Below are 144,179 nucleotides of genomic sequence, written 5' to 3'. Positions count from 1 at the left end.
CTTCACAAATAGCATGGGTCTGCGTAGCTTCGACTGAGGGCAATTAAGAGCAGTGGCTTTCTTTGAGTGCTGGCATGATTGCTTGTGAGGATAGTGCTCTCAAAGCATGTGAAGAGTACAATGTAGAGAGGGGGAGACAGTGGGTTTATTTGGGTTTGTTACTGGGTGTAACCAAAAGACGGTAAGAACCTGTCTACTTGGGGAAATCAGTGCAGAGTCATCAGAGGCGAGGGTTTCTGGAGCAATAGCTCCCCAATGCTCCCTTGTGTTAGACTACTAACTAGAGCAAAAGGAGCTTTGGAAATCTTCCTGTTTGGGTGAGACAAACCACACAACTACCCTCTAAGGAAACACCCTGTACGAGGAGGAGGAGGATCACTGAGATTTCCTGATATCTAGATTGCCCAGTGCCTGCCCTCCTCCTGGGGTCAAAGCAGCGCTGTGTCCAGGGCATAGGACTCAGGATACCCCCAAAAGACGTGCTCTGCATGGGAGTGAGCCACTGCAAAAAGTGCAAACTGCTCCTGGACAGGTTGAGTTGCTTCTGAGCTGGCCGTGTAGGGCCCAGATGTTGTAAATTGGTTGCCATGCCTTGTCTTTCACCTTCCCATTTTTCTTTTGTTTCGCTGTTATTATAAAAAATTGGTAGATGGCCGATATTACAAGTCCAGGGCAAAACTACTCATACGTTTAGTGTAAGGACATTTAAATATTTAAAGCAGATGGTTCCCAATGACCTTACATGTCCCCTTTATAAATGTATGTACTGTCTTATAGAGCCATCTGCATCCCAATATGCAGCTCATATGTTTCCAAGTGTTTGCTCGTTAACCAGCAGAAAACTTCATCTTCCATTCCAACGTAAGATAAACGTTCAAGCTCAATTATAGTCGTGCAAAGCAGCACTCCAGTTGGGAGCAGCATTTAGCTCAGGGCAGTGAGGTGTTGGTGCCTTACGCTTTGCATACCAGGTGGGTTGACAAGGGTAGGGTTTGGAGCGGCTGGCAGGCTTCTTCACATGAGCTGAGCCTGGGAAGTCCAACAGGAGAACAAATGATTTGCAAAAGCGTAGCCACTGGTAACAGCAGAGCATACACATTGCCTGACGTGACTGCATTGCCTCGGCAAGGCTTTTTGCGAAATGCAAAGCAATGTGGAGCGATGCATGGTTTCCCGTCCCCCTAGATCAGCCTTGCTCCTTGCTCTGTTCTTGTACAGAAGAGCAGAGCCAAACTAGTAAAAGCAATTTTCCATTCTCTGAGGGACCCAGGGGAGATGAGCTCTGATCTTGTGCTTGTCTCACACTCCCTTGATTCCCTGGACTGGCAGCCTTTCTGCGCAAGTCTCCACCGTGCAGAGCTGCTATGTGATTAAAGCAGTATTGTTGCCTCACTTTCAAAGAAAAATCCCTTAATTTTTTAGGACTCACCCTGTGACTGACCGTGTGCTACCTGCACTTTTTTGGTAGGAAATCATCTTAAAGAATTGTTCATAAAACATATATAAGTGGCAGGTAGATGGGAAGTGGCATGCCTCTAATTTAAATTTCGATTAGAAAAAAATACAGAAATGTATTACATGAGGAACTGCTAAGAGTTGTATGGAATATTGTGTTTTAAGACCTACTGTAGATCTATGTCGGTGCCTGTGAAAGAGAGGATAATTAGTGCCCGTACTCTCAGTCATATCAGACTAAAGGTAATGGGGTGTAAGAAATGGTTCATTAGGCTCTCTCAAGTACTTTTACTGTGTCCATACTATTTATACCAGCAGAAAAAATTCAATGTCTTTAAAATCAAGTCAAAGCATTCGCCTTAGATTCTTCAGTTTAAGAAATAACATTGAGTGATGATCTGTTAAAGTCAAATGGAAAAAAAATGTACATAAAAAAAACCCTTAAAATGGTTTTATTAGCATTCTGTGTCACTCCAACGCAGTCTCCATGCCTATGCAAATCCTGCCTCCTTCATTTATGCTTCTCTCTATATGTTTAGCTTGCATAGGGGAAAATTTGTGGACACAGGTGGCAAGCAGGCAAATGCATAGCATTTATTTTTGAGAGAAACATGCACATGGAATATCATTTTCTTTCTGGTCTGAACAAAAGAGCAAACTGGTGGCGAACAGCCACAAATGTGAGTAAGGGAATGGAAACAATGACTGATAAAAAAGGGTTAAAAAAAACAAAATATGTGTAGCTTGACTAAGTGGGGAGGACAGGATGGCATGCTACAAATGTTTGAAGGGTACAGCTATCAAATGAGGGTGGGAAAGTTATTTAGGCTGACAAAGGAGATATAAGTAGGAGTAATAGGATGAAGTTAACAAAGGAAAAATTTAGGTTAAGAATCAGGAAAAGCTTCCTGACAGCAAAATATATAATATAGCTCTGGAGCAATTTCTCATGGGAAGCAGAGAAGCCCCATCACATGAAGCCCTATGCATTTAAAACTAAATTGGAAAAGCATTAGAAAATATAAGGAGAATAAAATATAAGGCGCTTTTTTGTGCACTGGAGGCTGGACTAGGTAAGGAGGGCTGCTACCCCCACCCTCTATTTCCACTTTCTTCTCGTTCTTTGCTAACAAATGTGCCATTTGTACTTTCTAGAAAAGTAACTAGCACAGCAAGGGTAAATTTGGGAGTCAGTCTATTAGCATAAATTACACTATATATCTACAAGATAATAAGGGCATAGCAAAGACACATTGTACTAATACTGCATGCAATTCTGAGTGCACTTTTGAACACACCTCATTTTTTGATTTGCAGTCTTGGGCATCACCGTTTTGAGAATTTGGCCCTAGGTAAGTGCTTAGTCTGGTATCTTTGCAGTCTCTGGCAAGAATTAAATGAGCTGCATTTGACACCGTACACTCCACATGTGGAGTGAGAGACACTGCTAAAAACAGGTGTGGAGCACCCACAGCTCCCACTGGCTTGAAGGGGGAGCGGCGGTGCTCAGCATCCTTTGGTGGCAGGTCCTTCCCACGGCTCTTGGGTCAGCGGCTTATTTTGCACAGGGCTACAGAAACACAAGCCCAGGATTTTGAGCTCGGCGTGGCAGTCAAGCATCTCACAGGGACAGAAAGTGCGAGCAGGACTGCATGATGCTGTGGTGGCCTAAACTTGTATCCTTTTGCTTTTGGGCACCAGAAAGGGGCTGCATTAATCATTCCAATTCCCCTGGGATAATACATTTTTCAATTGACCTATCTAGGGCACAGATTGGCCCAGTGGCCATATTGTATAAGGACAGGTAGGACACTCAACTCTTTAACATACAGACGATGAACACCCGCACCCAGAGAGAATACACAATTAAGGCATCCTGATTAATCTGATATCAGAGAACAGACATACAAGGGGGAATAAGCATATCCTGAAAGAGGTAAAGAGTAATTATCTACCTACGCAAAATATATACTGTGTGCATTTAAGTGCCAATTTAAACTTGGGCTGTTGCCACCTGTTCTAAAATTGCCCTGTGAAAGGAAAAGCTTCTAACTGCAAAATATTATTGGGAGGTTTAGTTATACTAGCATCATAAATTGCCTTTGCATATATTTTAGAAGATGTTGCATCTTGGTCTTAGGAGATCATGGTTTCCCTCACAAAAAAGAACAACTGCATCTTGGCTAAAAATAGTTTGACATGAAGATGGAAGTATCTCGGAGAGTTTTGTCTTTATATATATACAAACAAACATTTAGTAAGCCACGAACTCTACCCAGGAAAGTGCTCATGCATAACTTTAAGTTTGATACGATTCAAATAACAGGGAATAGCTCATATGTTTCAGATAAGCTTGTCCTCCAGAGCTTTCCTGGATACAGGAGCTTGAGTTTTAAGAGCCAGTGAATCAGAACATGTACTGAGCTCTCGCAGGGTGTTGCACAGAGGTGATGAAGCTTTTGTGATTGTCACAAGCACGTGTAGGCTTTTGCGATGAGGAAGCCCAACATTTTCCTGCATGCAAATATTGTTCCCTCGTCTTCCACAGAAAGAATTTTTGTTTATCCTGAGAATTTAGATTTATTAAAATTAGCCCCTCCTGTCCTTACAGAGACAGAAGAAATGCTCAAAAGCCTACTGACTTCAATGTTTGTTGGATTTCTTTTTTTTTCCTGCACTAGGACCGCAAGACCACACCATAATTACTTTGTGAGCTGGGTATTGAGCTTTCAGCGCTCCCTATGTTTGATGTTTGCTCCTGGAAGACAAACCGTAAAATGGTTCATATGTTTTATATTCATTTAGAAAGCAACAACATCTCCTCTATGCAGAATGCAGAACGGAAGCTGCCCTCATGTGTTAGCATGAAAAACATTTATCAAATGTTTAGCGAAATTCCAGTGTACACTTACTTTACCTCAAAACCATTCTATAAATCAGCCTGAATTTGTATTACTTTTTTTTTAAATTATCCTCCATACTGTGGAAGTGCTTAGGGGGACCAGCAATGAGCCATGATCCTGCTGTGCCAGACTCTGTGCAAAGACAGAACCAAAAGATGATGCCTATGTGGAGGAGTTGACACTGATTATATGTGAGAGCACTAAACGATAACCTGCATCATGTTTACTGCATGAGTTGAAAACTCCGAACTAATTCTTGCTGGCACCAGGTCTGGTGAAGGTAAATCGGGTCCCCAGTAAGCTGAAAAAGCAAGGAAAATGCCAATTCAGCTGCTGCGCCCTGCATGGAGGTACAGCACATCTCCCTTCCCAGGAAGCTGTGAGGAGCACAGCACTTCTTGCCATCACTCACACCTGCATGTTACAGGCGTCTTCCTTGCCCTGCCATGACTCATTTCAGTACAGTGAAGTATTTTTGCACAGAAATGCCCTTTGTAGTAAACTTTTGGACCATTTCACAATTTCACACAGGGCACCTTTGAAAATAAATCACTTTTCATACGCTACTTTGTGGTTTTCTCTAGTTACACTTCCCCCCCCCTCCAAAATTCAGGGGAATTCCAGAACATTTTGCAATTAGCTAAGGATTATATTTCCTTATTTTTATTAATTTTATGTAAAGTGGGATTTATCAGTGGAGCATTCATTGACACTGACTTCAATTTATTCTGATGAAACTGACTGACATCTGTGTGTGCTGTTCATCAGTCATAATTTAAACCATTCTTAATTGCATTAAATGTAAATTAAGACATTCAATTTCAGCCATTATTTTTCATAAAACACTGTGAACTGAATTTTAGTGGGTCATGAGATCTTACATTCAAAATAAATAGGGTAAATTCGAAACTTACCATTGATGTTCATATTTCACCCTTTGTCGGCTGTATTTCTTTTGTAGCTTACTAGATTGGAACAATTAATTTTCTCTCTGAAGGGAACATGAACGGCTAAAGATGATGTAGCTGAGTTTTTTAACAAATGACTTTATCATTTCTAGAGCTTGCTTGTTACCACAATGTATTAAATACATTAAGAGAAAACGCAATTAACCTTTCATCTAAACCAAATGACAAATTAAAACAGAAAATGCAAACCACGCCAGAATCAGCCCTCTGATTTTGAATTCACAAGGCTATGCTGCTGGATTTATTTGCCGAGCTTCCTCAAGGAGGGTTTGTAAAACAAAACCTGTTCAGCAACGGGGCTTGGGTCAACCTCAGAATAACGGGAGAATGTGCAAACTGCCTCTGCTGTAAAGGAGGGTGGTGTTCAGTGAGTGAGTTGGGGCACTGTCCCGGGAAAGGTCGGATACCTCATTTTTGGAAGTTAAGACCAAAGCTCCAGCTTAGTCCAGTGGATCCAGTCGCAAATGACTAGCACAGCAACCAGCAAACCCCAACAATGAGGACGCGATTTTTAAAATCGAGTGTGTTTTTCTCCAGATCGAGGGATTGACTGAATGCTGTGGCTTAACAGAGGGAGCATCCCTGCCAAGCTCCCTTTTTGTTGGAGTGCGGCAGGACTCGGCTTGTCCCCAGCCTAATGTGGTGACTTCGCCTATGATGAACTTGCAGCAGGGAAAGCTGTGGCTGCCCCCGGGGCAGCCCTGCCCGACCCAGCCTGTGCTGGGGAGATCACCCCCAGGGCAAGAGACCACTTGTGCCCATGGGGCTCACCTTGAGAAAGTCCAGAAGGCTGGATCCTGGCACCTGGGCTACTGAGCTGGTTTGCAGGATGGGGCTCTTGGGGAAGGGCTGTAGCGTTTCTCTCTCTGGTTCCTTGCTGTGGATTTGGATGGGCAGTCACCCAACGGTTTGCCACTTTATATCGCAGGACTGCTAGTCTGGGAGTGGGTGGCATGCCAGTGTAAGTGAGCGTCTGCACGGGTTTAAACCAAACGATACACCCATTTGGCAAAGCTTTCCAGCTGAGCTTTAGCACCTGTCTTGTCATGTCTCTAGATCATGTGCTCAGAGGGTGCTTGTGTGAAACGGTGCTGAACCCATCTGGCACCAGCTTTCCTCCCAGCCCACCATTAAGGAAGTCCCTGTTACACGGCTAAAGCCCTGGTGTGTCCCAAATCGGGACTCCGGTCCCAGGATCCACCCTTACAAGTCACTGAGTAAAGGCTACTCTTGTGGCTACAGCTCTTCAGGATGGGGTGCAAAAGTTGGCCAACAAAGCGGGGACCACAGATCTCCTCTTACATATGTAGTAAAATTTTATATATCTGTTATAGACGACATTTACATTCCTATGCCAGTTCAACTGATGGAGAATGAAGTGTCGCAGTAAGTCTGGAGATGGGTAGTGATGCAATCATTCTCCCAGTTTCTTGCTATTAATATATGTCTCTTACTCATTTTTAAAGATAGCGTAAATGAGAGTACTGAATATAAATGGCTTTTGTAAGTCATTGAGGTCAGTGAAGCATGTCATTGTTTGCAACTTGAATTCCATGAAAGCACCGGCTGGTTGAGAGGCACACTATATATTTTTCTCATAAATAAAAACCACAAACAATATTCAGTATGTTTAATGATAATTATAAAATAATACTGTGTACGATGAGTTTCCAAAGCCAGAACTAGTTGCGAGTGCTTAATAATATGACCTTACAGTGTCATCTTTAGTGTATGCGATGCCTATATGCCAGCAATGTATAAATTATTTCTCTGGCTGTACGTTAGCAAACATTTGATTATGATTTATTTTGGGGTTCTCTGAAAGATGAAGTAAGTTCTTTAATATTAGCATTACTAATGATTTTAATGAGGCATTAAAATGTTGCAGTATTGTAGGAACATTTTTCTTTTTTAATATTATTTCATTAATAGTTTACATGAATGTTAATGTTAAATTGATTATGGAACCTGAAAGAGTAATCCACAAAATGTCAAAGTGCCATTAGCACAGTGAAAGAGCCCTCCAAAGGCAGGGATCTGGTAAGAGCTAATGAGATATCTCTGTACCACATAACACTGAAGCAGCTTTTTCTAAAATTAAGACTGAAAATTAGGTTTTAATATCCTTCACTTTGGGACTCTCCAGCCATTTCAGCGACTGAGTGTTCAGCCTCATGCACGCAAAAAGCCAGCTCAGACCCCAGGCCCAGAGACTCCCTCAGAATTAGGTCTTACGTACGTGAGCCTCAGTTAAAAAGTTAAAAAAGCCAACTGCAAAAAGATTAAAAAAACAAAAGGTCTTTCATAGGATGCACCAACTGCATTACCCATCTATCGACACCTCTGCAGAGCAGATCAGCTGTAGGGGTTTATGGTTCACCTGCAGTAAGTACTGTACGTATCACTCTTCAGTTGAACAAGAAAGAGCACAATGAACACTTCCAGTAAATTTTGCAAAGCAAGTTTTTAGCTAATGCTCTGTTTTCTCACCCCAGAGGGCAAGTGTGTTCAGAGGAACATGTGGAAATAGGCTGTGTTAGAAAACCTAAATGGCAAAAGGGGATAAGGAGGGCTGGAGAAGGATCTGACACACATCTGTGAGGTTCTCCACTGATTCACAAATTTGGGAGGCAGGAAAGTTTTGAGAGGCTTGTTCACAGCAGCACTCACTTAAACAACCGGCACTTATGCAGCAGATGAACCAAGGTTTCACCGACCTTGGCAGCTTTACCAGGGAAAACTTAATGTAAAGATGAAGTCTTCTCGAAAAATTTCATCCATGTGTTAGGTAAATCCACGCTGTTACGTTGTGAACTGGGTGAACTGTAAGAAGTGAACTGCGTCATTTTATGGTTCCCCTTTAACTTAGACCCATGCTATGGAATATATAAGGGTATCCAGGGACGCTAATTTGTGTAAGAGCATCATGTTCACACCAGAGTGAAAGGTATATTGTCTTTTATGTATGACCATCAATAAGCATGCCTGCCTGCAGTTTCCCAACAGGCCAACAGCTGCTATGATATTCCACATCAAGTCTTGACTACTGATGTCCCAGTCTTTCTCACGGCAGTTATTCCCAGGATCCCAATTTCACCACCAGGACCAGCATTCTTCCAGCACCTTTGAAAGAGGCATGGCTAGAGGTTCAGATATCTGGGGGTCCTGGGCCCATGGGGACAGCCCCAGGACAAGGTTTCAGGGCAGGGAAGGTGGACCTCATATCTTCAGCCTGAAGCACACTGAAGTAGGTCAGGGCTTTGGCTCAGCACAGCACCCTTTGCTTACTTGAACTGCACCCTGAAAACACAGCCTGTGCATCACGGCAGCCAAAACTGTGAGTCTTGAACTTTTTGTGATATCTAAGTTCAAGCGGAGAGGAGGAATTCAGACTTTCTATGGTATGGGGCTACCAGACACTGGCTCCCTTACGGGCGATGGAGGGAGCTTAGTGCCCAGCCGCAATCTGGATGTAGGCAAGGTGCCAGCCTGGCAGCTCTGGGTGGTGTATGATTTGAACAGCTCCAGGTGTCCCTCTTCAAGGTCTTCCAAAAACCCACAATGCTTGAACAAACCCCAGGCAGCAGCAGGTGCTGGCGGGAAACCTTGGTCCTCCACAGCCCGAAGCCATACTCTGCCACCCTCATCCCTCCGAATCATCTTCCTCTGAGCTCAGGCTGAAGCAGAGCAGAGAGCTCAGCTCTAGGTGGGATTGATATCTCTCTCTCTCCTTTCCATGCAAAACTCTTGTTTCAATCTGGTAGTGGTAATTAATTAACCCAATAACACCCTTAGGAAAAGCACTTCTCCTCTGTCACAGATGAGGAAACTGAGGCTCTGTAGCTTACAGCCTGATGCTGCTTGGCCTCTGTCCGTCAAAATCAGTGAAAATACTTTCCTGGGCTAAATGAGAGGACTACGATTCTTGCCCAAAGGAAGAAATGGTTCCTATAGAAAAAACTCATAGAGTGCTCATTATTGCCAGAAAAAAAAGGGCTTGGGGAAAATATTCTAAACCCTTGTATTACAAAATTCCATAGCGGATGTTACTCCTCTATTTTCCCCATAAAAATTCCTTGGTTGATTTCATATTTCACACTCTCAGAATATCTTAATTCAATTTCTTTTTTTTTTTTTTCATAAGTAGGAAAACCGCGTTGAAAAAGGGGTTGAATCATTTCTTTCTACCAAAGCTTGTTTGTGTCCCTTTGGTTGGAAAACTGGCTTAACGTAGCTTCACCCAGTACAAGGACTAAAGTCAGCAAAGCTGGTCCTGAGCATTGCTCCACAGCCAGAGTTCTCCCGGGTTTCAATTATCCTTCGTTTCTCTGTGGGGCAATGGGCAGCAAAACACAGTTTCAAGTAGCGTTGAGAACGCACTTAGCTGTCAAGAGGCAGAAGGAGGAGGCAGCGGTCTTTTTCCTTTCCTCTCCCACCTTAGAAATTAGTGGTGGCAACCTTAATCATTAAAACAACAACTTAAAAAAGCAGTTAAGCAGTTAATAAATAGATCATTTTCCAATAACAAGAAGAGAGACGATCAGCTGAGAAAGAGATGGTTCTGGCTTGTAAGCAGAATTCCTCATTCCTCTCCAAGTCCATGCAGAGCTCTTCTTCATTTTGATTTCACTTGGGAGTTCTGTGCAGAAGCTGATGGTTTCTGAGCTGGTCCGTTATACTTCAGAGGGCACGTATTTATTATACTGTTTGTTTATGTAATCTGAATATTCCAGCTTGCATCTAATATATGGAAATTACAAATCAGCTCAATATGATGTTCTGAGTGTAAGGAGTATGTTTATCTTGTAAAGACCTGTTTTGTTAAAAATGAATGGTAAGATTAATATGACACTAAACTGCATTGCGTTACTCCCTATACTGTTGAAGCAAACCTAACAGCCTCTCCCTGCACTCATAGGCAGAAGAAACTTCCACTGAGCCTAACAGGAGATTTTCCCTATGTAGGTACTGCAGGCTTGGCCCTTCATCCGTTCCTCATGTTGGTGAATAAGCAGAGTTAACCTGGAATCCTTTGCCATTTGCAATCCAGTGTGCTGGTTTCCTGGTAGGGAGAGCTGCTAGGGTGAATTCATTTTCAGTTGAATATGTCAGTAAGGAACAGGATTTATTAATGACCTATTAATGCAGACAGAGTTAAACTAAGCTCTGGTGCAAATCCTCTAGGATTCAAAGGAAATACACGACTGCTTACTGGGCACGTGGTCTGTATATGGTTAGTTCCTGCCATCAGATGTGGATATATAGGCAATATTAAGTATTCTGTTTAACACTGTACACTTATATTCATTACCACTCAGAATAATAAAAACTTCCCATTTTACAGTGACATTTATTTACTGCCAGGCATCAGCCCAGGCAGAAGAACTCCCAGTTCACTCCTGTATATAATCTCAGGGTCTGTCATTCACATGTGGAAAACTCAGCTCTCTATTTAGCACAGTGTTGGTGAAAGACAGACATTTACAGGGCCCCTCTGCCCTTGAGCTGTTCCATTAGTGCATGGAAAGCACCTTGCAGCCTGTGACAAGCGCAGCAGATCGGCACTAAATCAAAAATCAGTGCCAGCCAGGGATCTAAGCCACCATGAAGGTCACAGCCATCAGCTGCATGCCATCTCAATCCAAACAAAACACGCTGGATAGAGGGGGATTTTCACTACTCACAATAGGAGACAAACACATCATGTTAGAGTAATCCCCTGATAGTAGTGAAATGGGTAACTGACCTTTTAAATACTTTTGAGTATTTAATAAAACTTTGAAGACGGAGGAAAGAGGTGTTGGTGATTTTTGGGTGCTTTTTATAGTGTAACTGAAACGTTGGCTCTGTGCCACAGCAATCCAAAATGTTAACAAAGAATTTCTCTCCCAGTGCTGGGAGAGCTTGTGTGTTTTAAAATGCTCATGAATTAATTCTCTATATTCAGTTTTTTCCGTAAATAAATGCTCCCTGTTCAGAATAATTTTCTCTACAGAATGCTAAGAAACTTAACCAAGTATTCTTAAGTGGTCTATTAATCTGAAAGAGATTTAAGTGAAGATACAGTTGTGCACAGTATCTTTCTTAAAATAATAACACAAAGCAAAGTCCAGAGTTGCATACAGTAATAGCAGAACAAAGCTCAATGAGGGGAAAATAGAGGGATGGGAGATTAAGGGGTTTAAGTAAGGCAGTCAAGGTAGTCTACTGCCTGAATTGACAGGAGATGAAGGGAGATAGAATGGCAGGATCTGAACTGACCAAACCGTGTGCCTTCTCTCAGCCAGGCTGCAGGAGAGGAACCAGGTGTCCAGTGGTGCTGCGTATGAACCCTCACACTGGTACGGACATGTACAGGCTGATCTTCTCACTCAGGTCTGTGCAGGAGGTGCCCGTGTCATGCACGGGTCTCCATCTTTCCTTCACAGAAAGCGGCATCAAAACCTGTTTCACTCTACAGAGTCCTCAGGGTCAAGAGGACACCGAAGGACAAACAGCGATGGAGGTGAAAAAAGGAATAATTCCTTTGTCTGTGGCCACCAGCGGCCGACCTCCCTGCTCAGCCCTGGGGGCTGGAGCTCGGGGTCTCCTCTCTTCCCATGAGGGCTTGACCACTGGGGGGTAGATTGACCCACAGTAGACCTGAGCCCACAGATTTCTGTTTGGGATGCCCTGGCCTTCTGCAAGTTCCCCCTGGATTCAGAGAGAGCTTGGGGAACTTTGGGAGCTTGGGGGCTAAACCCCAGCATCATTCCACTGATTTAGCCCCTTCTCTTTGGTTGTATTTTGGAGCAAACTAACTCCCTAAGCTAACCCTAGAGAAAAATGCCTTCCCTTTCCCAGGTCCCTTTCCTCAGGCTTTGCTCAAGGGGAGCCCTTCCCATTCCCTTAGGATGAACTACATGCTCTGATGGACAGAGTATTTATTTCCCCAGCTCTACAGTAACCTATGTTCTGCAGCTGAAAAGGAAAAAATACAAATATGCTGCCTGCATGTCTGTGTGTGTGGCATACAGGGCGTGTGGGAGGGCAGGATGGTTTCCCTTCATTCGCTATCGTAAATTGCAAAGCTCATGTGCAACTGCATGAAAGGAGAATGAGGCCCCCTTGGAAATAAAATGACCGGAAAAGGGAAGGTAGAATGGCTTCCCCTTGGAGATCTCCACCTCCGGCTTTGGTAAGGAGCATTCCTGTTAGAAATGTAAAGTGTGTAAAACGAAAAGAAAGGCTCTGAATGGGTAGCATAGAAATAACATTTATGTAATCTACGTGAACAGATCTACTGAAGTGTCCAAGCTTATTTTAGCTATGGTATTTCAGCCTTTGACAGACTAATTGGCTGCATCATTAATTATACAGAAAGCTAATTTAAATAAGATAAAACCCAATGCACTGGGTCAGGCTACAGGTTCATCAGTGCCCGGCAGCGGATACATTTTCTTAAGAAAAGAGTGTCAGAAGCAGGGCACATACAGAAGTAATCCCTCCCGTACTGTACTTCCATGGCTGTGGGAATCAGCCTCAGGCAGATGTTGAATTCTCGTGTTTAAAAGCCACCAATGAACCTACCTTTCATGGGACTGCCTATTCCTTTTCTGAAACCATTTCAATGTGCTTTCCTAAGTAAAGATGAAAGACCTGCCAATGTGTTTTTGGGAAAGAAATGTTTCTCTTAGAGGAGAATGTTTGTAAACATGAATAGTATGTTTACATCACATTGCTGCTCTAAATGCTCATTTTGCTATTAAAAAACCATGCACATCCATGTACAAGTGGCTGATTAATAGATCATTTTATACAGGTTATGTACATCTCATTTTTGTGTCAAAATTATATATGTCATCTATATAGTGTGTGTCATACACACACGAGTTCTGCAACCTATAGTAGGGTGTTCCAACTGCCAGCTGCCAACTAAAGGCAGCGTGTTTGAAAACCAGGCGCTGTGAGGCCATCGCGAATAGAGGGAAACCCGACGGAGTTTTCCCCCAGCCCAAGAAGTTCCTAGGGATCGCGGGAAAACCCAAAACGGTGCCGGGAGAAGGTGCGCTGTGGGCGGCTGCCACCTGGTGGCACCGGGGGACGAGCCCGAAGCGGGGGACGAGACTCCGGCTCCCGAGGCACGTTTTTCCTCTTTTCGGCTGAGACCCAGGGTCAGGATTTTGTCTTCGCTGTGCCAGAGCTTTCGGTAAACCCATGCGCATCTCTGAATGGTATTATTTGATTTAAATTCTCCTTAATGGCAGGTTCGTAGACTCTCAACCGAGGGAGGCGCTTGAAGAGGAGCCAGCGTGAAGAGTCCTTTCCTTTTTCTTGTTAGTTAATAAAGTTTTTGTATTCATCATTCATCAGCCTGGGAGTGTGCTCTGTTTAAACGCTCTGGCTTTTCACTTAATGCATCCCATCTGTTTCTGAAATAAATTGCAATAATCCGTGTTTAATGTTAATCAATGTATTACTAAATATGCAAATTATATTAAAAGACGTGGTTTGAAAAAGCTTTCATTTGTAAATATGGTAGCTTAAAACAGGAAGCATATCTAAAAGCCATTTAGATACAGTAGCCTAACTCTAACAGTGTGGCTGATTTATAAAGCGGTTTGCAAGTTGATCTTTCTCCCACAAGGGGATATGTAAAACTGTTGCATATCAGATTTTGTTAACATCTGATGGGTTACTGCTAACAGTGTAAAAGCCTAATATTCACAACCATGTCTCTTATTTAAATTAAAGCAATCTTATTCTAGCTTTCTAATTTTTGTGCTCATCCTAACATATGAATTTGCATGAAGAGTTTATGAATCACAGTGAAAGCAATTTGAACAAGCTTTTTAATCAGTGCTACATCTTAGTGCCTGATTTAGATAATACATTGTCTAAGGGGCTCTTCTGGCCTCTCCTTCTTCTTTTTGGGGGGCCTGGTCTATCAAGCAGGCTGCCCTTGATGGTGTGGCCACAGTCTCTCACACACCAGTGCGTCACTTCGCAGGAGGGTCCTATGCAGGACCCCTGCGATGCTGCTACCATCACCAATGTGGCTCCGCACCCCAGCTCACAGAGGTCCTACAGCATTGCTTGTGCTGCTGTTACACATACAGTAGAGGGTTGTTTGCACTTGTTGACTTACCATGGGGCAGTAGTGTTGCACATCATGGAAGTGCATGTGCACAAAGTTTACAGGCAGGACATGACCCCTGCACCCAACCTCATGGCCCTGAACGCAGGAAAGGAAACACTGGTGAGGAGCATTAGAGAGAATATCCACCTGGGAAGACGAACGTGCTGAGATGTCCTGCAAACAGAGGTGGTCTTTTGTGGTCTTGGGCCAAGGTTAGCCCACGAGGTTGCCTCTCCTGTCTCTTTTTGCCTTGTTTTCTTGTTCACGCTCCTGCTACCCTCACTGGACAGGCTGCTTGATGAAATCATTGCTTCTCCATGGCGGAGCAGTCCTAATTGCAAGCCCTGGATACCACAGGCGAGGGCCGGTAGGAGAGGGAGCTGTGACCACTGCGGCAGTTGTTCACGATAAGGCAGGGAGGTGTTTATCTCCGTGGGTAGAGCTGCCTGTCTGAGAGCAACCACTGCAAGTCCCATCCTTCCCTGAAAACGGAAACTATCTTTTCACAGTTTTGTAGTTTTCCCTCAGCTGGCAGCATTTGCTCAGTTGTGTTTATTTTGACAACACATTTTTTTTCTTTCCCGTTGATGTGTTATAAAATATACTAGATGTTTCAGGATGTAAGTCAACCTCTAAACAGTTGTTTGAAAGGCAACCTACCCCTTACCCTGGGAGATGGTCAAGTCATAACTGCATGTGAGGCAGTTCCTGGTTTGCTTTTCCTTTTTTTTCTTTTTGCAGCTTCCTATGAAGCAGCCAGTGAAATTTACTAGACGTCCCAGAGTAGAAGGACCAGGAGACCAATTTATTGCAAGCTCACCTATGCTTAATGGGGATCCTTACATATTTGATGTGATTTCCACACCCTTTGGAAATGTAGGCACCATTTTGAATGAATTTGGGACTAAGAAGGAGCAAATCTGGGACAGTTTTGACTGGACCTCTTTCAAATGAATATTTGATGACATATTATTAAACATTTGATGGCTTTGCCACAGTTTCTGTGAGAAATTGAGCACAGATGACTTAGTAGCTAAGTTTTGCTAACTTTTTAGATGTCCTGAAATTCAGACCTGGTCTTGTCTGTATATGCGAGCAAACCTCTCAGGAGCTAAAAGTGGGAGCAAGGTTAGCACAAACCCTGTGAACCAAACTGTTGAGTTCCACATGGCTCTATTTGTGACACTGCTACAGCTCAATAGTCCTGTAACACCACATATCAGGCAGAGAGGAAAAGAGAGAGTGAGCGCTACTGATCTACTGTCATGCAGTTATGTTCAAACATACGGAAACATTCTCCTTTTTGCCCTGTAAGCTTAATAAAAGTATTTTGGGAAATGCAAAGCTGAGAAGTAAATAAAAACTCCTACTTTCTCCTGGAGGGAACATGAGTACAAACAAGAGGATGCAAATCTGTTAGAGAAACAGCTGGATTATAGGGTTGAGGGCTATACTTGCCCACATGGCATGGAGCTCTGAAGGAAGGTTAAACTGATGAACTAGTTGTGATTTCCCTGTTGGTTCCTTGTGTGTGGCACTTAGGGGATTGATAACACAGGTCTAGGCACTCCTGAGGGTACCCCAGGCAGGGTGACACAGTCCCCTGTCCCTCTTGGTGGGCAGAAACCATGCGTGAGCTTCTCTCAGGAGGCACTTTTCACTGCCACAACCCTGGGTCTGAAGTAGCAGCTTGGTTTGGTGACTTCTTTGCAAAGTAGTGCTCTTCCTTCATGGGGTTGCCCTCAGCCCTCTGGGGATTCTGGTGATGGCACTGTGTTTGGTGACTGAGATTGCCCTCAAGGAATTTTTTTTAATCTCGTCTAATCAAATCGAAAAAGTTAAAGTAACAACTAGGTCTCAAATGAAGATCCCTATTCATAGAGGATTTATTGACAGTACCTTTGAAAGTACTGTTTAATATGCAAGGTAAACAAATTAAAAATCCCAGCTTGCGGTCCAAGGGCATTCACAAATTAGAAATGACCCCCGCCTGCCCTGAGAGTGCTAATGATGTGAAAGCTGAGAGGAACTGAAGGCCCTTGGGAGAAGAGAGTGGGTCAGGGGGGCTTTTGTTGAATGTACCAATCTGTTTGGCTTTGACAGGCTCTTTGTCTAACTTGGGAGATGACAAGAGGAGCTGAGCCGTCTGGCAAAGGTTGGGATGTCTGTCTGCACGAAGTCGCAAGCTTTATGTATTCGTCATTTTGTATTCGCTTAACTGCTCGTAGCTCTTGACTGCCTGAGACCAGAGAAAACACTCCCCATTGCCTGCTGCTATGGGGAGAGAGAAGCAGCAGCCTGAGTCAGTATCAAAAAGGGTTACACAAAAAGGGTCTTAAATCACAAGTCCAGTAACTCCATTTTGCTTCACAGCTGTTTTCATCACAAAGGTTGTCTCTAATCCAGAGCTGAGAAAGCAAAAAGGTCATCCAGTAAACTGTGCGTCTACATCTCACTCAAAGGCTGTCATGGGGAGCAGAGCGCAAGTGGTGGCAGCGTTAGTATCAACTGCAGCAACGCATTGGTGAGGTCTGAAGGCTGAGTTGGGTATCTTGGTGCTGCCAAGGACCACACGTAGGAGCCAGTCTTCTCTCCAACACACACTGACCCTTGACCTCCAAACCACACTGCTGCTCAGGAAAGACTATCCTGTCCTTTTTTTTGCCCAGCTGAGCTGTTTTGGGGGTTATGCAAATCCACTGGGGATTCTTATACCTTGCACTAGAAGGCAAGGCTCTGTCTCCAGGGATGCACTCACCATTTTCCTTGACTCCATCAAGAATTTGTGTGAAGTTCTGGCCCCACTTAAAATAAAAAAACAAAAATAAAAAAGAAAATAAAAAAAAGCTGCACCATCAACTGCAGATAATGCCAAGATGGATATCCAGATGCATATCCGGGTGGATATCCATGGAAATCCAGATGGATACCCAGGAAGTGCAGGCAGGGGAGTCTGGCCATTCTTTGGCTGCTGTATGAAGGAAAAAGAAGAATTTCCCTCATCCTTTTCCTTTGCTTCTCTTGAATTCTCATTTGGATCCAGAACTGATCCAGCTAAAAATACCACGTGGACGCAACTGCTGTGATGACAAAAAAAGAGGTGATGGTTCCAAGCCCATATTTTACAAAGTAACACTTGCAAAAATTGCAATGAATAAAATTGTTCAACAATCAAATGTGATTTTAAAAGCTGCTGCTGGAGAAGGCCTGACTGGCAATGCAGCAAGTTGGCTGGATAGTGGCAGAGCTGCTTCAGCTGCTTTGGAAGCTTGCACATTTCAAAAGCTGTTCATGATTTTTTGATATCTGTTTAGAACCCCCTGGAGATGTGTTTTCCAGAGGCACTGAGCACTGACTGCTGTGGACAACCCTCCTTTGGTGGACAGTGCTCAGCACTTCTGAAATTGGACCTAAAGCCTGACACCCCAAACCAAGGCACCCCAAAATGTGTTCATTTAAGATGGAAGTTACTAAGCTTTGTTCTGGAAAGGTCCACTAGTATTTAGAGCCTTGGTAGTTCTTGATGGGAAACATGTCCAACTGCTGAACAAGTCTCTAGCAGAGAAGAGCAAGAGATTGACCAAAGATTTCCCTTTTTAAGCTCTTAAATGAGTGAGTCTTGCCACTTCTCTCTCACCTCCACCCTTTCCCTAGCTCATGCGCAGGAGGTTGCCCTTGAGCCTGCCAGGGTGCTGCACATGGCCACAGCACCACCTCGTGTGGATCTGCCCAAGAGCACCATGCCTTCTCCATCAGTTTTGAAGGGCTTCAGAGGGGGGAGAGGAGATATGGGCCTGGTATTTCCCCCCTGACAACAAGTGACAGGAGCTGTGGCTAGCCCCAGGGTAGGAACATTTGTCCCCTAATTCATTCAGTCAGGCTGAGGCTGCCTGTTTGGTGGCTCTGTGTAAAGAAGCATCTTGTGAATGGGCTTTTTTGTTTCTTCGGCTGCATGCTGCACGACAAAGTGCTAAAACTATCTGGCTCAGAACAGAAGCGTCCACAAATGTTTCTTGATGATGTTAGTGTAAATATCGTTATCTGAACTGAGTTACGCTTTACCGTGGCTGAGTTCCCACAGTTGAAACAGGAGCATAATATCTCCTAGTGAATTCATGATATGTAAGGCTCTAGCAAAGCAGCTGATCATTGGTTTTTAGAAACTTACGTTCAGCTGAGATATGAGCTTTAATTTCTGTCAGCTGGGCTTAGCAGTCCTCAGAGCCTACATTTTGGTCATCTCAGAAACAGAAGTCAGGTTTTACTTGTGTGGGTTCCCTCAAGTACAATCCTCTCACAAAATTTCACATGGTGTCTGGTAGACACCATCTCTCTGAGTCCTTATTTAATTGAAGATGAATAGCAATACAAAGACTATGCCACAGGGCTTGTCCTCTCACAAGTCTGTGGACAAAAGAGAAGGTGTAAACAGGTATGCAAGCTCAGAGCATTAGCAGAGTAAAGAGGTGAGAAAGGAGAGCCCACCTGCTGAGGTGGAGAGCAAGAATATAGCTGGGAAAGAACAAAAAAAAAATTTGGAAGTTCAGGAAAGTACATAGAAGAACAGGAAAGTTGTTCACTTTGCTGACTTGACTAGGAATGAATGAATTAGCTATTGAAATCTAGCAGAAAAAGACACACCATTATGCTGGTGGCTGGATGTTATAGCCAGACAAATTTCAAGATGCTTTTAAATGTTTTTAAATGGTGAGGTGAATCAAGCCCTGGAGTAGCTTGATGACATATGTGCCAGATTCTGCCATGCGAGATCCCTACATGGAGCGCAGCTGCCTTTATGAAGACCTGCTGCAGTTTGCGGGGAAGCTTGCTATAGGAACGGTTGGGTGAAGTTTTCTGGTCTGTGTTGCAAGGAAGATGAGAGTTACTGAACATAGTAACGCCTTCTGGCTTAAAACTTATTTCTGAAGAGCTGGACTTTTGTAGGAAGAATGCCTGGGAAGAAAGAAGAGGAAAGGTTTAGAAAGGACTGAAAGCCTATTAAAATGTCCTTCAAGCAAGACACCATGGAGACAAGTGCAATCCTCAAGAAAGCAGTATTGAAAAAAGAGAGAACCTGGCCCGGTGTTGGTATCAACACAGCCTGTCCTATTCTCAAAGGAAAGCAAGAGAGGAGGAGTATGATTCTGAGGATCCCTCTTTAGACAGTGGAACTGTTTCTCCTGAAATTCATGTTACTTTCACACTGGCTTTGTTCTTTTGACCAAGGCTCCCGGTCCCATCGGTCACCCATCTTAGCTGTTTTTGTGCCCTTTTATTGCCATTCTTGTCATGAAGAGAACAGTGTAACTGAACAAGCTCTTGGGAATCATTTGTGCACTAAGTGGAAGATTGCAGCTCTCACCTAACTTTCCTTGCAGCCCAGATGCAGCATCTGCCTGTACTTGCAGCATCTGCCTGTACTTACTCTGGAAAACAACCAAGGCAAATTTCATACTGGAGGAGGCAAGGAAAGCCAGCACAGCAACAGGACAAATGACACAGCTGGTTAGCTGGCAGTCAAACACACTATGCTACACCATCCAGACTCTTCTGCCACAAAATTAGCCTTGAGAGCAACACTCTGAAGCTTCCAGCTGTACATCGTGCAAGGATTTATTAGATCAAGGCCAAAGAAAATGGGGCCCTCTCCTGACTTAACCTTACTCATTACTTCAAGGGGGAATTTGTATGAAAAGGGAGCAAAGGATATGGCCTAATACTGCTGTCCTTTTGTGGCATTTCAGTAGTTTCATACGGAGAATGGAGTCAGAATTAGAAAACCATTTTATTTAATGACACAGTATGAATTAATATAGTAATATTTTTTAACCATGGTACATGTAGAAAAGAACTGTTCCCTAGCTAATATTCTAAATCATTATGGCTCATCAATTATAATTTTTGTTTGAACTTATTATGTAAAGTTGAATGACATTTTATTTCAAACTGTGCAGACTGAAATGTGAAAGAAAAAACCTCAGTATATGGTGCTCATGTAACCTACACTCCAATGTATTTCTTAACTGGAGTGCTGGACTTGTCAGTCAGACTCAGATACCACCTTTTATGACTGAGCCTTTACTCCTTCAGATATTTAGTTGCCTGCTTCCCAGTAACTTGACTGGAATGAATGAATGAAATCATGAAATGTTTTCAAGGATTTGGCTTTAATCTGTTTTTCTGAGCGGGAAGATTCCTCTTGAATAATGGAAAGGGTACACCACATGAAAACGGGTTATCAGCATGTGACCCGCACAGCATTTGGGCAATATACTTAAACACAGACTTGCCTTTTAATATTTTGGTGAGTCAATTCAAACAGTGCACACTGGAAATGTGATGAAAATACTTTGCCAGATTGGACCTTGGCAAATAAATGGTGAAATTTCCTCATCACCACCTCCCTCAGTTCAGAGAGCAGAGCAAGGTGTATGCATCTTTTAACCCCATCTAATTGTATAGCTGAAGTGGGTACCTAAGCCCTTGTGCCAGCCTGGTGCACCAGGACAGGAGCATAAGAAGGGATTTCTCAGAGCAACCACCACCCCTGTCCCTACAGGCCCTTTCCGGGGCTGCCCATGTGTCATTGCACAGCCACTTATGGCATTTCCCACCAAACCCTCACTTTTGATCAAAAATCGTTCTAATTTCCCAGCCACCTTCTAGCAAGTGTCTCCATTATACACTAGAGAGAGCTGTTTTCCCCTTTCCGTTTGTGTTTGGTTGAGCTGAATTTCTGGTGACACCTGGTGTGATCAGCTTTGGGGATTATGGTGACTGCTCCCTGCTCACATATGGGTGTGAATTAATCTTTTCTGACTGGAGGACCACAATCAGTGAGGTCTTCCTAGTATCCTGTGCATTCTTTATAAAGAATGGTCTTTATAAATCCATGTCTGTACTAGAAGTACATCACCATTGCGGTTGCATAGATTAGTTGTGCAGTTGTGTCACACTGCCAATGTATTCCTATGGCCAGGAACTGAGTGTCACCCAAAGAGAATTAAACAATTAACAGTAGAGGACATTCAAAAACTTCTTTGGCAAGGCCCCAGAGGACACCAGGGAGTGACCTGTTCTCTCATTGTGATGACTAAATGTGCTGCAGGTATTGAAGGCTTCTGCTGTAGCCACCAGAGTATTCACTACAACTAAGGCAGTGAGGCTTTTTCCATTTTGGACCTCTTTGCTACATGCATGAAACTTTACTATGATCAGTTGTCAGGCTATATTTTTCCTCTCAAGAGGAATTTTTTGTATGGGCAAAGGGATCTGTCAACCATTTCTGAGTTAGGGAAGAAAGGAATACCCTGAGACCATTTTTGCACTTACTGTGAAGGGGACAGGCTATTAAAATTCTAAGTCTATGCTTAACATTGAACCATACCTAAATGCTACTAGAAAACACAGGATGAAAAAATGATTGACAAATAGGAAGATAACTAAACAGAAATATGTCACATGCACAGTACAAGACACTTTAAAAAGGGTTATTCATAAGTCTTTGTGCACAAATATGCACTGCTTTGTTTCAAAATCTGTTTAAATTCAAAGGAGTTTTTCATTTGTCCAGTCCAAAGCCCGGTGATACCACCTACAAATGTCTAATATGAACTACAGCTTAGTCCCTAAAAATATAGTGAAATGACTTTTCAGATGTGCTGTTGAGAGTTTTAGGGCTGAAACACAACAGGACAGATGAAAATTTTAATTTTAAACTTTCCCTCTCTGTCTCCTGGCTACCCGCAGTCTTACACTGCCGCAGCAATTTGGGTTTTGTTGTTTTAGGAAGTGTGGTTGATGATACTCTGATTTACTGTGTCCTCCTAAAGTACACACTTTTAGGAATGTAGGGCATTACGTAGGTATGTTTTCTATTTATGACCTATTACATACCAATGTATTTTATGCAGTTATTTAAATTAGCTCTGTTTGCTTTATTAAATACGATTACTGTGTATTTGTGCTGCTATATCCCACTGGCATCCTAAAGAGGGACAAAGACCCCATTTGTTTGAGGGCTGCACAAATACAAACGAAAATGGTCCACCTTTCAAAGAGGCTATAATCCAAATACAAGCGAAGAGATTGCAAGGAGATACAGATGGGACGGCCCATGGTGCGCGTGATTAGGTGACAGTTTTGGTCAGTGCCATAAGGACAACTTGCAGCACATCAGCCCAGTGGTTTCTAATGAAGTTGTGGGTTCTGTTGCAAAGGAAAGTTGGAAGAAGGGATTTGAGGGGGGGCAGTGAGTTTTTTTTGTGGGCACTCCTCTTACATGTTCCATACAGTGTAGGAGAAAGCACACAGGTGTTCACCAGCAAAGTATCAGCTGGGCGTGAGATGGCTGAACGGGAGAAAACACTACAAGGGTGACACTAGACCCGAGCCTTTGAACCATGAAGCTGGCGGGGAAAGAAATGCTTCAGCGGGGAGCAACTTGAATGAGGAGCTACCCGGGGTAGTCTGAGTCAATCTCCATGGGACCCATCCCTCCTCCGATGTCTGAGGGAGCTGGAGATGAACCATCAGCACCCTCAGCACCTAACCTGGGTGCCTAAGTAAGGAGATGCAAGTCGTGCTCTTTGCAAAGGGCTGCCTGTTTTTATTCCTGGAAGGGAATGGAAATCCCACCAGAATCCCTTTGGTTTCATGTAGTAGTATCGAATTCTGCTTGGATTTCATCGTGACCCAGCATCAGTGCTGTAAAATATTAGACATAACTGGATTTACACTTTTCTCATAAAGTTTTTGAAATATAACTAATTTTACTGTAATTGTGATCTTTAAAATTTGAATGGTATCTTTTATTGAATAGCTGTTGCAGGGCATCGTCAGCTTACGGACTTCAATATCTGGAATATAGTATAATTTACATGATTCCATTAAATGTCTATCAGATTTCAAGCTGGGTTTGAGGCTACTGCATTTGAATTACCAAAAAGTATACAAATTGGAAACTTAAAAAAAAAAAAAGGATCAGAGTACAGCTTTAATTTCTTTGTTCAAATCACCATCAGGGTGAGGAAAATTTACTTTTAAACAAAAGAATCAGATCCATTCCTTATGAAAACAAATGATTTAGAAAAACAAGGTTAGAATGCCACCTGGGGGCTTATATTGCCATCACACTTCACTTAAGATCAGAGCAGCTTGCGATTTGTACTGTCAGATAAAAAAAACCCTGTTCGTTCCATTTTCTTCATAAAGTACAGTCAGACTTTTAGAAACTTATGAAAGTGTTATTCCATTTTATGGTACCTGCTTCCTTAGTCCTTTAGCAAGAAGTCCTTTAGAAGAAATGGACACTGAAGAAGCAAACCAATTTGCTTTGCAAAGGGGAACACAGCAATATGGCTCAATGTAGGATACTCTGCTTCTTTTCACAAATACATGTAAAATAAGCACAAGATACACAAAAATAAGCATATTTATTCATAACATGCAGTAGAAAACACTAGATTACATCAGCCATATGACAGAGAAGGCCACAGAGTTCGTGGAGGCAGAAAAGTGATCATTCAAGCAAAAAAAAAACCTGTAATGCAGCAAATCAAAGCATTAAAAATTGAAATATACAGACCACATTTCTAATCCATTAAATTAGTATAAAAGTAAGTCTTTTCTTGAATTTAAATTATGAGATTGTGAACCCAGTGTGACAAAAGTGAGAACTGACCCGAATCCTTGCCAGAAATTACAACTAAATACAAATTTTTGCTGGTAGAAACAAGTGGGTAACCTCTCCGCGCTATTAGTAGTCATCTGCACTTTTGGTGAGCTTTTATGATTCACACTAGTCAGGAGAACTTAACGCACATTTTGCATTAAGTTAAATGTTAAATCTAGATGTTAGATCTAAAGCCAAGGGGAGAAGGGAGAGAGGTGATACCTTGATTTCCTTGAGAATTTAACCGAGTTAACTTTTAGTTTTCCCTCAGTCAGGAGCAATGCAATACCTTTCTCCACTCCTCCTCAGTCTCTTGAAATTCTTCACAAAGGGGTGGATGGAAGCACCATGCTATGGGACTCAGTCTCAGCTCATATGATAAGCTGCATCACAGTCATAAGACCCTAAAGCACTCAGGTACCTACTGCTGGTTCCTTCCGTCAAGTGAGCTGCTCCAGGGCGAAAGACCTGGGAACTTGGCTGTCCTGCTCCATGTAGTCCTTGTAGCAAGGTGGACCAGACCATGAAGGACGTCTATCTCTAGGGGCAGAGTTATTCTGTATTCACCCACATCATGGATCACCTGATCAATAAAGAAGGCAGCATGCAAAGGGGATCCCATATAATTGGGCAACACATGAGTTTCTAATGTGGCTTTAAGGGTAGCTGAGGCTGTTGACTGGTAGAGGTGACAAAGCCTTTTCTTGCAGCCACAAAAATCTGGTAAAATGCAAAATTATTTATCTGCATTTATGAATCTGACTTCATGCACTTTTTTGGCCCAGGGGCAACTCCAGTTGCTCTTGACAGAAGCAGTGGATCCCTTCTTCAGGAAAGAAACATTTCTGCTCTCAGAGACAACACTATGACTGGCACTGCAGAAACCCTCTCAGGACACACAGAGTCAAGTTAATTACCACCCATGGTAATGAACTTTCATTCCCTAGCAAGTTCCTGGAGGAGTTTAGATCCAGGCTCACCTAGATCAAGCTAATATCCCAGGCCTAGTGCAACCTGGACTCAGGCCAGGAGGGGAAACTTAATGTTCTCAGCTGGTATTGTTAGATGATCTCCTGCCCTCCGCCTAAGGTTAGATGCGAGATAAGTGGTGATGTGACAAAATGCATCAAATCCTTGAAGGAATGCCCCCAGGTTGCCCTGGTCTACCACAGTGACCTTGAGCTGGCGAGAGCCGCAGGATCCATTTTTTCCTCAGCCCTTTTCATCACCTTTAGTCACTGAGTGAGCTGGTTAGACAGCATGGCCTCAAGCACCAGAATGATGCAAGTGACACTTAGCTGTTATCCCCCATCACCCAGGGCCACATCGTACCTCTACGAGGCCTACGGATTGAAAGGGATAACTTCTCTGCAGGAATAACGGATGTCTGAGAATTTGTATCACTTACCTGACCTGGGCAATGCAACGTCATGATCTGTTAGCCATTTCCTAAGAGGATGAATTTAACAGCCCTTGAATATAAGGAACAGTAGAATGGATTTTTAAGGCATGTATGCTGGTTGTAGAGGAGTGTAAAATAGGTTGTCCATTGAAATTTCGTCTGTTGGCTGGACTACTCTGCTTCTAACTCTGTTTCTTTAATATGTGAAATGTTTTGGACTGTATTTGATCCTGGCAGAGTGTAAAATCCTTGCAGGCACTTATCAACTGATATATTTATCAGACATAAGGGAAAATACTGTCTGCATTAGGCATGGATTTTGAAACTAAATCACAACTAACTATATCTCAAAGTATATAGCCTGATTTAGAGAAGTCATCTTTAAAATAACATTTTCTAGTACCTTCTTTGTAAAAATCTCTCTAAGTAATTCTTAAAATAAGACGGATTCTAAACTGTTTACTTGTTCCTAGCTACTCTATTCGATGAATATCGATGAAATTGAATTGTGTGAGTTGAGGAAACTGTAATAGGCCGCAGCAATTTGTAAATAGAGAAGCAATGTCAGTGCATTAATCAGCTTTTCTCTCTCCTATATAAAATAAAATTCTGATGTACATATGTTAGTTACACAGATCTATATCTGTGGTATTTTTATATGTGTGTATACATACAGATGCCTATACATACATATATGGAAGTTCATGCAGCAAACAAATTGGTCCATTTGTTTAAGTGTCTTGATGCCTACAGTAAACTAAGGCATTATTCAGTTTATTAGTAGGACTGCAGATGACTGTGTGAAAAGCTTCTTATTGTTAATGACTATTTGAGGGATAACATGATGGGAAGATGAAAATGCTATATATGACTGTGACACAAAAGTGACATGTTTGGGGGAGAGTTACAAATGCTAAGCATCCAAACCCCATGGTAGTGCCCAGTACTTTCACTATGCAAAGCCATAGAAATATTAACGTAAAATGACTGTTTCTGAAGACTTGGGATTTTTAGAGGTTTATGTTGGTGTATTTCGTTGATCTAATAGAAGAAGCCGAGCAAGAGCTATACAATTAAAGTGACATAATAGAAATGTTAATTAAGAGGGCAGAGAGAGAAAAAGATACCCCAGTGACAGTTTCAGTGCCTAATCGCTACAGCAGAGGCCAGGATCTCATCGGGGCTAGTTAAAAGGGAAGCCATCATGCTAGAAGCTAGAAGGAAAAAGTATTCCTCCATTCACCCACAAAGGCCCAGGAACAAGACATGCGAAGTTTGTGGAAGAGAGTCTCCTTCTGCAAGTGTAATCACAACATGTGCTGCAAATTTCCTGCAGTGACAGTTATCCTCAAACAGACCCATCATATTCATATTGTTTAAGAGTCTTAATGCAACCCTTCACCAGTGGCCAATGGTTGACAGCAACAAGCCATTACATTGCAGAAGACACTGCATCTCGGCCTGGCCACAGAACGCTGTGGTGGATTGCGCTCTTTACCTAGACATCACGACAAACATAGCACCTGCACAAATTACGTTGGGAGATAGAGAAGTTGTTTCTGCTTCCAAGAAGTGTATAATACGAGCTGGAATAAAAACAACAACAACAACAAAAACAGCAACTGTTTTTTTAAAATTACAAGAAGGATTTAAAAAAGAAGTATACAGAAATTCATGCAACATACAAAGGTAGGGAAATGGAAAATGGAGTAAAAGAGCCAGAAGCAGACTGCATTGTTAGTTTAAAGAAGGAATTCAAAGATGCTCAGAAGCAGAGTTCTGAACTCAGGTCCAATTAGCAAGACAAAAGACACTCTCCTGAAGTCCCTCAAAGCCATGCAAGGGTCCACGGCCACCATGCAGGGACCTGGTGCATTTCTAGCTCCTGTTTTGAAGAATGAATGCATTCCAGCACGGTTGTTACAACGACAGTACACCACCTATAGCCTTCCAGATACTGCCATGAAGGTCAAAGCTCTGTATTTATCTACAAGGATGCTGTTCAGCATAGTACTGCACTGCATCTTTTCTATCCTGTCTCTTCCAGATGTGTGAATTGTGATACAGCAGCATAGGTTAAAATAAGTAGGTATGGCAGGAAAGGAGAGGTAAAGTCACGGAGTGTATTTTCCTCACTGCATTAAGGAAGAAAGAATATCTTTACTCATGTTGCTAACTTGAGTAAGCAGCATTCCCTGTCCCCGCATCTGGTGTATTAAGTGCTGTCCCCTCTCTTTTTCATTTTTGGAGGGGATATCACTATGGATATTGTATTTGGGGACTACAGGTCATACAACTGAAAGTAGTGTTATGCTGTGTCATGCTTCCTTCCAATAAATGAGATGCAATGAAACGAGTCAACACTTGCCAGTTTGGAGAAGATACCATATTATTTAGGGAGACTGCCGAAGAGCAGATTGGTGATGACAAAATATTACCATGGAAACCCTGGCAGATGTAGCTGCACGCACAAAGTAATCCCACTGGCTGTGCCCTTAGTCTGCAGGCTCAGCACCTCTGAGCTGGGAATCTAGCACAGCTGAACTGAAATGGAAAAGCAGGAGTATGCTAAAGTAGGAGTAAACATCTGCTACTTTAAAACTGGTTTATGGTTGTCATCAACTTTAGTTTGCTGAGAAGCTGCAAAGAATTCACAGAAGTTAACAAATGGCAATACTCAGGTTGCACGCCACCGATATTTGTCAAACTTATGTCAATACAGCAGCATTTCATCCTAGACCTAGGACACATCCCATGCTTTTCAATACAGGTTTGGTCACTATCAGAAGATCAGGTTTTAGCAAACCACCATTATCCTCTGCTCTAGGTGTTTGGGAAATCTCAGCTATGTCTCATGGTACTGGGTGGTGTTGATTACCTGAAACAACGTGGGTGAAAAGGCAACAGGACAAGTGAAATGTGTAAATTCACATGTACAGAGCAGTGCCGGTTGGACAGATTTACACACGTTAGGGATTTCTTTGTTACCTGTGCCTGTTCAAGAATGTGGGTTTGTGTGGCCTTTTGGGATGGGTTTTGTGATCTTGCTCCACGTGCACGTAAAATTCAAAGAGGCTGCCAAGATAATTGTGTAAAAGACAGAGGAGGAGCTGGACCGAGAATGACGTGAGGCCGTTGTTTAACCCGATGGTGCAGCCGCATTTTGAAGGCGGTGCATTTGTACAGTATTTGTTACTCCACTCTGACAAGGATATCGGAGACCTAAAGGAGGTTCAGTGAAGGAGAATGAAAACAGTCACAGCCAATGGAAATCTGTTATATACAGAAAATCTTGGTGGTCGTTTACTTCAGGAAACAGGTAAGATGGTCACAATAAAATGGTAATAACTATTCTTTTGTTGTAGCATAAATTTCCCCTGAAATTGGAAGACAGCAAGTAAAAGCTAGTAAATACGTTATTTGTCCATTATACGGAATTAACACGGTTGGCAGTTGAACTGCAGAACTCGCCCCCAGGCTAACCTGAACCAGGCTGCGGCTCCCGCTGCCGCCTTCCCGCTTCCCGCCACGCCGCCGGCCCCTCACAGCGCCCCCCGGCGGCGGCACGGTACCCACTCGGCGATCGATTGCTCAGGCCCCTCTCGGCCCCGCCCGCTGGAGGGCTGCTCTCCGCGAGGAGCTCGATTGAGAAGGCCTTTCCCTCAGCGGGAGCCCCCGCCCCCGGCCATCCCGCCGAGCTGCCGGGTGCAGCAGGCGGCGAGGGGCCGTCCCGCTGCCGAAGCGAGCCGGCCGTGGGGGGGGGACGGGGACGCAGGTGCCGCTCCCGATGCTGCGGTGGCTGATTGGCGGCGGCCGGGAGCCGCAGGGCCTGGCGGAGGTAAGGCCGCGGGCCGGCGTGGCGGAAGCGGGCAGAGCAGCGGGAGGTGGAGCCAGGAGGAGCGTTAGGGCCGTTGGCGGGGGAGGAGGGGAGCGTCGTCCCCTCAGAGAGGAACCGGCGGCCGGGCCGGGGTGGGGGGGTGCCCGTGGGAACAGCCGCCCTCTCGCAGCGCGGCGCCTGTGGAGGGCCCTGGGGAGCTTTAGGTCTGGTTGGGGGGAGCGCTATGGGCAAGGGGGGCGCTGGCCGGTGGCCTGTCTGTCGGCGGGGGTCTGCTGTCCCGTGGTAGCGCTGCTGGGTCCTGCGCCGGGCCCTCTGGAGCAAGGGGCCTTCAAAGCTAGCTCGCAACCTGCGAGACTTTCTGGCTGTTAGAAAGGGTTACTAGCTCGTTGAAGAGAAAGAGCGGAGGAGAAAAAAAAAAGGCAAACAGCAAAACCTCCAAGCTGAGCTTGCCCAGGATTCGAAAGCCTTGCGCGCCATCCGTCAGGAGCGTCCCGGCCTTCTCCCTCCTGCTCAGAGTGTCCTCAGCAAGTGGGGGTTATATTGTATAGGTTGCAAGCATATGGTGTCCTGCCCTCGGGACTCCCCGGTCGATAATGTAAATTATAGGCAGTAACTTATTAGTTATGTGGCCTAGTTGGAGTTTGTAGTAGTCTTCTAGCATTTCTTCTCAGTTTCTCATCCATAAAATAAACTAGTCATGTAGTTTACTGAACATTGACATCCTTCCTGTTGCCTGACTCGGGAAAAGAGTTTTACTAGAGTTGAGGGAGAGATTATTGGGATTTTCTTGTCCCTAAGACTCTGCTGAAGTTCTCAGCCTGGACTTAACAAGAGTTAATCAACTCTACTACTAGGCTCCCAACACTTAGTGCTTTTGTAATCTAGACAAATATGAGGAAGTAATTCTTTTTCAGCTGCTGTACATGAGCAAGCCATGACAATATCATGGTTGATTTCAAATGCCAGTAGTTACTTTGGTGGAAATTTGAGCCTGCACCAATTTGGACTGACTATGTGTGGGAATGCCTCTGATCTCTGTCATCAGTCAAAATGTTGGTTGGATTGCAGTCATATTTAGCAGGTTTATGTGCAGTTGTTTTTCAAAGGAAGAGGGGAAGTAGGCAACAGCTTTCTAAGATGTGCTAGAAAACTACGTGTCCCTCTACAAAGTTTAAACTCTGGCTATGGTTTAGTTATACTGTGATTTAATAAAGCATGAGCATGAGTCAAGGTGTGGTCCAGTTCTTCCAGTCTGCCATTCGTAGCTTGGTTAAACCTGATCCACAGGACTTCTGTTCCCATTGCTACCACTGGTTTGCTGAATGATGGTAATCATTTTGCTTCTCTGTGGAAAAACTGAATAACAAATATTGGTAAGGGTAGTCCCTAAATATTTTTGTTCTTTTTTCCTGCGTTATGTAATATTGTTTCATCTAAAGATCATTTTCATAACCATTAATTCTCTCTGTATGCTTCTTAAATAGATAAGGAAGCCCATAGCAGTGTGTGGGCTGTGGACTTATGGTGTTTGTTTCACGTGCTATGGCTTCAGCCAGTCAAGAAAAGGCCAGATGTATTAGAGTGACATTGCACTGGGTGAATAGAGGAAGCCTCTGACAAAGCTGTCCTAAATTAATGAAATTTAAATTTCTCCTTACCCATTTCCTTTTTTACTATGGAATTGAAAATCGTTTAGACTTAAGTTCCTGAATCTCGTCAGTTGGTGGCCATGGTGTACGTCTTAAGCAGGGTGGCTGTGGTAATGGGAGCAGTCTAACTGCAGTAGCATCATGGTCCATGTAAGCTAATTTACCATGCTCCATGATACATACATAAGTATATCTGTGTACTCTTGTATCCATATTTTTGGTGAATTGCATTTGAAAATCCCACTTTTAAATGCTTCAGATCATGGGTTTATAGGAAGTTCTGAAGCTGAGATGAATGTTGTGGTTTTTTTACTCATTATCCTAGTGATGCTTACAGGTCCTGCATAAAAACATGCAAGTTGGGAGTGGATTCCATTAGCATCAGCATCTAGCTTTCTTTTCTAAAAAGAGTTCAATTAATAGTTTATAGCAAAAACAGATTTTTGCTATAAGAGAGTTCAATTAATAGTTTATAGCAAAAGAGAGTTCAATTAATAGTTTATAGCAAAAACAGATTTCCTCAGACAAAGAATGCAAATGTAACCCAACACTTTGGTAAATATTAATGAAGATCTGAAGAGAGCATAGCTTGTTGTATGACAGTACTGGGGAAAAAACTGTTATGTTGTTGTTATCTTTAGTACTTAATCAGCACTGTGTCTTTCAATATTCCACAGGCATTTTTAGAATTAAGAAAAAATAAGATTAGACACATTGTTCAAATGAAGTAGCACTGTCTTGTACTGAATAGGAAGCTACAACAGAATACAGAATTGGAATGTTAATGTTACAAATTCTGACTTTTTCAAAGTGATGTTACAATTGTTTTGTGAATGTATGTTTCTGTTAGTAAGTAAAAACGGAAGTCTTCTGACTCCAGTGTTGCTAATGTCATCCAGTGATGCTTAGGATTTTTAGAATTCTCAACTTTTTTAAGGAATGTTTTGATTAGCTTTTGACAGCTGAACTCCAAGTTTCCATATTTGTCCAACTTTTCTTTAAAACCATGCAGACTCGCATTGTTTTAGATGGGAACTGCTATTTTCACATAATTGCATAAAATGAGGAACAGTTGCTTCATGAAATGCACAAAACCAAGATAAAATCACAAGAACTAGCATTTTGACAACCTCTTCATTTTAAGAATAAATACAGATTTCTTTCCCTATTTATTAACTTTGTCATTCTTAACTTCTGAAGAACAGTATCATAGTACCAATATGGAAGTAATAGAAAATAATTTATTATTCCTGCAAGAAAATGTTGAAGTTTCTGAGGATAATATGTTTGTCTTTCACGTAGGGTTACCTGTCATGTATGCGGCATGTCATACAGTGTTCAGTAATTACTGTTTTACAGTGTAGGTTCTGTTGAAGTCCTCAAAGAAGATACAATCCTGGAAGTAAGATGATGTTGACTGTTATGTAAAATAAATCTAGAAGGAGGAGAGTGCTGTCACTGAGTTACTACTGAGCTATTTAGATTTTTTTTTTTTTTTAAAATAATATCTAATAGCAAGTTGTTCCAGAATGTGGAAGAACTTCAATACAAAAAAGTTGTCTTCTGTTGAAACAAACTAATTATTGGGATTAGCAGAACTGTTGTACTTTGAAACTGCAGTCCTATGCAATGTTTTATTGACCCTGCCTGGTGATTAGCTTGCTCTGAGTGATTGATTGTTCTTTTAATTAATAGTCTAGTTGAGAGTAATTGCAGATGCTGTTCTATAAAATGATTAATCATTCTCTATGTTTTTTTTTAAGCAGTTTGCTTTGGTATTTTGTGAATAGAGTCCCAATGGATGATTTATATATTATGTAATGGAACAGCATTTATTCTTATTTATTTTAAATATGTCATCTTTGTATAGGATTTTAAAATTGAACAGTAGATGAAAGATACGACAGGTTCACAGACCTCTCAGAAGAGGTGTAATTTAATGAAAAACTGAAGGTACAGTGAATTGAGTCATGAAGCTGGCTCCACATCTTGGTTTTCATCTTGGTGTATCAGTGATTAAAGCAGTACAAAATGTTTTTGTTAAACAGAAAATGCTATATTATAATTTAAATACATGCTATAGAAAGATATTATTTACTTGAAATAGTAAGAAATGATCTTTTGTAATGATTTTCATTAAGGCAAAATGATATTTCAGAAATTTAATTTGACTTCAAATGTAAGTGTACATTCACACATGAGTCTATATGTAGATTGTTAGACATTACAAAGACCTGACGAAAATAATTATGTCAGTACAAAGTAAATTTCATTCCTTTTTTATGAATTTTAGAAATCATCTGTACAGACAATTGGTGAAGAACAAATACAGAATCCTTACACGGAGCTCCTTGTGTTGAAAGGTCATCAAGATATAGTACGATTTCTAGTGCAAATAGATGATTGCAGGTATGAAATTGCATTTCAAATTGTTTCACAGCATCCTTGGCAATACTTCAGAGAATATTTATGAAAACGTATTAATATTTTTAATCCTCTTTTTATTTTTGATGGGGGAGGGCAGGAAAAGCCTGGAATTGAAAAAGGCAAGGGATGAGCACTCCCTTTTCTTAGTTTGTTACTACATCTTTTGGCTTCTCTTTTAAGTTATACTTTAATGAGAAAATAATGGCCATGGAGTTATGTTTCTTGATACAAATTCATTTGTTTGAAAGAAATGCCTTTAGCTAATTCAGCCCTTCTTTTTCAGGCTGTTCCTGGATTGAACGTTGCCTTCGGTACATGCATACACACACTTTTCCCAGGACAATATGCAGTAGTTTCTGCTTCTGTTCTGAGTAGATGCATGTGTTTTATGTTTTTGAATTGAGGACAGCTGTTATTTCACCTTTCGGTTCTACAAAGGAATGTAATAGACTCCTACAGATACACTGTGGCAATTGAACGTGAGGTTCTCAACAATATTGAATCTTGCTGTTCCTTTCTTTCCAATCTTGTTACACTTTCTTCTTAAACTCTAGTGCTTAATTCACTTACTTGAGCTTTGGTTAATGCAACTTTTTTCCGAACTTCTCAAATTTTGAAATTTTCACCACTTTGTTCAGAATGACTACTTAGTAAAATTCCAGAGATGCCTAATCTCTGCATTACATCTCTCCTCCAGTTTGATCTTGTTCAACTTGCTGTACTTCTTTGAAACCTGTCAGTTCCTTTGTTTCTCTCTTCCAATTTTTAGCTTTGTGCACTTTTTTTTGTATATTCCCTGACAATCTTTATCTGTTCTGTTCTTAGTTCCTTGTAGCTAGATGCCTCTTTATTGTGAACTCTGAGAACAGAGTTATCTAAAAACTGGAAAACTGGTTATGAAGCAGAGATGAAGTCACTACATTCACCATTGTCGCTTTGGAAGTATGACTGAGAGAATGAATTATGATAGTTTTACGTTATGACCTGGCTTCTATCCTAGCTTTGTCTAAATTAGCCTTGCATGTTCTCTAATTTAACTTAATCCTGCAAGAGAGGAAGTATTTCTCTGCCTTAAAAGTAAGGTTGTGAAGCCTTTAGTCAATAATAAGCGTAGTGACTCTTGGCTGATGTGGAGAATTAAATAGAAAACCTTTAGAACTAAGAACGTAAGTAATAGGCAAGAGTGTCTCTCTTAAGGAGCTGTAGTAATTTATATCTTTCACGGATTAGGCACAGAAGGAGATTTCTAATATATTCATCAATACACTACACAAAGTTAACATAGGTAAGAGTTTGGTTTATATCCTTGCAAGTGTACAGCAGGTGTTTTGTGAAGGAAGGTTCTCTCCTTCCCCATGCACACTGATTGGGCATGTGGTCTCTTCCAAATTTGGAATGCCTGCAGAATCTTATTTTCTAATATTTTTGTAAATATTTCTAATTTTGTAAATATAGATAAAAATTTCACAGAAGACTGGAGAATTTTTAGCTTGTCAGCTTTCATTCTTAATGTCATAAATATATATATCAGAAAAGTTACATGCATTACCATAAAGTTTATTTTTCTACATTATAGTAATCCACCAGAAGATTCATATAAAAATAGAAGAATCTTGTGCATTTTTTTTCAGTCCTTTCTTTTCCCAAACAAGTTATTAAAATAACCTTTCCTCAAAGTACATTTTTCCCAAAACACATACTCAATAAATGCAATTGGTCTTTATAGAAATACCAGAGTATTCTTAGATTGCATGAATTGTCTGACGCAAAGAAATCTTTTACCATTTTGGGCTTCACTGTATGATAGCAGGTAAATTATTGAAGCTAAACTAATAATAATCAGTGTAAAACTAAAGCCTGGATGGCTGCATTGAAGATAGGTTATAAAATAGCATATGGGTAAGGAGTAAGTTATATAGCTGGTTAATATTCTGGGAGTTTGAGATGTTTAATAGAGTCGCTTCACTGGACAGTAATTCTGAGGTTTTATTTATCAAGAATATGGTTGTTTCTGGATTGTTAAACAGCTGATAATATTTTTCACTTGATTCTTTTCAGTAAAATTAGTATTGTTACTCAGCTTCTGAAATGTTTTTATTTAGTTTCTGCAGCTATTCCATTGTGTGCTTTTTGTCAACTATTGTAAGCCAAGTTTCACGCTTCAGGACTTTAGATAATATCATCTTACTGAGAATTTTGCAGAAGGATTTTCTTGTTTTCTCAGTGGCTCAGCTAAAACCAGTGAGTGGAAAATTTTCTCAGATTGGTTTTTGAAGATACTAAATAAATCCTGTATAAATGTAACAGAAAGCTGTTTTTTTTTTTTCCTTCTTTTCTCTTGTACTCTTTGAACATGAAGTAAGGGTCATATTGATTAGAAGATCACTAAAGAAGGCTAAGCCTCAGCAAGAGTCTTCCAGAAAATGGACTGAGATAAAATTGCATGTAATACTCCAGCATTTGACACATTAAACTAAACAGAGTTCATAACACATTTTAAGAATAGCTTTTTTTGTTGCTCATTTGACCATTCCTTGCTCCTTCAGGAAACAGACAAGGTTATAGATGATGGTGATCGTGACTGGAAAAGAATCAGGTGACCCATGAATCTGCACCTTGGTGAACAGAATGTAACTGTAGGATAACTGACTCTACAATATACCTTTATATTTAAACAGAAATCCTGGCTAGAAGATGGGGAGGAAAATACGCAAAATAGCACTCTATTGAACTTCTGTGTTGATGAATTACACTCATGCCTTTTTTCAAACACCAGTTTTCTTCCCAGAATTTTGTTCAAGTGGCACACAGCTCCAGTATTACTCAAGAAAGGAACTGGAATTTAAAGGGTTCTTGCTGAATTGTGAGAGTCTTACTATTTTAAGTTCTTGATGTTGTGACAAAGCAAGGTATAATAGAGCTAAAAGGCAACTAAAGATAAGAAATTAATGTCATCAGAGGTGTTCATGGAAAGATTGTTTTCTGCTCTAATCTTTTTAAAGAAGGGGCTTGATTGGATATAAAATAATGAAAGATATGAAGAAAGTACAGCTTACACTTTTTTTTTTAAATTATAATAGAATAAAACAGGAGGATATGTGGAAGAAAGAGGGGGGAAAAACCCTGTGGCTTTCTGCATGAAAACTTATTCTGTTAGCAAGTTACACAAACATTGTAATTGCAAAGAGTCTAAAAGAAAGGACATGTATATAGTTCATGAAACCATTCACGGCTGGTAACAAAAAATATTCAGAAGTGATGTAACCTCCCTTCTTTATGACTGTCTTGCACATAGTACAAATCTTCGTTCTCTAAATATTAACTGTTTAACCCCTTGGTGAAGGCTTAAAACAAAGGAAAAAAAATAGAAGGTAGATATATTTGCAAGTAACAACTGAATCAAATTTTCTGTGGAGGGTTTTGCTTTTATTCTAGGCTTTCTCACCTCACAATATGCCTTTACTGGGATAGCTGGGATGTGTGCTCCAGCTACACTGTAGCTGTGGTGGTGATAAGGTGCAAATGTAGGCAGATGGTTAGCTATTCACTCTAGCCAAGGGAAAAAGATTAAATTTAGGTCAGACTTTATTAATGTGAGATTAACATGCTAATATGAACCTGTTTTTTCCTCATATGGTATGCCTTCCAGCTGGATTTTCAGCAGAAGTCAAATTTAGCACCTTAAATGCACTCCCTTTGGGAGTTCTTTTAAGCCACAGTTTAAAGTATCATGGGCTCCTCTACTCCTGGGCAGAACTCATATGAGTGGTTTGTAACTTGTTAGATGTCTTACAGTCAGTTGGCTCTGACTAATAGTATTTGGTTTTAGAGGTCACTGTTATTTGGTGTGTAAGATCTCTCATTTTTAAGCAAGAGAATTGGTTCTGTAATGTGGGATTCTATTTATAATAGTATGTATTGGAATTCTTAAGCCTTGTTCATATATTAAGTATACGTGTTTATTCTCTAAAGCTAGAGTCTGATATATCTTGTAAATATTTTTCTTACATAACTGTTTACTGCTTTTCTATTACATTATGCTATATTGAGGTTTTCACAGTTTTTTTTTTTAATTTCAGGTTTGCATCTGCAGGAGATGATGGAATCATATTTCTGTGGAATGCTCAGGTTGGCTCTTTTTTTGGGGCGTAGCTTGTGTGCTCTGGAGAGGGTAGAAGTTGGGGAGAGGAGTTAGAAATGTCTAGTAGCGAAAAAGCAGAATAAATAAGAATTGCTGCAGCGCTACTGTTTCAAAATATGAAAGTGGAGGGAGTCTGTCACATCTTAGTTTACAAAGGAGAGCTAGGAAAGTAAAAGTTGTGTGAACCCAAGAGAACAATAAATGCTAGAAGTTAGAATGTTTTGGGAAGACATAGTGATTTTAGAGAGATTTGAGATTAAATGATGATGTGAAAAGCAGAAGTGTATGAACTTGTGGCTTTAATTCTTCTTTTAAAATATGTTCAGTGTTTGCTGTAAACACTAAAATGTTGACTAGTAACTCAACAAATACGTAGCCAGGTCCCAATCCTGCCAAGATTTATATATATACACTTAAGTTTTAAGTACATTTCAGTGGCTCTATTAGCAATATCTATTTGCGGTATAACTGATTAGACTAAATGGAGAGCTAACACAAAACTGTATTGGAAAGACACCAAAGTCAGTGGAAGTTAAACATTTCATGCAGTGCAGAAACAAGGCCTTAATTGCTTGCTGTGATAAAAATCTTGTTATAACTTTTGAAAACCTTACTAAGACATTAGATTTATCATGGAAATAATGCTCTGTGAGTGTGTGATAGCTACTGTTCTGTTGTTCTGCTCTGTGTCTCCATATCATTGGCAAAATTACAGAGAAGGGATGAGCATTAAACCTGTGTTAAGGAGGGCTAGTATACAAGTTAAGATTGTTCAATAGGAAGTCTAAAAGGGAGACATACTGTGCTGTCAAAACTGTGAGTACCAAACATCCAAATTAAGGAGGAAAGAAATCTCAGACTGTAAACTTCTTTAGAAACCTTCTGAAAAATTTATGTGACATTTATGATAGCGTAATTTTAATATACGGAGGGGAAAATTTGAAACTTTTCCACTCTTCTAAGCAGTTTCAGGTAGTGCTTTGCTGTTGTTGAAGGCCTTTTATAATTCTATAATTTGGAAAAGGAAATTGTTTTTGAATATTCAAAACCATGTATATAAGTATATATACTCAGTGTTCTGAGCAGTTTGTGAATGAAAAACTCATTTAGATATCCAGCTTAGGAACTGAGTTCCATTTTCTACTTCTGTAGAATTTTTATTATGTTTTTGTTACAGCAAATCTTTTGTAGTTTTAATTTAAAAACTTAATCCACAAGTGTAAAGAAGTTTACGGTTATAACTACCCTCTATTTTAATTGCATGTTTAAAATGCCAGTATGCTTCTGCATGTTTGTTTGTAGGGTTTTGCCATCTAACTAAACAGAGCAGAAGTAGCTGCAGTTATCTAAACCACGTGTTTGAAGCTATAGATTATGTACATACTAAATAAAGCTGTCAGGAAATTGGCACTACTGTGTTTGCCATAAATATAGGCCAAATTTTTCTGATCGTTAAAATAAAAAAACTTACTTGTTCAAGAGAGGGTTTGTCAACAAATCTGATTTACTGTGGAATCCGTTAAAAAAGGCAAATGGCCAATATTTGCATTAAAATTAAATGAGTTTAATACAGAACTTCGTTCGTAAGGGCTTCTAGAATTTTTTTTTTACTCTTAGAGTAATTTTTATTATGTAATACTCCTTTACACTTATACTTAATATGTTATTTAATTCTGGGTAAGATCTTGAACAGTATTGAAGGCAGTAAGAAGTAAATCCATAAATTACTTTAGAAAGGGCGATTTTAACTCTTAAAAATTCTTGCTTTCAAAATTCATGTGGTACCTGTGTCATATGCTACAGTAGGCATTTTCCAAATTTTGCCCTTAGTTTTCCCTGTTTTTACTTTTCAGACGGGAGAAAAACTTTTTGAACTTCATGGACACACACACAAAATTACAGCTATAGCACCATTTTCTTCGTCAGATGCTTCTGAAGAAAAAAAACATTTGATTTTAACAGCATCAGCTGATAGAACAGTTATTGTATCCTTAGATCTGGAGAGGATTCAAATTTCTATGGGGTTTTTGTTGGTTTTTACTTTTAAAGGTAGCATCGAGACAGGCTGCAGGTTGTTTAAATTTATTGGCTGATAATATCTATAGGTATAATTGGATTACACTAGGATTTCGCTAGTTATTGCTCACAAGTAGATGCAATCCGTGCTACAAAAATGAATCCATAACAATTCTTTATTAATATGTCATTTTGGCCAAATATTGAAAAGACAATAAGGGTTTAGAAGACTGAGTCTCTGCATACCTATTTCCCAATCTGTCATTTAATTACAAACACAGCAGTTGTATTTATAATATATAAAAACCTTTCAGTTTCCTTAATGAATAAAGCCAGGTTTGGGACTGCAGTAGTGGCAGACAGGTTCAGAAAGTGTCATGTTTCCATTCTACTGTAAAGGTAAGCTGAGGAAACTCTAGTATATCTGTTGTTTTGTTGTATAGAAGAATCTATTATGTATGGCTCATGGGCCATATGGGCAGGTGTTAAAACGAACAGCAGTGTTTGGTTTAAGAACAGGAATAATGACTGACTGAGAAATGGGCACAATTCTTAATTTGTTTTTGGAACTTTTAATACTTCAATATTCTTTTTGAAAGGATGTAGAACAAATGTCATTTTATGGCTTGGTTTTGTTACTGTGTTGGAAAAGGCAACCTACAGTCAAACTAGTTGTTGAATGTTAATAGAAGAAAACAATCGCTGAAAAATCAGTTTTTGCATTGTTGATGGAAAAATGCAACATGTAGTATGTAATTAAATCTGTATTTTTCAGGGAAGTGACACCTTAATACTGTATTTCATAGTACTTACAGCTTTATCTAGCTAAAGCTCATGATGGTTTCACTGAGAAATTCCCTGTAGAACTTTTGCAGGGGACATATATCTGATTTTTGTACTGCAGTGTTTGACAGTTCTTCAAAGACTGGATGTATGGTTGTCTGGAGGGAGTGATCTATGTGTTTGGAACCGAAAATTAGATCTCTTGTGTAAGACCAGTCATCTTACTGATGCAGGTAAAAATGTAAATGACTCATTATAGCTGTTAAAGTGCAAGTAAAATGGATCTGTATAATGATGCAAAACCAACTTGGCCAATTCTCTTTAATTCTAATGATAACATTATGTATTAGAGCCACTCTCTATTTTTTTAAATGTCAAACTTAATCGTTTTAGAATTAAGACTGCTTTTAATCTCCTGTGCTGTGTGAATTTTAGAATATGTCAAATCTCAGTAACTATACATTAGCTTGGACTTACAGGGCTAGACCTCGGATGCTGATTGATACGTTTGCTGTAATGTGGACCAGATCCTTTGGCTGGCTTTCTCTGTGAACAAGCGGGAGTTTTATTTTTCCTAAGTAAAGCTTTGTAGTAATAGAGCAGTAAAGATTTCTTTTTATTATTAAGAATCAGTACTTTTGATGTAGCAAATGCAGGTTTTGATACAAATACAGTAAATGTAATCAGATCTCAATGTCAATCATGCTTTTCTATTAATAAGCTTATATATTATCTGTCCATGCAAAGAAAATTGTTGCATATTATTGCCATACTTTACAAAGATACCTACGAAGCTGTGAATCGAATTCAAAGTTGGAACCAGTATTTTCATAGCATCATAGAATGGTTTGGTTTGGAAGGGACCTTAAAGATCATCTAGTTCCAACCCCCCTGCCATGGGCAGGGACGCCTTCCACTAGACCAGGTTGCTCAAAGCCCCATCCAACCTGGCCTTGAACACTTCCAAGGATGGGGCATCCACAACTTCTCTGGGCAACCTGTTCCAGTGCCTCACCACCCTCATAGTGAAGAATTTCTTCCTTATATCTAATCTAAATCTATCAGTTTTCAGTTTAAAGTCATTGCCCCTTGTCCTATCACTACATGCCCTTGTAAAAAGTCTCTCTCCAGCTTTCTGGTAGGCCCCCTTCAGGTACTGGAAGGCTGCTATAAGGTCCTCTTATTTTTGTCATAATGGAGTAGTGGTAGGCTAAACCTTCTGAATCTTTGAGCATATTAATATTTCTCTTGGTTCAATACAAAATATCATGCCAAATACCAGTTGGAAGTGGTGCTGTAGTGCTTAGAGTCAGGTGCTGTTGAAACTTTTGTACAAGGGGTCAATAGGATGTGCAGCATGGGCTCTCTCTTCCCTCCTAATCTCTTGCTTCCTTTGTGGGGAAAAGGACAGATTGCTTATTCCTTGGGGAATTTTCCTTTAATGGTGTGGCAGCACAGACTGGGGGAATTCTGTGCAGGATGAAGGCAGAGTAACAGCAAGCTGGACATTTTATCTTGTGCCCTATTCTTCTTCAGCTGGCTCTGCATGATATTTTAGTATCATGCATACTGTGGTAGTACCAGTGTCTAATAACTTTGGTATTACCTATGTTTAGAGTCTCAATAATTACCACAGTGTCCTTAATATTGTCCAGCATTAGGACATAAACATCTTAACTGTATTTAAAATAAAAAGATTATTGACTCTCAGCTTCACCTCAAGTTTGACGTTCAGAATTCTGCTGGATTCAGGACCAAAACTCCTGACTCTACCTCTGTGTGAGGTTAATCTGTTCACTTCCAATGCCGTTTAACTTTCACGTCAGGCAATATGCTTTTATTTTGATAATAACTTATAAGTGGAAGGAAGATTATGAAGAACTTTATTAATAAAGAATTAACAGTTGCCTGTGTTTTCTTGTGGCCAATGAATATCCTTTTCTCTCTTCTGTATTTTTTCAAAGGTATCAGTGCTTTGGTTGAATTGCCTAAAAATTGTGTTGCGGCAGCTGTTGGCAAAGAGCTAAGTGAGTATGTTGCCTTTCTGTTAAATGTTCATGTTTCTCTCTTACAGCTGCTTATCAGAGATATGTGTAAAGAGCATGCTGCTGGAATTACGTGGGAAAAGTAAATGTTATTAGGGTGTGATTAGCAACCTTCTTCTTTTTTCCCTTATTTGACAAAGAGGCAGACAATACTAATCTCATTCAGGAATTTTGTTGAGATCTGCATGACAAGACTTTTCTATATTCTTTGTTATTGTTATTACTGTTATTGCCACCTGTCCAGATCTGATTGTGGCGATCTACATTTGTCCTTCTGGGAAGGTCTGGAACTCATTACGTGAGCTGTTAGATACTACGCTTCTCTAGAGACTCCTTATTGCAAGATCAGGAGTACGAGATATTGCCGATCTCATTATACTATCCAAAGCCATAATGTGACAATGTGATGGTTTCTCTGTTGCTCACTTGGAGACAGGGTTTTCTATGTATGCAAACTGTAAGTCATCGGCTAGCTGGTGGTGGAGAGTCTTCTAAATAAGAGTGTTTTATAAAATTACTGAAATTTCAAAATATGGAAAAAAATCCAGGAGAAAAAATAGAGCACTGAATCAGCAAAACAACTTACTTTACTCAATGTGATTAAACACTTAGCTGAAAAATAGCAATCTGATATTCTGTTCAAAGAATCATGAGCGAATTAAAAATAGTCGTCTTGTGTTTAGACACTGGTATGCAATGTAAACTTCCCTCTGAACTTCCCGCAGTCCTTTTGTAGTGCCCCTGAGATACCATAAAAGAAGTTCCAAGACTGGTTAAAATAAAGTCTTAATTCCTGGCGATCTTGACTGCCTTACTAGAGAATATTGCATCCTTTTGAATAATAGTTTTCAGTCAGATAAGCCCTTAAGAAAGTCGTTTCGCTTTTAGTTTACTTATCCGTAAAGATGTCTAATACTTTTCACTTGTGCTTTCTGCAAATTCCGATTTTGACCGATTCTCTGGATTTCAGAGTTACTAGGCTGAAATGTTTTATCCTATAGTTGCTGTAGTAAGAGGCCTTATTAATAACACCGAAATAATTTATTCTCTTTTTTTTTTTGGTGTTATGAGTGGTCATAAGTGGCTTTAATTACATTTTACTCTGAATGATAAACCTTATTTAGACAATTTCTCTCTCTATCTTTTAAGTCATTTTTAGGTTGATTGCTTCTAATGATGGGTCTGAAGGTTGGAATGTCCTTGAAGTAAAACGCCTTGTTGACCATCAGGATAACATTTTGTCATTAGTCAGTGTCCATGGTAATAGTCGTTTTATAATGTTACTAATTTTGTTAGTTACCAGCGGGATATTTCAACTATGGAGTTTTTATTGGGACCAAACTTTTAACTGGAGTGAAACTTTATAACTGGTAGACATACCTTCCTGTGTAGCTGCAAAGGTAGTGAAATGTGAAAATATAATGGCTTTATTTATGGATTAACAGTGAAATGAAACCAGGCAGGTTACAATGTAGAAAAGGCGCAAAAGAGGCAATGTCATTGATGGGAATGAAACTTTGGGTCTTCCTCCTGTTGGGAAAGTTTAAAATGCTATTTTTTCTTGTTCCTTCTGATTCTTAAAATGGAATATACAATGCCACATCCTTTGCAGTTGTAGTCCCTGATAACTGAAAGTTCTGGGTGTGCATATAGATCCATTACTTAGAGGCTCTGGAAGATGAGCAGCGATCTCTGCTGCCCGTTAGGGCAATACTGAGCTATTACCTGAAATTCTGTCTACTCTTCTGCAGGTAGCCACCCCTTCTACTTTGTTCTTCCCTGTCTTTTCTTATGGAGCACCCCCAGAGCCCAGGACAAGTTACTGCTGGTGTGATAGAGAGTGTATATTAGTCCTGGGGCTTGTTTGTGCCAGCCTGGTTGGCACAAAGAGGCTGTGGTACAGAGGTAACAAGAACCTGGAAAGAAGAAAACTTGGATTCTATGCTAGTTGTTTCTGGGGTTTCCTGTTGCCATTATTTTCTCCTTTTTGATTATGAAAGGGAAGCAATATTGGGCTTAATAAGACAATATGCTACCTGCATTAAATATTGTTGAATTGGTTTCTTTCCATGTGTGATTAACAAATTCAGGAGCAGCTAATTCAATCTTGCCATTAGCTCATCCATTTAATTTGTGATCAGTATTTCCGTTTATGGCAAAGGCATACTTTGCTGTGTCTGAGGAGTGCTGATACACCTACTTGTCCAAGAAATAGAAGGGTTTTGTATGTAGGCAACAAATGAACTTCAAATGCTTGTACATACTTCTGGTGGTGTTCCTTGCCTTTGCTATACTGTACTGTGCACTGTGGCCATTGAATGTTCTCCTTCCTAGTTTTAATTTTACAAGAGAGAGCTCATCTCCTTTTGCTCATCTAAGATGTGCTAGGTAATCAAATGAGTATTTACTCAAGGGGAGAGGATTTTGTCTGGTCAGTTACATATTGCACATTCTACATAGCTTCGCTCGAAAATGGGCTCTCTTAAATTTCTAGGGTTGTAACCTTGTGTGAAATGGATTTTTTTGTATGATATGATTTCTATGTGTAGTATTTTTTTTTTCCCCCCTCTAGACTTGACTTTTGTGACAGGTTCTCATGTGGGTGAGTTAATAGTTTGGGATGCACTTGACTGGACAAAGCAGGCATCTGAGTGCAACTTCTGGGATTCCTCTGTCCATCCAGATGCACAGCCGGAAATAAAGTTATCCCAAAGCCCAAATGAAACTTCAGTTCAACACTTAACGTTTGATGAGGAGGTAAAAAGCTTTAGTGTAAACTTCAAGTGAGCTAGCATGACCTTACCACAGAAGGCCAAGTGTTTTGTGTTTTCAGTTTGCTTGTGGTAATATGAGAGGCTTCTTTAAAAAGCACACAGCTGTCTTTATACAGTCAACAGTTTTTATATAAAATTTCGGTCATTAAGCTAACTGAAGGTTATAATATGTTGATGGTATGGGAACTAACATAATGGACTGTCTCAACAACATTTCTTTTTGACTGATGATTTATTAGTTATTTACAGTACCACTAGAGAAAAATAAACAGGAGGTGTGTGTTTTGATGGCATACACCTTTCATATTCCATGGTTTTAGAAATGCAGTTTCCACAATACTGCGCCTCTTGAATAGTTATAGCTGGAGGTACTATGAAGTGAATTAAAGAATAGGCATATGTCTATGCTTAGTAGTAAATAAATATTGCTGCTTCTGTTCAGATGGGCTATACTCAACCGCAAAGAGCACAAATATGGGTCCAAAATCCAGTCTACTGTAATCATGCTTTGGAGATAATCCAAGAGTTCTTTGTCAGAATACTCAGGCAGAACCCAGTTATTGTTCAGGAAACACTAAAAATCCTCAGGCTGTTGTTTACTTTTGTGAAATGTTACCAACTGTTAGTGGCAAAAGAAAAGATGTTTCATAGCTGGGGCATAGTGGGATTCTGTTTTGGGGCCTGTAGATCCATTGCTGGGGAATGATTAAGAAAGGGATTCCTGGAAATGGATTCAGAGATATGAGCTATAACAATAAAAGCTGTGGAAAATCAGAATGCAGGCTGAGGCCCAAGTAGTCACCTGATGCACTTGTCTGTCTGTGAAAAGAGCATTCCTAAAACACTGGAGAGAAACATTGGGGGGTGTGAGGGGAAAGAGATGTAGTTGTCTCTAAAGGTAGGATTTCCAGTGGTTTTGTTGTGGGTGTTTAGTTTAGAAGGAGCAAAAAGCCAATCCTGTTAGAATCATAGAATAGTTTGGATTGGAAGGGACCTTTAAAGGTCATCTAGTCCAACCCCCCTGCCGTGGGCAGGGACATCTTCAACTAGATCAGGTTTCTCAGAGTCCTGTCCAACCTGTCCTTGAATGTTTCCAGGAATGGGGCATCTCTGGGCAACCTGTTCTAGTGTTTCACTACCGTCATTGTAAAAAATTTCTTCCTTATATCTAGTCTGTTCAGGAGAAGCTCTGTAATTTGGCTTTAAACATTCTGACTCCCTGCTTGAAAGGTACAGAAGATGTGTTTTAAGAGGGGGGTGGAGAATTTTGGGGAGTTCGGAATGAACACATTGAATGTGGAATCTGAGGCTGCTGAGGACTTTCTTCCATTCATGGAACTGAACTAAACAAATTGCTGCAGAATTTTATTTATTGTGAGACTTTTGAATGGTGGGAAGAAAAGGTGGTCTAGCGTTCCATCCTGAAATGGAAGGTGCTTTTAGGGCAGAACTGTCTGTATTGTAAAGTTCCTACTTAGAAAGTGGTGAGGGTTTGGCAATGCTAGGAAACAGTGCTAAGGAGAGCATCTGCTGTCCTGATATATGTGTGTGTGGTTTTAACTTGCCTGTTAAGACAGGTGTACAATTTGTACTTCATCATCTGTTATTTTCTTGGAATTTGAGATGACCGGGTTTTGCCGGGGCTTGTGTTTTTTTTTTTAAAAAAAAAAAGGGGGCGGGGGGAGAAAAGGCTGAGATGTAGGAGTGGAAGAGTGATGTGGAAGGCCATTGAATTGAGCCTCACACAAAACTACAAAAGTAATAAAAATGGACTTAGTGTTTTTTCCTTGATTTGATAGAGTGCTATCAGAAGTCTGAGCTTAGTTTCAGAGCTATTGGAGCTCCCACCACTGGTGTGCATAAGAAAAAAAAAAAACAAAAAAAAAACCAAAAAAAAACCAAAAAACCCCACAAAACCCACAAAAACCTGGACAAAGAGTTTTGAACAGTGTTAAAAAACTGTTGAATATATATAGGAAGTCTTAGTCAAAGGCACAGGGTTACCAGTTTTACAAGATGTTGACAAGTGTGTAGTGTGAACTGCTTATGAGACATTAATGTTTGGGCTGTGTAGATGAAAGCAGGCCATTCAAGGAAAAGGTCTAGCATACCATCACCTAAACAAGGTATGTTCAAAAACTCAGTATGTACTGAATGGAAGTGTTTTGCACTCCTCTGTTTGGTACCAAATATTTATCGTACGTACACACGATTGTACATTTGTCCTCTCTAAAATTATTACAGGTCATGAGAGGGTCAGATCCAATGATCTGTAAACAGTCTGTGGCTTCTTAGGGCTGTGATGGAGATGGAATCCCTGCACTTTTCTGAAGAAGAGCATTGAATGCAAAATGGTTCCAGATCTTTGCAGTATTGTGTAATACCTTTCTGTGAGAGAGTTCCTTTTTTACACTCAATAGAGCCCAAATGCTTGAGCAAGACCTCTTTGTGCAGCTTCAGTTAAATTAAAAAAAAATGGCAAGAATGCAGAACAGCTTCCTGTATTCTCAGTCTTTCTTGATAAGATAAGAGTTTGTCGAAACACAGAGCATTGTTTTAGTGTAAGAACATAAATATTTAATTGCAGAAATGTGTTGATTTGTTGGTATCCTTGGTTTCTGCTTGGACTATAAGGTACAGGATGAAAATGCAGAAATGAAACAACTGCTTAGAGCGTAGGAGGATATCTCTCATTTCCTCCAAAAAGTCCGCATTTTTTCTATAACTTGTGGATTCTGTATGTTTGGGATGAAGCAGTAACATGAGGACAGAAACAAGCTAGATAATGCAGGCTAGATGATGTCATAGTACTGCTGGAAATCCATTACATGCAGGGTGATCTTTCAGTGTCTGTTCTGTAAGTTGTTCCATTGAATTTTCTTTCCAGTGTGTGTTTGCTGCTGTTGGGAAAGGCATATACGTATATAATCTTCAAATGAAGCGTGTGATTGCCTGTCAGAGAACTGCTCACGACTCCTCTGTGCTGCACATTGAGAAGGTTCCAAACAGGTATGAGTCACGGTACATTTTGTTAATGCTGTAAAGAAATGCAGAATTTGGAAGGGTGGCTAGAGACACTCTGCAAGGCTACATCTAATTTCTAGGGCAGGGACTTGATCTTTAGTTTGATCTGCTTTTATTAGATAGAGCTTGTTGATCTGATTTTTGAAAATGCATTGAAAAGTTTTTCAATGTGAAAAAAATATAATCCAGTATGCTTGATGCACAGGCTGAGAGTAACATATCTTTGCTATTTTCAAAATCAGACTTGATAAAGCACTTTCGTGTACACTGTGAAAATATAGCTTAATGGCATTTTACTTCTATAAAGCAAAGACCTATGGCATATTCAGTAAATATTTTTCACTAAATATTTTGTAACAGTTGAAATGTTTTAACAAAAAATAGTATCTTCCAGCCTTTGTGCTGAATTTCTAGCTGGAACTTATTTTGACAGCCAAGTTGGACAATTTGCTATGTATAGATAATCTAATAGTTGTGTTGTTAGATCCCTTTATACTTGTCCTGGTTTCGGCTGGGATAGGGTTAAATTTCTTCCTAGTGCTGTGTTTTGGATTTAGTATGAGAAGAATGTTGATAACACACTGATGTTTTCAGTTGTTGCTAAGTGCCCTCCTAGTCCAAGGACAGCTCCCGTGCCTACTGACTGAGCTAGGTACACAAGGTGGGAGGGAACATAATCAGGACAGCCAGCCCAGCTGGCTAATGGGGTATTCCATACCATGTAACGTCATGCTCAGTATATGAAGGGTAGGCGTGATCCAGGAAGTACCGATCGCTACTTGGTTATCGGTCAGCGCGGGTGGTGAGCAATTGCATTGTGCATCACTCATTTTGTATATTTTATCATTATCATTATCATTATTATTTTCCCTTCTTTTTCCCTGTTCTATTAAACTGTCTTTATCTCAACCCACGAGTTTTTCTCACTCTTACCCTTCCGATTCTCTCCCCGTCCCGCTGGGGGTGGGGGGAGTGAGTGAGCGGCTGCGTGGTATTTGGCTGCCTGCCAGGTTAAACCACGACAATACTCTTGTTCAATGGAGCAAAAGTATGTCAGAAGATAAAAATGAGGGCCTTGATCTTGTAAATGCATCTGCTGTTCTAAACATGTAACAAAAAGGAGTATCTTTCCTTTTGTTATTTTTCCATAAGAAAAAATACGGTTTTGCTTAATGAAAGTAAGCTTATGGAATCCAGTTAGTGGAACTGTCTTTGTAGAGTCTAAACTTGTTATTTTTTGTTTTATAAAGTGGTATGCCTTTAAAATGGGATTGAAAATGTGTATTTTTTTCCACTTACTTTGCAAGACCATTATAGTTTGTTCTGTTACATTGGGCACCTTGTTTTGCATGGAATGCTTGGATGTCCTGCTGCATTTGAGAGTTCTAGCAAACTTGTGTAGAACCTGAGGCACTTGCTGTCTCTTTTATAAAAACATCACAAGGTGACTTGCTCAGATAAGTATCCATGCTAGTGTTGCTTATCAACTGTTTTTGCAGGCAGCTGATCTCCTGTTCAGAAGATGGCAGTGTGCGCATTTGGGAGCTCCGAGAAAAGCAGCAGCTGCCAGCTGAGCCAGTTCCAACAGGTTTGCTAGTAGTGGGCGATGAAAAAAACATTTAAAAAGGGTAACGGAAAACCCAATATTCACCATATAGGAATAGAGAGACTTACAGGCTTTGTAAGAAGAGATAATGTCTTGTGTTCAACCAGCTGATAACAGGTGTGGGAGGGAAACTGAAGAAGACATGGGTATACAAGCCCTCCAAGATCTGATATGGGAAGTTAGAAGGTCCAGCTGAAGCAGTTCTATGCCATAAATCTTATTTAGAATTTACAGTTGTATCAGCTGGTTTAACAAAAATTATGACTTCTCCTGACAAACCTTGATCCATTTCTTGTATTGTTAGTGCTGGATCCTCTACTATGCAAGAGTAAATAGTTGCAGGACCTTGTGAAGAAAGCTAAAGAGAAGCTTGCAGATGAGCAGCTGGCACAAAAAAAAGCATTTTCCACATCTTCTTCTTGAACTTGGAATGACATTGGGACTCACTTTGGGGCTGTACCCAACCTCACTTACATATTACCTCTGGGGGTCGCAGTCCTCAGGGCTAGTTGCTAGTGTTGCAGTCCTCAGGGCTAGTTGCTAGTGTTTTAGGAAGTGGAGCGGTTCGTTTTGAGGGTGCTCACAAGCCGCGTCCGGGACAACCAGGGGATCAGGCCCAGCCAACACGGGTTCATGGAAGGCAGGTCCTGCTTGACCAACCTGATCTCCTTCTATGACCAAGTGACCCGCCTAGTGGATGAGGGAAAGGCTGTGAGTGTGGTCTACCTGGACTTCAGTAAAGCCTTTGACACTGTCTCCCACAGCATTCTCCTAGAGAAACTGGCAGCTCATGGCTTAGACAGGTACACTTTTGGCTGGGTAAAAAACTGGCAGGACAGCCGGGCCCGGAGAGTTGTGGTGAATGGAGTTAAATCCAGTTGGCGTCTGGTCACGAGCGGTGTTCCCCAGGGCTCAGTACTGGGGCCAGTCCTGTTCAATACCTTTATCAATGATCTGGACGAGGGGATCGAGTGCTCCCTCAGTAAGTTTGCAGACGACACCAAGCTGGGCAGGAGTGTTGATCTGCTGGAGGGTAGGAAGGCTCTGCAGAGGGACCTGGACAGGCTGGATCGATGGGCCGAGGCCAACTGTATGAGGTTCAACAAGGCCAAGGGCCAGGTCCTGCACTTCGGCCGCAACAACCCCAAGCAACGCTACAGGCTTGGGGAAGAGTGGCTGGAAAGCTGCCCAGAGGAAAAGGACCTGGGGGTGCTGGTTGACAGCGGGCTGGACATGAGCCAGCAGTGTGCCCAGGTGGCCAAGAAGGCCAATGGCATCCTGGCCTGTATCAGAAATATTGTGGCCAGCAGGAGCAGGGAGGTGATCGTGCTCCTGTACTCGGCACTGGTGAGGCCGCACCTCGAATCCTGTGTTCAGTTCTGGGCCCCTCACTACAAGAAGGACATGGAGGTGCTGGAGCGTGTCCAGAGGAGGGCAACGAAGCTGGTGAAGGGCCTGGAGCACAAGCCTTATGAGGAGCGGCTGAGGGAACTGGGGTTGTTTAGTCTGGAGAAGAGGAGGCTGAGGGGAGACCTCATCGCGCTCTACACCTACTTGAAAGGAGGTTGTAGCGAGGTAGGTGTTGGTCTCTTCTCCCAAGTAACAAGCGATAGGACGAGAGGAAAGGGCCTCAAGTTGCGCCAAGGGAGGTTTAGGCTGGACATAAGGAAAAATTTCTTTACTGAAAGAGTGGTCAGGCCTTGGAACAGGCTGCCCAGGGAAGTGGTGGAGTCACCATCCCTGGAAGTATTTAAAAGACGTGTGGATGAGGTTTAGGGACATGGTTTAGTGGGCATGGTGGTGTTGGGTTGACGGTTGGACTCTATGATCTTAGAGGTCTTTTCCAACCTTAACGATTCTATGATTCTATTATTCTACCCATGTGCAGACATTGCCTGTGTAGTGCTTGCTGCTCTTTGACCAGGCCAGCAGCTTCCCTGGGCACTGGTAGTTGCGGTCTTATATTATCCAGGTGCTCTGGATAATATAACTAATATTATGGACTGGGAACAGTAATGAGCTGTTACTCTCTCTTGTAGGATTTTTTTTTATTCGAGCTGTGAATAGTTTTCTTGATGTATCTAGCCTACCTGACTGTTCACTTGTTGATGGTAATTTTTGCAAATATCTTTTTGCTGCCTAGGTTGATTTAGAAACACTTTTTCAGGAATGTTCTGTCTTCCTTATTGCTGATGACAGCTGGCCTACACAGTTCTGCTTCTTATTGTGACAAGTGGTATTTGGTTTCACATTGGAAATTTATAACTTCTGTGATTGGAGACATTTGAAAGAAACCATATGCAGTAGTGAGACAGGTGGACTGCTGTTGATTTGCTCTATTTTTATTCTAAGGAATCCCCTGAGTAGTTGTTCATCTCGCCAGTTATCTCCCTTGCACCAGGGCCATGGTCTAGCACACTTGGTTTGTGTGCTGATGGGGCTGAGGGAAGGGTCAGGAGGAAAGTCTGAACTGCATTGTGTACAGAACCCAACTTTCTTACTTCTGTTAGTATTATTACACAGTTCTTCTGGAGGCTGTGGCACAGATATGTGTTTTCTTGCTATCTAAATAGAACGTATAGAGTACTATCTTTACGCTCCAGTTTGGCTGATAGTTTTAAATCTGAAGGAGTATAAAAACAGGCAATTCAGCATCAGAAACTTGCTTGTTACCTGTATGGCAGCACTCTAACGCGTTAGTGCAGGACACACAGAGGAGAGATTGGCATCTGATCTCTCTCCTCTTTGCGCAAGTAACAGTTTAGGACGACAGAGCAAAAGTAAACATCACTGTCCTGGATCTACCTTTGCTATTCAGTTAGTTCATTTAGGCAGTCCTTGGATTTCTTGCTAAATCCATATATTGTCTTATCTAGGTGAGTAATTCAACATGTTTGCTAAATTACGTCTAGTAAGGACAAAAGACAAAGTAGCTATGTTTCTTTCCCACCTCAAGGTGGATAATCCAGATGTAGAAATGCTGCGCAGTACAACGCTGCTGTCATTTTGCTATGCAGACTGTCGTGCTTTTGGATTTTAAGTGACTCCTGTAGTTCTGTCTTTAGCTAGAGGAAATAAATTGTATTTGTGATTTTTGCCAAAATAAAAGACCTTCTCCCCCCCTCCAGGGTTTTTCAACATGTGGGGATTTGGAAGGGCAAACAAGCAGGCAAACCAAGCTGCTAAGAAGATGCAGGAGAATACACCTATGTATTTCTTGGAGCTGGTTGGCGATTTGATTGGTCATTCATCAGCTGTGCAGGTAGGTCAGCTTTAGTAAGAACAAGAAAATTTTACTTACTAACTTAATTTTGGCAGTGTTTCTTAAACAGCTGTAACTTTCGACTGGAGGCTGGAGCACATTGATTGTGTCGTATATTTAGTGCAGTGTGAAAACAATAATACATGCTGATTTAATGAGAACTCAAACACTCACCGATGCCTGAGGATTGTGTGTGCAGATATATACATGCATGCTACAGGTAATCTGGTGGGATATTCGGTTTCTTTATAGACTGCAAACAATACAGCTGGGAACTGCATGTTTGTTCCAGATTTCATCTTAAGTTTGCAATCTAAACAAGGGTTCATATAAAACAAAACCGATTTAGGAATTTTTATCCCTCTGTGCTGTGAGCCTTGAGGAGGTTTTTTAATTTTAGATCAAGTACCATTCCATGCTTCTGTCTGCCTAATAGAGTATGGTTTTGTTTTAAATGGCATTTTCCTTCCACACCTTTTTGTGTTTGACAAACTTATTGGAGTAACAAATAGCTTTCTTACAGTGGACTTTTATACACGTTCTTGGCAGGAGCAGGAGGAAGGGCAGGTAGACAGGAGCGGTGTGGTTCTGGAGTAGTTTTGCTCACAAGTACTCATGAGACTGACTGGATTTCAGAACTGCTACTGTCAAAAGCTGAAAGCTTTTCACTAATAGCTAAGGTGAACCTTTCTGCTACAGGGATTTCTGCAAGGCTTTCTGCCCTTCTCTACCATTTTCTTTCTGAAAAACTGTTGAAGGAGGCCCTATTATCAGTATGGAAAATTGCTATCTAAGAAAGAGGACATAGTATGTAATTCAGCAAGAGGCACAGCAAAGAAGGTGAGAGGCAGATGTTGGGTCTTTACTGGGATGCTGCAGAGCCAAGGAGATGATGGTGGATGTGATTTCCTGCAATGTTCTATACACAGAAAATTCCATTTTTAAACTCTGGGCAGACTGGAGCAGTTGAGGCTGGAAATGTTGAGTGGTGATAGTCAAAGATGTGGGCTTGGCGAGAGTATTTCTGCTGGAACCGCATAGCTAGTAAGTGGCTGTTCCCAGAGCAGCTAGGCTGTAGCACAATCCTTGGCCTGAATGTTTCTCCTGGGCAGATCCCTTCAACAAGCCTGAAGAGTCAGGACACTGCAAGCATGCCGTAGTGGCATCACACGATCTGGTTCCATTGGCTGTTGTGTTGAACTGCAGTAAGTGGCTAATTGTAGGCAGCCTTGTGGAGGTCTCCGAAGTCAGGGATGACTACATGGCTTGCCAGCTTCATTGCTCCGCTGGTGCTGTACTTTTCTCCTGTGTCGCAGTTCTTGCTGGTTTGACTTTCTCTTTGTGACCGGGCACATGCTGATGTCTGTCACAGTTGTTTACTCTTTGGTCCTTCCAGGCCTGGTGATGGTAGCCTGTGGTGTTGTGTGGGAAGGGGACAGTGTACCCAAGGGAACAGAACAGTGGCTTCTATTCCTAAGAAACCAGGAGATCAGAGTTCACGCAAGTCACTCACTCTTCTACTGCTGACTTGGAACAAGTTTCTTCAATATTCTGTACCTTAGCTTCCCTATCTGTAAGGTTTTACTGCTTTTTCTAAACTGAGATCTTTCAGTAAAGTACTGTTTAAGAGTTGTTTTCATGTAGGGATTTACATCTAGGAAGTATACATTGTAATTTTGCATACCTATGCTCAAGCAGAACCATTTCAGACACATGTATTTGTCTGAGTATATGTGTCTGTGCACTGAACATGTAAGCAAGCTGACAATCTCATGTGAGCATCATGGTGCTAGTAATGGTTTCATTGCAGATGTTCCTGTACTTCGGTGAACTGGGACTGGCTACATGCTCTGCTGACCACCTCATTATTTTGTGGAAGGATGGTGAACGAGAATCTAGACTCCGCAGTTTAACACTATTCCAAAAATTGGCACAAAATGGTGATTTGCAGCTCAAATTTTAAATTGCTCGAATAATTGCTCAAATACAGCCTACATATGTATAAACTGGGTGTGTGTTAAATGTGAGTGTAATGGAAAGTCTGAGCTACTGGGAATGTTACTACCAGTAAGGTTTACACTTAACATTATGTATTGTATTGGAATTTTTATTAGTTGCTACTACTATTCTCAAAGGAGAACTTTGCATGTTGAAACTTACTTGACTTACTCTGTCAGCAGAAATGGTGTTCTCTTGAAAGACTGAAGATAACCATGACTCATTAAATAGTTTCTAATATTATTCCTAATGTTTAAAAATATGATGGGTGGATGTCAAAATTAAGATTTGTGAAAATCCTTAGATGGATCATAACAAAAGCAGTTGGGGGCATTCCACAGTGTTATGTGCAGAAAGGAGGCACAGAAAAAAATCTGAGGCTTCCTGCTTTATGTAAATTATTTGTTGAAGCTAAACTTTAGTCACTCATGGCTCAGATTTATGTACCTACAAAAAAACCCAAAAGAAACGGTTCTCAAATAGAATTTTTGCATTTGAAGTTACTGTCCTGCACCAAGGGTAAGAGCAAGAAAGAAAAGTAGGCAATACCAGTTTGTCAGGTTTTAATTTTTGGCAAAGCAAGGTATATAGATACTTCTTGCTTCCAGCAGCTTCAGTTTTACTGTGGGTTAACCTACACTACTGGAATTTATATAGCACCATTACCATGTCTAGCATGAAGTGTGATTGGTTTAGCTTAGTCTTTCCATAGTGCATTAATCAAATTAATTTTTATCTAATAAAAAGCACTGGCCTTACCATGGATTTTCAGGATGTAAAATACTTTCTTAAGCAGTAGCAGTTGATGTGTTCAATACTGGCAAAACACTTCTGCCCGATGAATACTAAATTCTCAGCTGAAGTTTGGCTGCAGAGAAATCTGCACCAAGTTCGTAATGATAAATAGTATTTTAAAGTTTAAAAATACACAATGCCTTTTTCAAGTCTGAGGTAGCAGCAGTGATCTGCAAGCTAAACAGGAGTAGGAAAAACCCCAAACTAAAACGAAAACCCCAAACCAAAACAATGAAACCCCAAAAGCAAAAAACCCCCAAACCCAACAAAGTTAAACCCAGAATTGATACAAAGAAAGCGGGAGGGAGCGGAAGATAATGAGTGGTAAGGTGGTAAGTTACCATTTGTACAGAGAAGAGCTAGGGAAGGGGGGGAGTTTGGGAAGTTAGGAGTCACAAAGCCATGTAGTGCTTTGGGTGCTAAAGACAGTGCTTTGCACCATGGATGCCACTGTCCTCAGGTCTGCTCAGCACTTAAAACGGTTTAGGAGTAAGTCTCATGCAACTTTTCAGTGCCATCTCTTCCCTTTGAATTAATGAGAAGTGTTTTCAGTACAGGAGACTGCAGGGCTGTAATTCCAAACTTAAGATCCAGCGGCTGCAGTAAGTGCAATTAAAATAAAGGGCTAAGCAGATCCTGACAAGAGCAGAAGAAAAAGGAGGAAGCTCCAGCTTCCTAGAAGAATCCAAGGAGCTTTTTAGACTTGCTTCCCTCAGCCCCCGTGCGCATTGCCTCCCCCCTAACACCCAGAAGCCAAGCTTTGCCTCTTGAGTCTGACCGTAATCTTCCCTGGAAGGCAGGACAGAGGGACAGTAAAATTTTGGGCTGTATTTTTTGCCCACTTTAGTCAACTTGTACAATTAATCTTATTTGAGTGTAGAGCTCAAAATGACATAGTTCAAAAACACAAAACAGATGGAGTAATTGTTAAATTACCCTCTCCTTTCAATTCAGGAAGGTTAAGTCAGCGTTAAATCTTGAGCTGTGTGTTCTTTGCTCGGGGTGGATGTACTATAGACCAGCATAGGAAAGGCATTTGGATTATAGCTGATGATAACTTGCCTTTGGGTATACGGTATTAAACTTAGGGGAGGAAGGCATGTTAAGCCTTTCTGCCTGTCAGTCTGCGTTGTTTCAGCTTGTCTTCATCAGCAAGTGTTGCGTTTTTGGCTACCCCAGTACAAGCTGGGGAGATCAGTTTCTCTTTGGCTCTTTTTTCCTTGTTTCAATTGAGAAATAACAGTTTAGTTGTATATAAAGTGTGTATATAAAGTTTACACACATTGTTATTAAAATTTTACAGTGAAAGCTTGTAAAACTTAGGGGTTTTTTGCAGAGGCTACTGCTGTCATCAGTTATAACTAGAGAGAAGAAACATCATTTTTTTATTACCTCTTCTTCCTATACCATGAGAATAACTATTTCATTTTTATGTGACTGCTTTTAAGTGAATACCTAGTAGAGAAACAGACCTATTTAACTGAACAGTTCTAGTCACAAAACTCACTGTGCATTTTACAGGGATGTAATTCAGCCTTAAATAGTCCTACATGCATGTATAAATATTTATCTCTATCAAAAGTGCCATTGTTCTCAGTTACACTCCATTGGTAATAGATCTCCCAAGGGTCTCTTCTTTTAAAGATGGTTGAGTTGAAAGTATTAAATTGAGTTCTTTGTTTTACAAATGAACTTTGAACATAACAGTGAACACAGTAAGGCTATACTAGCCCACTCCTGTTAAATAAGAGTTTGTCACTTGCTGTTGAGAAGTGCAGTGAGCAGAATTAGGGTGACCAGATTAGAAATTTTACTTCTACCTTGTGTCCTTTTAAATTTCCTTTTCCACCCTGCAGTTAATGCAGAATTCTGTATGTTCACATCACGAAAGTAAAGATCTTTATCAGACCTACCGTTAATACTTGTACAATTCTGAGGTGGCTGTTTTACATATCTGTGCACTGACAATAGCATGAAACAAGCAGCTGTTAGTCAACTGGACAGGTTAGAGTCTAGGAGACCTGACACAACTGGCACATGACAATTAATCTATGCTGCTTTCTTTTGCTCTTAAAGAGGACATCTCCACAAAAATTACTTTTTTGCTTAATCTCTGACTGTGGGAAGAAACACGGGATTTTGCAACAAATATACTGATTCCACATTATCGCCTTAACTCGTGAACCAGAACTGAGGCTGAACTTTATTTCTTAGGTCCCTTCCAGCATTCACATTTTCTTCCTTGTGACAGAAGTGTGACAAAAATAATGAATTGAAATGTTTTACATGGATGTGGTCTTACAGTGTTGCTGTATTTTACAAATTAAATTAAGATGACAAAGCTTTGAATCTTGTGAAATTCTTTTCTCTAATGCAAGCTGCAGTGAGCGTTCAGTCATCAGAATAGTTAAGGTACAACCACCGAGAGCACTAGTTCTAAATAAAGGAATGGTAAAAGCAAACAGTTTACAGTATAAAAAACAGAGGTTCAACTTATCTGAATAAAAATCCATTGAAGAATGTTGCAATATATAATAAGAAAGAATGAATAAACATACTTCACCAGAAACACCATTCTTCAAATATACACAATGCAGCATTTTAATACACAGCAACCTGCCTTAGCTATGACAAAAGGTTCTATTACAATTCTAACAAAAATATAGCTTATATCCATTTCTCTGCACATACATTTTATGAATGTTTCCTTTTGTTTCAGAACTTGGTACAAAACATACAAAAAAGATTGGCACATTATGTAAGCTACCTGCAGTAAACAACAATCGTTGTCATTCTTCTTCCACAGCAGTCTAAACTCTGGTTGGTTTGGGGGTTTGTTTTCCCTGCTCCCCCCCCCCCCTCCTTTACTGGGTTCAATTTTTGATACAGCATAGGGGAGGTAAAGAGTATGTCTCAAGACCTTTCCTTTTAATGAGTAGTGGACTGCTTCTTCAACTGAAGCCACAGCTTTGACGCTTGTGCCTGAAACCTGGAGTGCACAGTGTTAAAAATCAGCAGCTCTGCTAGTATGTATTAACTGAATAGTCTGAGAATAGTCTAAAATTTGAACACATGTTCATGTTCTGCATGTGATTAAAATGAGATGTACAAAAATATGCATTTGTGCTTTGGAAGCTTTAGCATAAATTTCATATCTTAAAAGTAATGAAAAACTATGTTTGATTTCTAACTTATTTACATCTTTTGAAATACTTTTTACATCACTAAACAAACCAGCATTTTATTAGGAGTGAAAAAGCAGTACAAATTATAATGCTGTTATAAATTATAACCTGGAAACTTTTTTTAAAAAGCGAAAGGTTCATCCTAGAAGTAAGTAGCACAATATATGGACTTACCATAAAATTTAGATCAGTTTAATAAAATTGATGACTATGTGTACAAACACCACTTTATAAAAAAGAATATTGATCAAGTGCCACAATGTTCTTTGTGTAAAATTTGACAAAACATTGCATGGTAACATCTCTAAGATGGCAGAGAAACGTGGATGGCATCAATTATACAGAACATATTTTCTGCATTATATGGCCAATTTTAAGGGAATTTGACTCCTACCAAGATTTTATATAGAAAAGAAAGAAGAGAGGATGGGTGGTGCGCTGAGAGATAGTCTCTGTAATAATAAGAAGGTTGTTTTAAATGGTGCAGGGTTTGTTTTTTATTGTATCCAATTTATCGAGGTTTACTTGTTCCACTGTGCATGTTTTCTTTAGAACTATGGTTTAGAATTGGAGCAAATTTATGCTAGATAAGTGGGAAGTTTTTAGGCTTATTCTCACTCTGCTGGTGACTAGATTATCCCTCTGTCTGAGAAACAGTTGTGTGAAGTGTTACTGAATACAGTTGTATCAACTACAAGATTTGACAAATGCATATTCAGTATTAGAAATTAGTTTCAGAAATACATTTTCTGCCACAAAATGTTGTTTCCAAAGAGCACTTATTAATCAGTGGATTATGTAGCCTTTTTGAAAACATTTTTCTGTAGGATTCAAAGCAGCTTAAAAGTGATGAATGAAATACATCCTTCTTGCCACACAGTCTTAATTTCACTGGAAAGGAAACACCATCCCTCTTGTAGCCGAGTCAGTAAGTGATTCACAGTGAAACTGGTAGATCAAGAGATGTGTTCTTCTTGCCCTGTGTCAGTTGTTGTTTTCTGATGGGAGCCTGAGACTCCTGCACTTTAACTCATCCAGTGTTTTCCAGTGTTTGTAGTTATTACCCAAGTGTTGCATCAAAACAGGCAGATGTGCAAATGCTGAAATGAACAGGAGGAACAGTGGTACTGTGGATACAGAAAGGGCAGAAGAACAGCCCAACCCCATCTGAAATTGGCATTCTCCTTCTCTCTTTTCTTCCTTCAGCTGTAAGCTAATACTAAAAGGGGAAAGATTTTTTCAGTCTGTTTCTCTTTCAAGCAAATCCCTTTCTTAATGTATGATGACTTTATTAAATTATGCTAACATGCAACTACTGTGGGCTTTTCTGCTGCTCAGAAGAAATACGTTACTAAAGCAAAAAAAGACCTAGATGAAAAAAGCGCTTAGTTTTAAGCCATTACTCCTTCCTTCTTTACAGAGATTGTCTGGTAAGTGCTCAACTTTCATAAAGCTGGTGTTGTGTGCAGTGGAATGGGCTTCAGCAGCATCATTGCTTAGATCCTGTGCTGTACTGTTTATATAGGGATACTGCCCCTGAAAAAAATGGACTCAAGGCCAGCTTGAGATTATTCATATTAGTCTGTAGAAATCTCTGCCTCAGAGCAAGGAAGAAAAAAGCAAAAGTACTTACCATCCCACGCATCGAACATATCTGTTATAAAATAATCAATGAAGGAAATTTGAGACTTGGGGATGCTGCAGGTGTTTCTATCAAATACTGGCATTACAACAGGCAGACCCTGTCTCTTCTCTTCATCAGTCTAAGGAAACAAAACTCCAGTTAGCCCCTAGAGCTTACTGGCTTTCATGCTGGAGTAGCAAAGGCCAGGGGTTAGATGAATTGCAGTAGGAGATTTGAGACAAACCTTAGAACCCCTGAGGTGAACTGCCTTAGTTTCATGTGCTTTATTTCGTCTGGAACAGGGATTGAAATCAACATCTCTTCCCTTTCACAAGTACTGTTACTGTAATGCTGTGATTGCTCTTAGCTTTGGTGAGACAGAACGCTCTAAATGGGTGATTAGGGCACACCAGTTAAAAATGGAAAATGGGGTTGCAGAGTCCTTTAGCAGAGGACAGGTTTGATCTCTCCTTTTTCCACGTCTCTAGTGGCTGTTTCAGACCATTTGTCTTTTAAGAGGGATGTTGCTGTCGCTACTTTCTCTGCTTGTATCTGGTTATAAGATGAACAAAAGTAAGGGTATGCCCTTTAAGTCTGTGTCCACAACTGGAAGAGGGATGGTTTTGTTGCGCTCAGTATGGTGAAGGAGCCAATCACCTCAGTAGTCTTAAAATGTTTTTTTTTTGTAATTAAATTCTAAGTAGTATAGGCAGCACCCAATGCTGGAATTGGCAGCAAAGCAGTCCCCAAAATTACCAGATGAGGTGAATGAAGAACAGAACAGTTCTCAGCACCTCACATTGCTGCAGGTAGGCTAGTGCCTAAGGTTGGCAATGTAAAGCTAGCTCATGATACCTTGACTGCTAGGGAGATACAACCTAAGTGATCCTAAGTATCACGTGTACGACCTGAATTTGTATGGTAGGCATGCCCGCTTTTCTGTCTCTCTTGTTGTAGCTGCTGATTCCTATGCCATTAGTGGAAAACAAAAGCTAAGAATCTATCAGTTGTTCAAATAAAGAACTAGAAGAGTGTTTCACTTTCAGGAAGTTGGTGCATTTATGTTAGAAAAAGTGAGTATTAAGAAAGGAAGTTGAGCTTCCAGTTCTGTCAGGAGAGATCCTATGTGATAAGCATTTACAGTGCCCGCATGCCTGCAGTACTGGCCTGCCGCGTCGTCTGCCTACTGTGACAATAGTTCAGGTGCCATCTTAGAAGAGAAAGGCCCAGCCTGATAATTCAGTTGAGGGCTTCATCAGGCATGGATCTTCATGCTCTTTTCAGGGAAGGTATTGGGACTAGAAGCTAGAATGGTGACAGTCTTGAATTTCAGCCAATTAAATTGACTAAAGTTAATGAAATAATTTTGTTTTGGCCAGACAGAGAAAGTTGAAAGTGTAAAACCTCCTTTCCACCATTCTGTACTGCAAGCTTCATGGTAAGCAAACTAGCCAACTTTGACTGGGGTGAATTCTTCTGCATGAAAGTGAGAGGCCGGTTCTGACTGGGGATGAAAAGCATACATCTTGCCTCCATGGTGATGCCAGACAGACCCCGTGTGGAAGAGCAGACCAGCCGAAGTGCACTTTCTTACATAACATAATAGCCAAATTACAAAAATATACATACCTGTGCAAAATACTCCTCCGAAATCCTCCCTGCCCATTCGATACATAGCTCTAGGGGGCGACATGGATTTGCTACATCCGCACATTTAATCATCATGCGCTTGATCAGTGTCTGGTTATCTGGAAAATTCTTTATATTGGCTGTACATTCACAGTCGCTGCCTTCGCTCTGTAAAAGAGAGTTGCTTACAGGAACCGGTGGCCAGCATCCCTGCTAGCTGGAGCGAGGGCATCGTTATCAGCTCTATCGCATTTAGGCAGTAAGCAGGCATCCAGCCTGACACCTTCTAATTTCACGCAGAGCACCAGGAATTTGGAGGAGAAAGTGATGTCTGAGAACTGCAGCCTTGCTAAGTAACTAATGATAGGCCTATTACATATGACAGTTGTGGACATTCTCAGAATTAATAGCAAAGTTTGTGAAATAAAGGAGTCACAGGCTCTTTATCAGCTAGGGTGAGTTACCCTTCTCTGCGTCCCAGCCTTGCCCTCTTGGAACAGGACCAGGATCCACCAGCTGCAAGCTGATAAACCATCCTCACTGCTGAGTGTTTGGGGGTGGTGATGGTTGGGGGCTGCTTCATTTAGCTGAGTTTCTAGAGTTTGGTTTTCATTCCTAGATGAGAAAACTGAGGCAGGCACAGGGGGCGTGAACCGACTTGCACAACGGACTGTTTCTTTTACAGGCAGAAAAGCAGGTCTGTGCCATTCAGTTCCAGTATGTTTGCAAATAAAACTGCCTTCTTTGTGCCGGATTTTGAACCCTTGGCCTGGAATACTTTTTGGTCTTAGTTACCAGCTAGGATGAAGTCTCAGGTAATTATGAGATTAACAGTAGGAAAAAGCAGAAATTCTCTGCTTGCTAGGCATAAAGTACCGAACTGCTTATTGACTGCTCTGGAGAGCGGGTGGAGGGGACAGAGTAATTGTTACAAGTTTGCTGTGGCATCATCTTCTGGGTCTTGAACAGTTTAGAAGGGCACAGGTATATTGTATTCCTTATTCAGCTCACCATGGCATTAACACTGTTCTTAAAATAATGTATTTGTGTAATTATGGCCTCCCTCCACTGCTAAATTCAACTCTTGAGTCAAAAACTGAACATAAATACTTTTTACCATCACGGCTAAATTAATGTCTCTGTGGTTTATGGGGAGATATTTTGCAGTGAGTCTTGCCAATTCAGGCATTAATCTTCTAACTTTATGTTTAGCAGTTAATTTTTTTTCAGCATGGGTAGCCCAGCAAAGAGCTGCCAAATTAACCCTGCTCCTTAACTGCTGTTCGAGATCAAAAATAGGAGAATCCACCGTTAACAATAAGGAACAGAACAACGTAATACCGGGGGAAAAAACAAGCCTGTAACACAAGTGGTTCTGTACTCCAACTCTTGTACATTTTAAAATAGCCTCTGCTATAAACCAGTAAGGTAAAGGAGAGAGGGTCAAAGGAAATGTTTTCTATAGGTTAAAAAAGCTGATTGCAGTAGAATGAATGGAGAGCATTTAAAAGCTCTTTAGGAAGTGCTGGAACAAATGCATTCATGGAATAAAAGGGAGATTCCCAGAAATGTGTTCAGAGCTTCAAAACACCGTGGTTTCAGTGAGGCTCGTGAATCTAAATCCTACAGGCCAATGTGGGGATGCCAGAAAACGAAAGAGATTTTAAAAGGATGGAGACGGAGGAAACATTTCAGAAAAATGCTTAAGCTGTCAGAGGGAGAAATGAAGCACTGTGAGAAGCCTCATTTCCCAGTGACACCTCAGAGGGCTTTTTTAGAAATTGGTGGAGCAAGCTGCTCTCTGGTCCACATGTAAGTACAGAGAAACCTGAGAGCGAGTAATTCCACGCCACCCACCGATGTGGACCTCCCTTTCCTCTGGGCTGTGATCTAAAGTGGGATCCCCACTGTCCTGGCTTAGCCTGTGCCACGAGGGCAAACCCATGAAAGACCGCGCCAGGCGATGAGCTGGGAGCGCAGTGCAGAAGCAGTGATAGGGGCCCCCAGAGGTGCCCAAACCACGTCCATCTGTGCTGTGGGACTTCTGGCACTGAAGATGATCAGGGTAATTCAAACCCAGTGCCACATCCAGTGAGCCACTGTGGTGGTGCATCCCCCCCCACCCCCTTTTCCCTGGGCCGCTTGTTGATCTCAGAAATTCCCATGAAACCTCGGCCTTGGTGTACTGAGTCTGGCGGCTGAGCGCTCCTTGACCGTATCAGGAACTCTGCATGGCTGAGGCTGGGAAAGTACTCCCACTGCCTGGCCCAGGCGCCATCTTATCTGAGTTGTAGCTCGGTTGTGACAACACTGAAACCTTCAGAATTTTAGTCACTACCGCCTTGGACTGTGGCCAGGATGGAAATTTACAGATGACTAAAGTCAATCGTCTTGCGCACCTGTAAATGGTGGTCCTAAGTGAGACCCTTTGAGCTCTCCTGGACCGCAGCGGGCTGCGCCCAGCATCTCCCTCTGAGAGGAACGTTCCTCAGAATTTGCAAACTCTCGAGTTTGCGATATTCAGAGGACCGTCGCCGGCTGGCACGGGACCTGGGCTGCAATACTCCTCAGCTCAACCCTTTGCCCATTGAGAAATGCCAAGACATTTTACGTGAGTATTTCCCTGAAGTTGAGGGGGATTTTTAACAGGTAAATCTTTGTATACTTATCCATCTTCGCATCTGTGTGCGTGTGTGTATGTGTATTGATGAAAGTACCTGCTAGCAAATATAGTCTGCTAAAATCTTATGATCTATCTTAAGGTTGTGAATGAACCTTAGACTGCTGCTAAACACATAATCTTTAGACATATGCCGCTGACCAAGTCTGGGACTAGGGGTAGGTCCAGCCGGGCCTACTCTGAACCTCGTGACTCAACAGGAGGGTCTCCTTACCCTTTTTGTATCAGACACATACCGTTGCCCAAGTCTGAGACTAAGATTAGATGCAGCCGGGTCTTTCTGAACCTCGTGACTCAACAGGAGGGTCTCCTTACCCTTTTTGTATCAGACACATACCGTTGCCCAAGTCTGAGACTAAGATTAGATGCAGCCGGGTCTTTCTGAACCTCGTGACTCAATGGGAGGGTCTCCCTTAACCTTTTCGTTCTCGGCCTCTGTATAAATCATCCCAACTCAGTTCTAACACAATACCCTGGCTTCGGCTGGCATAGAGGTAATTTTCTTGCTAATAGTTGGTACAGTGCTGTGTTTTGGATTTAGTATGAGAATAATGTTGGTAACATGCTGATGTTTTAGTTGTTGCTAACACTAGCCAAGGACTTCTCAGCTTCCCATGTTCTTTTCCTTTGTATGCTTCATCCGTGTAGTAAGTGATAGAGTGCACGTTGCCATTGAACTCTGCTAAGTTGTGCTTTTAAAAATTTCTATTAAAATCACTTTCTGCTAATACCGTCAACAGTGATTCTTTGAGCGTCCTCTAAACCACTCATTTGCGACAGCCCTCCAGAGCTTGGAAGCGCTGGCGAGTACAGTGCAAAGTGTCCACAGAACTTGTGAAGTTCAGCAGCATTTGTGATTTCCAGCTCAAACGGTTGGGAGAATGGAGTTCAGTGGTCCCTAGAAGCGGGTCAGTTCAACTGACGTAATGCTGTCCCTAAAGTCGTAAATCCCACCGGTCCTGACTGGTTCTGCACCCATGACAGTCTACAGTGCAAAAGGCCCAGTTATGGAGAACTGACAGAAGCTACTTTTAATTATTTTTAATATCACAAAATCATAGAATAGTTTGGATTGGAAGGGACCTTTAAAGGTCATCTAGTCCAACCCCCCTGCCATGGGCAGGGACATCTTCAACTAGGTCAGGCTGCTGAGAGCCCCGTCCAACCTGACCTTGAATGTTTCCAGGGATGGGGCATCTGCCACCTCTCTGGGCAACCTGTTCCAGTGTTTCACCACCCTCATCATACAAAATGTCTTCCTTATATCTAGTCTGAATCTACCCTCTTTTAGTTTAAAACCATTCACCCTTGTCCAGTTGCAACAGGCTCTGCCAAAAAGTCTGTCCTCATCTTTCTTAGAAGCCCCCTTTAAGTACTGAAAGCCTGCAATAAGGTCTCCCCAAAGCCTTCTCTTCTCCAGGCTGAACAACCCCAACTGTCTCAGCCTTTCCTCATAGGAGAGATGTTCCAGCCCTCTGATAATTTTTGTGGCCCTCCTCTGGACCCGCTCCAACAGGTCCATGTCTTTCTTGTGCTGAGGGCTCCAGAGCTGGACGCAGTACTCCAGGTGGGGTCTCACCAGAGCAGAGTAGAGGGGCAGAATCACCTCCCTCGACCTGCTGGCCACGCTTCTTTTGATGCGGCCCAGGATACGGTTGGTTTTCTTGGCTGCGCGCGCACATTGTCGGCTCATGTCCAGCTTTTCATCCACCAGTACCCCCAAGTCCTTCTCGGCAGGGCTGCTCTCAATCCCTTCATCTCCCAGCCTGTACTGATACTGGGGGTTGCCCTGACCCAGGTGCAGGACCCTGTACTTGGCCTTGTTGAACTCATGAGGTTCACACGGGCCCACTTCTTGAGCTTATCCAGGTCCCTCTGGATGCCACCCTGTCCCTCAGGTGTGTCAACCGCACCACTCAGCTTGGTGTCATCTGCAAACTTGCTGACCTTCAATTTGGTCTGATTTTTTTTTCAATGTTTCTAACAAAGCACTATTTTCACTAAGCTGTGATAAGATGGTCTTTGCTTAGGTGAGTAACACTGCTCTGGAGAACCCTGTCAGTCACTGAGCGCTCAACCTTAAAAGGAAACAAGAGAAGGTAAAGAGAGGCCTGGGCTGCGAAACCCAGAAGCATCTTATGAAACATGCCCTGTCTGGTGATGGAGCATTAGGTTGTATAACTGATAGGAATAAAGGCCCGGACATCTCTTGGTACAATCAGGAATGGGAATGGGTGAAGAAGTCTCAGGAAGCAATGGAGTTATTCCTCATATCTTGAAGGCTCCAGATTACATAGACACAAAACCATCAGGGCAGGTTCCTCAGTAACCCCAGGCTTAGGCAAATCCCACTGTTTGGAGGCAGGGCCATAGGCACAAGTGCTGACCGGGCTCCATGCACAGAATTTTGCATGTACGAAAGCACCCACCTGCATGCTTTGTGAACACCGATGTCTTTGAAACCAAGGCATATAAAACGAAGTGTTTAAAGGAGCTAAGGGCAGAGCCAGACATAGAAAACAAGAAAGTAAAAGTATTTTTTCACACTTTGAGGTGTGAGGTCACAAATCCAATTGTGTGTTTTGGGCATTAGAACAGTGCAGATTAATACAACATGAATGAAAACGATACTTAGAGTTGTCTTGGAAGAACTTCATCGAAATGTCTGAAGGCATAAAGTCCTGCAAGCACTTACGTGGAGGCTGGTCTCCTCAGATGCCATTGGCTTGTTGATGCTGTTCACAAATTTGTTCACATGCTCAAAGTGCTTTGTCATCTCTGTTGCCAAAACCATATCAATAATGGCCTGGCGCAATGTCCGGTAGTGATTTCTAGGAAAGAAAAATAGTTCCTGCTCACAAGCCTGCCAGACAGAGTCCATTCTTTCCTCGTCCCTGCACAGACAGCACTGCAAAACACTGTTTGGGGTCTCATCCACATGAGCCGGCACCTTCAGAGTTATGAACAGTCTAGGGTTGGAGGAATGGACTAGATCATGCCTCTCTGGGGTCGTCCAGTTCTGAATTCCTGTATTGCCTTTTTTCTGTTATTTTTACCTAATGAAAACCAATCCCCTGAAGTCAATAGAAATTTACAATTCAATTTCATAATGCTGTGACACTAAGACACCTTCTCCAGGAATGGCACTAACACATTTCCGTCTCACTGTATGTTATCTTGAAACTCAAATCTCAGGTTTTTCAAAACCAAGAGTGTTATGGGGGTTAGACAAATTAATTACCTTTTTGGGGTCAGGGCTCTTCCCTTTCAGATCCTTTTCTCTCCCACCCTGTCCTGCAAAAGCTAGGCTGATGCAATGGGAACTCCCAAGCTATATGCATGCCCAGCAGCAGGGTGCCTCCAACTCTCCCAGAGCTTCAGTTCCCTCCACTACCACCCCTTTCCAACCCATGTGAATGCAGCAGTGCCAGCAAGCATGGGGCCACGTGCAGATACAGCGTGCAGTGTCTGGCTGCTTGGGTGGAAACGCATGGCCCAAAAAAGTCATTTCCAGGCTCCTGCAATGAAAAGGCAGTGGGTCAAGATGCAGCCTTGAGGCTGCCAACTAGACCATGCCAATGTTATCCATAAAAGATTATCAAACATCTCTATATGCTTCCAAAATGTACAAATTGGAGGTTGTGGGGGGGGGGAAATTAAACCCTTTTTAAAAATCATGTCTACATAGGATTCTGGGAGAGGTTAAATATTAATGTTTCTATTCAAATTATTTTCTGGTTTAGAAGGTAGGCTCTCAATCTGCCCCAAACTAAAATCCCCAAACAAGCAATCCACACACGCACGCTCCCCTTCTCCAGCAGACCCACCTATCAATATTCTTGAAAATGTTGCATTTACTGTCTTTAGTTGTAAGCTGAAATGCCAGTGCTGTATGATGACTCTCTAATACAGCCGTATCATTGTAAAGGACAGCTAATTCACTGCCTGCATTGCACAGGAAAGAGTTGGTCCGTCCAGGGTGGTCTACATCATGAATGGTGGCAGCTATTAACGCAGCTACCTCATCTAAATGGTCAAGGCTTCCCTAGAGGAAGAGAGAAAAATTATGACGTGGCACAAAAATGACAGTAAATAATTTCTGATCATTTGCAGGTACCCACAAATACGCAAGTGTAAGCTTGAGTGCAGGGATTCTACCTCCTTGCAACTGTTTTCCACTCACTCTGCCCACAGGTTACTCCAAAACTCCCCCTCCGACCCTTACCCAAACCCTCTTTCCTTAATGAAGCTTTTTATTGTGCTGTCACCTAGGCAATATCTTTGCATTAAATCATCTAATGGTAGATGGATCCTCTAGTGGTGTCCTTCCACTTTGTGTGCTTGCCTGAATGCGTCTGTGCTGACTCTCCTCCTACACAGCTTTGTGTTAGAATGGAATAGGACAGGACAGGATATTTCAGTTGGAGGGGACTTACAACGATCATCTAGTCCAACTGCCTGACCAATACAGGGCTGACCAAAATTTAAAGCGTGTTATTAAGGGCATTGTCCAAATGCCCCTTAAACGCTAACAGGCCTGGGGCATCGACCACCTCTCCAGGAAGCCTGTTCCAGGGTTTGACTACCCTCTTGGTAAAGAAATGCTTCCTAGAGTCCAGTCTAAACCTCCCCTGGCGCAGCTTTGAACCATTCCCAGATGTCCTGTTACTGGATCCCAGGGAGAAAAGCTCAGCACCTCCCCCTCCAAAGCTTTTGCAAAGCTTTATTAAGAGCTGTTGCTAACAGCCAGTTACCAAGAAACATCTGACTTTTGAATGACACATATGAAATGGTAAACACACTGAAATCCTAGCCCAAAGGACTCCTAGGTGATGGTTGTACCTTAACTCTCTCCTTCCTGAGAAAGAAGGCGGTAGCATGCAGGACATCCGCCGCGTGGGTGGAGTTGTGGTATGAGTTGGAGGAGTGGTAGTTGGCTTCAATCACCTGCAGCCACGCTCGCAGCGTTGCTTCCGAACAGTTTAAAAACTCAGAGACCCCAAACCGGGCAAAAACTTTTAAGCCCAAATACACTAACGGCCTGAAAAACAATAGAAGAAAAAAGCACCACTGTAAAATAGAAACTTCTGACGTTCTAAAGAGCGATGGTTTTGACAAAGAAACCAACAAGATCTTAAAAATAAAAGGTTGGGGGGAAATGTTGAACATTTTTAAACTGCACATCTATAACCTCTCAAAAGCCTGGTCAAGGTTACAAATTATTACATCTACCATCCTTTCAGACATTATTTTTGTAGAAATGGTGCAGTTCCACTAGAGTTTCACCAATTCTTGTGGCTTCAGAAAAAATTCTTAAAAGCTCAAGTCTTCTGTGTTTTTAGTTATCTGTCAATCAATCAAAAATACATTTTTTTTTCTGAGGAGAAAAAGCAGACTTTGAACATGACGTGGGCACATCCCAAAGGCTAAAAAGCCCTCAGACAAAAACCGTCAAATGTTTACTGTTTCAAACAATCCTGTGACTTCAAGGAGTCCAGATTTCTACTTCCTGACTGTTTGAGTTGGCAATACGCGAAGTGTATTGATGCTTCTCAGAACAGCGCGTAGCATCAAGTTACTATTTCATGTGAACTCTTCTAGCTTTAGGAGGACTGGGTCACTTTCTAGAGCTGAGGCAGGAGTCTGCCGATGGTAAACCCCCCCCCCACACCCTTAATTCCAAATGCTAACAGGCAGCAGATAACTCTGTGTGTGTGTGTAGGGGGTTAACGTCTAAAACTGAACTTCTGAACTCTCAAGCAGAAGCCTGCTACTTTCTTGCTTCAAGTGGCATGGGCTGGACTAAACAGAATTGACGTGTCCTGAATCCTACCATCAGTGATCTCCTGGCTGGAGAGGGAATTTGAGGTCTGGTGAATGTAATGCAGGGGAGGACAATGATGAGCCTGTGTGTGAAACAGTAAGTAGGGTAAAATCTCTAATCTTGTTGATTCTTAAATCCAAACTCACTCTGGGTTGTCATTTACTCTGTGTTGCCTGTGACAGGGTCCTGTCTATCAGGATTTTTCACTCCTGCGAGATGACCTACAGGGCTCCTGAGCCGAGCAAGGCATAACCAAAAGCCACATCTGCAGATTAAAACCAGGCAAATGCAAATTCCAGAAAGTGGCCAGAATAAAAGAGACCTGGCAGTCTCTCCAATTCTTTGCATCTGGGAATGAAAATCATTTTTCTCTGTGGATGACATGATTATATTTGTGGTCTGCATGACCTCAAAACTACTGGCGTTTTCTTTCATCATAAGCTTTAAAATCTCAGGGTCTTGATCCTGTCACTGGTTTATCCTCCATCCCAGTTTTTCATCCCTATAATCAAAAGCCACAGTTGCCTCAGAGCTTCTTAAATCATAGGGTGATTTAGGTGAGGGAGGGGAGAGGCCTGCTTTTTCGAGCATGACCATTTGCGCATCAGCAGGAAAAAGGGGCATCTGAGGGACATCCAGCATGTAACACCACCAGACTGTGCCAAACAGTGCCACCTGGACAGCGTGGATGGGAGTCAAGCAAAGTAGAAGCTGAACAGGGAACAATCCTGGAGGGCTGCAGATGCTGTCAGGGAAGACAAGAGTCTGCACAGGGCTCTCCATGGCCTGTGCATGCATCTTGACCATGGTGTGTGTCTGGCTTGTTAAATGGGCCAAGTGGTATCAACACACACACAAAAAGAAAGAGAGCTCTCACGGATTTGCTGTGTCTTGCTTCAGTTTTTCCACAGCAAAGCACTGTCTGCTACAGCTCCTCCTCCCGGGCACCCTGGGAAAGGAGTCCAGTACCTTTTATTTGTAACAGCCTCCAACTCAAAAATATTGAAGTCCCAGCTTTCCTCATTATCCAGGAGCTGTGCGATACAGGGCGGAACATCATTGATGGTGTTTGGCACTGAAAGATGACTATGGCTCAGGTTCATATCTGTTGAAATGGAATTTGGGAATTACAACATTTCTGGATTTTTTTTCCCCCCACATACAGAATTCCATTTAGAAAACAACTCTTTTTCAAGAAAAACAACTCTTTTCCTTACATGAAAAAGTCTGTAAAAGCCTATAATATATATGGTTTATATTATAACAGATGATTTGGACATAAACCAAAAAGATCAGTGAACATTTCTTTGAATGACATTTTAGTTTTTTCCTAGTCTGATTTTCTACATTTTGAAATGCATTATTTTAACTATTTGAACTGCTTCAACTCCAAAATGGGGGCAGTCTAGCACTTGTTCTGCAGTCACTTAGACAACCATTTCAAAGACGTACATCCCACTGCAAATTAACTTGGAGCTCTCTGTCACTGGCATCTACAAAAGAAGTCACACGTGCAAAGGGGAGTTTAAAATGGTGGCTTACTCTTAGAAAACACACACTCGTTTCCTGACAGTCTTCTCAAACCATCCTGAAAAAGCAAGTTTATTGTAAGTTTATGGCAGAGTATCCATGCATCATTAATTGCAAAAACACTACATGCACTTTCTCTTTAGGTACAATTCCTGGATACTAAAAGCACTGCTCCTATTGTAGCACTGCAAGAACCATCCTTGTTTTAATGTCTTTCAAAACAGATGTGAAGGGATCCAAGGAACACTAGTATGAGGTCTCCAGAAAGGATATTATTAACAATACAGTGTATTGCCCTCCTTGACCCTTTCCTTGGCACCTGCAGGATTTCATCATTCAAATTAACCACTATTATTTATTTTTCATTTTCTTTACATTATTTTGACGAGGATTAGCTCAGTGTATGTTAAAAAGTGAGGTAAACCATGATGAAATCTAGGAGGTCTGTCTCTGGCAGACAATGTTGCTGCTGTTACAGGACCGAAGTCACAACCTGATTAAAGTAACCTCACTCTTACACTGGACCAGCTGTAGAGCAATCCCCCTAATCCCATCTAAGCTTCTAGGGTTTCTAAAAAGTACCTCCTTGAGACAGATTGGATGTTATATTTTCTAGTGGCAACCGTGTTCACTTATGTATGAGGATGAATGCACCCAATGGACTAAGACGTGACCATATCTTACATCTTGGTGCCTACTACTGTTAGCAGAGTGGCCAAAATATTTAAGTGAAATGGTGATGAATTACGAGTCCCCTTCCCATCGCTTGTGAAATTTTAGCACACTAGAGCACTGAACTGTGATGTAGGACACTGGTAGCAGTAATTTCATCTTTACTGATTTTACTCACAGTCATCAGTCCCCCAACAAGATCACTTGTGTGAGGATCTTCGTCTTTGGTACCTAGCTGAGGGGAGTAAAGTTCTGTTGTCCGCAGGATTTCCAGAACTCTGTCCAAGGCCTCTGCTACTGTGATGGGGCTGTTTTCCTGGGCAGCATTAATTATGTTAATAACCTGAAAGCAGATTAAGGAGGCAAGTGAGGGGGAGTGAATGGCACTTTTATCTTTTCTTATTGCAAAATCTGTACTCTTGGCTTGATTATGCTACTTTCCATTTAGCAAATGCTATGTAATTCCCCCCAACCCTTTAAGTACAACTCTGAAAATGTAAATTTGTGCTCTGATTCCCTAGTATCCATCTGCTATTTATATCTGGCAAACTCCTAGGAAGTGAAAGCAGAAGGGTGTGAAATATTTGAAATAGTTGCAGGTGGGTAGGCCAAAAACTAGCCGTGTCTCAGTCCTTCAGCATAGCCAGGGCTGCTCAGAAGCAATCATTCAGCCCCCAGAGGGAAAAAGCAAACAAACGAACTCCTGGATGTGACTCAGATACCCTGATATTGGATGTAAAACCTTCATTTTCTCAGAGAGCAGCAACAGCTGGGCTTCAGGGAGAAGAGGGTGGGTCTTCTTTGCCTCCCACCTTGCGTCTCAGCTGCAATCTGGGAATGCAGCAATGACACAGCAGCACCAAGGATTGCTCCTGGCACTGCCAGGACTGAGAGGGAGAAAGCCCCAGTGCTGCTGCGGGGGCACTGCAGGCCTCCCTGCGGGTATGCTTGGGGAGAAGTAAAAGGAAAGGAGTCAGCTGCTCTAACAGGCATGGTGGTGCTGGGAAGTAGAGAGCTTGATGCCAGGAAGAGAAGATGGTAAGAGAGGAAAAAATGGTTTGAGAGTGGGAGATGGCAGTCACCCTGGTTTTTAGGACATGTGATTGTGCAGCTGGTTTGCGACAGCAGAGTTTGTATAACATGGATAGTGAAGAAAAGTCTGCGGGAAAGTGGGGGGGCAGAATACGGTGCAGGTGCTCCCTCCTCTGCATGCTATCTTGTAAAAGCAAAGGTGAGACTGGAAGCACATGTCCTCCTACACATGCATAGCCCAAGAAAGCAGGGTCCCCTTCCAGCCACAAGCAGTGCATCTAGCAAGGACACCCTTTTCCCCTTTTTAATATTCTTCCTTATGACCAGGATTTGGAATGAGATGATGAGATGCAGAAAGTGGTAAGAAAAAAAAAATTATTTAAATTATTCTGTTAAATACAAGATGCAGCAGACCCCTGGCTGTCCTGCCACAAACTACATACTTCCCTATGAGAGCAACTCCAAACTCTGAGTTTGTGGAAAAGGCAGTGCTCAGGACTCACCTTTGTGATAGGAGCTTCTATTGTCATTGAGTGGATCCTTGCCATGGAAGAGTAACGTCGGGTCTTTAAACTTGGAGCTGCCGTTAAAGAGCGCACCGTTTACATGCCACAGAGTGTAAATCAGATGACAGCATTTAAGGAGTGCTGAAGGCTGCCACCGGGGAACAGCACGACAGAATCCAGCCTCATCTCCCATTTCCCCTGTATCTCCCCTCCTGCAAGTTCTTGCTTTACTGTTTAATTTCTTGCACTGTTGTCTACTTCCTTTGCAGCCACCCCTCATTTCTGCTGTCAGTTTTTCTGTCCATCCATCCCTTCAGCTACATTGAAATGAAACTATACTTAAGCTATATTATACTTCATGCCCAGTGCCTGCCACTCTCCCTTTGTTTGCAATGTGGCTCCTCCTGTGGGAGTATGTGTGTGTATGTCCTTCATCTCAGTGATACAGCTGCCCTAATGAAACCCGTTCCTGCTCCCCATAAGCTGTGCTTCTCTCACTACATGCTGGGGCAGAAAGAAAGCTCTGCTACCACTGTCCCAGCCCCAGCAAGCAGTCACAAACGGGATCAGGAGCAGAAGTACTGCTCTCAAGTAACCAGCAGTGATAGATCCCTTCATGTCTCACACTAACGAAACCAAAATACTGGTTCGGGGGCACAGCTGCAACTTTCTAAAAGAGGTGGAACGAACCCTTCACCACGCACTCTTGCAGCAGGCTGCCCCCATCCCGCGGCACAGCCACTCCTCCTCTCTGTGAAGGCACCACGCCCTGCATGCATTGCATAGTCATGCTGGTACTCATGCTGGGACACTGTTTTGCAAATCAGAATAGAGAGATTTTACAGCAGTTATAAAAACTGGAATAATCTGTTTAATCAGCTGTAAATCTGTCTGGTTCCTCTTTCATTTTGCATTTCTATTGCCTAGGGCAAGTCTGTTCTTTATTTATAACGTCATTCTTGAGAGTTTACTTTCTTACCATCACTACTTTGAGATGTTATTGACTTAACATCAGTTGAGTCTTTCCTTCTGTTCTTGCATTTGAAGGAATGGGATTCTGCAAATACAAAACAAACGCTTTAAAAATGCATCAGGTAAGACCTCCACAGAGTCTCCTCCATCTAAAATTCCGAACATTTAATTAAAAGATATTAATGTTACCACATAAGTGGGGGAAATATTGTAATCTCTGCACATCAGAACAAGGGACTCAGTGTCTATCAATTTACAGCAACTTGTCACCTGGAAAGCTGTTTCGCAAAGAAGTCAAGATGCCCTATGGAACAAGGGAATCGCTTCACCTAACTTTAGCTGCCTAAAAGCACCAGTCTTTCAAGCTGTCTTTGTCTGAGGTACTTGTCAAAGATCCTGCTTTAGGAGAGATGTCTCAGGCCGGTGAGTTGCACCCCTCCTGCAAGTCCCTTTTTCTCTCCACCGACTGAATAAGCCTGAGTTTAACTGCTTAGAAATTTACCCAAGTGAGAAAAATTCCATCTCAGTCTACACTCTTCACCCCAAGCACAATTCAGACTCAGACAGCTTTTGCTTTTAACTGCAATAATTGTTTGTACCCTGTGTTTAAGAAAAATCCAACATACTGAGAATGACTATAAACAATCATTTCAGTTGCTGTGAAAATCAACCATGCACCAAGCTGTCATTCTTGAAACTGCCGTTTGCTAAAGCAAGAGAAATTATTACATCTAGACAAATGGAATAGCTGGATGAAATAGCCTGGAAAGAGACTCAAAAAAAGAAAAAAAAGATTTGATAAAATTTAATTTTCCTCCAAAACATTACAGCCTGCACTCTCCCTTATGTTTAAAAACAGCAACCGTGTGCATCTATGCACCTCTTTGCAAAAGTCTCTACAGTACCTATTCCCAGAGTATCTGAAATACCACTCAAAGATTGGAGACCTCAGCAAGCTTTCAAAAGGAGATAACCACCATGTGAAGAATCAGAAATATCATAAAATCGGTATTCTCAACATAAGGACTGATTTGCATAACCATGTTACAAGACAGAATATATGCAGCCTGTCTTTGGCAAAATAAAATTTTAGTATACAATTCTCCAGAATTAAAAATATATCCATCTTAAAAATGACTGAAATACAGTTTCTGCCTTAATTCTTTTCTTTACCACAGATTTACAAGACAACTTGGGTCTTTTTATTTTGTTGTAGTCCAGACTGGAGAAACTGAAAGTATTTTCCTCTGTCGACAGCTAAGAGAGGGAAATAACTAGTGCATGTTAAATTATTTTATTTATTTATTTGATAAGACTTCTCTTTCAAACCCCTTTCCTGCATTAACATTTGGAGGAGTTTAACATAAGGCAGCAAACATTTACACATAAACATAGCTGTGAGTGGCAGTAGCAGACAACTCTCCTTGCATTAAATACCAACTAGCAAGTTGGAAACTAGTGGCTAGTGCCACTAGTGGCTAGTGCCACTCATAGAGTCACAGGTGCATAAAAGCTACTCTGTGCTACAATTTCAGGTGAAAATATTTAAATGCCTAAAGAAAAAATTTTCCTTCACCTGGTGAGCAGAATGTCTCCCCATCCAGATGTGTTACAAATCACACCATCGCAACCAGCACGATACACATGGATTATTTTTCTATCCTCATCACATACTGCCATATGCCCATGGCTCTGGGAGTTTATTCTTGGAGCACTACCATGGACTGCAGGGACGGACAACCTACGGCACGTACACGTGACTCAGGCTGCCTGCTTTCACTGCACTGCAGTCATCAACATGGCTTCATGGGATGTGGCTTCCCAGTCTTGCTGAAATCTGTGACAATAATGAGCAAATCTAAATGCCCCACATAATCTGTAAAACACATTAGTAAGCTAGTAACTATGTGTTAACTAGTAATGTGTGTTCTTCAGCTTAATTCACAGGCATTCTCACCTTCCCCTGTTTGCAGGAAAGAAACGGTGAGAAAGAAAAACTGCATTTATTACCGGAGCAAAAAGTTTAACACACGATGGATGAGTTCTGATGGCAGCAATGGTAACGAGAGCAGCAAATTGCATATATTATCTCTTCTCCCCCCTGCCCATTATTATTTGGTATCACAAAGCTCTCCAATGCTTGTACATATTCTTATGCTACTTGAAAAAGTAGGGGATATCAAGCAGTCACTTCCCATGCTCTTGGTATGTTATATCCTCCTCCCGTGTGAAAATCAGAAGCTGCCTGACATTGCACAGCAACGTTGTCCAGTGTTTCATAGCGGGAAGGGCCTCAGTGCCCGAAGGTAGCAGGGCACGAGAACCTGTTCACTCAGAGTAAGACAGCAGTGCTGCATCTGGGTCAGATCACTAGAATCACAAGTTTAGAATTGGTTTTAGTGCCTCGTTCTTCAGGGAAAATGGTTATTCCAAACATTACACAGCATTGGAAGAAGAGGTTCTCCCCTTATACTCCACACCTTTAGCCAAAAGCTTTCTGCAGAAGTTACTGAGAGCTTGAACGTGCTACCTGCAAGTAAGCAAACCTGCCCGAGACACAGGGCAAGGGTTGTACAGACACGCTGCAACAACTCAGCGCTGACCAGACATGACTAGCTCTAGCCTGGACACTACGGACAACTATCTTAGCCCTGTTCTGGGGCCAAACCAATGGCCTGCTGACAGGTCCTAAACTTGGAAACACAAAGGCAGATCTGCTGGCACAAATCAGCACAATTTCACATTAATTTCAAAGAGAAAGGGGTGCGAAGGTACACCAGCTTCAGGATCAGACACAGTGTTTTAATACAACAAGGAGCAATGCATCTTAACCCCAAACGCCTGGCGAGAGATCGGCACATGAGATTTTATTATTAATGATGGTTACAAATCCAATTCGTGGTGCGACATGAGAGCAGCTGGCATCCATCATTGGCCACCGACTCGACAGAGGGAAGAGACAACATTTCATACCAGCAAAGCACCCGGCCATGACCTCAAGCACAGCGATATATAAAATTAAATGATGGTATTCTAACCTGACTGAGAATTGTCTCCTGTGTACTTCTCATCACGGTGACTCTTGTAGAGCTGAAGATGCACCAGGAGTAAAATGTAAGGAAAAAGAATACAAAAAGATTTCTGAAGGGCTACATTCAACACTGTCCTTATCCATCATTTACTGTTCAGTTATTTAAAAAAAAAAAGTGTTTGGCACAGGCTCTTTTTTAGGTGTAATCAGATGTAGAGAAATAATATGGAAGTAAACAGATATGCAATGCAGGAAATCACAGATAGAGTAGTGCTTTTATGTACTACGTTCCTGTTTAATGCCTTTGTCTGCAAAAGAACTGACATTCATTTTTAGATAGTGTTTTAAGTGCAAATTGCATATGAACCTGAAAGATTCCAGGAATAAAACACAAAAAGAAAAAAAAAAATCCCAAAATCTTCATTTTTACCGTCTCTACAGTAATTTAAAAACCATTTTCTTAGTACTATCTAAGCTATTTTTGCATGCAACATTTCACAGGTCACTGATAAACCGTACTTCGAAAAACACAGTTACAGAAACAACTCTCCAGCAAGTGAAGGGTAGAGGTAGGTGTCATCCATCAGAACTTTCTTTATTTCCAAGTAATTTTTAATCATTCTCATGAATGAAAAAGTCAAACACAAAATCTTAATTCTTTGTGCTTCTGAAACATCTTGAGTAGCTCCACCAATAGATATTTCAATCTTTCCTAGAATTTTAATAGGATATTTCCATCATCTTAAAGTTTACATCTATTGCTTGGTCTGCAATAACAGAGATTAAATGCTCCTCTGCTCTTCCATCCTGCTCAGAAACAAAAGCACAGTCTGTCCAATACATGACAGTTTAATATCTGCTAATCACTTCACGCCATTCCTTCATTATGTGGTTACAAGAAAGTATTTTGCTGTTAATAGGAAAACTGAGGAGAACTTTCAGTTCCTCAAGCCTTCCCTCTAAAATTTGCACATGATGTATTCAGGTATAGCTAACAGAGACACTGAAAAGGACTAAAAGTAATGCATTACTTTTTTTACTGTATTCACTAGAGAAGGTATACATACCCTCTACTTCAGATGAATAAACTTCAGTGCTTGACACTGCACTTACACATTATTCATTACACATTGTATTTAGGAGTCCAGTACTGTAATCTAATCTATGATGATTGGCTCTTCTGACCAAATCCATCACCTGCCTATACCAAAGCACTAGATTGCATGGAAGCATGAAATCCATGCTTGTAACCTGTGAGTTAAAAGGAGCGTACGGCAAGGTTGCACTTATGCGCTCTTAGTGTCAATATAATTTTGGGATAGTGCATGCTGCAGGGTCCTTACAGGGATTGTTCAGGAAAGAAAGGAAAGGAATGATACAAATTCTCTTTTCCATCATTCTTGCACACCTTCCATCTTTTTTTCCTGGTTGCTATTGAGGGGAGGAGGGGAAGACAGCGAAAGGGAAAGAGAAGAGAATGGAAAGGGAAAAAATCAAAATTCAGGAGTGGCTTTCTGTAATAAATAAGAAGAAAAAAAAAAAGGAGGGGAAATCCTACATTCATGCTCCATACAAATCTTGTTCGAGGGAGTGTAAGAAACGACTCTTCTTCCAGAAAACTGATTTTATAAGCTTAAACACCTCTCTTGTAATCATGCAGAAACTGTCAGAGAAATCATCTCGTCCAAACAGGGTAAGATCGAGGAAGATCATCAGATATGGTACAGCAACACAAGATATCTGAAGTGCTCATTCTGGTCCCAAACTGGAGCTTCTCTCAGAGCCCATGGACATATCTCTGTCTACTGCACAACTGGCAGAAAACATTGGCACAGTCCTCTAAGTGCTCTACTAAAAAATTAAAACAAATCACATTTTGGTTCTGAACTTCTCTTACCCCTTCCGCAGGCGTGACCTGAAAGAGCTACGTCATAAGTTATGAGCGCAGTTACGCAGTTAATCTTGGGCCAATATGTTCTTAACAGGAGAAACACTAGTTCTGTTGTAAATTTATGAATGTGCAAACACTGGACTCTATCCTGACAGGTCTCAGGTTGACAAAGGCAGGATTAATCATTACCTATGCTACAGCACATGGGAATAGTTGCATGAAAGTCAATCCCCATTCATAAATCTTGACTATAAAAATCCTTAATACACTCTCAGATGTATTTTTTTTTCCATGCATAAATCTAACATGCTTAATTTTTGTATGTGATAAATCTGGCACAGAAATCCATAAAGTTCCTACACAGTGATCTCTAATCAATACTGTGATATCCCTTATGGGGGCTGTCAGTAATGACAAAGAACACTTCTACATTTTTTAAAGTGAAACAATGCATAATAATGTAAGGATGTTTCTAAGTCTGCATACAGTGTCTGAATGCTGAGATCAAGACATTTATAATTATGTTAATGCAGTGAAACATTAGACATTTGCATGAAAATTTGAATCATGACAGATTTTACTGCTCTGTAACTAAATAAATAGTTTGTTTGATTTCCTTTTATCCTTCCATAAAGAATTATCTGTGACTTGAAAATAAACCTAATATTTTTTTAGGGCAGAGAAAATTTCTATTGCTGCAAGTATTCAGGCATGGATTTTAGGAAAACTGCAGTGTCCAAATGTTCATCAGGAGTGATACCATCACATTAGTATTGCTACAAAAAATAACTCTAAGAAGTCTTATGGATATAATATAGATATTCCTATATGTCACCATCACTGCCTGTCTAAAATGAAGGGGGAAAAAAAAAAGCCATCCCAAAACCAAAACCACGCCCCAAACCCCCAAATTCCAAGACACTGTTTGAATTTTTCATGCAATGCACCTGGTGGTCTACTACAGGCAGGAGATATTTCTGCCACAGAAGTGAAACAGAATAATTATCTAGTTCTGTTGGAAGCACCTTGGTTTTTTCCCAGTGGACCTTACATCTCCACAGACCATGCTTTCTCTTAGGCTGTGGTCTTTAACTTTTGTGGTAGACCTCTACATCTGTGAAGAACCCTTCGAAGCCTATATTCCCTGGGCTCACCAAATGTGTAGTGCCCCGCAGACCTATAGCTTGTTGTGTTAGTGCTTTATTTACCAATAACTGCTCCTGAACCAATACTAAAAAATGTAAATTGATGGTGCTTTCCAACAGTGCCAGTAGTACAGAGAGTATGAATGTGGCCTTGGACACAAGTTCCTGACTAAAATTCATTTCTTAAGCTTACTGGCTTAGCCCAATGAATGGGGCAATGAAAAACAGAAAAGAGAAGGACTTTTATCTATATTCCTACTGCTGCTTTTTACGGATGGCTGCAAGTTTGTAATTGTTTTGTACTGATTATCTTGCACTAAGAATATCACATCCACACTTCCCTGTACCAGTCTTTCAGCTGTGTGTATATTACAGAAAAAACATCAAATTGTATCTCACTTTCAAATCAACATCAAAGCAGCTATAAATGAAAAAATAGCAACGATGAGGTTTAAATAACGAATTAAAAGGGAATACATATAACTTTACCACTGCTTCGATTACAAAACTCTCTTGCACTCTAGCCTGAGCACTTTAAAACGTCCTGCTACTGTAAATGATACTTTGCTGCTAGTACTAAAATCCATGTTTTAGTTCAAAGATGAGGTCAGTTTAAAACATTTCGAGTCTTGTTTTTCAGTGACAGATTTCAAAGTTCTTCCAAAAGTAGTGCAGATTTCTCCCTTGACTTGTTACTACCTGCCCCCACAAAAACTCGTTCAAGGAGTATGGTTTCAACAGTCAAATTTTACAGCATACACCCTATGAACTTCTTCCAATAGTAGAAATTTTCCAATAACGTGTTAATATTCAGTATTGTTACACTGAAGAAGGGGCAAGTAGCTGTAGCAGTAACTTTCTAAATACCTTTTATGCACAAGTGTCTTTACCCACATCATGGATAAAAGCACATTAAAACTCTAAGTAAACCAAGATACATAATCCCTCCCCTAAAGAACATGGAAACATATCACGGTTCTAAAGCACTTCCTCAGCCTAAAATGTTGCCAGCCACTTCCTATGCTCCCCGCTTTCTACCTCACCCCTACAGACCACAGGCTAAATATAGATTTCACTCCTCTGCTCACAAAAGTCCAAACTTCTTTCTCTACGGGCCATGTGCTAGAGTGTTTTTGAGGCAAAGCATCAGTGATACGATCATTTGCTTCAGACACTTTCAGAGGGAGGGAACCAGGAGCAGATGACAACAAACAGCTCCCCAGGCCACCAGCTTTGTCGCAGGACCTGTAACATGTGAATATGTGTGCGTGCTTGTATGTGCTCACACTTTTGGATATGTGCCTGGACTGCAGAGACCGGGCTCAACTGCTACTGCTGGTTTATTTGGGTTATGGCTTGGATTACACCCCTCCACAGCACATGTTCCGAGGAGCATAGAGTGTCTCAGGCCCTGCGTGAAGGCTACACTTTATTCAAGAACCACTCGTTCGCAAACCTTGTGACAGCTGAGCATAGGTCGTTATTAGACATAAGTACACCAGATCAGACAGGCAAGAGCAGCTCTAGAAAAAAGCCCCTGAACTCCATTTGGACTATGGTCTACAGGATCAGGGACTCAACCGTCACATCCATGCTCCAGAGAATTAAAGCCTTTCTTTCTCTACTCAGCAGTCCTACAAAAGAAGAATAGCTCATGCAAAAGCTGAAATTTTCTTGCTTGCTCCAACAACCTACAAGAATCTCGTTGACAATATAGATCACATCCTCTTGGAAAAATACCAATTTCTAAACCAAAAAATACCAGTTTACTAAAAGCAATGAAAATTATGACATGAAAGAAATACGATACCTGTTTGTTGTTTTCATTGGTACAATGCAGCCTTTTGAGGGACACAAAGTGTCTTATTTTCCTAGCAACAGAAATAATCACGTGTTACCATATCAAATGGGAAAGAGAGAAGTGAAGGGATACACTGCTATTTTCTAAAGCAGAGGTCTCCACGCCCCCTTGAAACAAGATACCAAACCCAACACCAAACAGACACCTGGGCGACAAGCACTCCTTCAGCGTTACAGCTATGTTTTTGTCCCAGCACACCTGATCCTTTTGCTCCTGCAGGAATTCACCTGCACATCTGGGAGCAGAATTTGGCAACGTGCCCATACCACACTGCAAAAGTGTGAGCACATACAAGCACGCACACAAACAACGGGATCGCCCAGGGGCTGATCCTTCCAGGTGCCCAGGTAACAGTTTGGATACTGTAGAATAAATTCATAAAGAAATGCATGGTAACATGAATCTAAACGCCAGCTTGCAGGTATCTATAGCAGTAAAACTATTAATTGTTATGGATTTACAGTTCTTTTAGCCAGCGTATGACGACACCAAAATGGACAAACATCAGCAAAGAACATGACCTTCTCAACTTTGCTTATTCTTTCCACATTGCTTGAAGTCAGCAGTTATACCATCACCCTACTACTAAATACATGGAGGTTTCTGTCAAACTTACAGATGGGGAAAGTAGAGAGAAGGCGCTAAAAACCAGAAAGAAATTATGTTCTGGACAAGTTAGTTACCCTCCTTGACCAATCACAGGGGTTATCTTCACATGCTGCTGGATACTGTCTCCTGATTTTCTTCTTGCATAGTAAACTCCTTGCCATTCCTAAGCAAACACACAACAGAGATAGCATCTAAGAATACATAGCTTGCAGTCAAATATTCATTTATTATTACATAGTCCTTACGTAGTAAATAATTACATATTATTTCATGGTTGTATTTTTTTAAATAGTGTAAAATTTATTAATACAGAGTAGCACCTTTAACAGGCATTTGCTAATGTAAGGACAGTTTAAATATGTTTCTTTTGTGAGAGAGTATACAATTTTCACAACGAAGTTGCTAGGTACCACCATAAGCAGTGGTGACTGCAACACATCCAGAGAATATCTCCCTTGGGAGCAGCAGAACCAAACTCTGCGTTGAGCACCATTCAGCTTTGAAGTTGTCAGTTGTCAAGCGATTCGTATGCTAAATTTCAGAAGCCCTTGACCTAAAGATGTCCTTCAACTAATCTCAGGTAACCAACAGCCTATTCTCATTCCGTGACTGTTTTCCCATGACCATGGATATCTGAGGCACTCTAGATCAGCAAAAGGAAGAAACAATTTCTTCACGGCATCTTTTATCCTGTTCTCCCATGCAAATGCCCATTTCCCTGACCAGCCACTAATTTTCCCTCCATCCCCACTGCTACAGAAAAGCATCAAGAGGGCTGCAGGCTAACCAAGAGCCATATATGCACCATCCTTAAGCAGTCCACTGATGCAGAGATAAAAGGTAACCTCCAGTATGGATTGGAGGAGAAAGGAAGATAAAGCAGAAGGCTTCTCTCTCCTCACCACCTCAAAGAAGAGAGATTTTAAGGAGGGAACTACTTGGCAGCAGAGTAGGATGAAGTTGGGAAATGGGTGGAAAATACCTTCTCCATCACAGACTAAGATGGAGAGATGCAGAAGACACACAGGGCCTTTGAGCAGGCAATGCTAGCAGCTGGGCAGCCTATATATGAAGCAGAGGGTGAGACAGGGAAGGGTGAGAGGTACTTCTGCAACGCATGGAGATGGGATAACAGGCTGTTGCATCTATTAGGGGAACATATTGCCAGGAACATGTAGTGCTTTTGTGGCCCGTCACCACCACAGCAGGAGTTCACAGTGCACTGCAGATATTCTAACTATAGTTAGAAAAACAAACTCCACTGGGTGCTGGTATATTTTGGACAAAACTGATTATGCCACATGGTGCTTAAAGCATGCAGGCTCTGCAGTTATGACAGAACAGTTAAGCCTTTGGTTGGATGATGCAGCCACCTGAGAGACCGACTGAGGGACAAATTGTTATGTTCCAACTAACAAAAGCTCCATGGGCTCTAAGCAAAACAGAAACACAGAAAATGTTCTTATATTGATCTTAAGCCAACAGATCGGTAGAGGAGTTCAGTCAGATCCTAAATACAAAGCTAAAGAAATCTGTAGTCCCTTGTCTGAGGCATGGGCTGTTGTGCTCCTAAGACATCTGAGGGGCAGAATTCTGGTCTTACATGTGCACTCATGAAAGCTACAACTTGTCTTCTTAAACCTAGAGCATTAAAAATAAAGCAGAATAGAAATCTAAAGCAATTTTGCATGAATTTATTTTATCTGCTTACCTTTCCTTTTTTAATAAATGTGTTGATAGTGTCTAAAAGATCTGCACAGTTTTTATCGCTTTTTGGTAATTCAGTAAGTTCCTTGCCAATAAGCTCTCCCTTGTGATACCCCATCATCCGTTCAAAGGCTGGATTAACATACTGCCAAAACAAAAGTGCTTTAGGATAATATGAAATAGAACATACTTAAAGGATAATTACTCACATATAACTATCAAAGTGTTACAAATTATACATCTGAAGCCATAACCACACATCCCTACAATTCAGTGTTTTCCATATAAAAATACTATGTAATGGTGAAACATTTTATTCGAGTAAGGAGCTGAACACAGAGGGCGATATGTAAACTATTATCAGAAGGCACAGAAAGAGAACAAAACTCTTTACTGTACAGTTACCTAGTTCTACTACAGATTTCATGCTGGTTTTACCATAAGCAACATTACTTTACTGAAAATTATAATCTAAATAAAGTTACTGAAGGAAAAGTCTTAATTCAGCAGGCATCAATGTGCAGCATCCAAAAATAAGGCCGTTCATTGCACAGGGCTTTCTAATAGGCAACACAACTAAAATACTGAAATAGAACAGAAACTACTGAGCAAAGACCTCTTCGGGGTTCCTCTCTCCAAGTTCTACAAAATAGTTTAATTTCCCCCCCCCTACCTGAATGACATGATCTTCACTGGTTATTTCTATAGCTTCCTGACAATGGTCTAATGCCGTAAACATGGCATTACAAGCCCTGAAATTAGCAAATGAGTCATGTTAGTTTTATTGTTAGAACATTTTGCTCACTATAAATACATTATTATATTGTACTTATCGGTAGATGAATCACAAAGTAGGATGTTGTTTTGACTAAACCATGTCACAATCTCCATTATGATTTTTTTCAGGAAATTCAGCTTCAGACATCCTATTGTTAATGTGTTTTTACTGCAGATCACATTGTAAAATTGCTCATGGGTACTGCAGCATCTTGATTGTATACTTCTTTCTCCAAACATGCTCTAGACAGCAGGAACTAAACAACTAGCAGTAAAAATAACAAATGGCTGTTACATCAGAATAGAAAGTTTTGTAGTCATTAAAGTTAAGGAACACAAAAATCACCACAGCAGATACATACGAAATTTTCAATACAACAATTAGATCGCCAGTATCAAAGAAGTTGTAATACAACATAATTAAAGGAAACAATTTAAGCCATCTCAAAGTCCTAGTCAGAAAAATATAAATTTTCCTGCTTCCAAGTAATAATTCAGTGACTTGATTTCCATACATCCTGATCTTTATTAAGGGCCAAAATGGCCTTCGTTTCCCATTTTTTTCAGGGCTATCCTTGAACTAATGCAGGAAAAGCCTTACCTTCTTGCTACAAAATTTAAATTGCTTAAATTATGATTTACACAGGATGGGATTAACATTATTATAGGTTCCTAATACTAGAAAGAAAAAAAAAAAATAGAGGGTGCATACTAAGAGAAACAACGCAGGCATACTTGCTTTGTTAGATGTCAGTACTTCATCTTTGATTTGGACTAAACTCAAACTAATTATCTTCTGGGTACCTGTCATTGCAGGGACCATAAATGTACCATGCATAAACATTCCTGCATACAGTTATTACCTGAAAGGAACATCTTGTCCCAGACTGCATAGTGAGGTTTGAATTAATACTGATGACTAGAGAATTAAGAAATACAGGACATTGCTAGTCCTGCTCATCATGGAAGTAACTCAAAAACAAATAGGATACACAAAGAGATATACACAGAGACATAGACACGCAGCTGTGTGGATGAAGATTTGCAGGAAAAAAGTGTTGTATACAGAAGACGACAACATATTTCAGCTCATAGAATACAAGGAGCTCCCGATGTTATTTTACAAGTGATTTTCTAGCAGTCCAAGCCAGCTCTAAAGTGTGATTTTGTGCTGTGTGAAACAACTAATTTATTTCAGTGATAGATGCCCATCTGGTACACCAGCTGCTAACAAATGTCATTACACAAACTTTCTGCTAGAAAACACACAGCTATGTTTGCACTATTCAAACCTTAGTATTTTCATTTGATCTGGCAACCAAGCCAGCAAAATTACAAGTTTAAATGGCCCATATCCTCTTTTATTAATACACACCTCCCACAGATGTCCAACGAAGCTTCAAATCAGAAGCAGCTACTTGGAGAAGCAGAGTCCACGCTTGGAATGGAAAAACATTTCTGACCACAGACATGACCTTAAATACTGCTTTCTTGGCCTGGTCCTACTTTTTCACCACGTTTCTCTTGTATCTGAACACCTGAAATATCCTGGGTCTAATTCCACCAACTAACTTTCTGAAAATATTCTCTCTTCCCTTTCACTTTTACAAAGCTGTATAGAAGACCTACTGAGACAGCCGACAGATCAGAGACCCAGTGGGATAAACATACAGTGTAACACTTTTTTACCCACTTAATTAAACCACACGGATGAAAACAAATTATAAGCAAATAGCGTTACTAAACACTAGTTCTGCTTAGTTTTTAATGGCAAATTCATTTAGAGCACGTGCCTAATCAGGCAGAGGTAGGGGGAAATCCTCTGTTGCAAGACATCAGCTTCTCCAAGTTACAAACATGCCTTTTCAGAAAGTTTATCTTTTAAAAGGCTACTTCATGCCCCCAGATGTTAGTACAAATGTTGCTTATAAGCATTACTTGTGCTTGTTACATGATGAGCAGTATTAACTATTTAACCATCTATTAAAGTCTTTAAACTACTTAACTATTCTGGGACTGCATCTGGCAGTGGCAGTAGCAAACCCAAAAATACCACTGTTTTTTTTAATAGTATTTTGCAATGCTGCCAAAGGCTCCCAAAACAGTCATGTTCAGAGGTGAAGTGAATATATATACACACACATAAATAATTATAATGTGGATTATTAATATACAAAAGACATGATAACACACAATACATTTTATATAATGTTATTATTTACATAAATTAAAAGAAAGTAGGCTCACAGTTTATGTAACTACATTCAAGACAGCAAAAGCAAGCAGAATTACAAGTGGGTGGTATACGGCTGTTTCCATAAACAATATGGATGAAAGAACTGCCAGTAGATGAAATGCCACTGGGGGCTGACATTGTTTCCTTCTAATTTTAATGAATTTTAAGATTTTTTTGAGATGGCTATAAATAAACTTGAAGAAAAACATGGTAAATATGAATCATGCTCCCTGTGTTGGAGTTTTAATTGTCTGCATTCATATTTGATACTGCTCATGTAGAGATGCTCAAACTGTATTTGCATCTTGCTCTTGAAATGAAATATAAACTACAGACATTGTGTGTATGAATGACAGCTTAATCTTTCTATATAAAACTGATGTTTCTGATCTGTGCTAATTTCATGTTGCATTTACAACCAAACAACAACCAAACCAGGACCACCATAACACCTAATCAACTTCTAAAATTTCACAGCTGCTTTTATGTTTCTGCCGAGTTTTGGAAAACACATATTAAAAATTGTGTGAGCCCAAATTCTATTTTTTTTCCCTGAAAATTTTTCTGTAATTGCATTCTGCATGCACAAACACGTAGTCACTTGAACATGAAGTCACTTTGGGATTGGTTTGCAAAAAAAATCTTAGAAAAGTCTACTTCTTAAACACAGACACCGAAACCTGTAGAAAAGTGATAATATTTTCTGTAGATGGAACTGGAATTAATTTATGACACCCAGGGAACTACACCTTCTCTGCATGACACTCAAATTCAAGGGCCTTTTTTTTCAGAGAGTTGTATTGCAAAAATATTTACATGCATATATAAGCACCTGTATTAAATATAAAATTAGTCACATTAAAGAAAAAGTGATAAGGGAATGAAAGTAATTTAATTTCTCACTAAGATAAAAACCTGTGCTCGTGGTCCGCCAAGTCTTGCCCAAGCAAGAAAATAAAAACTCGGGGTATGAAGAGCCGGATCAAGATTGTGTTCAGCTCAAGCTATCAAATATGAAATCTCACACACATGAGATCAAGAATGACATTGTGAAGTTTTACTGTCATGTAAATTTGCAGTCCATAAACCTTACACTTAAGACAGCATTTAAAAAATGCTACCTTTGCAATTAAATGAGCCGAAATTGTTGTTCTGCAATATTTCTGCTAAAGGATCTTGCCTTGACTAATGCTGGTAGTAATGGCTGCTAGAACATTGCCAAATTCAACGTGGGAACCTCAAGACATACGGGATACAAGCAAGCATCAGAATAAAGGACATGTACTGCATTTTGCACTAAGGAAAGCCATCATTTAAACCACCAGTAAATGAAACATACACAGACCAAGCTTTCTCAGGCACTTAAATTTGTCCTTTACACAATAGGAGAAGAAAGAAATAAAGGTGTAGTATATTAGTTAACATACAGATGCAAAGCACATATATGCGTAGCTGGCAAGAAGCAGAAAGAAACCTGATACAATCATGTAGACCAAGCGGTTGATGTTTGCAGTTTCTTACACTTCTACATACCGTAATTTGAACTGAGATCGCACTTCCCCATGTTCTATTTGAACCAGCTCATTGTAACAAGCAGTTATGCTGCTATTCTCCATGAATTGCTGGAAGACAAATCAAGAGTGCGTGAAATAGATTGGAATGGTTTTAAACTCTTATTTCTGTTCCTGCATCTAAAACTCTAACCTTATAATGAGAGCTGGCACAAGTCCAGCAAAGGGCCACGAAGGTGATTAAGCATCTCTCTTGTGAGGAAAGGCTAAAAGAACTGGGACTGCTCAGCCTGGAGAAGAGAAGGCTCAAGGGCGGGTCTCATCAAGGTATATAAATATCTGAAGAGAAAGTGTAAGAAGACAGAGCCAGCCTCTTTCCAGTGGTGCCCAGTGGCCCAGAGGCAATGGGCACAAACGGAAACAGAGGAGGTTCCCTCTGAACATCAGGAAACACTTTTTTTACTGTGAGGGTGACTGAGCACTGGCACAGGTTGCCCAGGGAGGCTGCGGAGTCTCCATCCTTGGAGATCTTCAAAAGTTGTGTAGACATGGTCCTGGGCAATCTGCTTTAGGTGGCCCTGCTTGAGCAGGGAGGTTGGGCAAGATGACCTCCAGAGGTCCCTTCCAACCTCAACCATCTTGTGATTCTATAGAAATAAAAAGCTTTAGTTGTACCTTTTATGTTCAGTAATGATCTTTTCCCCAGCAATGATTTTCTAGTTCTTAAGACAGCATGGCTATCTAAATACAAAGCAAGTATAAAAATATGCTAAAACCTCAACTGTGAATTTTGCCATTTGGTTTTAGCAATCTGTTTCTATCTGGTTAGAAACAGATAATCTAAAAAAACCCAAACACAGTCTCACACAAAACCAGTATTGCCTTGATGTTTCCTTTTGAACATCTAGCCTTACTTCGGAATGGAAATGGAATACCTTAGAGACATACAACTGTTATGCTAAAAAAAGAAAAAAAATTGTATTTGGCATTTCATTTGTTTTCAAGCAAATATTGCAGCTGAAGCTCAAAAGGTGAAGTAACTTTGCTCCACAAGTAATCTCAGCAAGCTGTCACTATGAATTCAGAAGTGCAGAAAAGTATGTAAAGTAAGGAGCATGCTGACAACAGTTAACAAACTTTTATATACTCCAGATGGAAGAGAATATCCTCTCTTTGTTAGGCAAAGGTAGTAAGCTGAAAGGTCTTGTGCTTGATCCTGCTGAAATCAGCAACTTTATGTTGATACAAAAGAAGTAGATTTTCTGACTTCAGTTAAACCTTACTGCTCCTTAGTAAACTTCTGCTATGAAGAGCTAAATAACTCCGTTAGAAATACATGTACCGACTCTACTTTTCACAGAAAATACCCTGTGTTGTCACTAGTTCTCACAGCACAGCTGGATGCAGTGTCAGGAGGCAGCACTCAAATCTCCAAGGAACAAAGAATGGCTTTTAAGAAATCTACACTTCTCTCCTGTATGAAAAATTTTGTTTTGGGGACCAATGGTTTAATCCCAAGTTGCCAGAAATATGTAAAAAAAGTAAAATTAAAAATAACTGTTGACATGTGTCTGCTTCATTCCTTAATGTTAAGATCTTAAAATATTTCTGTAACTCTCACTTCACGCACTGAGTGACTGCATGGCAAACCAAAAGGCACAATATCAAGTTGGCAAAAGCAAAGGTGCAAATGACGTCATGTTTTTGCATAACAAACTGCCTGCAAACAAACTTGCCTTCTACGCACTGTAGACTTAGATTTTCAGTTTTAGGGTGCTCTTTTAAATATTCAGATATGCTTGGGCTAAATTTAAAATAATATAAAAGGAAAACGATCAATAATATACAATTTAATAATGATGGCAACCTATTTTACAAACTAAACCTACTAGAACATACTAAAGCTCTTTATAAATGAATTTTAAAGTAGTGCTGTTTACTGACAAAAATCAGCCACTATCTCAGCACAATTCTTTAGCTAAGAACCAAGACTTGCAGCTTATTGAAGTGCTGAACCAGCTCTTAACTGTTGTATAGTCTTCTGCAGATGCACAGAATCTCTTTATTTAAGTTTATAGTACTAATGCAATTCATTCACTGGCTCACTCAAAGCTGAGAAATCAACTGGGACTTGAAAAAAGCAGGAAACATTTCTTTTTTCTAATCTGTGCATCTAAATGAGGCACAAGAACATGAAGGTCTATTAACTCTAAAATATTAGAAGGCAGACAACAATACTTTCTTTTAAAAAAGTTTACTATTTATACAGTACATTTTGACTGGGGACTTCAACCAACCCGGCACCTGCTGGAAAAGTAGCTTGGTGAGCTGTAGGCAAATCCAGGAGACTCCTGGAGTGCATTGAGGATAACTTCTTAAGCCAGGTAACAGACAGCCCTACCAGAGGGGATGCGATACTGGAACTGATGGTCACCAATACAAGTGAGCTAATTGGTGCTAATTGGAGGCAGCCTGGGCTGCAGTGATCATGCGCTGGTGGAGTTTGCAGTCCTGAGAGGTATGGGTCAGGCGAAGAGTAAAGTCAGAACTCTGAATTTTAGGAAAGCAAAATTCCAGCTGTTCAAGGAGTTAGTCAATAGGACGCCCTGGGAAACTGCCCTCAGGGACAAGGGAGCAGAACAGAGCTGTCAGATCTTTAAGGACGCTTCCCATAAAGCACAAGAGCTCTCAATCCCCAGATGTAAGAAATCAGAGAAGGACAGCAGGAGACTGGCATGGACGAGTCGAGACCTGGTGGTAAAAATAAAGGGCAAGAAGGAAACGCACAGGCAGTGGAAGCAGGGACAGGCATCCTGGGAAGAGTATGGGGACGCTGCCCGGTTGTGTAGGGATGAGGTCAGGAAGGCCAAGGCACCGCTGGAGTGAACTTGGCAAGGGACACAAAGAATAATAAGAAGGTCATCTACAGGTATGTGAGCCAGAAAAGGAAGGTCAAAGAAAGCGTATCCCCCCCCAACGAACAAGACTGGCAAACTGGTAACAATGGACGAGGAGAAGGCTGAGGTACTCAACAATATTTTTGCCTCAGCCTTCACTGGCAACCTCTCTTATCACACCTCTTGAGTGGATGGACTGCAAGACACGGACTGGGGGAGCAAAGTCCCTCCCACTGTAAGAGAAGATCAGGTTTGTGACCAGCTGAGGAACCTGAACACACATAAGTCTATGGGACCTGATGAGATGCATCCCAGAGTCCTGAGGGAATTGGCTGATGTAGTTGCCAAGCCACTCTCCATGATATTTGAAAAGTCATGGCATGCAGGTGAAGTCCCCAGTGACTGGAAAAAGGGAAACATTGCACCCATTTTTAAAAAGGGTAGAAAAGAGGACCCTGGGAACTACCGACCTGTCAGCCTCACCTCTGGGCCTGGGAAGATCATGGAACAGATCCTCCTAGAAGCTATGCTAAGGCACAGGAGGTGATTTGAGACAGCCAACATGGCTTCACCAAGGGCAAGTCTTGCCTGACGAATCTAGTGGCCTTCTATGACGGAGATTCTTTGTAAAGAAAGTCAAGCTAAATATGACTTAGCTCAGAAAATTGACTCAGTATGAGCATATTAGCATGACATTCTGAAGGAATTCCCTTCCTTCTCTGTTTTTCCTTACTACAGTTAATTGTCCTAAGTCTATATAGTTAATTCTCCCTAACTACAGTGTCCACTGATGCGCTTCTATTGCTTCAATACATAACCTTCCTTATGAACAGCTAACTTTAATATTACAGCTGATTTATATTACATTAACATAACATTAATACCCATCCAAAGCCACTCACACAAAGGTTGGAAAAGAGTAAGCAACTGAACCTAGATTTTCAGAACTGAGGACTCCTGCCTTTCTGCTCTCTCCTACAAAGCTGTTTCGAGAAACAGTATGAGCAGTTATCTTCCCTTCTGCTGCCTCTACAAGGGAGCCTCTAACGCTGTCCTGAGAAGAACGGGTGCAAGCCAACACAACGGACCTCATGAAAAAGAAAAAACCCAAAACTTCACATCAGGAGGAGCTGGACTAGGCTTGTAGTCCCTTTAGAAGAGGAATCCTAGCAGTCTGAGGCACACAGAGATGTCTGGGTGACTCCTCAGCATGCTGAGATATGCAGCACACATTAATCAGGATCCCCCATCATTGGTTTTTTAATGCAGTCATAAACAAAATCCACCCACCACCCGCCCAGAAATTAATCTCAGTATTCTTGCTTATTCTGGAAGGATTAGCTAGATCACAGATTATTTCATATGCTTCTTGGATACGTTGTTGAAAAGAAAAGAATACCAATTGACTGCCACTGGTTTCTCATCAATAAATTTTTGACAGAAGCAAACATATGGTTCTCAATTTGAGGAAGTAGAAGTGTCTGGAATTTACAAAGCAATCATGGTTACTATATTAAACATGTAATTTATACATACCCTATTAAAGCCTGCATTAAGAAGGGGAAGAACAGAAGTCTCTTCTTGGTCAGCAGATCTACAAAAAAAAATGTATGGTCACACAACATTTAAGAATTAGATGATATAAATTTGAGATAGTTAACTAAACATAATGAATGCAGTGAGAACACTCTTGCATAAAATACGTTCATAAAATCATACTATTACAGAAGTTGATTCTATAGTCTTCTTTTACAGGTATTTGCAGCTATCACTACAACCTGATAGTTATTCCTACAGCAAACCTGACAGATAGTCTACAGAAGTCCTGTGTCTCTTCACAGACACACAAGGGCATCACAAAAAAAAAGCATGAAGAGGATAAAAGACATCCTGTAATATCCTAAGAGAAAGAATCTGAAAAAGTGTTATTAAGTAAAAGGTGAAGCAAGTTGTAAAGTCTTGCTCAGCAGCAAACTTGGTCTATTTTCTGATTTTGGCAGGAATAGTTCTTCTCCTGTCATTCTACTTCCTAATATTTTAATTGAGCTAGGAAAATAATAAAATTAGAATGGATTCAGTAGTGTGCAGGAGTTTTAACACAGACAGGAAAGGCCTCTTTTTTGAAGGTATTTGATAAACAATGTATTTAAGTCGGTAAGATTTCTGCCTGAATACATAGGTACGAGTTACTGAATAAGGATTTCAGGACAACATTCTGGTGAGTTTAGTACCAACAGGATTGAAGTTTTCTCCATTATCCAGTTCCCTAATAACCACAGTGTGTTATTTGATTTAGTTATTTCCCTTAGAAAGTAATACACAACTTTCTATTTTTTTTTCTTTTAGACACAACACATAGCTGTCTACTTTTTCTTAGTATACAAGCCATTACATTATGATCCTCTGGAGGTGATAGGGGTAGTACTAGTCTGTATAAATGCAAAGTTATCAAATACTTAAATAGGCTACATAAAACATCACTAACCCATTTCAGGTAAAATAATATTAAACTTACTCTATGAAGCTTGCTAATAAGATACTTTCCGTTATTAGATAACTATTATACGTAACATTCTTATAAAGTAAAATAAAAATCTTTCACAAAACAGTAATTCTTACGTGCGTGGAACCACAGCTAGTATTACAGTGTGCTCTGATGGTTTTGTGGCACGAATAGACCTGAGGAAACAAATTTCTCAGTTACACCACATGCTTTCTCAATGTTACTCTGAATATCTTCACAGACAATATAAATGAAAACCAGGACCTTTGAGGCTAGAAAATAGGATATCACACTGCCAAAACCTACCTATCCCCAGTTAGACAATCCATTTCCATTTTGCTACCAGATTCCTCAGATTTTGCTCAACGCAGTGACGGGGCAAGAGCTCCAAAAACACAGGGCATGAACAGCAGCTCTTCAAATCCACTCTTATAACCCAGCAAATGTTTGCCCTGTTTACTTAGCTTATTTGGGGCAGACTGCTCTTAATGCATAGGTTGAGAAAGGTCAGTCTACACAATGCATTTTCAATACCTATTAGCTAATTTAAACAAGAATCTCCACCACCTTCTCCCATATTTACCATCGTCCTTCTAGATATTGTAAAATTTTCTTTAGAGGGTGGGAAGTGCTTTTGGGGCATGCAAGTAAGAAAAGAGGGTATAGCAAATGTATACGATAGACTATAATTTATGAAATGCTGAATAAACAAAATTTTGCCACTTTACATATTATTGAGAAACTGAAAAAAATATGACCAACTATCAGAAGAACACCCCATTCACCTTTTACTGGCTAAAGATTACTTTTTTCAATCATGTCACACCGTCCTGAATAAAGTCTTTATATTTATTTGTTGGTCTTTTAGAAGAACTTCCATCAGCACAAGTATTTGAGCTTTAAAATGCTCCTTGTCATAAACATGGCAAATTTCAACTTGAGATGGACTGCAAAGCACAGTATGGTGTATGGTACAAAATGTATGCTTCAGCTGAAACAGTGTATTTTAGCAGGAATCCCGATACTAAGCACTTGGAACCTTAGAGCTGCTAAGACAGCGTCATGTGGACCAGAAGAGTGATGTGAACTTCTGTGAAGAGCTGGCAGTGCCTGACCCAGTGGACAAACAAACACATTCCTTTAAAGCCCTGCAGCTTCAGACTTCGCTGCAGCAGTAACCCAGGAAAGAAGCAGGCACAGACAGCAGGAAATAATTTCACAACAGCTCTGGCTTATGCTCAGGTAGAAGCCCATGACCTAAAGAGACAATTCTACAATTCAGCTTTGCCAAAAGTGTATTTTTCATGTTGTTCTCTTCTTATAGATGTATGCAAACCTCCTGGCCTCAATCCCCAAACTTCCATTTTACTACAGTTTTGGGAGTTCTTTTTTTTTTTTTTTTTCCTATTTTTTTGTTTTTAAAATTAGGAGGTTTGGTTTTGTACAATATATTCTGAAGTTCAAGAGAAGCATAAGGTCCTTTAGGTTACCTGCAGATATCTTCCGCATCAAAATATCTGGAGTTCCTGTGATCTATAACAATTATTTCCTGGTGCTTATCAAGAAAACATTCAAGCGCTGACTCTGGAGTCCGAGCAATATTGCACCTGTATCCAGCTCTGTCACAAGCCCACCAGAAGCCATCACTTTGGTTGTCTTCTTTTGCAAAGATCAGCAAAACCTGCAAAGCATGCAAAACAGCAGTACCACATTAAACATACAAAATAGTTCTCTGCATGGTGCAAATCTTAACAAACACTTCTGATACACAAGAGATTGAGTCTACTTTCAAAGTGGGAAGATGGAACTACGGTCTGTAAAACGGCTGACGCAGTAGCACAACTTTCCTAATAGGTAGAGTGATTATCAATAGATAACCAATAGTTAACTGCGTAGGACTGATATTTAGGACAAAACCAGCTGCCAGATGATGAGTCTTTTCTAACTCATGTTCAAATTAAATCAGCAGCCACCCAGAGTAGATGGGTAGGTGTTCAAACATCATTGCCACTCTCATCAGGCCATCCCAGCTGCACACACTTTTAATTGTAATGAACTGTCTGAAATGCAGCTGCCTTAATTACCACTCTTCAGAGACAAACAATTAACATAACACAGTTTTATCCATTATTTCTCCTTTGATATACAACAAAATGGAGTTAACCCATATTCTTTCAAAACTGAAAAGAACAACAGAGAAGCAGGTATGGACAGGGCTGGGTAAGGGAAAAAAACTGATGCAAACATCACAATTTTTACCCAATAAATTGTCCCTAATTATGTAAATATATGAAGTAGTTTCACCAACTTCAACCAAACACTTAAGGAACTGCTCACACAAGATCAGGTAGGATGCGTGCTGAGGCACTGTTCTAACAATCAAATTGATGCTGTAGAAGTCTGTTTGTTAACTGACACACAATATAGGCTGAAAATAGCTCTATTTGTGTGCTTCTTGTGTGAAAGAGTGTTTTTAGAAGAGAACAAATTTTTCATCCTTGTCCTATAATACACATATTATCAGCATACAAATTACACTGCTAGAAACACAAGTCATGTAGACGATCCCCTTCACAATTTGCACATATTTACCATAGCAACTGATCACTAACCATGCCACCCTGTGTGACAGATGAAGAAAAATGTTCATTTAGTGCAAATATGCTGTGAAAAAGAAAAGCCTCAAAAAGTCAAAATTTCATCCACAGCTATTCAAATTGCACAGAAAGGCAGCAGCTGGAGAATAATCTATGTATAAAGCAAAATCCTGTTCATTTCACAAATAAAAGTCATCCCCTGCCTTCATTGAAACAACCTGTCTAAGCAAAATATGCAAAATTTTGCCCCAAATGCCCATAAGGAAGGTCAATAACATTTCATCTGTGCTGCTCTATGCAGCTGTGGTGTCACCACATGAAATTCCACACCATCAGTCTAGAAACTAGAAAAGCTGACCATAACTTTTCTCTTATCTTGAGCTGTCTGGATTGTTGAATTCTAAACAATAAACAAATCAAGTAATGTTACTCTGGCAGGACAACCAGTCAAGTTTTCATGAGCAGTGGAAGAAAATTATATACATAGAATTTCCATAAATATTAAGAAATAACTTAAGAAGTTTCAATTTATTAGAAAAAGTATTTTTAATTGCAGTTAACAATAAGCAGATTTGGGGTATTGACACTTAACATCGAGGGTAACTGTTATCACTCTACCTAATCCCCGATTTTCTTCCAGCCATCAAAGTGTTGGAAAGCAGTGGCATGGTTGAGCTGCAAACTTTGTCTGTGGATACTCAGGTAAAGTCTCTACTCTGATACAATATTCTGTTTGGTTCCAACTGCTATTAGTTTTATTTCATTCCTAGTTTGAGCGGTACAATATGGTTCAGAAAACAGTTTTTTTGAGGCATATTTTTTGATATCTTCCTTCTCTCAACATTCCCAATTTAGAAATAAAGAATTGCAAAATGTAATCATTTACCAGCTGTGAAATAATGGAGCATAATTAAACCACTGGATCTCCCACTGGTAGCCAATTATCAGTATGTGAATCCTTCTGAAATATTAACTTTAAAAGGTTTTTTAAAGTATTACTACCATGCTTTCTCATTAATATTTATATGAAACTTACTCTAAACCATCAAAACATAATGCAACTAGAAGTATATTGCAAAATATGCTCTCAAAGTCAAGATAAAAATATAACAATCCATATAAATAACCCTGTCATGGAAAAGCTTGAATTCAATCTGTGTTTCTTGGCAAAAAACCCATGTAGCTATTTTTTGGTGTATAATTTGTCAGTGTTACTGTAAAAAGGTCATTTTACTCAGTGCTGCCCTGCTTTAGGAGCACTGTGAACATCTGTGGAGATGTTTACATTTTTTGGTGATGTATTGGAATTTTTATCATCTTTCTAAGTATTTGCTTCGCACAACTATTGCATGTCTTGTTCCCAGTTTATCATACAAATACAGAAAATGGACAGAGATTTGCTTTAAAAAGCTCAAAATAAAACAAGAGACACCGGCTGAGTACAGACACATAGGGTACCACACGAAACTGAGAAAATTACAAACAGCAACTTAAGAAGTAAAAATGAACTTGCTTAGTTATTTTTATGTTATTTTATGGCAGCAAGAGAGTTTTAAGGTGGAAAACACACAGTGGCTCTGAATTAAGTTAGGGAGGAGCTCTTGTTACACCAAAAATTTGCATGATGGACCAGTAAAATGCTGTGCATCATCATGTTTCATTTGCAGCTCAACAGGGAAGAACACCATCATCAGAACAGCAACAGAGTTTGATGTCAATGCTGTGAAAGAGATGATGGCCAATGAATGTCCTAAGAGGTGAGAAAATGCAGTATTTGAATGGGGGACACATCCAATCCAAACCTTTATCAGCCCTGGTAAACTCTTCTGCAAACGGATAAGACAGCTTTTTTACGTGCACTAAATGTTTATAAAAAACACCTTTCTCCTGTGTCCTCTGGAGAAAGCGCATTTACATGTACTTTTATCATGGTCATTTCTAAGGTCTCGGAACCAAACCGTGCCTATTTGCAGGCCTTGGTACAAAATCAGGGCAGAGGCGTAAGCTGCTTGTGGGGAGGGTGTTTTGAGAGTCGGAGCTGGTAGGTTTGCTTTGGACTCTTCCCCTTGCCCCCTAAGGCCAGCAGCACCTGGGTCACGATCTAGTACAAACCAAACCAGATTTGTCCTCTAACACAGATGTTCATAAAGTCCAGCGAGGAATCTCTTAAATGGTTTATGTCAGGTCACAGTCACAAGTAAGGTGACCTCTCAGACAAAAAACACGGGCCATTTCGAGGTTGGCACAGGTGTCCCACTACAGCATAAAACATGCACCAGAATAAAATGAACATCGATACGAGAAGCCCCGGTGGCAATTGTTTTAACAAACTAAATTGACTTATTAGACAATTGTGAATATGATTAAGCACCCACAAATAGACATTTAAAATGTGATGCTGAGCAGCTGTTTGCACTGCACAGAGAAACACGTAACTCCATTGTCAAGATGGAATAAAAGATTAACACATATTTTTTAAATGAGTGGATGTCAGCAATACTTGTCAAATTAGCTGAGGTAATGTGGCTTGTTCCACAAACAAAGGAGTTGGGTTTACATAAAGTGTTTTCCCTTTACTGTAAATAAGTTAGTGTATGACAATGTCTTTACGGAAAACTCTTCTGTTAATGGTTTTACTTAAGGTCTACTTTCTGCTTTACTTAAGGTTTTCTGTGGTAGAACTATAGATTCTGACTTGTGTAATGTAGGGACAAAATAACATCCACACCTCACAAGATGAATGTCAAACACTTTTAAAAGCAACAAAAACCCCACTTTCCCTTCTTACATGAAAAATCTTCACTTATAACAGCTAACACTGGTACTATGATATTTTGGCAAATCCAATTTCTACAAAGCAAAATCCTGACATAGCACTAGGAGTATTTGTATTTGTTAAATATCTGCTTGACCATCTTTCTGAAGATGATCATAGTCTAAAGAACATTTTTCTGTGAAGAGTTCCACACTTTTATGTTGAAATTCCTTGCAAAACCGAAGACTGGTCTTCTGCTGAAGCCATTGTTCCACAGTCTTACTATATTATAAACAAATAGTTTCATCAGATCAAGTCATCATTACGACTGAATGCTTAATACAGAAATAAAAATGTAAAGCTTTATGATGCATATATACATGATTTATTTTCCCTGAGAGTAACATTTCTTCCACATGTAGGTTTTTCCTCTGTAGCCAGATATTGGGGGGAAAAAAACCAAAATAGAAAAGGTGCTTGGTGACTAAATGTCTCTGTATTTTACAGAGTTAAGTAACCCAAACTGTTAATTCAAATGAATGCTGTATCACTAGAGCAATGTTAAAGACTAAGATTATTTAATTTCCTATAATCTGAGAGCTCTAAAAAAATCCCACTTGGCATCGGTTTACTGGCACAGGAACAAAACACACAGAAACAGAAGCAAGTACAGGTGAGAGCTGTTGCTCCTTAAGCTGAGGTTCAACCTGTCTTGTTGGAAGTGGTGTGATTTTTTAGACTGGGGACCTGTAAAGCACAGTCCAAAACCACTGTCCAAAACTCAGCAAAACTTGCTGGGTACCTAAACTTTATAATGGAGCTCTCTGCTTTGGTATATCAGAACTGGACAGTTTTTAACATCCAGAGAGGCAGCTCTTTCCCCTGCTAATGCACATACACACACACTCCTATTGACAGGTCATATAAAAGGAATGATTTGATGTTAATGGAAATCTAAGCACCTTGTTTACCAAGTCAATTTACTTGTAGATCTCTTCTCAAGGAACCAGATAAACCAAAACACCGATTACCCATCTCACAGTCCTTGCACAAGTAAAACAAAAATACTATACTTAACTATAGAAGTTGAACCTTAATTTCTTGACCCATTAAGACTGAATGGACTGTATCAAGAAACTGAAAGAGCATCTTACCTGAATTGGATCTTGTGTCAGTCTCATGGGACCAATTTGTACTTCTGTAGTTGAAGCCTGCTGAAGAAGAGTAATACAGATATTATTTTCCAGTCTGGTTCTTAACAAAAAAGCATTTTACATGCAAGAATGAAATATCAAACAGAACCATGAAAGACTCTCAAAGGCAGGCAGGCAGGCATATGACTAGCAGCCTTAATTTAGTTGCTTTGAAGTGTATCTTTTATGAACGTATTTTACCAAACTCCTAATTTTGTTTTATTTGCCTCTAAGTTAAAAATTGTAGGGTTTTAAATAAGGAAACAAGAAACACCACTTCCTTTCCCCTCTTTCCCCAACAGAGTACCTTGGTTACACAGAAGGACTTGTATTTTGCTTAAGACTACAGAAAGCTATTTTTTCCTGCCAAAAATTGCCTTATTCATTTGAATGTAATACAGAACTTGTATTAAAGGCCTTGTGACATATATTCAATAATAATATTTTAATGGGTTTGGTTAGAAAAAAAGTGACTTTTCAGACAAGAGAACTTGTTTGGATTGCAGATTTAAAATTGTTTTCCAGAACCATAGCTTTTAGTTTGCAGGAAAAGACATTGCTACCATGTGAGCCATGAAATTTTCAGAAGACATGAGAGCAGATCATAATTTAAAGCTACTGCAAGAAAGCCAGCAGACGTAGGCTGTAGCTGCTTTGTTGCCATATTTCCTAGGAGTTGGACTACCTTAATATTTTTTGTGTCTTGACACATTTCAATACACTTCTCCTGTACACTACTGATTTGTTTCACTTCAGATCATTAGCTACAGATGGTTGTTAAGCAACAGAACAATACCTATGTCCTCCCACAGATCCATGTACTTAAGGAAAGAGTCTTTGAACCCTTAAAATATCGTTCCCCTCATGCGTGTGGAGGATTATTCGCAAGTTAGCAATCTCCAAAAGGGCACATTCTCTGCTTTTCTGGTACCAGTTACCCCAGGTGCCTGGTGTAGGCGAGTAAAAGCAATTACCCTGCAAGACATGTAATTTCAACAAAGCCCTGATTGGAGGCAGATTCCCAGGACTGTTCCCTGACACACAGGAATCCTGGAACCTTATTTCTGCACCATTTTGCTCTGCGGTGCTCGTTAGTTTGAGCCTTTTGTCCAGGTATTACCTTATTCTTAAATCTAGTATTTTTCAAAGGAATGTGTATAAACATTCAAAATGGATGAAGTTACCAGTATTCAACTTTTTTTCCTTAGAGAATACAATACCGTGTTAAGTATTAACAGCCTTGCCTGCATGTGAGACAGTGGTATTATGTACAGTTACAACTGACACGTTGGACTTTCATGCACCACTGAGCTTTGATTCTTCTCAGCCCAACAACGTACGTCAGAAGCTGGTAACAGGCAGTACTCCAAAAGATTAAACTACAACGCCTGCCGCTGTTTTCCAAAGCAAAAATTGTCCCCAATATAAATGTAGTTAACCTCTGCTTTTCTCACACAAAATCTTCACTTCCCACTTGAGCTTCTGCCATGGCAGAATGTAACTTAATGCCACTAAGCGTATCATAATAGAAATGAAAGTTAGCAGCCATCATCAACCGTGAGTTACGAGCAAGGTTAGAGAAACAGTTCTCTGAAAGCTGCCAACCCCTCTTTCCCCCACCAGAAGAGAAAAACAGCACATTCACACTCCAATGGTATTATATAGGAAACTCTTCAATACATTTTTTATCATGATTCACTTTGATTTAAAAAAAAAAAAGTTTTAAAGTAGTCTCATTAGACAAATCTGTAAGAATACACAACAGACTTGGGTCAGTATCAGTGCAAAAGCTTCTTTTTTTTACAATGCACGACTCCGACTGTCCCAGAATGTATTGATCAAGAGCGTGGGATCCTTCACAAAAGACAGTTAGGACACAGATATTTATCTCATTAATCATTTATTAATGCTACTAGGGAACTGACATTGTAAATGAATGCCTTCCACTTTTGTACCACTTCAGAGGACATCCAGCTTTACTTACTGTTTTGTCCAAGATGGAATAACTGTGTCTAAGACATAGATGGATGCAGGCAAATCTATCAATGCTTTCACAGAGATTCCTCTATAGGGTAGCCACTTATCTTAGCCTAGGTATTTTAAAACAACAACAAAAAATCCACACAACTGTGACTCAGGGTTTCTCTCCCAGCTGCTTCTGTGTCAGCCTCATGAATAGAAAATACCTGAATAGAAGGATCTAAAAATCAGGGTCTCCCTTTCCCCCCCCCCCCCTCCCAGTTTCAGGGTGTTCCTCCCTTTGCCAACAGTAGGAAAGCTTCATGAGGATTAGAAAATCCGAGAGCCCCGATGTAGGTGAACTTGTCCCCGTCCTGCTCTGCACAGACATGATAGGGTCAAAAACATTCAGGGATGTAGAAAAGGTGCTGCTATATCTGAAAGATTGCCATGGTGAACCTTGAAGTCCCTAAATTGCTCAACTTCATTACTTACACAATGCACGGAAACAGATGGGACCCTCAAATTAAGAGTGATAATGAACCTGAGCATAGGAAGGATTAATAAACCTTTTCATCAGATACAACAAAAAGTATGTCTAAAATCCTCCTTCCTGGACTTGGAGTTCTGAGTTTTGTTTTACAAGCTGAATCATTCCCTTGGGTTTATATGTCCAAATTGCTCTGGGTACAAGTGACTGTCTCAGTTTTCTCTTTCAAAACACAGCTAGAGGAGGCAGCAAGAATAATGACATGAGTGCCTGGCCTTCACAAATGTCCTACAGATCTCTCCTTGGCCTGAAAGAACTAATTCCACATCTTCCTAACTCCCAGAAGAATCTGACCATGTGGATGTTGCATATGAGTGATACCACGACCATACCTCTGCTCATTTCCTGACTTAAGTAAGTATCTCATTGCTGATGATTTCCAGTTTAAATAAATCTCTCATTGTTTGATTGACTCTCACGAAGGACTGCTAATAGATCTGCAACATAAATCAATTAGTACAGTAGCTCGTGACAAACTATTCTGGTAAAACATGTGGAGACAAGCCTGGTTCCAAAGAGGTCAGTGAGAAAATCCCTGATTTCAGTGACCAGAGGAACAGACACAGGGTTGGAAGCAAAGAAATCATAAATAAACTAACCACCTGGGAATAACAAAAGCTTAAAAACAGTGAAGTATTTTTGTTTTAACATTTTCAACTGTCCAATGTGATTTCTAGTATCATTCCAACCTTGTAGGCAATCTCCACAGGAATCAGCTATTAATCAAAGAATTACAGACAAAGTCAACGGTACTTTCTTAAATCCTATGTTTTTGTGTAAATCAGTGATCGTCAGTTACTATCATAGCAGTACCATTAAGCAAAATGTACTTACCACTTCATTAAAGTTCCGCCCTTTTAAATCACCAATACAAAAATCTTTATCCCCCCATATGCCTGCAGACTTACAGCCCCTGCAGTTTATGAATCATCAATAATTAGTAACACAACCACTGTAAAAATATTGACTAATTAGTACAGTAAAATCTTCTTGAATAATTCTTCATTGCTCCAGAGCAACAATAGCAACTAAAGCCAACCAGCAGTGAAGCAAAGGTGTTGGTGGGTTCAGCCTCCTGGAAAGGCTCAGGATGGATGTCCCAGTTGGAAGCATCGCACAGATGCCAAGGTCCCTATGGACACACTTTTGCCCTGAAGGCTCCTTCCCCCTGCCTGCTATATCTTCTTTCCCCTTTAGTCACTCCCACACTGATGCATCCCTTCCCTCAGCTTTGTAGTATGTTTTCAGACCTCTGTCCCTTTGGTTTTGTAAGTGGGTAATGCGACTCTCTTTTCGACCCAGCTCTCACTGCACCACTGCATTCCCCTGGTTCCACCTCCCCATCTTTGCTAGGGCTCATTTGCATTTCCCTCCAGCTCAGCTTTCCCCATCTACACCACAGGTGAGGGTTGACACCTCAGCCCATCTTTTGGCTATTATCATTTCCAGATTCGATTATACCACTATTTTCAACCTCACATCCCTTCCCTTTTTTTCCTGGCCAAACTGCAGTCCTGAAAAGGATTACAACCATGTGTGACCTCAACACTGGTCTTAGCCTTGCTTGAATTCCCTGACAAGACACAGGGCTCACAGCTGTTCTCCAATACCCCTGGCCTGGAGCTGGTGTCCTGCTCCTCTTCCTGCTACAACACACCTGACCAGAGTGTCCAGCTCCTCTTCCACTGTTCAGCAATGTTACGCCCCTCTCTTCTTCCCCTTCTTTTCTTTGTCTCGTCTTTCTTAGCAGAACTATATGCCAGTCTATTTCCTCTTCTTTTACTTTTTTATCACTTCTGGTCCATTCAACTTCCATCCACTGGCATTTCTCTATGTTTTAACACTTGGCCACTCTTTCTCTGTTTGGAGTCTCCCCATGCTTCTTTGCCAGCTTCAACTGTTACAGGGAATATCAAATTTGCAGGAGAAAAATGAAGAGCTCACTTCACAAAGATGCCACCTCTGTCTCAAGAAGCCCTTAAATGATAAGCTGGCAAAGGCTGGGAGAATAAACAGGATAGATCACCACATGCTCCTCCTGCTGGAAACTTGGTCCTGAGCTAGATGGCTTTTGGCCTGACCTCCATGGCTTTTACAGACACCATCCTTCCCTGATTCATTCATTTGACTAGCTGCCTCTGTCTGTCCTCTCCAGCCACCAATACAGCTACTCTCCCAACCCTCTTTCAGGGAGCACTGCTTTATGCCGCCTCTGTTGTCATGTTCTGGTGTTTTATTCTGCCCTTGCTGTGGCTTCCAGCTGACTTGTGCTTCTGCTCATACCCTGCACTTCCCTGGCTCCCACTAGTGGGCTGCCAATTCATTCTGCTCCACAAGCTGCTCCCCTCATGCCAACCAGATGCCACCTTTCCAAGGAGTCCAGAGGAGCATTCAATAGTTGGATAGCTTAACTCTAAGGTTAATGTAAGGTCATGTTATTTTATTAACTGAAAATAATGATCAAACACACATACCATTTAGAAGAAATAAGGCTTCATCGTTGTTGACTTAGCCACTGCAAACTCTGCAAGCATCCATAACAGAAGCCTGACCCATCAGATACATAGTAAGTGGTAAAAAAATAGACATATGCATTTTGAAGAGCTAGCCTATTCACGACATGTGGGACATAAGCTTTGTGTAAGTCACAAATATTTTCAAAAACAGCAAATATGAACTTTCTGTGGGGTGCTTGGAGCCAAAAAACCAGGATCACTGCAGACCCTCAGTGCATCAGTAACCTTTACACAGGCTTCCACTTGTGGTAACACCATGGAAATAACTGACTGTATGCCATCTACTGCTAAGACCACAAAATTATCTAGGCTGCAGTTTCAGCCTAAGATGACTCTCATGCCTTTCCTCCCTTCACTATTTTGAACTCAGGTTCTCTTTGCACTCCAGTCAAAGAGAAGTCTCTACGTGTCTCTCTTTAGAGTCAAAGCTCAGCAGTACTCCGCAGTCCTCTTCCAGCCCCCTTCAGATGCCTTTCACACCGCTGACACTTTATTGTTTGAAATCTAGTCTGACATTGTCTTTCAGAAATCTCCTCTGCCCTAAGACCCTTTCTACTTCTCTCTTCACTCCCTCAGAAGGTCCTCTATAGAACATCCTCTAACTTTGGCAAAGATCTCGGGTTGTTTTTCCCTCCATGTGTATCACTGCAGGGAGTGTGCCTTAGAAATATTGGCCTAAAGGCCCGCCTGGAATAGGAAACCTAGATTTTCCTCTGTTTTTTTCTTCTTTTTCTTGATCACAATAAACAAATTATTTGCTCCAAAAACAGCTCCATTGAGGACTTGCATCTATAACCCTCTACTCCAGAACTCTTTCCACTTCCGGTAACAGAAATCTCGGCTTGTCTCTATGCATGTGTCTAGCTGTCATTTCAGGTAAACCCCCCTTCCAAATTAATGTCTCCTCCATCAATGTCTATCTGCAGCCTTCCCTCAGTCACTGTGAATACTGCTGCCAACCTTCTTATGCTCATACCCACAATCTGTTAGTCATCATCCACCTGAGCTTCTCTTAAGTCCTCCCACTCTGTCTCTTTCTAAATCTTGCTCGTTCTATGTTATCTATAAAATATAGCCTTTCCTTCTCAACCACCACCTTTTCATCCAGCTCTCTTATTTGCCTGCAGATTATTATAGCATCCTTCTTTTTAGCTGTGACATAGGAAAACTTGCCAAGCTTACATTCAACTTGCAGAAGGATGCAGAAGGCACAGACAAAATCTTCTCTGCAGATGAAAGCAACAGAGAAAGCAAAATAAAAGGACTGCAAACAAACCTGTCTTCTCTCTGAAGACCTTTCCCAGCCTATTTCTTATCCCTGTGTGAATTATTCCCACTCCCTTTGCCTGCGATGTCAGGCTGTGCAGCCTGGCTGTTGAGTTTTCAAGTTTCCAAGCTTTCATGATCTCTATATTTTTGCAATGCTGACAAAAAACAACAAAAAGTAACCCCAAAAGCCATGCCCCCAAGTGTTTAGATGGTTTGTACATATGATGGTGTCACTCTGACAATACTGTCTCACTCCTCTCATCTGTGCTCCTGTTAACGTTCCCTCAATAGTTACACGCTACTCTGTCGAAGACAGCAATGCTCTTTCCAGTTTGCATTGTACAGCCCTTCCACAGTGGTGTTCTGGTCTTTTAAACAATATTCATGGCTGTGGTTTTTTTGCTTTGTTGAAAAGTAAACACACCCAGGGCCAGTATATGCAAAAAAAAGCTAGTACTTGTGATGTTTTTATCATTCTCTAAGTTTATTCTTTCAAATAGTATCTGCATATTTGGATTCTTTTCTAAAAGGTATTATGTCACTTTATGCTTTTTCTGCCCAAGGAAATGTTAATGAACTTTCTACCTTAAATAAAAGCAAAAAAAAGACAAAAAAACCCATCCACACATATTTTGCATAAAGCATTAGAGTACAAAATTGGTCACTGCACTGGAAAGTGCAACCAAATATTTTCAGAATATTGATATATTAAAAAATACAGCCCTGAATTTTTATAAACCTCATAAAAAAGTGGTATTTTCCCATGTTTTCAGGAACCAGTCCCGCTCTTATTACTGTAGAAAATACAATCAGAACCAAGCTCTCCTTAAAAGAAATCGGAATGTTTTGAAAACGATCTCCTCTCTTCTCCATAATTATCAACTCCAGATTGAGGCAAGTGGGATCTGACTGTTTGGAATTTAGGTCTTTTTGTTTTGCAAAACTTTCAGTTAAATTTCAGAATGTTTTCTGTTTTTAAGAAAGTGTTATTCAAATAAGTTAATACTACAAAAAACCCAAAATCAAACCCATTTTTACAGCATATTCCATAAAGAAGAATATTAAGCAGTTTCACTAGAAAACTCTAAGATAAACATAGCTTTTTTCTTCAATATATTAATTTAGTACCCATTTAGGAGGTCTGAGATATATTTGCATCTTAGTTTTAACCTTTGCAGTGTAGCATTTCCGCAATGTAATGATTTTACCACTTAAAGCTTATCTATATATCATGAAAATATTACTGTGTACTTTTGAGTGTACTCTTCCCATATGTATAAGCAAATCCATAATGGATTTTCCTCTTCCAGATACTATATGCGATTTTGTTGACAAGTAACAAACTCGAAATTCCCTTGGGGAAAAAAACGGAGTTATCACGCTACTCAACTGGGCTAAATCCTCAGCTCAGGACAACACACACTGAGGCACGTAGCATGAAAACACTACATACATAGGCAATAAACTGGACCCAGATCCAGAAAGACACGTACTTTCTGTACTTTCACACACCTAGCTCAAGGGTTGAGTTCACAAACCTGCAACTGGTTCTTCTGCTTCCCAAAAGCAAGCAGAATTGGGATGAGGCCTTCTCAATGCCTCCAGTTAAAGCTATGTAACTGCACACAAGGGAATTTAAAATTTGAGGGAGAAGTCAAGGAAAAGAAGAGCCTTCCCTTCCATGACCACCCTCATGTCTGGGCCATGAAGTCAGGCTCCTGTTGCACACTCTCTCCCTCACCCATGACCCTTGCATTCCTTTTTGCAGTGATCTGTGCCTGAAAAGAAGCCTTAAACACTGTCTAACTTCTTTTCCCACCTCCCTCTTCCCCACCAACTTTGCCTTGACCTGGGAGAGAAGATTTGAAACCAAGCTTGCCTGGGCATAGGCTATCATATACCAGATGCACCATCCCACTGTCGTCCCTGCATTTCCCATGTGCTCTGAGAATACCAGCCTGACTGTGTCCTTCAGGGGACCTGCCATAGAAATATCTCTGGCTGTGAACTCCACATATTCTTCAGTGTGAGATATGTGCCAAGACCGCATATCTTAGTAGAGCTAAGATTGGCAGCAGTTCTGGAGATAAGCAGAAGTCCTCATAAAAGTCTAAGGATCAAATGGCTAAAGTTGAATTTCTGTGAATTACACAGTTGGTAACGTACTGGATGCTTAAGTTGTCTTTTGAGTCTGCCCCTACAACTGCTTCTGTGCAAAGCTGCAAAGATCTGTCCGATCAGAGTCAGCTTTGGGAATAGATGTTAGGATTTCTATCTTTCTTCCTTCATCCTCATTCCACCCTACATGGCTTTCTGGCTTGTGTTTCAAATAAGAAAATAGAAAACTAAGTATTTGAAAACACAGATTTGTTTCTTTTCTATTTCTCACTCCTTTTCCCCCTTTCAACATAATTAATCTATTTTTAAGCAATTACAGACAGTAGTGATAGTATAATCTTGCTGTTTCAATCTAAAATCAGTGGTAAGGGAAGAAAAGCAAATCAATGGGATGCAGATAAACCTCTGAAAGACATGGGGAAGAGAGAGGGGAACAAAGGGCAACTAGCACAAACAGGTCACAAAAACTGGATCATCCTTATGAGAAAAAGAATTGAGAAAGACAAAATGTACCAGTGTCAAGTTGGTAGCAATTTTAGGCAACCTCTTGAACAAGCAAGCTGACACTTGTAAAATAATTCTGTGAGCTCTAATATAACAAATGTGTGCCTGATACAAAATGATAACTGAAGCAGGAATACTATATTAGGACTTTTTGCATTCTGCTTACATTTTGCTAGCAGCTTCCTTATGAATACATTATCATAACAGGAAGTAGAACAATGAAGTAGAAAAGACACTAGTTTGGCCATTATTTTGTTAAATTTGGCACATACAAACTACCATTGTCAGTCGGTCCCCAATTCCACTCAGAGCAGCAGCTGCTTTAAGACCTATCAATGGAAGATAGGCTACAAAAACCCCACAATCCATAAAGAGTAGTCCATGTCCCTTTTATTGCTATAATTTGGAGATAAAGGTTTCCAACAGAATCTGGAAGCAATCCTTCAGGTTTGTATATACAGTTTTGCTCCATGCACATTTTTCTGACATGGATTCAAGGCTCATGATCTGCCCATTGGTCCTACTAAGACCAGGGCCATGATTCTGGTTCTTGATGTCAGCACAAAATAGATTTGGTGTCCGAGTTACAGTTGGTTAGACACAGTTGATTAGGAAGTCCCTTAAAAAAAACCCACAAATCTCTGGGGAGATTTCTAAACACATTCCCATGTCCTTTTTAGAAGCCCTGTGAGGAACAACCAAAAAATTGGTCAGACCAACGAATCTTGGCCCAACATCCTATCTCCAGAAATGGCCAAAAGCAGATGACAAGCTGAAAAATGCAAAAACTAGGTAAGCACAGAGTGACATTGTCCCTTATACCACCTAAGCTTGACGCTCGTAGCTCATCTCAGCTTATGCTTTCCTTACAGAAAAAGCCACGCTAACTCTTCTCCAGCATGTCATATTATTCAATTACCTACCACATATACTTGTGCTATGTTTTATCTCTAGACATAGTGTCTTGCCCAGTATGGAAGCAGAATGTAGTTCCTAGATGATCTTTGGCACCCTCTAAGGAAGACTAATGTGTCATTATCCAATTTTCACTCCTCTGGCACTGAGATCAATTTAAAGATCAGGTGACAAAACTTAGTTAGTAGTCCAGAAATTTCAGATTTATCTTCCTTGTGAACTTCTGGGTGAATATGCCAACTGGTAATCTTTCCTTCTGCTTCACCTCCTCCCTACAGCAGAGCAATAAATGGCCCACATCCCCAGATCTACTACCCTCATGCCTCTTGTTCAAGAGCAGAGTGCCCAGAGAGGTGGCTCAGACGACTTGTCAACTATTCACATTGCTTGAGAAGGGCATGGTCTCAAAAGATTGTTATCGATGTACTCACTGTCAGTGAAGTCTTTATGCCAATGACATAAAAAAAAAAAATTAAGTACAACAGTACTGTTATAAATTAATTTTAATGGGTAAAATATACACCAGGAAGACATCACATTACAAAATGCTGCATCACAGTCTGATACCAAACACTATTCTTCCAAGAAATTCTATCTTTGACACATCCTGTCTTTCTCACTCTAAATTCAGTATTGATTTTAAGGAAAAAAATCGTATTCCTTAATGGGTTTTCTGGTTAATGTTTTACATGCAAGTCTACAGAAACAAGAAAAATACAGCATAGTTGGCTTATTTCCGAAAGCTAAGAAGTTATTCCTCTTTACATTAAGCTACTCTTAGGTATTGCGAGTTCCTTATTCTTGTGTTTATGTAGAAGTTTAGAGGTGCTTTTGCTTAGAGTTGGCTGGATTTGTATACCATAGGAATACAGAATTTGAGAAACCAAATTGGCTGTGACAAGTTATCTTTTCAAGATAACAGCTTCTTATCCACAGATGCAGTTAATTTGTTCAAAAACCCACCAAACATCCAAAAAGCAAAAAATACCCTGCAGCATTTTTTCCTAATTAGGGGGTTAAGTCATAGCAAAAATCTAATGCATCAATTTCCAGTAGTATTATGACTATGTATTTTCACTAGATATTCCTGCTCATAAAGCAGCAGGACACATAAATTAAGAGTATACCTTTCTCCACTGACTATCTACAATGCCTCACGGTCTACAGCAGTAGGAAACTTCCTCCCCTTCCCCCAGGTACTCAGAACCTGAATAAGGAGAAGGGCCTGACTAATGTTTAGAGGTGCCCAGTGAAACACCAATGAGTAAAGAATCACAAAACTGTTGGCTTGAAGGGACCCCTAAAGGTCATCTAGTCCCTCCAAGTGGTGCTATTGCAACGCTAGATCAGGTCAACCATGCCTTTGCCTATCCCTTTTCAGCATGGCTGCTGCTCAGGCAATCAACTCCCAGCCTGTACTGACAGGAAAGGAATTAAAATCCATAGACTGGCGAAGTGCTTTAACTTCTGAACCACTGTGTAAGAGAAATATATGCTATCATAATGTAGCCCTGTTTTATTTCATTCCTTTCCCCTATCTGTAATATTGAGCAAATTAGCACTTTTTTCAGAAAACATGCAAACAAATTTCACTTTGAAATACTTTTAAAAGTGAACATTGGACAGACCCTATGGACTCCTCCAGAGACATGAAACTTCAGTATATACCTCTCAGTATAACTATTGTGGAAAGTTCAAAAATGATGGCTTCTTTAAGAAAAATACACTTCCACATTTTAATCCAGCAGCACACAGATAATAAAGAGACAGACTCCTGTCACAAACAGCAACATATTTAGACTTGTGGAAAGAAAACCAATTACAGAATGCAGTCCCCAATGACTTCAGGTTTATTATGAATATTGACTTTGTCAACAGAAGTTTCTCTGAAAGTGTATTTATTTTGTTAGCACATACATTTCACTTCACTAAATACGCATGGCAGGTAAGTTATGTTAATGCCCTTGCAGTGTGAAGAGGCATGGGGAAAACAAACTTTTCCAAACATCTGTCAAAGTAAGCAGAATCTGCCCAAGACTTGTGGAACTCAGCATGGTGAGACCTCTTTCTGTAAATCCATTTGTCATTACTGTCCATTCCCAACTTTGTAAGAGCACGAGTCACACACATCACTGGAGAATCCAGCCAAATCTCCTTACGTCAGTCTTAGGGAAAAAAACAGCAACTAAACCTGAACTGTTTCAGAAACACATGCACTGATGTTTAGGAGAGAGCAAAATCCAAAACCATAGACATAGAAAGATTTAAAAATTAATCTTATTTTCATCTTTGAATGGTTGCTTTTTTGACTAGCTGAACAATGTGAGGATAGGAACAAAGAGCCAAACAGAAAAACTTCATGCTGCCAAGTAAATTTATGATGAACCCACACTTTCAATGCTGTATATCGTCTGTTGTTTTCTTTGAGATAAGTTAACCAAAGCTAGAAAAATTAAAAAGAAAACAACAAGAATAATCATATTCCAAGACATCTTTGGAGAACTAAAAAGACTAGACTGCTTCTGCCAGGAAGAGAGGGAACTAAGGAACAGAATTGGCACCTATGAAGTCATGAATAGTGTAGAGCTGAAGGAAGAATAACTCATCAATAGTCTTCACAATACAAGAAATATGATGCTTTCACTTATATTATCAGGCCACTGGAGGGAGTGTTGTTCAAAAAGCAGTTGAACAAAAGTTACCAAAGGTAGGCCCCTGTGTGGCTGTGCAACACGTCAGTAGGAACGTAACCTCAACTCAGAAGCCCCTTAGTTATAGGTTAAGAGAGGCCAAAGGAGAGATCCCTCTCCATCTGCCCTCATTTCTGACTGTTGCGTAAGGCTCTTTGCTCTTGCCCAAGACAAGATAATGGGCTGGCAGATCTATGGTTCAAAACAGTAGATCAATTCTTGGGTATGGCTATTAATATTGATACAAAAAGATATGAAGTCAGTTTCAATACTGGAAGATTCAGGTAATATGATCATATAAGTATGAATGGAAAGAGCTGGAACATTAATTTGCAGCAAGCTGCTAGCTAAATAATCCTGATCTTCTTCCATCAGCTTTTGGTCTAGGTACATAACTTCATAACTTATGAAGCATCCTCTTAGTCTGCAATCAAACAATCATTTTAAAACGTAAAATTAACTTTGCCTTCCAAAGATGGACTAAGAAAAAACATCTGGAGGTTGTCTGCATACACCTGAGAGGCTGCCAGCTCAGCATTTGCTCCAGAGACTGTTTAGTTCCCTCCACCTGACATGGAAGGTGCTGCCAAGACAAATACCAAGTCCCACTTTTATGCTGGGTTGTGGGGGGCATACTTCCAGTAAGACATCAGTAGAAGTTTGCTGGAAGACAGTTATCATATTTGAAATTCCTCCTGGAAATCAGCAAAGGAAGAAGTTAAATATTTTAATATGTGAATATTCAGGAGTTTTCCACAAGTCTACTTCTCCAGGCTGAACAACCCCAAAAGGGCAGTCTGTCTCCTTTCTCTTCACTCAGTGTATTGCCGGCTGTGGCTGCTGCTTGTTGGAGAACTATTTTAGTTCAGGGAGATTTTGACAAGAAACAGTGTGTTCTTAAATAATTTAACACTGCTGTTACTGTGGTAGATAACCTACCTGGTTTCTTACTGAAGGAGAAAATGTTAGTTGTCTTGGCTTCCACTCTTTATCTAACATAAACTGTACAGTGTTTTACTGAAAGTAAACAAATGAAGATTGAGCTGAATTCACAGGTCCTCTCTTGCCTTCAAAACCACCAAGATTATGCCCCTCAATAGTCTGAGAGCAGTCGGAAGCTGCACCTCAAATACTGGTTTGCAAGTGCACACATAGGTATCATGGACTCTACTCCAAGGGTTAAAAGGAAGACAACTTTTTGACCCAAGGTATGCACTATGTTTTTATTCTACCATTTCTCCAACTCTATTCAATGCAGATACTACTAGCTATCAATATCAACCTTAAGCTGGAGTGGTTAGCAGACTTCTTCTTCAGAGACACATGATGGATGCCACCATTGGAGCTTTGGCTTAGTATCACCTCCTCCTATTTCTTATCCCATAAGATGGGCATAGCTGGAAAGAATTTCATCCTGGTTCAACAAGGTCTGTTTATATCTTCCTTTGCCAGCTACTGTAAGGCACGTACATATTATCTCAGCCTAAACCCAACACTATATTCCTCTTGCTGGACCACAGAAAAACAAAAAAAACCCCAAAATACCCAGAACAAAAATGTTCTGGTAAGCACTAGTCACTTATTGAAGTTTTCTGAATTGTCTTTCACTTAGAAAAAACTCAGCTGTGAACTTTGATCTACATTTTACAAAAATACCAAAAAAAGCTCTAGTAAAGAATAAGGTATTCCTCACTTTCTTCGAAGACAGAATGTTCTCTCTCCCCGTCTCCTTCACACTGCCAGACAATGTTTGTTTCGCAGTTCTTCTGCCTTGATTGTTCGAGTCTAGGGACAACCAGCTGAAGCCAACTAGCTTGGCCTTTTAATTAAAATTTTGGCATCCACAACATATGTGTTTGAATTATACCTAGAAACTCTATTAAAAAAAAAACAACCAAAACAACTCCAAATTGCAAATACATAGTACAACCACCAATAAAACAAAAATTAAATCTTCTCAAGTTTTCAGGATAACAGTTACCTATGTGCATTTTTTCCATTACAATCTAACATTGACTCTAAAATCCAAAAATAGCATTTAAATATATTTAAATATATGTCAAAATTAACTATTTTGCCATTGATCCTTTTATTAGAAACCCACAGATAGGAGATTTATTCCCAGAGCAGACTGGGATGCTGCCTGCAGTAACAAAGCCTCCAGCTCAACACCACCTGTTACTGTGCAGCTACAAATTATGAACATGAAAGTCTGTGCCATGTCTCACACTAAAGATTGTGTAGACAACAAAAATAAAGGCCAAACTCTTATCAAAATGAACAATTCGGAGGCTCTCATGCTGACTGAATAATTCATGATCACATTTAATTCAGTTTAAGTTTCTATGTTAATTTTGACAAAGCCACTGCAGATAATCCAGATAGCAGTAGTAGTGTGTGAATCTAAAACTCTGATACTGACATCTGGATATCACCTTCTGGGACATGCACAGTGCCTTGCCCACTGGTGAGTCATCTAACTGAGCCACATGGACATTACCCAAACCCAGCATTTTCACCTTCTCTATTTTGTCATTCAATACTAAAGTGTTTATGAAGCTTGTCTCATCTATTTAGATTATAAATCTCAGAGGCAAAGATCACTGCTCAGTTTTATAATACCTCATATAATAAGGCACATGGCCTGACTGATCCTATAAGCCCTACCCAAATACAGATGAAGAGTGAGGAAGAGTAGTAGTATCTATAAAAGGTGGGTACAGCAGCACACACGAGGCAGTCAGAGGAAGGGGGAGCTCTGTCCCGGAGGAACAGAGTAGCGGGTGTTAGATGTACCTGAAGTATTCATACCTTGCAAAAGTAAGAATTGCCCTGATAAACCTGGAAACTTAATTACCCAGTCTTACAAACTTGAATGCAGTTAGGTTAATTTCACTCATGCCATTATTTTACTCATGTAAATGCTGGTAGGATCAGCATCTTATGTTAGGGTTTAACTTTTGCATACAGCTGCAATTCAAATAAGTTCTGCAAAAGTATGGAGAGAAGGCGTTGCATAGTCCTTCAGCTGGCCTGCTGCACCAGAGCAAATTATTGACAACACCAAGCTGAGCGGTGCAGTTGACACGCCTCAGGGACAGGATGCCATCCAGAGGGACCTGGACAAGCTCGAGAAGTGGGCTCATGTGAGCCTCATGACCCATTGCACCTGGGTCAGGGCAACCCCCAGTATCAATACAGGGTGAGGGATGAAGGGGTTGAGAGCAGCCCTGCCGAGAAGGACTTGGGGGTACTGGTGGATGAAAAGCTGGACATGAGCCGACTATGTGCGCGCGCAGCCAAGAAGGCCAACCGTATCCTGGGCCGCATCAAAAGAAGCGTGGCCAGCAGGTCGAGGGAGGTGATTCTACCCCTCTACCCTGCTCTGGTGAGACCCCACCTGGAGTACTGCGTCCAGCTCTGGAGCCCTCAGCACAAGAAAGACATGGACCTGTTGGAGCGGGTCCAGAGGAGGGCCACAAAAATGATCAGGGGGATGGAACGTCTCTCCTATGAGAAAAAGCTGAGACAGTTGGGGTTGTTCAGCCTGGAGAAGAGAAGGTTTTGGGGAGACCTTATTGCAGCCTTTCAGTACTTAAAGGGGGCTTATAAGAAAGATGGGGACAGACTTTTTAGCAGGGCCTGTTGTGACAGGACAAGGGGGAGTGGTTTTAAACTAAAGGAGGGTAGATTTAGACTAGATCTAAGGAAGAAACTTTTTATGATGAGGGTGGTGAAACACTGAACAGGTTGCCCAGAGAGGTGGTAGAGGCCCCATCCCTGGAAACATTCAAGGTCAGGTTGGATGGGGCTCTGAGCAACCTGATCTTGTTGAAGATGTCCCTGCCCATGGCAGGGGTGTTGGATTAGATGACCTTTAAAGGTCCCTTCCAACCCAAACCATTCTATGATTCTATGATTATTTATGCAATAAGCAATAATGATTTAGGTATTACTCATCGCTATTTCCGCAGTGTGTGCTGAAATCATTAAAAACTTTCTGGAAAAAGACTTTTTTTGGGCATTTTATTCCAGTCTTAACATGACAAAGCACTACCAAATTTAAATGCCACTTTCTAGACCCGCATTACGAGAGTCATGCCAATGTTCTACAGTAAGCTCTTACTGCTACTCCAGTTTTTATATTCTGACATCTATTTGAACAGAATATAGTCATTTTAGTCCACCATTAAGATTGTCCATCATTAGGATGTATTATGCAATTCACTACCAACACAATACTGGGAGGATAAAAAAATTACACTGTTATATTCTCCATAGGTAGCAAAACACAACTCTCTCACAAATGTCTCAGCAACTGATCTCCCATGGCTTCTGCACGTGCACAGTATGAACTTCCACACTCAAGAATTAAAAGCAGAAGTTTTGGCCGCTGATTGCAGTATTAACTGCCACTGTTCTTCTCTCCAAAGAACAGTTACAGCTGCCTATTTTCAATGCACTTTATATTGCAGAAGCTAAATTCTGTGCACCACAGCCTCAGTTCGGCAATCTGTTTAATTTTTTTTTATGAGGAATATCACTGGAGACCTAAAGGGCTTCTTGTACAGTTAAAGGTAGCATGGCCCAAATGCACAGCATTTTGCAGAATTAGGCAACTATTAAGCAAAAGGAACTATATACATATAATGAACTGTAGGAGAATATTAATCTCCTCCCCAAGAGATCACACAGACGGTGCAAGGCCTGACGCTTTCCAACCACCTTTATCTAGAAATCCTGTCTCTGAAAGTCATAAAAGATTTTAGTTCCAATTCACTGACAAAATTTTAACCAACAAAGCTTTTATAAGACATGATCTCTTCATTTTAGTGGATTAGACTCAGTATCACATACAGCTCCACTGAATAACCGCTTATGCATACATTATTCAAAATCTAACACTACGTGAGATTACAACAGAAAAATATATTGCTGGCGTTTTCTGTTATATATCTCTCTCATAGAGCTCTTTATTTTACCACTGTCTTTGGATGGGTTCTGCAGAGAAATATGTTGTATTTCCTCTTAATATTGTACTTATTCACAAGTGTGTATCACAATATAGAAAACAGTAACTTCTATAAATTTCTTGCTGGGTCACATTCAGTTTTCAAAGAAGTTGAGAAATATTTGATTGACATAAGCTGGGGGAAATGAGCTGCCAAGAGAACAGGGAAAGTGATCTGGGCAATCGTAGGCCCATCATATTGGCACTCATGCTAAAAATCCGTACCAGAGTTGCATGGAGGAATGAAGACATTGAGTTATATTGAACAGAAGATGCAGCTCAATACCATTTTACCAAACTTACTGGGTCACCCTAATATAAGCTGATAAAAACCTATAAAATAATAATAAAAACCTATAAAATAAAATAATAAAAGTGATTTTCTAGAGAAAGGAAACTTAATAAACCTGTCCTGTTCAAGACTGCTGAAAGGCATTTGTTGGGATGCTGCAGCCAAAGCTATTAAAAAAGCTGCAGAAAATGGGATGAATAAAAGAACTGCAAGGTAGGTAGGGTAGCAGAGAACCTTGAGGGCAGGAGTCATAGAAAATGAGCTGAAATTCAAACAATATGAAGTGCCACACTGTGTACTTATGTATGTTGCTATATGTTAGAAGCTTCTTAGCTGAATACAACAGAAAAAGCAGAGATGACAGGTTAAGACTCACATCAATGAAGTCAGAGAGGACCAGAAGTAAAAGTTTTCAAGGCTTTGATGAAATTAAAGGGGTTATAGAAGGTGGCTTCCTACAATTGCAGGGGCCAGCTTTCTGACCAAAGAGTCCTTTCCAGAAATTGCATTTTACTTCATATAGCAAGTTACATTTAATGTTTAAATGCTTCCCCAAAAATAAATGAAAGACGTTGGGCTGGGGGGCCTCCTAACAAAATACCTCTGTAATGAAATGTCTGTAATTGTTACGGTCGTTAAACATAAAAAGCCCATTTCTGGGCATACATAAAACGGTCTGACTAGCTCACTGGTTCCATCTGCAGAAGCCTTGTGATTAAGTGATAATGCAGTATGGATAGCCGGATCCTCCACAATGAGTAGCACAAGAGCATCACTGATAATTCCAGTTATGGCGCTGCAAATATATTAGTACTTCTCTTTACAGAATTTAGGCCCTAAGTCTTCAGATCCACATAACGTTGTTGGAACAAGAAATTTTCACATATGCGGTTCCTTTTGGGGAAATACCACTTTTGCTTTTTAGACCTTTGTAGCAACGCGGAGCTAACCAACTGTTCTATATTTAGCTGCCAGACACAGGTTATAACCACCCCAAGGGTGTTTTAGACTTCTGAGTGCAATGACCCTGCAGAAATGTAGAGTCAAACTGGTGCTCTGGTTTTTCCAGTCAAGCTGGATGATTCTACTGGTGCACTTAAATATTTCTCTAAGTCAGGCTTCAATGGAGGCCAGGATTGCAAACACATAACAACAGGTGCACTGGGTCAGATCAAGCCATCAAACTAACATCATGCCTCTGAGACTGGTCAATGCTGAATAATATGTACAAGACCAGGGCAAGCACATATGATACCTCCTGCATCCATTCCCCACCGCAGGCCTTAGAGATTTCCGAAATACACAGAAGAAATTTTTGATGTATTAATCCTCGAAAGATCTCTCTTTCACTTATTTTTTCAGTGTACCGGTGAACTCATGTTATGTGCTTCATGGCACACTACCTCCTTTTTGTATATATAGCTGTAAAGCAAGGCACAGTCTGACGCATTCTGTAATTTGCAGTCATTACGTTTTTCACAGAAACTGCTGCATATCAGGTACATATTACTCAGAAAACTTCCATTAAAAATAAAGCAAAGCCATTTTTAAGTCCACAAGGTAGATAAAGTCATATTTTCAAAGGTAGTGTGGATCAACATATCCCTTAACCTACGGTAGGTCTGAGACAACAGCTCTCATAGACTTTAAGGCAATTTAACAGTCAGTATGGTGAACTTATCTTGCAGAGAGATCTATTCTGAAATGGGTATTTGCCCTGTGTACTCGAAAAGAAAAGTGGCCTTGATACACCACTTATGTGCATCTTCTCCAGTGATTTTTTTTTCCCTACAGAAACCGAGAATGCTACTTCTCAGATCCAAACTGGGATAATTTGATTTTAGAGGGGTCTTAAGAAAGGAGCCCACCAAAAAGTTAGCAGTAAGATGAGAAAGAAGGTGAGAAGTCATTTCGCTAGTGACAAGAACTGTAGGGAGTTTATAAAAGCGTGCATTGTTGACCCATTTCAGCATCAATTTTTTAAACAATGTGCAATGAATACATAAAAAATGCTGAAAAAGTGCCATTCCCCCATAAAAGTCTGAGTGTTGGGTTATGTTTAATACTTGTGTTTTAGAAGTTTCTTGTGTTTTAATTCCTCTCGCAGCTTCCAGTGGAGAGGTATATATAGTTGCAGATACGGGAAAGTTCTAATGAAATACATTTGCATTAAGTGGCATTTTTATATTTCACTTTATGGAAACAGCCCAAACAAATATCCTCTGCCATTAAAAATAAAAACTAAAGAGGTCACTCCCTAATCTGGTATTTTAATGTCAATCATGATGTATGCAGAAATATTTTTAAATTATTCAGTCGCTTTTACCACATTTAAAACATGATCGCCTCAAAACACTTACCATGAGCCAGCTAAGGAATATACATTTGGAAGTTTTCAGAGGGTAACTCTATGCACAGTTCCCATTTTTCTCCAGAGTGGCATCTTCACCTCTGGATTGGGAACTACCCTTCCAGCCAAGGAAGAGCTTGCTCCCGCTTGGCGACTCTGAGGCAACCTCTGTGGTGGCACAGGAATCCTCATCACAAAGCAGGAACTCTGTCCGCAGCCAGCCATCTCGGGGGAGGCAAAAGCCACAGCACTAAAGACATCAGGCCATCTCAGAATGTGGGACACAGAAGTCTCAAACTGACCTTGCCTATATCGGATCAGAAAAAAGTTTACCCTATTTCTACATGTAATAAAACTTACAATTTTGTAGTTATTGATCATGTTATCAGATTAAGAAAGTGGAAATACGACGTTAGAATAGCAACCTTACCTATGTTCACAGCAAATAAGGACTATTCCTCTGCTAGGCTGCGACGAGCAGGAGGGCCGCTGTGGTGCACCTCGAAGCCTGGGCTGCAGTGTGCTACGCCGAGCGGGCGTCTGCGCTAAGGCCGGCATCAACATGGTGAATCCCGGGGAACCAGGCGGAAACACCAGTATCCACCCCTTATTCTATACCATTTACGTCGTGCTTAGGTCTCACATTTTTTGATACATTTCAATTAATCACCACTATCTTTCTTTATATATATACATATATACATATGCACACACAGATATCATTCCCTTAGTCTATGGACCATCCCTCTAAAATGTCCACTGAGTTCATTTAGTCCACGACTTTGGGCTCCATTTGTCATAACAGTCTTTCAGGGCTGGAGAGATGGTGTGTGGTGTTGGGCTGTTGCGTCCTGAAGCCAGTTCTCATTTCAGTATTGCTGCACTTGTCCGGTTCTATCATCGTTGCATTTAGCTTGGTTTCATTGCAGTTAGTTCATTCTTCATTAATCTGGGTGATTTTCACTGCTATACCATTGATAGCAACAATAGAAGTAATGATATACAATATCATATAACAATTGACATCATAAAATTCAGTTCATTGGCTATTTTCACCCAAAATCAAATCCCCTTGAGGTACACATTGGACTTCCCCATCCTTTCACATTACCCACCAAGTGCACCCAGGTCCTTGAGCAGAAGCAATCCCATGAATGGGTTTTCCCTTGCCAGAGGCAGGAGTAACCCAGACTGTCTTCCCCAGCATATTTCTTATGTGCACGACAGGGACTTTATCTCCATCTACAGTACGTAAGAGTCTTGATTGGGCAGGGCCAGCTCGAGTGATGGATCCCCTAATGTTGATTAACCAGGTGGTTTTTGCTAAATGTGTGTCCCAATGCTTGAATGTCCCACCACCCATTGCCCTCAGTGTTGTCTTTAGCAGCCCGTTGTATCGTTCGATTTTCCTGGGGGCTGGTGCATGGTAGGGGATGTGATAGACCCACTCAATGCCATGCGCTTTGGCCCAGGTGTCTATGAGGGTGTTTCGGAAATGAGTCCCGTTGTCTGACTCAGTTCTTTCTGGGGTGCCATGTCGCCATAGGACTTGCTTTTCAAGGCCCAGGATGGTGTTTCGGGTGGTGGCATGGGGCACAGGGTATGTTTCCAGCCATCCGGTGGTTACTTCCACCATGGTGAGCACATAGCGCTTGCCATGGTGGGTTTGTGGGAGTGTGATATAATCAGTCTGCCTGGCGTCCCCATATTTATATTTCAACTATTGTCCCCCATACCAAAGAGGCTTTACTCGCTTGGCTTGCTTGATTGCAGCACATGTTTCACATTCATGGATAACCTGTGCAATAGCGTCCATGGTCAAGTCCACCCCTCGATCACGAGCCCATCTATATGTTGCATCTCTTCCTTGATGGCCTGAGGTGTCATGGGCCCACCGAGCTATAAATAATTCACCCTTATGTTGCCAGTCCAGATACACCTGAGCCACTTCAATCTTAGCAGCCTGGTCCACCTGCTGGTTGTTTTCATGTTTTCATGTTCTCCAGTGGCCCGACTCTTGGGTACGTGAGCATCTACGTGACGTACTTTTACAGCCAGGTTCTCTACTCGAGCAGCAAAACCTTGTCACAACGCGGCGGCCCAGATGGGTTTACCTCTGCGCTGCCAGTTGTTCTGCTTCCACTGCTGCAGCCATCCCCACAGGGCATTTGCCACCATCCATGAGTCAGTATAGAGATAAAGTACTGGCCATTTTCCTCGTTCAGCAATGTCCAAGGCCAGCTTATCACATCCATTGGGATCTGACAACGTCCATCTTGCCATTTTATTCCTAAAAAATGGATCTTCTGGCAGATCCCTTGATGTTACTTTGTTTTATGGCAAAACTAGCCTTCAGAAGGATTTGAATTATTTTCTTCCCTTTCTCAAAAACTTCTTCTGCTGTGTTGCCCCATACAATGATGTCATCAATGTATTGCAGGTGTTCTGGAGCCTCACCCTGTTCCAGTGCGGTGTGGTTCTGTCCATGGCAAATGGTAGGACTGTGTTTCCACCCCTGGGGCAGTCGGTTCCAGGTGTACTGGACACCCCTCCAAGTGAAAGCAAACTGTGGCCTGCACTCCGCCGCCAAAGGGATTGAGAAGAACACATTGGCGATATCAGTTGTGGCGTACCACTTGTCTGCCTTTGACTCCAGTTCATATTGGAGTTCCAGCACGTCCGGCACTGCAGCACTCAGTGGCGGCGTGACTTCATTCAGGCCACGATAGTCACTGTTAATCTCCACTCTCCATTGGACTTTTGCACTGGCCATATGGGACTGTTAAAGGGTGAGCGAGTCTTACTGATCACTCCTTGGCTCTCCAGACGACGAATCAGCTCATGGATGGGGATCAGGGAGTCTGCTTGGTGCGATATTGTCGCCGGTGCACTATTGTGGTAGCGATCGGTACCTGTTGTTCCTTGACCTTCAGCAGCCCCACAACAGAAGGGTCCTCTGAGATACCGGGCAAGGTGGACAGCTGTTTAGTTTCCTCCGTCTCCAGGGCAGCTATACCAAAAGCCCACCGGTACCCTTTTGGGTCCTTGAAATACCCTCTCCTGAGGTAGCCTATGCCAAGGATGCACGGAGCCCCTGGGCCAGTCACAATGGGGTGCTTCTGCCACTCGTTCCCGGTCAGGCTCACTTCGGCCTCCAACACAGTTAACTCTTGGGATCCCCCTGTCACTCCAGAAATACAAATGGGTTCTGCCCCTTTATAGCCTGATGGCATCAGGGTGCACTGTGCACCGGTGTCTACGAGAGCCTTATACTCCTGTGGGTCTGATGTGCCAGGCCATCGAATCCACACAGTCCAGTAAACCCGGTTGTCCCTTTCCTCCACCTGGCTGGAGGCAGGGCCCTCTAGTTCTGGTCATAGTATCCGTTTCTCACTTCTTGCAAACGTGAGTCAAGAATTTCTCCATTACAACCCAAAGTAAGATCATCCCTTCTACTCTGTCTGGGGAACTGTTCACTGGAAACTGGACCATCGTGAGACAGGTTTTTCCTGAGAACTGGAGCAGCATTTTCCCTGGGGGAACCCCTTGTGTCATTGTCTTTCCTTGCAACTCATGTACTCATGCCTTTAGGGTCAAGATAGGTTTTCCATCCCACTGCCTCATGTCCTCTCCATGGTCACGCAGGTAAAACCACAGGGTGCCCCGTGGTGTGTACTTTCTATATCCTCTCTCTTGAGCAGAAGAACGCTGACTCCTAATGGCTGAGATACTGGTCCATACAGGTGGAGAATAGGACCTATCGTCTTTGAGTTGCTGGACCTCCTGGGACAGTTTCTCCACAGCCAAGACAAGGGAGGAGGAGACAGTTTCTTCGTATTCCCGGAGTCTGCTAACCACCTCATCTACCATTGGTGCTTCTTCCTCTTTCCAGCACAGTACTGCCAATGAACTGGCATATGATGCTGGGGCGCTCCATACCAACTTCCACCACATGGATCGTGTGCACTGGACTTCATCTGGATCTTTGGGCATTTGGTCATTGTCCAGGTCACTATAAACCACCTCCAGAATGCCTAATTCTCTCAGGTACTGGACACCTCTCTCCATGGTGGTCCATTTGCCTGGGCGATATATAACATTTTCCTTGAAGGGATACCTTTCCTTCACACCTGACAGCAGTCGCCTCCAGAGGCTGAGGGCCTCTGTCCCTTTTCCAACCAATTGTTTTGTCATTCCCTAGCAAGGGATCCCAGCTGTCTGGCTTCCTTCCCCTCTAATTCCAGGCTACTGGCCCCATTATCCCAGCATCGGAGCAGCCAGGTAACAATATGCTCACCTGGACGACGGCTGAAATCTTTTTGCATATCTTGCAACTCATTCAGGGATAGGGATCGGGTGGTTTCCGTCTCGTTTATGAGTTCTTCCTCTACCTCTTCCCCTCCTTGTGATGGCCCTGCTTTTCTATCATCCCTTTCTAAATGACCTGACCTCTGCTTCAAAGATTTCTTCTTCTGTACAGGGGCGACGGATACCAGCAAGGGTTGGTCCTCTGGATCAGCTGTAGTGCCTGTTGCTGGGGTTTGGGTAGCGGCAGTTCTTGTCATGGGGGTTGGAGTAACTGTAGTGACTGTTGCCGGGGTTTGAGTGGCTGCAGTGCCTGTCGCAGGGGTTGGAGAAACTATGGTGACTGTTGCTGGGGTTTGAGTAGCCACAGGGGTTGTCGTGGGGGTTGAAGTAGCCGCAATGCCTGTTGTGGAGGTTTGAGTAGCCACCGTGTCTGTTGCCGGGGTTGATGTCCCACTGCCTGCTGCCCCCGGGACCCACCGCTCCGCCCGCCCTGACGAGGCACCGCCATTCACTCTCCCTCTTTTCTTGTGGCTGAGGGTTGATCTCTGGACAGTATTCCTGAATAGTTGTTTAACCCTAAACAAGGCCTGAACCACATTCAGGAGACATAGCAATATGAACATGCTTGTTTGAACATCCCAAGGATATTCAAAATTCTCAGGGAATATTGTGGACATCTTCGTGAAGAGGATAGAAGAGAAAGGAGTTTCTCACGATATGGAAAGGAAGATGAACAAGTGGGAGAAAGTGTCCCATCCTGTCTCCCCCTTAAATTCATTCTCCAAGGAGAAAAAAGTGTAATTACTAGTAGTTTCTAAGAGGTGGTTCCCGAGGTACAGAGATGACAGCAGTGCCGAGTACAGATACCAGATTAGACTTAAGATCAATGATTTTATCACCTCATAAAACAGCAGCAAAATGACAATCTTGGCCCAGTTCCGAATAATGATAAACAGCACAAAAGGGAACATATACTGCAAGCAAGGTATTACATGACCCAACATTGAGAGCCAGCCCCACAACTTTGAGAGCCAATAAATCAACTTTGTCACCAATCAATATAATGAATGCTTATAACAATCTTGCCTTAACACACTTATATCAGATCTATTGTTATCTCAACCCTTTGAGCCCCACATTGGCCGCCAAAAAGTACTGTCGTGGTTTAACCTGGCAGGCAGCCAAATACCACGCAGCCGCTCACTCACTCCCCCCACCCCCAGCAGGACGGGGAGAGAATCGGAAGGGTAGGAGTGAGAAAAACTCATGGGTTGAGATGAAGACAGTTTAGTAGAACAGAAAAGGGAAAATAATGATAATAAATAATGATAGAATATACAAAATGAGTGATGCACAATGCAATTGCTCACCACCCGCGCTGACCGATAACCAAGTAGCGATCGGTACTTCCTGGATCACGCCTACCATTCATATACTGAGCATGACGTCACATGGTATGGAATACCCCATTGGCCAGCTGGGCTGGCTGTCCTGATTATGTTCCCTCCCACCTTGTGTACCTAGCTCAGTCAGTAGGCACGGGAGCTGTCCTTGGACTAGGAGGGCACTTAGCAACAACTGCAAACATCAGTGTGTTATCAACATTCTCCTCATACTAAATCCAAAACACAGCACTAGGAAGAAATTTAACCCTATCCCAGCCAAAACCAGGACACTCATGCATGCCAGTTACTTTAATTAAGTTTTTCTTTGTTGCATAGGACACTTGCTATAAATTGCAATGAAATTTCACGCAGGTTCAAGTAACTAGATTATACTATGAACACAGTAATTTCACTGGTACCCACCACAAATTATTTTATTATCCTTGGAAGACTAGTAAAGATGCTGTGACTGTGTACAGAAATAGAATAAATATACCCTACCTGGCAAGGATTTATAAGTGAACTCTAGTGAAAAGACTAATTCTGAGACAATGAAACAGCTGCAAGAGTGTCTATCTTATTTAAGAAAGTTTGGTTTCATGATTGTCTATGCTGCTGTTGAAAGGTAGACTGCAGACATTTCTGTCTGAGATTATTACTCATCACTGAAATGTGTACAGCATGAAGCAGTACAGAAGTCTCCATGAATTTTTATGTACAGCAGAACACACACAATTGACTGTCGTACACTTTACCTTTCTGTTGCTGACAGTAATATCAGGTAAGCATTTCATTCTTATGCTCCCTTGTATGACTAAGTTCTCCATGAAAAGACACAATGACAACGGATCGAGTAAGAGCCTAGTAGCCCAATCTTTTGATTGCTACTAGCCAAGCCTTGCTTGGCTTCTTTTGACTGATTTGGACTCAGATGCAAACCAAGTCAGAAACCATATTTATTTAAAGATAGGTTGCTAAATTCTTCACCTTAGTGCTCCACTTCATCTTTTCCTTCAAAGGGAATGATTTTCCATTTCCATATATGCTCACTGAACACATCTGCAAGCATTAAACACAGACAGCGAAGCCAAATCTGTAACAACACAAAACGTGCTATGGCTGATGGTAAGAAGAGTAAATAATCACTCATTTTATTTTTCACCCTGATCTAATAGTGCAACCTCTACCAAAGATGCAAACCACATCATTGCAAAAAGTAAAAAAAATCAAGTCAGTTACCAAATGAGGAAGAGCAGCAGTAAGCACTGCAATCCCATTTGTGGAGCCACTTGGCCTTTGTAGATCTGATCCAGTTGTCCAAAGCCAACTACTTGTCCTTTACAACGTGTCCTTTACACAACTGAGGTGTTTATGCACCTCGTCAGGCCCCTTGGTGCAAGGCTCATTGCGTCTCAGCAAGAACTATGAGGTCTCGGTCCTATGCTTCCAAACTCAAAAGCATACATCGCTGGGCTTGTGAGGTATAGTCAGTGCAGCCAGCTGCTGAAGCATGTATCCAGCCTCCCAGTGTGTGTTTTACAGCTTATATTGTTGTAATCATTAGCCCTCAAGCTTTAGTAATTTAAAGTTGGTTTAAAACTACTGTGGGTATCTCTATGGTAACGTGTCTTTGGACCACCAACTGCAGCATGAAGTGAAGTTATCGAAGTTAGCATTGCCAGACAGTTAGAAATTTTCTAGTTGGATCCTCCCAGCCACCAGAAAATTTTCATTTATTAGAAGTAAATCCTTCTGAAGAAGCAGAAAATCAGGTGGACAGTAAAAATCCTGTAAGAGAGAGTGGCAGATCAACAAAAGGGAGTGGTGGCAAGAAGCACTGCCGACATCTCCAAGTGAAGCAAATCTGGTATGTTGCACCTATGCCATGCCACTACCTCCTTCACTCATCAAGAAATGTTGAACACTTACCAGGGAGAGTTAGGAACAAGGCATTCGGAGAAGCAGCACTGCCCAGCCTAACTACTAGCTACAGCTAAAATAGCTCAGGGCTGTGTGGAAGATATGCTGCCAGCTGTTTTGGTCCCTGACAGCCCATTAACGAGAAGAGGAGCTACCAGAACCCAATCATTTGTTTCTATTGAATTAAAAATAAAACACGGGGAAATTTTCAGAAAATTTGAATAGCCTTTTGCCCATTGCTATCTTCCTATTCGAAAAAGGCCAAATCTTCATCTCACTGATGTCAGTAGAGTCTTTCCAGGAGCAAGATTTGCATCCTAACGTGTGGAGTGGTGACTTCCAAATTTGGCCATTTTTACCAGACTACACGTATAAATTGCATATTTCTGCACAGGGGCTGGAAATGCAAAAAGGTACAAAGTTTTTACTGTTGTATCATTGAACACTGTTTTGTATTTTAAGGTCTTTCGTCAGATTTTGAAATAAAATGCTGTTCTTCCTTCAATCATAAGAAGTGATACACAAAAAATGCAGAGTACTTCTTGGTAAGCACCTTAAAAAAATAATCACATTTATCTTCTTCATGTTCTGGTATTCAGTTAGAAAGCTAGCTCTGTTAAATGTTCTTACAATGTGTGTCCATGATCAGAGTTAACCTGATCTCTCTCCTAAAAGTTTCTGAAGTGCACAAAAGTTTATTGCTGCTCTTTACCACTCAGATAGTCCTAAATCTGCCTGATGACAATATCTTGTAGGCGTAGCTCACCAGCCCAAACTCAAAGATGATCATATATGTCTAGTATCCATTTTACAACATCAGTAACACAAACGGAAACACCTTGCAACTGTGAGCAAGTTGCCTCCATTTGCCTTCATTTTCTTCCAGTGGATCCTGTGCAGCTATACCACATGAGTACCCGAATAAAACAAGGTTATGTTGAAGACGTTCTTTACTCAATTGCTGTTTAACATGCTACATGCCAAAAACCGTATGTGTATCAAAAAATACCAATTTGTAAAAATACACCTATCTCAGACTTCGATAGGTAAACTGCATTATGTATTGACACTAGAGAATAAGCATGAGCATGATAATTAAGGGTCATCCTTTCACAGGCAACCATCTGCATTAACCATGCGGGAAAACAGTGATCTCCGATAAGAATTTACATGTAAGCTACAGAAGTACAGAGCCCTTTTCAATTTCAAGCTGTCTGCAGACTATTTGCAATCAAATGAAAAATAACAATAAAGTGAACATCAAAAGGATGGCCTTAAAGGAGTTACTTTCAGCACAGCAGATTTTTCAAATCTAAGGTGAGGCCACAGATGTTTTATAGCTCTAAGGGGAAAAAAAATCCTTGATGTAAAAATAGCCTCCTGTATAAATCTGGTGGAACCCATGAAAACGATTCCCTTCTTTGAAGATGATTCATTACCGAACTCTTTGAACTCTATGGATGGTCCCTAAGCCACTAAAATGCCAGAGGGCCAAAAAAGATCTGGATGTGCATCGGCTGTTCTAGTTAATGCATACCTGCAAACAGACAACAAAGGAACCTTCCAAGTCGGTAGGGTAGGAAAGAAACATACAAATGTAAGCCCAAAGTCTAAAACTTTTGGTTTGAACTATTTTTTAAAAGAGTTTCTCACCACTTGCTAGTTTTTCCTCCTCAACTCTATAAGGATGTGTCTGGTCAAAATGGTAGGTATTAGGACAAAACCCAGGAAAACACTGAAATACAAGACTTTGTTCCACATACATTCATGAGGACCCAAACCCCCAAGAGCAGCATATAGATCTAACTCACTGCAGGATCTTACCAGAGGTCATACAATATCCTCACGCTTTCTGGTTGAGTGTAACACTGATCAGTCCCACTAGTTTTTATGTTATTGATAATTTTATGGTACTCCATTTTCTTAAACATCTGGCTTCATACCTGAAAGAAAAAGTCTGATATCTCTAACACCAGAATGCACAGAATCCAACTTGAAATGATAAAATTTTAAATCTATTATTTTTAAGACTGGCACAACTCTTGTCTTGAGCTTGAGTCTTTAGTAATATCTATCAAATACACGGTTTTCAATCTACTAATGGTGTGAGACACAAACAAGTTCTATTGCTCACTTCAAGCCCACCTGAAGGACCAGATTAGCTGTCAGTGTGACCAGACCTGTCACACTGAAATGAGCAAAAATGCCAGAATGCACCAAAGAAACTGTTGCAACAAATAAAATGACAATGTTTATACAAAGTCACTTTTGAAACAAAAGACTGCCATTAAGATTAAATTCATTCCCATGCACCAGACCCACAGAGCTAATACACTGTGTGAGTCCTCTCCTGGCAATATCCTATTTGGGCCTGGAATACAGGAGTGCATGCTGTCATTTCACAAAGTTGTACCAGAAGTATCTCCATATGACAACAATTTTGATTGTTATGCCCTGTTGGTCGTTTGGGGTTTTTTTTGTTGTTGTTTTGTTTTGGTGAGTTTTTTTGTTTTGTTTTGTTTTTTTGTTGTTGTTGTTGTTTTGGTTTGGGGGATTTTCTTTTCCCCCCTTTTGTCAAAGTACTCTTTAGGACAACAAGACCCTCCCAGCAAGCTCCCTTTCCTGTCTTATAGTAAAAACACTGATTTAGCTACCAACATTCTTCGCCCAACTATCATGACATCACAACAAACCACCATGGTTTGTCTGGAGCAGTACTTCAAACAAGGAGAAAAAACATGTGAACCCAAGAATTTTTTTCCTTGCAAGAGTGTAGAGCTTGCACGGCCAAACAGACTGATTAACAGTTTTCAATCTCTCCAGACAAATATTAGATCCTTCTCTCTTGCTTTCAAATATTGAATTACACAGATTTAGAAGGAGTCCTCTGCTGTTGTGATGGGGTGGGAAATAAAACACAGAAAAGCACAGACTATTAGGTGACTTTAGGCAGCAGTGGATACATTACTACAACTTTGTAACACAGAACACCATCTAGGCGTTTCCTGTTGCAGTGAAACTGATGTATGATTGAATTGGTTTAGAAGCTCATTAAGACTACCACAAATAAACTCCAGAAATAACATGTTCAAGACGATTCCTACAATCCACAAAATTTCTTAGCACTGAGTTGCAAGCTACATTTTTGTTGTGTAGCTATAAGTTCTGGACTGAAATCACTAGATTCAGACATCACATCTCTTCAAGACTTACAAGTGTCAGTGGCATCCTGTGCCACCATGACAAATTGTTTTTTTCCCCAAAACACATGTCTATCCACGTGCCCCTTCAGCCCCGCTCCCTTTGGCTTAAGTCTCTGTCCTGGCCTCCTCGAGCCCATAACAGCTGCTCCTTCCACAACCACCCCAATTTAGGCTAGATTGATTACTTTCATTTCACTTGGACAATGATGTCTCAACTCTGCTTAGCTTGTCTCAGATCTTGACTTCATCCTTCTCTTCTCTAACCATCCACTGTACCCTTATAGTACTCTAGTTGACCTTTTTTATGCCTGCAAAAAACTCCAGAACAAAGATTTCCCAGGTTTCCATCAGTGCACTGTGGCTGCTGTCCAGAGCTCCGTGGGGATGGGAGCGCTGTCCAGCAGCTGCAGCCCATTGCACTATGTCCTCGGCCCACTGCACTAAGTCCGTGAGAAAGTAAGAAATCAAAACTTTCGAGATGTCTTGCTGTCCTGGCCTCCCTCACTTTGCAATCTGAGGCAAAGGGAAGCAGATTGAAACGAGACCGTGGCAAGGTTACCTGTTCCAGGAGGCACAACACTGCCTGGCACATGAACACAGCCCTAACTATTTAATACATGTAAATGGTTTTATTCTGAAATGGAACATACCACCTTTTCCTGAAAGCTTGTGTTATTTCCCAACATAATTAAACAGTTCTTTAGGAAACAGCTTTCGTTGCGACAGGAGGAAGTAGTGGTTCATCAGGATGGGACTCTTTGGAATGGATGGATTTCAGGGAAGCGGTCTCAGAGCCAAGAGGAAGAGAAACCCAAAATAGCCAACGGTCCAGCAGGCTGGGGACTCACGTGGGAGAATCTTCTCAGACTCTTTCAAAACAGAGAATTGAACTTGGGTGTCTCATCTCCAGAAAATAACCTAGCCACCATGTTACCACCTACCCTGGGGTCTCTGAGTTTCAAAAGAAATTTGTTTCACTTTGGAAATGAACACACACAAAAGTTAAAGCCTCATTTCCCCCTCACTTCCTTTTCTAGAAGAGATTGCTTGGTTTTCTGGCTAGCGCAATGGCTTGATAAGTTGCATTTCATAAATGGACACAATGATTATTAAACGTTTATTATTAAATAATTATTAAATAAGTGATTATTAAATTGCAGGAGAATGACGATCATTGACAACATTCTAGTTCACAGTGCCTTCAAACAGCCTTCCAAATCTGTGACAGGGGAAGAAGAAAGCCTCTTCTGCTGTCCCTGTGGCGAAAAGGCTGACTAAGAGCAACGGCAAAATGAAGCGCTGGAAGCAGCTCCAAAGCTAACTTCAGAGACATCGTGCCCAATTCCACATTCGATTAAGCTGATTTTTTTATAACACTAAAACGTATGCTGCTGGTAAGTATATCACTATTTTGATTAAAACACACATAAAATGAGAAAGGAATCAGACCCCACTCCCCCAAATATAAACACATAAACTGTAATTAAATCTAACAGGTTACAGCTCTACGTGCAAACTGGCTGTGAGCACAGTTTGTCCTAGGCTTATAAATAGCTGTTGAATACCTTGTTTTCCAATAGCTACATTGCTTCAAAATTCCATTCTGCCCATTTCAGCTCATTGCCTTACCTCGTAGTAGACATTACCTACCCTACTAATGCAGAGTCTCTCAGTTAACTGTTGTTTCTTTGTATTTCTTATTTAAACACAATTTCATAATATCTATACACATGCTCACACTTGGCTTCATTCTCTGTGAATTCTGTGTACTGGAGTCCAGGTGGCCCAGATCTTTGCAATTCCTGCTCCACTCTGCCATGCTATGAAACCAACTGACATTTGTCCAGTTTTCCTGTCCTTTTAGAAAGAAAGCTGCCTTTTCAGATGCAGTGTGAATCCAGGGCAAGAGATCAAAGAACTATAAATCTATACCAAAATTGCTTCTGTATTTTCAAAGTGAGTAATTCACATTATCAAGAGCTTAATATTGAGACTGATTCTAAAGTAGCACCATTCAGCTGAGGGGCTTCTCAGCATAAATTTAAGCTCTACCCTTTCTCTATTCAAGATATGAAATATTTGGTACTGGACGGCCAAATCAGTGGGTAGAGCTATACAGGGATGTTTTTTTTTAAACAATTCTCCAGGTTACTGTCTATTCACAGAGTCAGAGGTAATCCAAAGGAACAGAATGTCTCTAATACATTTTGTTCTTTTATAGCTGACAATACAGATAAGAAAGACATTTATAAATAATTGGATGCTGAAGGCTAGGACTGTGGTTGACACAAATGGTTGACCTGCAAGGGAAAAATAAAGCTCATGAGCAAATGGACTAATGATCCTCTCAAGTGAAGAAAGTTACCTGCACTAGACACTACCTCCAGAAGGCTGTGCAGCACACCATCTTTCTCAGAATTGATAATGTATCTCCGGACAGCACTTATTCTTCACACAAAAGGAAGGGTGACTCAAGCTTCACAAGCCAAAAGCACCATGTTTGGGGGGAGTCGTGGGAGCTCCTATAGAATGAGCTCATTGTACTTTACGGCCTGTGAGAACTGCCCCAAAGAAGACGCCCTCAGAGAAGCAAGGGGACAGTCAGCTGTTGCTGCCCTGCAAGACCCGTGACTTACTGGGCTGGAAATGCACCTACTGAACCGGGCCAGAGGGAGACAGTACTACACAGGACATCACCAGGTGGCAGCCGTTACTGTAAGGTCATGCCCTCAGCCACAAAAGGATGCAGTTCAAACACCCATGCTGCCTTCCACAATGCTTCGTATAACGCTTCAGTCTTCACATCGGTAAAGGTGACTGTTGATTTTCTGAAGCCATAATCCTGCTACCATTGACTTATTTTGAAGTGCAGAAAACACTGGGTTTGGTTACCATGACAACACTCCCCCAAAAGAGTTAAAGTCTGCCACACCATAAAACACTTCACATGTTATTTCTTAGCAACCACACAGGTACATACAGCCTTCACTGAAGACAATTTTAGAAAAATTACATGTACATTAAAGATAATTCTACAAATCTCACGTACACTATGCATCTTTCACTTTGGGCTACACTGAAAAACCCTGTAACTGAGACAGACTTGAATCTTTCAAAAAAAATAAGAGGCGTGACCAACAGGCAGACAGGAAATATAGGCAGAGAACAATCTACATGGAAAGTAAAGTACCTTAAGATCTGGCAGCAGTGTAGGTGGTGCAAGAGGAAAATTTAACCCAAAGCATGGTTTCTTTTCCATCTCTGGTTCCCCTTCACACCACTACTTACACTTTCACCGAACCTTACTCTCCTGGACTTGAATTTTCAAGCAACAACACTTTTGAGAGAGTACACATAAAATCCAAAATGAGAATACAGTAGTCATGCAAATAGCATGTCTGCCTTGTACTATGAAGATTTTAATTCAAAAACAAACAAACAAACAAACAAACAACAAACAAAACTCCCAACTCTGCTTCTTTTTTGCATATAGGTCTAAGGCTTATGAATGTCCCCAGCTCTGGTTACATTAATTTAACAAGCTTACCCATGAGCACACAGCATTTCAGAAATCACTAGGATCTAGAAACAATACTCCTTTTAACTTCTACAGGCTTCAGGTACCATTACACAAAATTCAGGACTACTTCACAGAATGTTACCAAGTTATTGAAAATATGCACCGGCATTACTTCTTACTTCAGGAATGCCTGCGCTGTATGATCCAGCCTGGTACAACTACCTGATCTAGGAACCCATGGACATAGAAGAGGTACAGCAACCTGTCTGAAATAACAAACTCCGGGAGAAGTTGAAGGACCCCCACCAGGAAAAGGAAATATTTTTTGCAAGTCAAGTGCTTAAATGCTCATTATAGCAAATAGGGCAAGCTCATCATCTCAGTGTGATAGATGTCCAAGGCACGGAGAGGCACTCAAGTCAGCTGAAAGGAAAAGTCTACAAGAGATGTTTGGGAGCCTTGCCTCTCTCTTAGCCTACCTGCAGAGCAGGTGTGATGTTTAGTTTCACAACTTAAACCTGCTCAATTACTCTGCTGTCTAAACCACTACTTAAAGTATGATAGATGACTAGATTATTCCTCACCTGAAGGAGAGGAATGGGAAACTATGTGCTGATTTTCTGTATCACACCCTAGTGACCATTAAGCATTCTCAGCTGCAGGAATTCAAACCTATCTGCTGTGTCCCAAGAGCATGCAGTATTCCCCAGGGTATATGGCACAACTTCTCAGCTTGCATTATGTCTTTCAGCTGCGTGGTCAGTTTTATTTGAAATCCCTCTGCTCTGCATTCAGCATGATCATGGAGTATTAGAAATTGTCAAAAGATCCACATCAAGCTCCTTAGAAGGTGAAACCTCAGAGTCTCATTTTGCGCATAGCAAACGGTACAAAGTAGAAAACAGATGCTGCTAATGCTCAGTTTACCTAAAACTGTTTGCTATTTTGGGCACTGAAAGCAAATGTTCCAAAATAACTTTTTTCTGGAGGACTTAGAGGGGTGCAGGGGTCCTGAGATGCCTGTTGACTCCCAATGCTGAAATGGTTGAGGCTCATTGTTCTCTTACAAGCTTCCAATGCTTCTCTTCTCCTATACAAACTAAGGGGGCGGGGGGGGGGGGGGCGGGGAAAAGGTGCATTTTATATCTAATGATATAAACGCCTATCACCCAGAATGGTTTTGAAAGTCCAGAATGCTGTGTGACTCAATACCAAGTGAGTTTAATCTATCAGGCTGTTTCCTTTGCCAAGTGGTTTATTATTTTCTGAAGAAATGGTTTTCTCCATTCTGTAACACTTCTCCTGTCTAGTATTGCTTAAGAGCACAACTACAGTGCTTGTTGAAGTCTACCTGCACCATTTGAAGAAGGAATGGAAAGGACAGATACAGAGATTCAAATCTTTGCAAAAGTCCTTTTAGTGTATTTATTTAAGAAGTCTGGGATTAATCCAAGAAAAGCACTTCCTACAAGCAATTTTCTTTATGGTAGGAGTTGTTCAGGCCAACACCTCTCAGAGAACAGCTAGCCTAAATTAAAAAGGCTCTGCACTGTAACATAGTTCAAGACTTTTTGGCCTGCCCAAATTTTTTTCTGCCAGCTTTGCAGCCCCAGAGTATGTTCAAGAGGACTCTGATGTCTCAGGTGTCCTATTGAGTTGTGAAATGGACCTTCATCACACTAAGTTACAGAGTTGGGAGATTTATTTTCCAAGTTTACCCTACATCTGGTATGTTCCACATTCTACAGAACATACTAGCAGCCAGTTAAACTGTAGTACACTTCAAACAAAACAAGAAGTGCAAGAAGTACAGTGACTTTTCTTACACATGATACTGCTTTCAAGAGAAGAACTGTATTTGAAATCAAGGCAATGCTTAGGGTTGCATTTCTCCAGGACCCGTGGACCTGATGCAACTCTCTCAGTACCTGGATTTCTCAATGCTCTCCATAGCACTTTGTATTTGTATTTGCAGCTGCATCCTTTTCCCTATTCCCCCAGACTTTAAAAGAAAAAAAAATCATAAATGCTAGGTGCTAGACATATTGGGGCACATCCTTCTCCTCAATGCTTCCACCTTGGAACTTAACACAGACCAACATTGGAAAGAGATACCATCCCATTGTATTTCTTCTTAGTTCTGAGCTTTGCTTCTAATAATTATTTTGCTATAAAAAAGCCTGAAAACTGTCAAAAGCTTCTCCTAGTGTGACTGACTTTCAAGAGAGGTTCATAAACAGGTTTTTCCTCTTCCACAAAGAACACAGCATAAGAAGAACCAAATCATTACATCTGCTGTTCTCATCATTTCCAGAAGAAAAATAAGGTAAAGTAATCAATAGAAGACTGCAGAGTTTTGTTTTTTTTTCCCCACTAGGCTATATGTTAGCAACAAGAGCCTTAAAACTTGTTTGTTCTTGTAGTCTTTAAGTTTGGCTAATGTTTAAGTATAAAAATGTTCAAGAAAAGCATATCTATGCATGCACTTTGGCTTAAGATTTGAATTTGGCCGTAATTAAATGATGTATTTGTAAACATAAATAAGGTAAACTTTTATTATCTTTTCAAATCCCTAAGGAAGTGTTGAATAAGCTGTAGCGTTGCACTTCAGAACTGGCAATAGTTGAGCAATGGGTCAAGCAGCCATTATACACTCAGTATCATCTCATGCTCAATGTTATGCTTCAGTGATGTAAGCTAAACGCCTTCTATCTTTATATAAACCTGATGTACGGTTTGAGATATTAATACTGTTTGCTGTCGTGATACTGTTTGGTTTTATTAAGGAGAGAATGTGGGCAAGGAATGTCTGGTTTTTACTCAAGTGTTTCTGCCCGAGTACCTTAGTAACATAGCGTGTGGCTGGGCAGCAGAAACTGTGGGTCCTATTCCAAATTAGGGCGCAGACACATCTTATAATACTTAACAAGTCCATTTAAGATTTTTGTCAGGTAACCTGTAGATATTTGTTACCAAGCTTTTGAGATCCACAAAGAAACACACGCATGCTGGAACTGCTGAATAGTTACTCATAACCCACGTGAGCAGAATGTGACCAACATGTATGAATGCCCTGAACAAGTCAGAACTTTACTAAGGAAAAAAGAAGAAAAGAAGACAAAATAATTATCTTTTTAACACTGACCTCACCCCAATGAATACAGATTAGATGGATTTAAAAGGTAAGGTTTAGGTAAGCCATATATTTTAAGCGACATGGGATTGTTTTGGGGTTTTTTATTTGAATTGCATCAGGTTGAAATCATTACAGGTTGATTTCTTTTAAAGCCGGTTTAATATTATGGTATGGATGAGTATTAAAACATTGTATAAAGATAGGGTCAAATGTAAACAATGCGATACTTGATTGTGTAAACAACTAAAGAACAGTTTAGAACAGAAAATGAAGACAAGCAAAGCAGCATGGTTTAAGTGGGCTGAATAGTTACGCAACTGGAATATTATACTAATATGTAATAGTGCTAACAGCCATTTGACCAGTGTATTTGTTTTGTCCCCTATTAAAACCATGTGGTATTACTAGACACTTTCTCTGTACCAAAATAACTAATATTTTTTTTCATATTTGAACTTCTATGGAAATAAATATTGTTATCATGTACTATTGGAGAACCATATTTCCATAGTTTTCCACTTCTTATAGCCCATCAGGTATCAAGTATTATTTTGCCTTTATGATAGTTCTGTAATATTCCAACCTTGCTTTGGTCAGACAAATACTCAAGTATGATATTAACCTGTAGGAAATCGTGCCAGGAGTATCAGCAAGAGTGGAAGCTCTAACTCAGTTTAAAAATTATACAAAATATTTTATAGATCTTAATTCTTATAAGAATGGAAACACTTCTAATATATCATTGAAGCAGCTGTTAAATTAAAAAAAAACACATCATTTCCCTTAGGTGCTTGGGACCTAAAATTGTAAAAAGAATGGAAACTATCCAAAATAATATTACAGTGCCAATGATGACATTCCAAAACATGTGGAATACATTCACTTTTAATAACCAGAAAGTTGACAAATGTATTTGTTTATAAGAGCACACAATGTAATAAATAATAAACAATTCATAAGAACTGAAAAGGGCATTACCACTTAAAAAAAAAAAATCTTTTCTTTTAAATCTCAACTTAAAGAATTGTGCAAGAATTTCTGTTTTGCTCTCCTCTACATTAAAAAAAAATGGTATTTTGTCTTAAGTATTCCACCCTAAAATGTAAAAAAAAAATCCTCAAATCCAACAAATATAATAATTTTTTCACTCCAGTCCTGCTCAGACTTTGTCCCTATCACTGATTATGCAGGTTCTGCTTCTGAATGAGTAAAACAGTCAATATAACTGCAGACAATTCTGCAAGTTTCTCAGCACTTGAACAAACAAACTGGCTATGGGTTGTGGTGGTGAGGTTTTTTCTCTGTGAGCTCTCTCACTTATGTTTTCCTTAGCTGATTTCTGGATTTTTTAAATTATAGAAGATGATTATATAATTTTTTTAATTTCTTAATTATATTCTATCAAAAGCTATTTAAGCCCATGGAATTACTTTGTGGCATGATATCCTGCTTTATTAGTACAAGAGAAAAGTAACCTAAGGTGCAACTGGGATCATGACACCATTTGTTTTGATAATAAGCTTTGGAATAGGGCAATAAAGTAAAATCTAATTCTTAGAAAACTTTCAGGGAAATTAACGAAAAATCTACTCCAATATTAAAAAAAATAGAAGAAAAAAAAAAAGAAAAAAAAATCCAGAGCAATCACCTCTTTTATCTGCTAAACTTGAGTGAAGAGCGGGTTGCAGCAGTGCCTGCCTTAGCCAGTGAGAGGGGGACCCAAGGCTTCCAGATTTGGAATGAGACGACCCCACAGACGCAGCCCCTGCCCGGCCCTCCCGGGAGCATCCCCTAGCCCGACAGCAGCAAGGCGTATTTCCCTACGTGTGCAAATCGTAGTGGTTCGGTTCTCAGCTGAACATCCACGCCTAGCAGCAACAGTTCATTTGGACCAGATGCGGGGAGAAGAAAAAGGGATGAAGAAAACCCAACAGCAAGTACGGGCTTTTTTGCTGTTGAGAATTAAGCGGGGGAAGATTTTATTCCGGCATATTAATACTCCTCCCTGCCATCAGCCACGAAGCTGGAAACAAACCCTTTCCCCGCTAGCTGTAACTCCAGGAGCGACCTCGGCGCCAGGGCACCCCGGAGCCACCCGCGGGCTAGGGGCGCGGGGCGGAGGGAGCCCGAGGGGCCCGACGGCCGGCGCTCGACCCCGGGGGGCTGCAGGCGAGGCGTCCCCCGGCGCGGCCCCCCCGCAGCTGTGCCAGCCGGGCCCGGTCGCCGCAGCTGCGGTGAGTCAGCGGGCACCGGGGCAACCGCTCCTCGCAGCTGCATCCCGCCTGCCGAAGCATCGCCTCCCTCCCGGCGGGGGACGCTCTGGCTGCGTCCTCCCGCTGCCGCTGCCGGCGGGGACCCATACTAGCCCCACCGGGGACCCCCTCCGGGGGTTTACCTTGACGCTGGCGTTGCTGGTCTGGGTCTCCGCCTCGATGCCGCAGCAGCGGGGCGCCCTGGCCCGGGCGGAGGCGCCGGGCTCCCTGCGCTCCTTGCGGCGGGGGCCGGCGGAGGGTGGCGGCTGCTGGCGGCCCTGGTAGGCGAGGATGGAGGGGATGGAGTCGGCCGCGTCTGTCTTGATGAAGAGGCCGTGCAGGGTGGCGGTGCCCTGCGAGATGGTGGTGGTCTGGTGGGGGGAATTGGACTCGTCCGAGTCCCGGCAGTAAATCACGCCGCTCTGCGAGACGTGGATGCTGGGGGCGCAGCCCATCCCTTCCCTTCCCCACCCCGCCCCGCTGCACCGCCGGCGGGCCGGCCCGCTCCGCTCCCACCGGCCGCCGCCCCTGCGCCGCGCACCCCGCGGCGGCACCGGCACCACCCCCCGCCGGTGGCGCTGCCCCGGCCGCTCCCGCCCATGCGGCGGCTCCCCGGCACTCCCGCCCTTCTCCCCGCGCCGCCCCCAGGGACCCCAGACCCGTTAAGCCCCTTCCCCTCTCCGGCAGCGCCTTACGAGGCTTCTGCGGCCACCGGGTCCTTCAGCCGGGGAGGGAGGAGGAGGAGGAGGAGGAGGAGGAGGAGGAGGAGGAAAACGAGAAGCATTATCGGTGGTGCAGCCCCCTCCCGACCCTGGCAGGGGGTCTGCTTTCAAGCCCTCCATACGTACAACATGACACCCCCCCCAATTGTGCCTAATACTTTTTTCCTCTTTTTAAAAGAAGTTAAAAATACTTATTTTGACAGTCAAAATGTGCCTACTTTTCTTAGTCGTGGGTGAGCAAATGTCAATTGTTTGGGGGGGACTGCAGGGAGCCACACAGCACCCACTGCAAGTTAGGAAAAAAGGCCAGGATCGTTCCACAATTTTTAATGCTGTTTTTCAATTAGGCCAATATTTAAAGACACAAACTGCTATTTTAGCCTGTATGTCTAATAGCTGTCAATCCCTGTTTCCAGTCCCTGGGGAGATAATCAAGCAACATGTTTAATGCTGCAGAGATTTACACATCTTCTTAGCTTTCCACAGTGAATAGTTTCATTGATCTCAGTGAAACTACCTATGAGGTGTAAAGCTAAACATGTGGGGTTTAAGTCTTTGCAAGATTTTAGTTTAAATCTCTCTGTTTTCAATGGCACGTTATAAATCCTTCAAGAACTGGTAATGTCATCCAAGCAGTATGCTGTCTGCCTAATAAAGCATTTGTCTGACACCCAGTTACCAACGAACACTTGTGTATACACCTTTTCTTCTCTCTGGAGTCTTACCTGATGTTTGATCGCTGTTTCTCCACCTAGTTTTTAGCGAGTGATGTAAAAATACTAGAAATGTGAACCACAGTTGGTGCAAGGATTGTGACATTGAATGACAAACTTGCTCTGAACGTGTTATTTTGGCTTCTGAAGTGCTTTCATGGATTATAGACCAGTTTATTCGGAAGTGATGGCTTCACAGCTGAAACACCTCAGTTTAGAGAGACTGTTTGAGCCTTTAGCCTCTCTCTGCTGATCCAGTCCATAGGTCATTATGGCAATATGGACTTTCACTCATCCATCAAGAACTGGACTGAGATCACCAACCTATTTGACAAACTGTGGTTTTCCAGTTACCAGAGAGAGCCTGTGTTGGCCCTAGTAATCAAATTTCTCTAGGTAATTTTTGCATGTTTGCATGCTGCCACACTGCTTTGCTGTGACTGTCTTTAAGGACCACCTTGAAGACAGGGTCAGTATGAGCAAAATGAAGCAGACTACGCTTCATCACCCAACCATGCAGCCTTTCTTGCTGCTTAGGCTGCAGTTCTGGACGAGACCTCCCACTCTCCCAGAGCACAATGCACTTAGTTGCAGATGAACAT

The 144,179-nt window shown here is 41.1% G+C and overlaps 2 protein-coding genes across 8 annotated transcripts; one reads left to right on the top strand and one right to left on the bottom strand.

Annotated features, from left to right (window-relative positions):
• The first annotated feature begins 29,146 nt into the window (after positions 1-29,146).
• Positions 29,147-60,374, top strand: WDR41 (WD repeat domain 41). Of its 6 annotated transcripts, XM_075136311.1 has the most exons (14): positions 29,675-30,730; positions 33,300-33,415; positions 33,717-33,744; positions 37,513-37,561; positions 39,428-39,559; positions 39,927-39,989; positions 40,495-40,606; positions 42,338-42,400; positions 43,568-43,678; positions 44,991-45,175; positions 48,080-48,201; positions 49,716-49,804; positions 52,951-53,084; positions 54,895-60,374. In XM_075136311.1, the coding sequence occupies exons 2-14, from the start codon at positions 33,406-33,408 to the stop codon at positions 55,045-55,047; spliced, it is 1,251 nt and encodes a 416-aa protein (XP_074992412.1). In that variant the 5' UTR covers positions 29,675-30,730; positions 33,300-33,405; the 3' UTR covers positions 55,048-60,374. The 6 variants fall into 6 exon arrangements, with proteins under 6 accessions (XP_074992415.1, XP_074992410.1, XP_074992409.1 ...); XM_075136308.1 differs by lacking the exons at positions 29,675-30,730; positions 33,717-33,744 and adding an exon at positions 29,149-29,357; XM_075136314.1 differs by lacking the exons at positions 29,675-30,730; positions 33,717-33,744; positions 52,951-53,084 and adding an exon at positions 29,147-29,357.
• On the bottom strand, positions 58,739-142,654 carry PDE8B (phosphodiesterase 8B). Of its 2 annotated transcripts, none has more exons than XM_075136306.1 (22): positions 142,286-142,654; positions 102,206-102,265; positions 97,190-97,380; positions 95,816-95,875; positions 94,733-94,790; positions 90,322-90,410; positions 86,449-86,527; positions 85,780-85,920; positions 84,143-84,231; positions 83,409-83,469; positions 78,570-78,621; positions 75,539-75,616; positions 74,557-74,633; positions 73,200-73,364; positions 72,362-72,407; positions 71,789-71,924; positions 69,838-70,036; positions 68,823-69,040; positions 67,691-67,826; positions 62,316-62,483; positions 60,696-60,825; positions 58,739-60,162 (listed from the first exon to the last, which is right to left on the bottom strand). In XM_075136306.1, the coding sequence occupies exons 1-22, from the start codon at positions 142,595-142,597 to the stop codon at positions 60,047-60,049; spliced, it is 2,661 nt and encodes an 886-aa protein (XP_074992407.1). In that variant the 5' UTR covers positions 142,598-142,654; the 3' UTR covers positions 58,739-60,046. The 2 variants fall into 2 exon arrangements, with proteins under 2 accessions (XP_074992407.1, XP_074992408.1); XM_075136307.1 differs by having other exon boundaries at positions 102,206-102,262; positions 142,286-142,610.
• Between the last annotated feature and the right edge of the window lie 1,525 nt (positions 142,655-144,179).

This window comes from Calonectris borealis, chromosome Z, assembly GCF_964195595.1.
Source record: "Calonectris borealis chromosome Z, bCalBor7.hap1.2, whole genome shotgun sequence".
In the NCBI taxonomy this organism is placed as follows: domain Eukaryota; kingdom Metazoa; phylum Chordata; class Aves; order Procellariiformes; family Procellariidae; genus Calonectris; species Calonectris borealis.
Note: the sequence above shows the minus strand (reverse complement) of the source record. Positions and strands in the feature narration are given on the sequence as shown.

Coding starts and splice junctions, on each gene's coding strand:
- WDR41 (XM_075136308.1), top strand. CDS start 29,307: ATGCTGCGGTGGCTGATTGGCGGCGGCCGGGAGCCGCAGGGCCTGGCG. Junction 37,562..39,427: donor TATTTCTGTGGAATGCTCAG/GTTGGCTCTTTT, acceptor TTTACTTTTCAG/ACGGGAGAAAAACTTTTTGA. Junction 43,679..44,990: donor GTCATTAGTCAGTGTCCATG/GTAATAGTCGTT, acceptor TCCCCCCTCTAG/ACTTGACTTTTGTGACAGGT.
- PDE8B (XM_075136306.1), bottom strand. CDS start 142,597: ATGGGCTGCGCCCCCAGCATCCACGTCTCGCAGAGCGGCGTGATTTAC. Junction 85,921..86,448: donor GTGAAGATCATGTCATTCAG/GTAGGGGGGGGG, acceptor TTGTTTTGGCAG/TATGTTAATCCAGCCTTTGA. Junction 71,925..72,361: donor CGAGTGTGTGTTTTCTAAGA/GTAAGCCACCAT, acceptor CCATTTCAACAG/ATATGAACCTGAGCCATAGT.